The 144,179-nt window shown below is 42.5% G+C and overlaps 1 protein-coding gene, 1 long non-coding RNA gene and 1 other non-coding gene across 7 annotated transcripts; all 3 read left to right on the top strand.

The window, feature by feature from the left end:
* The first annotated feature begins 43,644 nt into the window (after positions 1-43,644).
* BACH1 (BTB domain and CNC homolog 1) lies at positions 43,645-114,706 on the top strand. Of its 5 annotated transcripts, XR_009737176.1 has the most exons (6): positions 43,645-43,755; positions 69,893-70,186; positions 73,781-75,118; positions 76,726-76,932; positions 101,201-102,472; positions 107,504-107,576. XR_009737176.1 is itself a non-coding variant. In XM_061420794.1 (5 exons), the coding sequence occupies exons 2-5, from the start codon at positions 69,953-69,955 to the stop codon at positions 107,597-107,599; spliced, it is 1,875 nt and encodes a 624-aa protein (XP_061276778.1). In that variant the 5' UTR covers positions 43,645-43,755; positions 69,893-69,952; the 3' UTR covers positions 107,600-114,706. The 5 variants fall into 5 exon arrangements, 4 of the variants coding, with proteins under 4 accessions (XP_061276778.1, XP_061276850.1, XP_061276595.1 ...); XM_061420794.1 differs by lacking the exon at positions 101,201-102,472 and having other exon boundaries at positions 107,504-114,706; XM_061420866.1 differs by lacking the exon at positions 107,504-107,576 and having other exon boundaries at positions 101,201-103,409.
* A 5,615-nt stretch (positions 114,707-120,321) lies between these two features.
* On the top strand, positions 120,322-131,531 carry LOC133249718 (uncharacterized). Its single transcript, XR_009737076.1, has 2 exons — positions 120,322-121,672; positions 127,367-131,531. It is a non-coding gene; the product is annotated as an uncharacterized LOC133249718 (long non-coding RNA).
* LOC133255063 (U6 spliceosomal RNA) lies at positions 125,444-125,551 on the top strand. Its single transcript, XR_009738858.1, has one exon. It is a non-coding gene; the product is annotated as a U6 spliceosomal RNA (small nuclear RNA).
* Positions 131,532-144,179: the final 12,648 nt, after the last annotated feature.

Raw genomic sequence — 144,179 nt, 5'->3', positions numbered from 1 at the left:
TCTACCATAAGCCAAACTATAGTAATGCAGTCTTGATGGCAGAAAGAGTTATATATTAGGGGTCTTTCTCTACAAACTGTATTTGAGATACTGATCAAAACTTGGCTAGAGGAAGCTACAGAATTTTTCAGATGTGAAACACTGATGAAGTCTTAGAGGAAAACTGTCAGGGAGCTCATAAACTGGAGAGATATCATGTTTCACTGAAGTCAGTGGTGATGGTGTGACTAATATTTCTTGTTTCAGTGCATGGAGAAATGAGAGACAAAGGAGAGGGAGAGAGGCAGGGAAGGGAGGACAGAGGGAAGGAGAGAGAAAGAGAGACATGGAAAGAATATTTTCATCACAAAGTATAGAATCTAGCTACAAACCAGAGTTTTTAAGGTGATCAAAGGTTGGCTGAAACTGCTTGTTAAGTCTCTGAACACAAAGAAGCCGAGAAGACAGATAAGCTTTGGAAAACTAGTTCTCCAAATTAAGAGATTCAGCACAAATTTGAGTTGCTTAAACCAGGGTGGGGATGAGGGGTGGGGGTGGAGAAAAGCAGAATTCAGTTCAGCAATGATTCAGAAATGTTAGAGGTTACTGAGATAACTATACCTAGGTAATAACATCCATGATATTGAATGGTTGAGTGTAATATTCTTTAAAATTTATATCTTGGTTATTTTGGAAAAAAACATCAAGAAAATGAAAATAATATGCTATTACATTGTCTTGGGCTTAATTTATCTGTCTTAGGAAACAGCTTTTTCAATGAGAAGGCCATGTTCAATAGAACACCAGCTCCATGAATGAACAAGTAAGAAATTCTGTACTTGCCTTGAGGCAGGGTCCGGCAGTGGTTAGATACACTGCAGTAGGATGTCCTGGGTTTGCATTTTACTGTAAGCCAATGAATTAAAAGGATGCTTCCAACTTCATTAATGATACATTTATAAAACTAAGCCCAAAAATATACTCAATTTTGTACATGTCATAATTGTGATGATCTCTAACAATGGAAACAGTGAGAGACTTTATTTTTTTTGGCTTCAAAATCACTACAGATGGTGACCACAGCCATGAAATTAAAAGACGCTTGTTCCTTGGAAGAAAAGCTATGACCAACCTAGACACCATACTAAAAAGCAGAGACATTACTTTACCAACAAAGGTCCATCTAGTCAAAGCTGTGGTTTTTCCAGTGGTCATGTATGGATGTGAGAGTTGGACTGTGAAGAAAGCTGAGTGTCAAAGAATTGATGCTTTTGAACTGTGGTGTTGGAGAAGACTCTTGAGATTCCCTTGGGCTGCAAGGAGATCCAACCAGTCAATCCTAAAGGAAATCAGTCCTGAATATTTATTGGAAGGACTGATGCTGAATCTGAAACTCCAATACTTTGGCCATCTGATACAAAGAGCTGACTCATTAGAAAAGAAACTGATGCTGGGGAAGATTGAGGGCAGCCGGAGAAGGGGACGACAGAGGAGGGGATGGTTGGATGGCATCAGTGGCTAGATGGACATGAGTTTGAGCAAGCTCTGGGAGTTGGTGATGACAGGGAAGCCTGGTGGGCTGCAGTCCATGGGGTCACAAAGAGTTGGATATGGCTGAGTGATTGAACTGAGCTGAACTCCCTATTTAATAGAAATTTAAAGCATGTGTAGCTATTTAGGAATTGAGCAGGCATTTAAGCCAGATTGGTCCACACGTCGTAGCCACTCTCCCACTGATGTCTGCATTTCCAAAGGAGGCTATGCAGACTTTAGTATGAGGGTGCCATAGAAAACTATTCTTCTGTTCAACCTCTGGTTTCCAGTTTTGTATTTGGAGAACCTGATTAATGAAATTCATGTTATATATAGTTATAGTTTTAGTGCTCAGTATGCAGTCTTGTCCAACTCTTTGAGACTCCATGGACTGTAGCCCACCAGGCTCCTCTGTCCATGGGCTTCCCCAGGCAAGGATACTGGAGTGGGTTGCCATTTCCATCTCCATGTCTCCTGCATCTCCTGCATTGGCAGTGCCACCTGGCAGGCATATATTCTGTACTTTGTCCCAAAGGCAAGTATATACTTTCATTAAAGTAAGTTTCATTAATCAAATTATGTCTTTCTTGGGATTTCATGATAATATCTGTTCATTAAATATTCTCACCACACAGTGTAATATACATCACATTCAAATACATTGGGCTTCCCTGACAGCGCAGATGGTAAACAATCTGCTACCTGGTTTCAATCCCTGGGTTGAGAAGATCCTTGGAGGAGGGCATGGCAACCCCCTCCAGTATTCTTACCTGGAGAATCCCATGGACAGAGGAGCCTGGTGGACTACAGTCCATGGGGTCCCAAAGAGTCAGACACGACTCAGAGATCAAGCACAGCACATTCAAACAGACACAAAACTGTTAGCAACAACTATTTAAGAGGTAAATTGAATACATTTTAACAAGTCAAAAACTTATTGATGTAAATCCTAGACATTTTGGTTTGAAACAAAACTTAAAAGTCTAAAACAGTTTTCCAACAAAGTCTGAAACAATTCAAAAGTTAGGATTGCCTTAAGGAGCTCTGAGTTGACAACAGCAACAAAACCCACCATGCCAACCCCAGACCCTCCTCTGAAGTATGTGTTTTACAATGGAAGAATAGGCATTGTTTGAAATTTCCCCAGGTAATTCTAATGGGCAGTCAGGGCTGAGACTCTAGTCTAAAGGGAAAGTAGAAGCTCATAATTGAACAGGACAATAAATATTTGCTGAAGTAAGTACACAGGGCTAAAAAACAAAATCAAAAGCCACATCTGTCAAGCATTCATTAGCATCCTCCTTTGATCTTGAATCCTCTTCAGATGCTATTTACTTCCTTCAGATACTTGTCTGTTAACAGCAGAGGCCACTCTGGTCTTATTAACTCACTTCTCAACCCCTCTCAAGTCAGCAACCATGATCTCCACCCTCCTGAACCTTAACTTACTGAGCCTCTATCAATATATCATCAATACATTATACATAATAGCACAACCAAAGCATAATATATGATAATATCAATATATATTGCACACCTACCTGAAAACTTCCCAGGTGGCACAGTGTTAAGGAAGCAGCCTGCCAGGGCAAGGGACGCAGGAGACACACGTTCAGTCCCTAAGTCGGGAAGATCCCCTGGAGAAGAGAATGGCAACCCACTCCATTCTTGCCTGGGAAATCCCATAGACAGAGGAGCCCGAAGGGCTACAGTCCATGGGGTCTCAAAGAGTCAGATACGCCTGAGCAACTGAGCACCTACTTGAAAACTGCTATGGGTCATAAGTTGTACTATTTTTTTAAAACAAAACTTTATACTCTATTCAGATTTCCTTACTTTTTTAAAAGAATTATTTGATTCTGGTTGTGCTGGGTCTTTGTTGCCGCGAGGGCTACTCTCTAGTTGCGTGTGTGGGTTTCTCACTTCAGTAGCTTCTCCTGCTGCAGAGCATGGGTTCTAGGGTCGTGGGCTCAGGAGTTGTGATGGGCTCTCGAGCACAGGCTCTACAGTCATGGTGCACAGACTAAGTTGCTCCACAGCATGTGGGATCTTCCTGGGTCAAGCATCGAACCCGTGTCTCCTGCTTTAGCAGGTGAATTCTTTACCACTGAGCCACCAGGGAAGCCCAGCTGTGCCATTTTAATGATCGATAAGATTATAACACAGAATAAAGCTTTGGACACTATCTTATACTCCAGTTCTCGAGTTTTTTGGTTTTTGTTTTTTAGAGCAATACTTCTCTTTGAAATGTCAGTAGTGAAAGAGATGGTGGTGCTGCTTTGTTTGAGTGGTGGTGGTGATGGAAGGCTGATTGCTGTTTCTGCCCACCTTTCTGGCCACCTTCCCCTCAGAGATAGCTTTCTGAGAAGCACAGTTTAAAATCACTCATCTAGACCCCTTTCTGATAGAAAACAGGATATGCCTGCTGCCTTCAGGAAGCTGCTAGGTTTTGTAAATAAAAATACCTATCAGTGGTAGTTATATTATGTTTATTATGTGCCAGTCAGTTTCTTAAGCATGTCGCAGGTAGCAACTTATTCAGTCCTCATGACAGTACTGTGAGAGTGGTTATTACTATTCCTGCTTTATGGACGAGGACATCGAAGCAGGAGACCTTATGTCACTTGCTGGTGTCACACAGCCAGGGATTGCAGATACAAGTCATGCTCTTAAACACCAATCCTCTGCCTGATGTATTCACGGTGTGTATCTGATAATCTATACAGCACATATGCCTTGTCTTTGTGCAAATGGATTTCCCAGGTTGCTCAAGTGGTAAAGAATCCGTCTGCCAGTGCAGGAGACATGAGTTTGATCCCTGGGTCAGGAAGATCTCCTGGAGAAGGAAATGGCAACCCATTCCAGTGTTCTTGCCCAGGAAATCCTGTGGACAGAGGAGCCTGGTGGGCTACAGTCCATGGGGTTGCAAAGAGTCGGACACAACTGAGCGACAGCACACAGACACCGTGTGCAATACATTGTTTAACTAATAAATCTCTAGAAGTAATACCTTATCATGTTGTAGATGCTGGAGATACAGGAGTGAGGAATACTGAAGAGGTAACTGCCCTCAGGGACCCTCTGCAAATAAAAAGGAAATAAGATGATTTGGGTAGGAAATGACGCTACTAAACATGTACAGTAAAGGGACATCCCTGGTGGTCCAGGGGTTAAAAACCTGCCTTACAATGCAGGGGATGTGAGTTCCATCCCTGGTCGGGGAACTAAGATCCCGCAAGCCCGTGGAGCAACTAGTTCAGTGCATGGCCACTACTGAGTCCGCGCGTCAGAACTAAGACAGTTTGTGCACTGCAGCAAAAGATCTTGCGTGATGCAACTAAGACCCAACATAGCCAAATAAACAAATAAATATTTATAAAAAAGAATGTACAGCAGGGTAAAACTAAGATCACTAGAACTCGATGCTTCAGTGACTACGACAGCAGCTGGGAGCATCAGTGTCATCTGAGAGTTGGCTGGAAAGACAGAAACTTGGCAAGCACCCAGACCTACCCCAGAACCAGAATCTGCGCGTCCACGCGACTGCTCCCAGGTGGCTCATGTGTGCAGTAAAGCTTGACAGCAGGTTTCTGTTACTTAGTGGCCATGATTCATTTTTCCCTCTTCCCTTTCTGATGCGTGCACACACTCTTACACACACACAGACACACATATATAAAAGGATAATGTAGACTTTGCCTTTTGAAATATCATGTTATAAAATAAAAACATTCCTGCTTTATTTGCACTGTATTTTCAGAAACTTCATCCTTTAAAAGCAGTACTTTGTCATAGGTCTAATGATATAATTGGGGGTTACGTTGCTGATTCAACTTGAAATGACTCATAGCTCTGATTAAAAACATCATAAAAGAAAAGCTGTAAGTAAAATTTCTACAGCCCTCTTTAAAATATGCAATTTAATGCTCCAATTAAAATATACCATAACATTAATTATATAAAGAACTTCAATTTGCTGCAAAATATGTAGTGTATAGAAATGACTCCAATATAAATTTGCTCTAAATTAGTATGCCAATTATAAGCATTATTTAAGCATTTAATTAAATGACTGTTTGCATTTTGAAGGGAAGAGTCATAATTTTCCAGATCACTTTAAAAAAAATCCAATTTTATTTATGTTTATACAATGTTATTTTTTTTTCCTGAGGAAAATTCCCTATAATAAATAATGTTCAGAGTCAAACCAATTACCTTAGGGTTATTAGAAACATTAGAGTTTCTAATGTTTAGAAATATAGAAGAATATAGAAGCATTGCTTCAGGAAAGATTTGTGGCTTGTTTCTTATCAAAATCATTTAGAAAACTGAAAACTACCCAACATCCCTCATCTTTGCATTGCCTACTCCCCAGTTTCCTCTGAGCTTTCATGTAAAAAAAGACAAAAACCATCGGGCAAAAAGTACCAAGGTACTATGTCATTTAAGAGCTAGCTAGACAGTCATCAGTGAGAGGAACCCCCTCAACCCAGTTTACCCAGGACTTTCCCTGACTGTCTAGCACGGACTATCCCAAATGCCAGGAACCCTCTCAGTCCCTGGAAAATTGAGATGATTGGTTGCTCAAAGTTATGACCAACCTAGACAGCACACAGAGTCGGACACAACTGATGCAACTTAGCAGCAGCAGCAGACAGCATATTAAAAAGCAGAGACATTACTTTGCCAACAAAGGTCCATCTAGTCAAAGCTATGATTTTTCCAGTAGTCCTGTATGGATGTGAGAGTTGGACTATAAAGAAAACTGAGTGCTGAAGAATTGATGCCTTTGAACTGTGGTGTTGGAGAAGACTCTTGAGAGTCCCTTGGACTGCAAGGAGATCCAACCAGTCCATCCTAAAGGAGATCAGTCCTGGGTGTTCATTGGAAGGACTCATACTGAAGCTGAAACTCTAATACTTTGGCCATCTGATGCGAAGAGTTGACTCATTGGAAAAGACCGTGATGCTGGGAAAGATTGAAGGCAGGAGGAGAAGGGAATGACAGAGGATGAGATGGTTGGATGGCATCACCAACTCAATGAACATGAGTTTGGGTAAACTCTGGGAGTTGGTTATGGACAGGGAGGCCTGGCGTGCTGCAGTCCATGGGGTCGCAAAGCCACTGAACTAAACTGAACTGAGGTCACTTAAAAATAAAACTAAAAATGAATTTCAACACTACAATTACAAAATTGTGAGCACAATATTGTATTTTATTTTGCTAATTTCAGTGAAAACCCCAAAAGAGTTAAAATTCAATATCAAATAGTATAAATTATAATTTAATAGTATCAAATGAATAGAACAAATATTTTGGGAAAAAAATATAGAAATTGCCATCCCCTTCTTCCCTTTCTTAATGCTGTGGTGTAGCCTGTTTGAGAGAAAGAGAAGGAAAAAAAGCAGAAAAATAAGCATAATATTAATTATTCACCAGACAACTGGGCTCCAAGCTAGAGGTAAATTAAGAAAATATTAGAGAGTCCTGTTTTATTTAGCTAGTTTGCCAAAAACTAAAAAAAAAAAATATAAACTCAGCTTTACTCATATGTAGTGGGCTTTCTTGGTGGCTTGGTGGTAAAGGACCCACCTGCCAATGCAGGAGATTTGGGTTTGATTCCTGGGTTAGGAAGATCCCCTGGAGAAGGGAATGGCAACCCACTCCAGTATTCTTGCCTGGCACATCCTATGGACAGAGGAGCCTGAAGGGCTACAGTCTATGGAGTCACAAGGAGTTGTACAAGACTAAGTATGACCGTGAACAATATACAGATTAACACCACAGAAGTTCCTGGCTTAATTTTTGCCAGTAATTAATTTTTTTAATTAAAGTAATTAAAAGATGTATTAAAATATGGCACACATAAAACAAACAATAGAGATTCACTGAGTTTTCCTGTAAAGATAAATGGCAGTTAGTATCATGCTATTTAGCAGACTTTTGACAAACACACACACTTAACTTGTCCCTTCAAAGTAAATATGACATTTCTACATTATGAAGGTGTTTTTTAAAAGAAATGTGTGATATGAAAAACAGTCTTTTGAAACAGTTTGAAAACATTTCCAATGTGAAATTATTTTATTCCCAAAATGGATATTGAGGTCACACAAGAAAATCCAAGACACACCCACCACTAAATAGTGCTTATTAAATGGAAGTACACGTACTTATGAATATGTTAGTAAGAACAGATTAACACAAAATAAATATGTCACATAATTTTGTATTATCAATTGTGCTCAAAGATCAGTGATAAAAATATACTTTATATTGGAGCAAAATGGTTATATTTTTGGAGTGATGGCAAAAATTTACAACAAAATATCAAACTTCAAATGAAATTTGTACCATGTTCCCAGCCTTGATAAGAAGGGTTGGGAAGGAAGTGTAAGAGGGACTACTGCATGTCCAATTTCTTGTGACATAATGAGTACAATAAAAAAAAAATGTTTGAGTGAGTTCTCTGGTGGTCCAGTGTTTAAGACTTCATGCTTGCTTCCATTGCAGGGGGCACCAGTTTGATCCCTGGTCAGTGCACTAAGATCCCACATGCCTCAAGGTGGCAAGACCAAAAAAATAAATTAAAAAAAAAGAAGTTTAAAATTAAAAAAAAAAAATTTGAGTTTTACTGTTGCCCTGTAAGGAGTTATCATGACATTTATATATTAATAATATGTTAGAATTGTCTCTAATTGTTTTAGATACGATTTTTCTTCTCATTTAAACTGTATTCTTCTCCAAGACAGGGCTGTATTTCTCACTTGCTTTTAATGAAAATATCAAGGTCAGAGCAATTTCTAATTAAAAAAAAAGAAAGAAAGTCTTGACTAGCTGTTGAATGTTTTATGTGTTACTAGTGGGCATATATACAGATGTTATCACTTTGGAAAATAGACTGGCATTATCTATTAATGCTGAATTAATACACATATCAGGTAATCTGGCCATTTTACCTTCAGGAATATATCCAAGAGAAACTCTTGCCCATATATAATGAGCAAGGTAAGAATTCCCTGTAAGAATATTCCTGGCAGTATTGTTCACAATAGAGAAAGCCTGGAAACAGCCCCAGTGCTCAACAGGAGAGTGGATTAAAGAACTATTGTATAACCACACAATAGAATATTATACAGCATTTTTAACTAATAAAATGCTGCAACACTTACAACAGGATAAATACCACAAATGTAATATCAAGTGGAAAATACCAAGTGCCAAGAGATTATCTACAGCATGCTATCTTTTTTAAAAATAAAGGTGAAAACAAAATGAAGTATATATGTTTTAGAAATACATACAGATTAAAAGTTAAAAAATACTGTTGAATATAACATAATTTTAAAACTGATTTTTTTCATGTAGTACTATATTAGCATTGGATTTTTTTGGTAAATTAATCTATGTATTTTAATTGCAGGCTAATTACTTTACAGTATTGTAGTGGTTTTTGCCATACATTGACATGAATCAGCCATGGGTGTACATGTGTTCCCTATCCTGAACCCCCCTCCCACCTCCCTCCCCATCCCATCTCTCAGGGTCATCTCAGGGCACCAGTCTCATGCATCAAACATGGACTGGTGATCTATCTCACATATGGTAATATACATGTTTCAATCTCTCAAATCATCCCACCCTCACCTTCTCCCGCAGAGTCCAAAAGTCTGTTCTTTACATCTGTGGGAATGCAAACTAGTACAGCATTAGATTTTAATTAAAGTTCATGGTTGCCAGCCTCAAAGATGATACCTAATGACCCTCAACTCTTCATGTTCTTTTATAGTCTTCTCCCACTTTGATTAGGATGGTGTTGTGCAACCCACAGGATGTTGTGAAATAAGTGTGTGTGACTTCTGAGGCTAGATTATAAAAACAATGTGCCTTCTGTCCTGCTCTCTTGGATGGCTCACCTTTGGGGGAAGTAGCCCCCTAAATGCTATGTCATGAGACTATTCAAGCCATCCATGGAGAATTCCAGAATTGGAGCATGTGAAGCTTCTTGCCAAGAAATAGTAGTAGGTGAGTGAACCATCTTGGAAAGAATCCTAACCCCCATCCAAGCCTTTAAATGTGACTGTGACACTGGACAAAATCTGGACTACAGCTTCAAGAGAAATCATCTGCCAGAACCCCAACTAACTGCTCCCAAAGTCCTGACCTACAGAAACTGTGAGATAATAAATGTTTATTGCTATGATGAGCTGCTGCGATTTACAGTAATTTGTTACACAACAATACATGCCTGATATGAAGTTAACTAGTTATTATTCTTTTAAGCCCTTGCTTCCAGTGTTGTTTTTTTTCATACCCAGCACCTGGTGTTCACATATTAATAATGAGTTGTTTCAAAATACCTCTTGCTTTGTTATGTTTATAAACATTATGTGCATAGTTTATAAACATTACTCAAATATTTAAATATGACAATGAGTTTAATTTCTATACAACAAATCAAGGAAACGAAAGGATTTAGATTAAATATCTGACTGTAACACAAGTACCTTTCCTTTAGCCATTTAAAACTTCTATTAAAAAGAACCAAAAGACTTCAACATTTTTGAGCTAGGATGGCTACAAATTATTGGATTTGTATTTTTAGTGAATACTCCTAAAGCATTTTCTATTTCTCATGTTTCAAACTGATTGCTTAATACCTCTAGATTATCCATGGTTCTGCCTTACCAGAAGTCTTGGTTTCTAGAAATTATTTATATAATGAATAAAAACTGGCATTTTTTGAGCACTCACCAGGGGTAAAGAGTGTGCTAAGCCCTAAAGACTCATCTCTTCATTTAATTAGAAGAATGAGAAGAGCTAGACCTATAGAAAGGAAGACGCATTATCCAGAAGCCAGGATCAAATAGAAGATGTATGTCAAATTACATTATTTATGTTTTCTTTATTTTTGATGGCTCCTTGAAGGGCATTTATACTGCTCCATCAAAATATATTTAATTTTATATTTCATTTTTCTTAATTGAAATACCTGGAAGCATTTTGTCACTTAGCAGGAAGTTCACTAAGTTTAAAATATATTTCACTATAACTAGTAATTTGTAGTTTACATTTTTAAAATTATCTTTACAATGCTATGTTTTCATATACTGTGAAAGTTCAAGTTTTGTTTTAGCATGGTAAAGAGTAAATTTCTTAAAGATTATTAATCAGCAGTGGATAGGGAAGCCTGGCGTGCTGCAGTCCATGGGGTCGCAAAGAGTCGGACATGACTGAGCAACTGAACTGAACTGAACTGAGTCAGCAAAGAAGAGATAAAGGACTGCCTTGAGGGTAATGCTATTTAGGGTGAGATAATAGTAGGTGAATCTGCCTGCAATGCAGGAGGCCTGAGCTGATTTCTGGGTCGGAAAGATCCCTGGAGGAGGAAATGGCAACCCACTCAAGTATTCTTTCCTGGAGAATCCCATGGACAGAGGAGCCTGGCAGGCTATATAGTCCATGGGGTCGCAAGAGCCGAACACAACTTAGCAACTACACCACCACCACCACCAATAGTAGGTGTAAAAGCACAGAGCTGATTGTCTCTATAGTAGCAATAAACTGAAAAATAAAATAAAAAATAATACCATTTATAATACCATCAAATATCATAACACAGGAAGAATAAATTTGACAAAATGTGTATGAGACATTTGATTTTTGGCTATTAATCCTGTATTCTGTGACCTCACTAAATTTATTACAAAATTTATTTATTTATTTATTTATTTATTTATTTTTGGCTGTGCTGTGTCTTCGTCACTGCTCAGGTTTTTTCTAGTTGTGATGAGTGGAGGCTGCTCTCTAGTTGCGGTGTGTGGGCTTCTCATTGCAGTGGCTTCTCCTGTTGCGGAGCATGGGCTGTAGAGCGCGAGGGCTTCAGTAGTTGCGGCTCCCAGGCTCTAGAACACAGGATCAACCGTTGTGGCACATGGGCTTAGTTGCTCCATGGCACGTGAGATCCTCCTGGACCAGGGATTGAACCTGTGCCTCCAGCATTGGCAGGCAGATTCTTTACCACTGAGCCACCAGGGAAGTCCTAAATTTATTCATTAATTTTGGTAAGCTAAATTTTTTTTCTTACCTTTCTCAATATAAAAAGAAAGTGAAATTGCTCAGTCGTGCCCAACTCTGTGTGACCCCATGGACTGTAGCCTGCCAGGCTCCTCTCTGTCCATGGGATTTTCCAGGCAAGAATACTGGAGTGGGTTGCCATTTCCTTTTCCAGGGGATCTTCTTCCTGACTCAGGGATCGAACTTGGGTGTCTTGCATTGCAGGGAAACTCTTTACTATCTGAGCCACCAGGGAAGGTCTTCTCTACATAAAAAGCATGTTAACTGTTAACATAACATTTTAAGTCTATCCATTTTTCATTCCTTTTGTTTATTTTTCTTGCTTTATTGAACTGGTATATTGTAAACTACAAACCATTGCAGAGAAATACTGAAATATATTTAAGTAAATATGAAATATGTCATGTTCATGTATTGCAAGATTGAAGATTAAGCTATCACTTATCCCCAGATGATCTATAGATGCTGCTGCTGCTGCTGCTGCATCGCTTCAGTCGTGTCTGACTCTGTGCGACCCCATAGATGGCAGCTCCCTGGCTCCCGCGTCCCTGGGAGTCTCCAGGCAAGAACACTGGAGTGGGTTGCCATTTCCTTCTCCAGTGCATGAAAGTGAAAAATGAAAGTGAAGTCACTCAGTCGTGTCCGACTCTTAGCGACCCCATGGACTGCAGCCTACCAGGCTCCTCCGCCCATGGGATTTTCCAGGCGAGAGTACTGGAGTGGGGTGCCATTGCCTTCTCCTATTCAGAATAAAAATTCAGAATGCTTTAAACACTCTTCTTTTACATTCTAAAATTCTTATGTACTGTAAAGGACCAAGCATGGCCAAACAGTTCTGAAAAAGAAGAAAAGCATTGGAGAGTTTACATACCTGATTTTAAAGTGCACTTTAAAGCTACCATAATTGTCAAAGATAAGGTGTCCATAGGTGCGTGGATTTATCTCTGGGCTTTCTATTTTGTTCCACTGATCTATATTTCTGTCTTTGTGCCAGTACCATACTGTCTTGATGACTGTGGCTTTGTAGTAGAGCCTGAAGTCAGGCAGGTTGATACCTCCAGTTCCATTCTTCTTTCTCAAGATTGCTTTGGCTATTTGAGGTTTTTTTGTATTTCCATACAAATTGTGAAATTATTTGTTCTAGCTCTGTGAAAAATACCATTGGTAGCTTGATAGGGATTGCATTGAATCTATAGATTGCTTTGGGTAGTATACTCATTTTCACTATATTGATTCTCAGCCATTAAAAAGAGTACATTTGAATCAGTTCTAATGAGGTGGATGAAACTGGAGCCTATTATACAAAGTGAAGTAAGCCAGAAAGAAAAACACCAGTACAGTATATTAATGCATATATATGGAATTTTGAAAGATGGTAATGATAACCCTGTATGCGAGACAGCAAAAGAGACACAAATGTATAGAACAGTCTTTTGGACTTTGTGGGAGAGGGAGAGGGTGGGATGATTTGGGAGAATGGCATTGAAACATGTATAATATCATATAAGAAACAAATTGCCAGTCCAGGTTTGATGCAGGATACAGAATGCTTGGGGCTGGTGTGCTGGGATGACCCAGAGGGACGATACGGGGAGGGAGGTGGGAGGGGGTTCAGGATGGGGAACACATGTACACCTGTGGCAGATTCATGTTGATGTATGGCAAAAGCAATACAATATTGTAAAGTAATTAGCCTCCAATTAAAATAAATAAAATTAAATTAAAAAGTAAAATAAAATAATGCTACCATTATTGAAATAGTATAATATCAGTGTAAGGATAGACCTAAAGAACTGAAGGAGAGAATAACCTAGAAATTGTTCCGTTGTTATATGGTAATCAATTCTTGACAAAATGCCAAGCCAAATCAATGGGGGAAATAATTTCAATAATTGGTGTGGAAAATTTGGATATCTGTATGGGGGAAAAGGGTTTCCCTGGTGGCTCAGACAATAAAGAATCTGCCTGCAATGCAGGAGACTGAGATTCGATCCCTGGGTCAGGAAGATCCCCTGGAGAAAGGAATGGCAGCCCACGCCAGTATTCTTGCCTGGAGAATTCCATGGGCAGAGGAGCCCCCATGGGTTACAGTCCAAGGGGTTGCGAAGAGCTGGACACAACTGAGTGACTAACACACACACAGGGAAAAAATTAACCTTGATCTCTACCTCATGCCATCCACAAAAATCTATTTAAGATGGAAAATAGATCCCAATGTAAAAGCTAAGATGATAAAACTTCCAGAAGAGATAAAGGAGAAAACAACTTCATGATTTTGCGGTTGGCATAGATTTCCAAGATGAGAATCAAAAAACACTAATCATAAAAAGAAAAACTGATAGATTAGACTTCAGAGTAATACACCAATTAAAAACAAATTAAAAGGCAAACCACAGACAAGACTGGAATCAAATGTTCTCTCTGTTTAATAGATTGACAGTATTAAGTATTGGAGGGTATATGAGGCAAATGAAAGGTTCATACATTGCTGATGGAAGTATAAAATGTTGCAAAACTTTGAAAATGTTTGGCAAGTTTGGCAATTTCTTATAAAGTTTCAGATACACCTATCCTATCCCCAGCAATTCCATTTCTAGAGAATAAGGGAGCTAAAAATATATATCTACAAAAAAACCAAAAAACATGTACAGGAATATTTATAGGAGCTTTATCTACAGCCTCCCTGGTGGCTCAGATGGCAAAGAATCCGCCTGCAATGCGAGAGACCTGGGTTCAGTCCCTGGGTTGGGAAGATCCCCTTGAGAAGGGAACAGCTACCCACTCCAGTATACTGGCCTGGAGAATTCCATGGACAGAGGAACCTGGCAGGCTGCAGTCCATGGGATCGCAAAGAGTCGGACATGACTGAGCAATTTTCACTTCACTATCTACAACAGTCCAAAACTGAAGCAACCCAAAGGTCTTTCAACAGGTGAACAGATAAACAAATTGTGTTTCAGAAATACAAATGTACACTCAGCAATAAATTGAATGAGTTACTCACACACAATAACATTGTTGAATCTACTTTCTTATTCCTTTACATAAGGCTTAAGATCAGACAAAATTAAGCTGTGGTAACAGAAATCTTATCAGTGTTGCCTGGAAGAGGAGGGTAAGGTAAAAGAGCATGCAGGACTTTTTTGACATGCTGGAAATGTTCTAGACTGTTGGTATTACACATGTGCATACATTGTCAAAAATCATAGGACTGCACACTTAAAATCTGTGCCATGCATAAATTTTACCTTCTTAAAGTTGTTTGACCAAAACCAAACTCAATTAAGAGATTGAAAGGCAAGCCACAGGATGAAGGAAAAAAACAAAACAAAAAAAAAACAGACAAAGACATATGCCCAGAATAACACACTTGAAAAAAAATCTTCTTAGGACTCCTTAAGAAAAATCCACACAATTCAATAGAAAATAACAAAAGACTAAAATGAAACTTTATAATAGGACTTTGAAGTGGTAAATATATTTATGAAATGGGATTAACATCATGAAAATGCAACTTAAAATCACAAAGAAATATCATTACAAGACTACCAGAATGGGCAAAACTTAAAAAATGGACAATGCCAAGTGTTTCGATGGATGTGAAGCAATTGAAACTCTTATGCATCACTAGTAGGAATGTGCATTAAACAACCACTTTGGAAAATTGTTAGGCAGTGTCTACTAACACTGAACATTTGTATTCCCTTTGACCTAGCAGTTCTACTCTTAGTTGTACACTCAATACAAATGTGTTTATTCATTCACCAGAAAACTTTACACAGTTGTTCATGGTAACTTTACTCATAATAGCCCCAAAGTAGAAACAACCCCCATGCCCACCAAGAGTAAAATTAATACATGGCAAATAGATGGGGAAACAATGGAAACAGTGAGAGACTTTATTTTTGGGTGCTCCAAAATCACTGCAGATGGTGACTGCAGCCATGAAATTAAAAGACCCTTGCTCCTTGGAAGAAAAGCTTTGACCAACCTAGCCAGCATATTAAAAAGCAGAGACATTACTTTGCCAACAAAGGTCCATCTAGTCAAAGCTATAGTTTTACCAGTAGTCATGTATGGATGTGAGTTGGACTATAAAGAAAGCTGAGTGCCGAAGAATTGATGCTTTTGAACTGTGGGGTTGGAGAAGACTCTTGAGAGTCCCTTGGACTGCAAGGAGATCAAACCAGTCCATTCTCAAGGACATCAGTCCTGAATATTCATCAGAAGGCCTGATGCTGAAGCTGAAACTCCAATACTTTGGCCACTTGATGCGAAGAACTGACTCATTTGAAAAGACCCTGATGCTGGGAAAGATTGAAGGCAGAGGAGAAGGGGATAACAGAGGATGAGATTGTTGGATGACATCACCGACTCAGCGGACATGAGTTTGAGTGAACTCCGGGAGTTGGTGATGGACAGGGAGGCCTGGCATGCTGCAGTCCATGGGGTCGCAAAGAGTCAGACATGATTGAGTGATTGAACTGAACTGAAGAATGAAATACATACATTACAGCTATTTCTAATTACAGGGACAAATTTTGCAAAATAGCATACAGATAAAGAAGCCAGATACAAGATTGTATACCATACATTCTCGCCTATATGCGATTCAAAAAACAGGCAAAATTTATGGTGTTAGTTTAAGAAAGAGGTAATTATTGGGAGGTGACAACAAGGATTCATCTGGGGTCCTGGAAAAATTTGATATATTAATTTAGTTGTTGGTTATATACATGTATTCAGTTTGTCTGGTCTTTTCAAGTCTTGCTTTCAAGATTTGTTAAGTGAGACAAGAGCAGTCTTTGGCTTCCCTTTTAGCTCAGTTGGTAAAGAATCTGGCTGCAGTGCAGGAGATCCTTGGGTTGGGAAGATGCCCTGGAGAAGGAAATGGCAACCCATTCTAATATCCTTGCCTGGAAAATCTCATGGACAGAGGAGCCTGGTGGGCTGCAGCCTATGGGGTCACAGAGAGTCGGGCACAACTGAGCAACTAACACTTACTTACTTACTTACTGAGGCAATAACTTCCTGAGTGCTCTACTCAAGGCCCCATGAATTATGAGATTTTCTCCTCAGGCCTGTAGAAAACTGAACTATTCTCAGTCCTGCATGAGGTTCACTATTTGTTCCTTTTGCTCCTTGTGGGTGGCTTTCCCCCATCCTCCAGCATTTTCCTCTCAGGCATGCCCCAACCATTACTAAGCTGAGGACTTGATGGTGACTATATGGAGATCACTGGAGTTCTCTCTCTGTATAGCTCCCTGCCTTCAGCATTCTGCGCTATGAGTTCCAGCTGCCTTGGTTTCTCCAGCCTACCTCCCTCCAGCTCCATATCCACAACTCATGTTGACCATGAGGCTCCATCTACGCTGATGCTTTCTAGGTAGTAGTCTAGGCCTCATCTTGTGTGTTTCTCCTTTCTCAGCGAGCACTGTCCTATGTTGTCAGAATCCAACGTCTAAAAGCCATGGTTTCATACTGTTTTCAGGTTTCATGGTTGTTTCTGGTGGGAGGGTAAATCTTGTCTCTATTACTCCAACTCAGTCATAAGCAGAAATCCAGATGCCTTCTTTTGCAAATGTTTTTGTTTCCTTTCTGCTTTCCTTTGAAAGAATGTAGAGAGTAACTTGTCTCATCCTTTTCCCATTGGCAGTCTCATAAGCTTTACATATTTCTATTTAAGAATAAGCAGTAAACAGGCCACACCTATGTGACTTTCTTCCCTGGGGAACCAGAGGAGGTGTACCTTACATTTCTAGTATCTCCTATCATTGAATTCTATCTGTGTGACTGATACTACTTTTTGAAAGTATGTTTAGTTCTATCCTTCCTTTTTTGTTTTCAGTGCCTTTTCAGGTGCTCCCAATACTATCTGATTGAAATACTGAATTTACACTGATGGAGTAGCTGAGAGTGCAGATGCTGGCTTCAGTCAGGGTTGGATCTAAGTCCTGCCTCAATGATCCAATAACAGTAACATGCTTTGGTCTCTTAATACCTGGGCAGGCACCGGGCTGAGGGCTTTAACAGGAATTATTTCCCTTAATTCTCAAGACAGTGTTACCTAATACCAAAGTTGGTATTATAATTAGAAGTTGCAAAGTGGTGATCAGGAGTTGAAATGCCTGTGCTGAATCCTGGAATTATGCCTTACTAATTTTGTATTATTGGGGGAGGCATTTAACCTCATGGAGTTGCTCTGAGGAATATAAGAGAAAAAAATATATGAGGTGTTTAGCAAACTGTACACACAAGTGCTCAATAAAAGGTGACTAGTTGTATTATTTTTTTGTGAAATGCTGAAAATAAAAGGGATGTTACTTTATAATACTCAGTTATTATAAGTTATAAATTTAAGTTATAATTAATTAAACTTAATTTAAATTAAGTTATAAAGTTGTAATTAATTAAACTTAAATTAAATTAAGTTATAAAGTTATAATTAAATATTATAACTTTATAATATTTTTTTGAAACTCAGTAAAGAGATCTCTTCAAGAAAATCAGAGATACCAAAGGAACATTTCATGCAAAGATGGGCTCAATAAAGGACAGAAACGGTATGGACCTAACAGAAGCAGAAGATATTAAGAAGAGATGGCAAGAATACACAGAAGAACTGTACAAAAAAGATCTTCATGACCAAGATAATCACGATGGTGTGATCACTGACCTAGAGCCAGACATCCTGGAATGTGAAGTCCAGTGGGCCTTAGAAAGCATCACTACAAACAAAGCTAGTGGAGGTGATAGAATTCCAGTTGAGCTATTCCAAATCCTGAAAGATGATGCTGTGAAAGTGCTGCACTCAATATGCCAGCACATTTGGAAAACTCAGCAGTGGCCACAGGACTGGAAAAGGTCAGTTTTCATTCCAATCCCAAAGAAAGGCAATGCCAAAGAATGCTCAAACTACCACACAATTGCACTCATCTCACATGCTAGTAAAGTAATGCTCAAAATTCTTCAAGCCAGGCTTCAGCAATATGTGAACCGTGAACTTCCTGATGTTCAAGCTGGTTTTAGAAAAGGCAGAGGAACCAGAGACCAAATTGCTAACATCTGCTGGATCATGGAAAAAGCAAGAGAGTTCCAGAAAAGCATCTATTTCTGCTTTCTTAACTATGCCAAAGCCTTTGACTGTGTGGATCACAATAAACTGTGGAAAATTCTGAAAGAGATGGAAATACCAGACCACCTGATCTGCCTCTTGAGAAATCTGTATGCAGGTCAGGAAGCAACAGTTAGAACTGGACATGGAACAACAGACTGGTTCCAAATAGGAAAAGGAGTTCATCAAGGCTATATATTGTCACCCTGTTTATTTAACTTATATGCAGAATACATCATGAGAAATGCTGGGCTGGAAGAAGCACAAGCTGGAATCAAGATTGCCGGGAGGAATATCAATAACCTCAGATATGCAGATGACACCACCCTTATGGCAGAAAGTGAAGAGGGACTCAAAAGCCTCTTGATGAAAGTGAAAGTGGAGAGTGAAAAAGTTGGCTTAAAGCTCAACATTCAGAAAAATAAGATCATGGTATCCGGTCCCATCACTTCATGGGAAAGAGATGGGGAAACAGTGGAAACTGTCAGACTTTATTTTTCTGGGCTCCAAAATCACAGCAGATGGTGACTGCAGCCATGAAATTAAAAGACGCTTACTCCTTGCAAGGAAAGTTATGACCAACCTAGATAGCATATTCAAAAGCAGAGACATTACTTTGCCAACAAAGGTTTGTCTAGTCAAGGCTATGGTTTTTCCTGTGGTCATGTATGGATGTGAGAGTTGGACTGTGAAGAAGGCTGAGTGCCAAAGAATTGATGCTTTTGAACTGTGGTGTTGGAGAAGACTCTTGAGAGTCCCTTGGACTGCAAGTAGATCCAACCAGTCCATTGTGAAGGAGATCAGCCCTGGGATTTCTTTGGAAGGAATGATGCTAAAGCTGAAACTGCAGTACTTTGGCCACCTCATGTGAAGAGTTGACTCATTGGAAAAGACTCTGATGCTGGGAGGGATTGGGGGCAGGAGGAGAAGGGGACGACAGAGGCTGAGATGGCTGGATGGCATCACTGACTCGATGGATGTGAGTCTGAGTGAACTCCGGGAGTTGGTGATGGACAGGGAGGCCTGGCATGCTGCAATTCATGGGGTCGAAAAGAGTCGCACACAACTGAGCAACTGATCTGATCTGATCTGAAAGTGGCCATGAGAATGTACTTCTTAGACCTTGAACTGCACAGCATTATCTGCAATGGCTCAAGGGCCTCATCTGTGAAGCTTTGAAATGCGAAGATACCTTTGTTCAAGACCATCCTTCCCATGGGCTGCTCCTGCCAGTGATAGAGTGTAGAAATACTAAGGTAAACCTATTTATGAAACCACCAGACTCCTACCAGTGTCAATTCAGGGATATCCTGATGGCTTCATTGAACCCTCATTAGACTGTACCACATTTCTAGAACACTTCCATGCGATTTTCTCTCCTGCTCTCCTTTGCTCAAGGTCAGACTTTTGAAGAGTTATGACTCTGCTAGTCTCTTCTGTTCATGGGGTTCTCAAGGGAAGAGTGGTTGCAAAATGCTGGTTGCAAAAGAGTGGTTCAGCAAAATGCTGAAGTTGTTTGCCATTGCCTTCTCCAGTGGACCATATTTTGTCAGAACTCTCCACCATGACCTGTCCATCTTGGGTGGCCTTACAAAGCATGGCTTATAGTTAATTGAGTTAGGCAAGGGTGTGATCCATCACAATCAGTTTGGTTAGCTTTCTGTGATTGCAGTTTTCCTTCTGTCTGCCCTCAGGTGGTTGAGGAAAACAGGTCTGTGCAAGCTTCCTGATGGGAGGGAATGGCTGTGGGGAAACTGGGTCTTGTTTTGGTTGGCAAGGCCACACTCAATTCAGTTTAGGTCAGTCGCTCAGTTGTGTCAGACTCTTTGCCACCCCATGGACTGCAGCAAGCCCACTTGCTCAGTAAGGCCATTGGATTAAGTATTTAATCCAATTTTGTGCTGATAGATGGGGCTGTTTTCCCTCCTTATAGTTTGGATTGAGGTGAAAGGCAAAGGAGAAAAGGAAAGATACACCCACCTGAATGCAGAGTTCCAAAGAATAGCAAGGAGAGATAATAAAGCCTTTTTAAGTGAACAATGCAAAGAAGTAGAGGAAAACATTAGAATGGGGAAGACTGAGATCTCTTCAAGAAAATTAGAGATACCAAGGTAACATTGGTTGCAAAGAGTCAACACGACTGAGCGACTAAACTGACTGAAGGGAATACTTCATGCTAAGATAGACACAATAAAGGACAGAAAAGGTATGGACCTAACAGAAGCAGAAGATATTAAGAAGAGCTGGCAAGAATACACAGAAAAACTATGCAAAAAAGATCTTAATGACTCAGATAACCACAATGGTGTGGACCACTCACCTAGAGCCAGACATCCTGGAGCATGAAGTCAAGTGGACCTTAGGAAGCATCACTTCAGACAAGGCTAGTGAAGGTGATGGAATTCCAGCTGAGCTATTTCAAATCCCAAAAGATAATACTGTTCAAGTGCTGCACTCAATATGTCAGCAAATTTGAAAAACTCAGCAGTGGCCATAGGAATGGAAAAGGTCAGTTTTCATTTCAATCCCCAAGAAGGGCAATATCAAAGAATGTTCAAGCTACCACACATGCTAGCAAAATAATGCTCAAAATCCTTCAAGCTAGGTTTCAGCAGTGAGTGAACTGAGAATTTCAAGATGTACAAACTGGATTTAGGAAAGGCAGAGGAACCAGAGATCAAATTGCCAACATCTGTTAGATCATTGAAAAAGCAAGAGAATTCCATAAAAACATCTGCTTCTGCTTCACTGATGATGCTAAAGCCTTTGACTGTATGGATCACAACAAACGTGGAAAATTCTTAAAGTGATGGGGATACCAGGCCACCTGACTTGTCTCTTGAGAAATCTGTATGCAGGTCAAGAAGCAACAGTTAGAGCAGGACATGGAACAGATTGGTTCCAAACTGGGAAAGGAGTACGTCAAGACTGTATATTGTCACCCTGCTTATTTAACTTCTATGCAGAATATATCAAGTGAAATGCTGGGCTGGATGAAGCAGAAGCTGGAATCAAGATTGCCAGGAGAAATGTCAATAACCTCAGATATGCAGATGACACCACCCTTATGGCAGAAAGTGAAGAACTAAAGAGCCTCTTGATGAAGGTTAAAGGGGAGAATGAAACGCTGGCTTAAAACTTAACATTCAAAAAATGAAGATCATGGCATCTGGTTCCATCACTTAATGGCAAATAATGGGGAAACAAAGGAAACAGTGACAGACTTTATTTTCTTGGGCTCCAAAATCACTGGGGATGGTGACTGCAGCCATGAAATTAAAAGACCCTTGCTCCTTGGAAGAAAAGTTAGGACCAACCTAAACAGCATATTAAAAAGCAGAGATATTACTTTGCCCACAAAGGTCCATTTAGTCAAAAGAAAGTGAAAGTGAAGTTGCTCAGTTGTGTCTGACTCTTTGAGACCCCATGGACTATAGCCTACCAGATTTCTCCATCCATGGAATTTTCTAGGCAAGAGTACTGGAGTGGGTTGCATTTCCTCCTCCAGGGGATCTTCCCCACCCAGGGATTGAACCCGGGTCTCCCGCATTGCAGGCAGATTCTTTACTGTCTGAGCCAACAGGGAAGCCCTAAATAGTAGCACTTGTTTCCACTTGGTTTCAAACCAAGGACTTCTCACAAGTTAGGCAAGCATGATGACCACTACACAATGGAAACTCACAAAAGTTAAAGTGAAAGTCACTCAGTCGTGTCCAACTCTGTGACCCCATGGCCTATACAGTCCATGGAATTCTCCAGACCAGAATAATGGAGTGGGTAGCCTTTCCCTTCTCCAGGGGATCTATCTAACCCAGGGATTGAACCCAGGTCTCCCACATTGCATGGGGATTCTTTCCAGTAGTAACGTACGGATGTGAGAGCTGGACAATGAAAAGGCTGAGCTCCAAAGAATTGATGCCTTCAAACTGTGGTGCTGGAGAAGACTTGTAAGAGAGCCTTGGACAGCAAGGAGACCAAACCAGTCAATCCTAAAGGAAATCAACCCTGAACATTCATTGGAAGGACTGATACTGCAGCTGAAGGTTCAATACTTCGGCCACCTGATGTGAAGAACTGACTCATTGGAAAGGACCCTGATGCTGGGAAAGATTGAAGGGAGGAGGAGAAAGGGACAACAGAAGATGAGATGGTTGGATGGCATCACCAACTCAATGGACATGAGTTTAAGCAAGCTCTGGGAAATGATGAAGGACAGGGAACCCTGGAATGCTGCAGTCCATGGGGATGAAGAGTCAGACATGACTGAGCAAATGAACAAGTCTCTTCTGGATCTCTCCTTGCTCCTTTTCTCATAGGCATTCCTCCTGATTGAATATCTGCATATTTAATCTCATCTTGGAGTCTGCTTTTTGGAGGGCCTGTATGGACTCACTTGAGTTCATGTTTGATTTACCCTGGTAATTATTCTAATCACAACTTGCAGAGAGTTTTTCCTGACCCCAAATCTCAGGAAATGGTCTCTACTGTTCTCCTTAGAAGTTTCTCTCCATTCCTCCAATGGTTCCTTTGACTTCATCCATTAATTTCCCTCCATATTTTAACACTGAGATTCCCCTCCCCTCAAAATACATCTTTTTCTGATTTTTCTTCTTGCTACTTATACTTAGCAGACCAGTCTCCATCCATTCCCTTTTCTCTCTCTCCTGGAAAGTTTTAATTGCCATCCTTTAGTAGACTGTTCAGTGGGGTCTGCTTCCTATACCTTTGTACCTTCTCAACTTAAAATAATTTTTTTTGTAATTGAAGAATTTTATTTCTCAGCGTGTTTCTCTTCTACTGTCTCAAAGAGTTGAAAGGGTTTACACTTGGGAAACAGGCACATTTATTTCTTCATCTTTACTATTTTTATCTAAAGACATACGCACATATGTTAACATAATTGATTTCCACTTAAAGCTAACCAAAGCTTGTTTTCTAAAAAATACAGCAGACACATAATTGATAAAATAGAAAATTCCCATGGGAGGAAAATTATCTTAAAATAAGATAATTATTATGTGATTGAATACCCCAATTATGCTTTTCTTTGACAGCAGACAAATATATATATTAAAAAAAATTTTATTAAAGGATAATTGCTTTACAGAATTTTATTGTTTTCTGTCAAACCTCAACATGAATCAGCCATAGGTATACATATATCTGGAGAAGGAAATGGCAACCCACTCCAGTACTCTTGTCTGGAAAATCCCATGGACTGGTGGGCTGCAGTCCACGGGGTTGCTAAGAGTCGGATACGACTGAGCATCTTCACTTTTCACTTTTCACTTTCATGCATTGGAGAAGGAAATGGCAACCCACTCCAGTGTTCTTGCCTGGAGAATCCCAGGGACGGGGAGCCTGGTGGGCTGCTGTCTATGGGGTCGCACAGAGTCTGACACGACTGACACGACTTAGCGAGCAAGAAAGCAATACATATATCTCCTCCCTTTTGAACCTTCCTCCCATCTCCCTTCCCATCCCACCCCTCTAGGTTGATACAGAGCCCCTGTTTGAGTTTCCTGAGCCATGCAGCAAATTCCTGTTGGCTATCTATTTTGCATATGGTAATGTAAGTTTCCATGTTACACTTTTCCATACATCTCACCTTCTCCTCCCCTCTCCCCATGGCCATAAGTCTATTCTCTATGTCTGTTTCTCCATTGCTGCCCTGTAAATAAATTCTTTGGTACCATTTTTCTGGATTCTGTATATGTGCGTTAGAATATGATATTTATCTTTCTTTTTCTGACTCACTTCACTCTGTATAATAGGTTCTAGGTTCATCCACCTCATCAGAACTGACTCAAGTACATTCCTTTTTATGGCTGAGTAATATTCCATTATGTATATGTACCACAACTTTTTTATCCACTCATCTGTCGATGGACATCTAGGTTGCTTCCATGTTCTAGCTATTGTAAAAAGTGCTGCAATGAACAATGGGATACATGTGTCTTTTTCAACTTTGGTTTCCTCAGGGTTTATGCCTAGGAGTGGGATTGCTGGGTCATATGGTGATGAATTCCAGTTGAGCTATTCCAAATCCTGAAAGATGATGCTGTGAAAGTGCTGCACTCAATATGCCAGCAAATTTGGAAAACTCAGCAGTGGCCACAGGACTGGAAAAGGTCAGTTTTCATTCCAATCCCAAAGAAAGGCAATGCCAAAGAATGCTCAAACTACTGCACAATTGCACTCATCTCTCACGCTAGTAAAGTAATGCTCAAAATTCTCCAAGCCAGGCTTCAGCAATACGTGAACCGTGAACTTCCTGATGTTCAAGCTGGTTTTAGAAAAGGCAGAGGAACCAGAGATCCAATTGCCAACATCTGCTGGATCATGGAAAAAGCAAGAGAGTTCCAGAAAAACATCTATTTCTGCTTTCTTGACTATGCCAAAGCCTTTGACTGTGTGGATCACAATAAACTGTGGAAAATTCTGAAAGAGATGGGAATACCAGACCACCTGACCTGCCTCTTGAGAAATTTGTACGTAGGTCAGGAAGCAACAGTTAGAACTGGACATGGAACAACAGACTGGTTCCAAATAGAAAAGGAGTTCGTCAAGGCTGTATATTGTCACCCTGTTTATTTAACTTATATGCAGAATACATCATGAGAAATGCTGGGCTGGAAGAAGCACAAGCTGGAATCAAGATTGCCGGGAGAAATATCAATAACCTCAGATATGCAGATGACACCATCCTTATGGCAGAAAGTGAAGAGGAACTCAAAAGCCTCTTGATGAAAGTGAAAGAGGGGAGTGAAAAAATTGGCTTAAAGCTCAACATTCAGAAAACGAAGATCATGGCATCCGGTCCCATCACTTCATGGGAAATAGATGGGGAAACAGGGGAAACAGTGTCAGACTTTTTTTCTTTTGGGCTCCAAAATCACTGCAGATGGTGACTGCAGCGATGAAATTAAAAGACGCTTACTCCTTGGAAGGAAAGTTATGACCAACCTGGATAGCATATTAAAAAGCAAAGACATTACTTTGCCAACAAAGGTTTGTCTAGTCAAGGCTATGGTTTTTCCTGTGGTCATGTATGGATGTGAGAATTGGACTGTGAAGAAAGCTGAGCGCTGAAGAAGTGATGCTTTTGAACTGTGGTGTTGGAGAAGACTCTTGAGAGTCCCTTGGACTGCAAGGAAATCCAACCAGCCCATTCTAAAGGAAATCAGTCCTGGGTGTTCATTGGAAGGAATGATGCTAAAGCAGTACTTCCAGTACTTTGGCCACCTCATGCGAAGACTTGACTCATTGGAAAAGACTCTGATGCTGGGAGGGATTGGGGGCAGGAGGAGAAGGGGACAACAGAGGATGAGTTGGCTGGATGGCATCACCGACTCAATGGACGTGAGTCTGAGTGAACTCCAGGAGTTGGTGATAGACAGGGAGGCCTTGTGTGCTGCAATTCATGCTATTGCAAAGAGTCGGACACGACTGAGTGACTGAACTGATATGGCAATAAAATGGATAACCTGGAAGAAATGGACAGATCCTTAGAAAAGTTCAATCTTCCAAGACTGAACCAGGAAAAAATAGAAATTATTTCTAGAATAACCCAACTACAAGCACTGAAATTAAAGCTGTGACCAAAAATCTCCCAAAAATCAAACGTCTAGGACCAAATGGCTTCACTGGAGAATTCTATCAAACATTTAGAGAAGTGCTAATGCCTATCCTTCTAAAACTGTTTCAAAAAATTGCAGGGGAAGGAACACTTCCAAACTCATTTTACGAGGCCAACATCACCCTTACACCAAAACCAGAGAAAGGCAACACACAAATCAGGCCAATATCACTGGTGACCATAGATGCAAAAATCCTCAACAAAATTTTAGCAAACAGATTTCAGCAACACATCAAAAAGCTCATACATCATTATCAAGTTGGGTTTATTCCAGGCATTCAAGAATTCTTCAATACAAGCAAATAAATCAATGTTACACACCATGTTAACAAATTGAAAGATAAAAACCATAAGATAATCTCAATAGATGCAGAAAAAGCCTTTGACAAAATTCAGCACCCATTTATAATTAAAACTTCAAAATATGGACATAGAAGGAATCTACCTCAACATAGTAAAGGCTATATATGATAAGCCTACAACAAAATTATTCTCAGTGGTGAAAAACTGAAAGCATTCCCCCTAAGACCATGGACAAGACAAGGGTGTCCACTTTCACCACTGTTATTCAGCATAATTCTGGAAGTCCTAGGTACAGCAATTAGAGAAGAAAAAGAAATAAAAGGCATCCAGATTGGAAAAGAAGAAGTAAAGCTCTCACTGTTTTCAGATGACATGATACTGTACATAGAGAACCCTAAAGATAGTATCATAAAATTATTAGAGCTAATCAGTGAATTTAGCAAAGTTGCAGGATACAAAATCAATACACAGAAATCACTTGCATTTCTATATACTAACAATGAAAAACCAGAAAGAGAAATTAAGGAATCAATCCCATTCATCACTGAAACAAAAAAATTAAATATCTAGGAATAAACTTACCTAAGGAGACAAAAGAACTGTACACATAAAATTATAAGACACTGATGAAAGAAATAAAAAATGACATAAACAGATGGAGAGATATTCAATGTTCCTGGGTAGGAAGAAGCAATATTGTGAAAATGACTATACTAGCAAATGCAATCTACAGATTCAATGTGATCCCTATCAAATTACCAATGGCATTTTTCACAGAACTAGAACAAAATGTTTCACACTTCATATGGAAACACAAAAGACCCCAAATAGCCAAAGCAGTCTTGAGAAAGAAGAATGGAGCTGGCGGAATCAACCTTCCTGACTTGAGATTATATTACAAAGTACAGTCATCAAGACAGTATGGTACTGACACAAAATCAGAAATATAGACCAATGGAACAAGACAGAAAGCCCAGAAATAAACCCATGCACCTATGGGTACCTTACTTTTGACATAGGAGGCAAGGATATACAATGGGGCAAAGACAGCCTCTTCAATAAATGGTGCTGGGAAACCTGGATAGCTACATGTAAAAGAATGAAAGTAGAACACCTCCTAACACCATACACAAAGACAAGCTCAAAATGGATTAAAAACCTAAATGTAATACCTGAAACTATAAAACTTAGAGGAAAACATAGGCAGAACACTCAATGACATAAATCAAAGCAAGATCCTCTATGACCCGCCTCCTAGGGTAACGGAAATAAAAATAAAAGTAAACAAGTGGGGCTTGATTAAATTTAAAAGTTTTTACACAGCAAGGAAACTATAAGCAAGGTGAAAAGACAACCCTCAGAAGGGGAGAAAATAATAGCAAATTAAAAACTGACAAAGGATTAATTTCCAAAATATACAAGCAGCTCATAGAACTCAATACCAGACAAACAAACAACCCAATCAAAAAGTGGGGAAAAAACCTAAACAGACATTTCTCCAAAGAAGACATACAGATGGCTAACAAACACATGAAAAGATGCTCAATATCACTTATTATTAGAGAAATGCAAATCAAAACTACAATGAGGCACCACCTCACACCAGTCAGAATGGCCATCATTAAAAAGTCTACAAACAATAAATGCTGGAGAGGGTGTGGAGGAAAGGGAATGCTCTTGCACTGTTGGTGGGAGTGTAAATTGATACAGTCACTATGGAAGGCAGTATGGAGATTCCTTACAAAACTAGGAATGAAACCACCATCAGATCAGATCAGTCACTCAGTCATGTCCGACTCCTTGCGACTCCATGAATCGCAGCACGCCAGGCCTCCCTGTCCATCACCAACTCCCGGAGTTCACTCAGACTCATGTCCATCGAGTCAGTGATGTCATCCAGCCATCTCATCCTCTGTCGTCCCCTTCTCCTCCTGCCCCCAATCCCTCCCAGCATCAGAGTCTTTTCCAATGAGTCAACTCTTCCCATGAGGTGGCCAAAGTACTGGAGTTTCAGCTTTAGCATCATTCCTTCCAAAGAAATCCCAGGGCTGATCTCCTTCAGAATGGACTGGTTGGATCTCCTTGCAGTCCAAGGGACTCTCAAGAGTCTTCTCCAACACCACAGTTCAAGAGCATCAATTCTTCGGCACTCAGCCTTCTTCACAGTCCAATTCTCACATCCATACATGACCACAGGAAAAACCATAGCCTTGACTAGACAAACCTTTGTTGGCAAAGTAATGTCTCTACTTTTGAATATGCTATCTAGGTTGGTCATAACTTTCCTTGCAAGGAGTAAGCGTCTTTTAATTTCATGGCTGCAGTCACCATCTGCAGTGATTTTGGAGCCCAAAAAATAAAGTCTGACACTATTTCCACTGTTTCCCCATCTATTTCCCATGAAGTGATGGGACCGGATGCCATGCCATGATCTTTGTTTTCTGAATGTTGAGCTTTAAGCCAACTTTTTCACTCCCCTCTTTCACTTTCATCAAGAGGCTTTTGAGTTCCTCTTCACTTTCTGCCATAAGGATGGTGTCATCTGCATATCTGAGGTTATTGATATTTCTCTCGGCAATCTTGATTCCAGCTTGTGCTTCTTCCAGCCCAGCGTTTCTCATGATGTATTCTGCATATAAGTTAAATAAGCAGGGTGACAATATACGGTGTAAAGTTAGGTTGTTTTCTTGTTTCTTGAGGTAGGATTGAATTGCTATAAACTTCCCTCTTAGAACTGCTTTTGCTGCATCCCATAGGTTTTGAGTTGTGTTTTCATTGTCATTTGTTTCTAGAGATTTTTTTATTTCCCTTTTGATTTCTACACTAACCTATTGGTTATTTTGAAATGTGTTTTTTAAACTCCACGTGTTTGTGTTTTGTCATAGTTTTTTTTTCTTCTTGTAATTGATATCTAGTCTCATAGCATTGTGGTCAGAGAAGATGCTTGATACGGTTTCAATTTTCTTAAATTTGTTGAGGTTTGATTTGTGACCCAAGATGTGGTCTATCCTGGAGAATGTTTCATGTGCACTTGAGAAGAAGGTGTATTGTTCTGCATTTGGATGGAATGTCCTGAAGATATCAATGAGATCCATCTCATCTAATGCATAATTTAAGACTTGTGTTCCTTTATTAATTTTCTGTTTTGATGATCTGTCCATTGGTGTGCGTGGGGTGTTAAAGTCTCTTACTATTATTGTGTTACTGTCAATTTCTCCTTTTATGTCTGTTAGTGTTTGTCTTATGTATTGAGGTGCTCCTATGTTGGGTGCATAGATATTCACAATCGTTATGCCTTCCTCTTAGATTGATCCCTTGATCATTATGTAGTGTCCTTCCTTATCTTTTGTAATCTTCTTTAAAGTCTATTTTGTCTGATATGAAGATTGCTACTCCAGCTTTCTTTTGCTTCCCATTTGCATGGAATATATTTTTCCATCCTCTCACTTTCAGTTTATATGTGTCTTGAGGTCTGAAGTGGGTTTCTTGTAGACAACATATATATGGGTTTTGTTTTTCAGGCAAATAATAATTAAAATAATGGAATATACACATATACATATACACCCATGAGTAAAGTCAAAACAGTCCAACAAAAATAACATACAATAGATTCACCCAGCAAACAAAGGAAATCAAAAATTATATTTACAAGTTAAGAACAAAACTAACTAAAGCACAAATTGGAAAACAAAACTAAAGCAAGGTGCCAAGTGGGGAATAAAGCAATGAAAGCAAAACTAACAAATCTGCTGAGAGGAAATGAAAGAAAGAAAAGAAAGTAAGAATAGATATGTAAAGTTAAATAGAGGTAGATGAAGAAGATTTTTGTACATTAAAGATTAACTGCAAGGGGAAAAGAACAGTAGGAAAGGCAAACAAAGGAATAAATATAGAAAAAATATAAAAGGTTTAAAAGAATTAAAAGTTAAAATTATGAAAAAGAGAAAAGAAGGAAAAAGTGAAAGAAAAAAGGAAAACTTCACAGAATAGCAAAAGCCCAATGTAGATGCAGAGGTTTATAACAACAATAAAAAGTGTGACCAGCTATATACATATACCTACATACCCACAAGCAAAATCAAAACAGCCCAACGAAAATAGAGTACAATAGATTGGCCCAGTGAGCAAAGGGAACCAAAAAGTATATGTTTCAGTATAAAACTAACTAAAGCACACACTGGAAAACAAAATTAAAGCAAGGTGCCAATTGGGGAATAAAGCAATGAAAACAGAACTAACAAATACATTGAGAGGAAAGAAAAGAAAGAATAGATACGTAAAGTTAAATAGCGGTAGATGAAGAAGATTTATATATATTAAAGATTAACTGCAAGGGGGAAAGAACAGAAGGAAAGGCATACAAAGGAATAAATGTATAAAAAATAATAATAGAGTAAAAAAAATTAAAATTAAAAAAAGAGAAAAGAAAAAAAAGGCAAACTCCACAGAACTGCAGAAGTCCAATGTAGAGGCAGAAGTTTATAACAACAGTAAAAAATATGACTGAGACAAAAAAAAAAGAAAAGGAAAAAAAAGCTCAAAAGCTTAATTATTTTTAAAGTGCCAATAAAATTGATGACTACAACAGAGGGTGGGGGGAAAAGGAAAAAAAAGAAAAGAAAAAAATCCAAAAGAATCTATAGAACAATCAAAACTTAAGAATAATAAATGTTTTTCTTGAGTCATTGCTGTCAGAGTCCTTTCCCTCACTGGGAGTCACAGTCCACCTCACCTCCCTAGGATGCCCTCCAACACTGTGCTGATCTCTGGGCCTGTTGTGTGGGCTGCTCAGATTCTAATCTGGTTCTACTCCTCTGTGTTCTTGCCTCCAATGTCCACTGCTATCTGAACTACTGTGTTTTCTTTTGTGGGAGCTCTCAATGACCTTTTATATATTCCATAGACACAGAGTCTGCCTCGTTGATCATGTGGATTTATTCTGCAGCTTATACAACTGGTGGGAGGGTTTTGGGTCTTCTTCCTTAGTCACAGCGCCCCTGGGTTTCAATTGTGGTTTTATTTCCACCTCTGCATGTGGGTCCTCCACTGGGGTTTGCTCCTGCAGCTGCCCTGGAGGACTTGGCTTTGCCCCTATGAGGGCCAGGTGTGGAGGTGGTGCAGCTGCTTGGGTCACAAGGGTTCTGGCAGCACCAGGTACTCAGGGGAGTTGGCAGCTAGGGCAGCAGGAAATATAGTGCTCTTGAAGGTTATGGCGAGCAGTATCGGCCAATATGCTCCAGCATTCTTGCCTGGAGAACCCCTCTCCCTGACAGAGCAGTCTGGCAGGCTACAGGCCACAGGGGTGCAAAGAGCCAGTCGGATACGACTGAAGCAACCCTGCACGCATAGATGCAAGACATTTTTTTGCCTGTAGCAGCTCTGTCCCAGTGAGAGCTGAGTGTGAAAGTGGTGCAGCTGCTTGGCTTTTGGGGACCCTGGCGGTGCCAAGTGCACAGGACATGGACTGCCTCCACCACAAGAGTTATGGCGCCATCAGAGTCTTTTTTCAAGCCTCTTGTTGCTGTCGATCAGAAGCCCTCTTTGGCCAGTCTTTCTCTGTAGCTCTGCCGGTTCAGGAGAGTTTCCTTGTCTGGGGTCCGTCTCTGTTTTTCGGCGTGTCAGGCACACAAAGGGGCCCCCCTGCCTGGGGTCCTACTCTGTAGATGGGTGCATCAAGCACTTAAGGGAGCACCCTGGGTGGGGTCCTACTCTGTACTTCAGTGCATCAGGCGTTTGTCGGGGCAGCCTCTCTATTGTTCAGCTACCAATGCTGGCGTGTGGGGAGAGAGTGGCTATGGTGATGATTCCACCCCCTACGGTGACTCAGCAGTATCGCCTTGCTTCCATGGCGGCCCGGCTTTCCTCCACAGGCATTTCCCACCACAATCTCCTCCCTCACATCCCTTCAATCCATCTCTCCGCAGTCAACAGCAGCCCTCACTCCACAGGAAGTAGGATTGCTTCACAATCCCAGCTGCTACACCTTCCAGGGGAACCGCGACTCTGTCCTGGATATGCATGGCTGTGGAAGGACTGATTCTCATTCCATTTAGGCTGCCACGGATCAGCTCTTTCACTCTCAGCCTTAAATGTTTCTCTTCTGACTCAGACAATTGCTCCCATGTGGGGATCGGACCCCTGGTTCAGTTCCCCCACCTGCCAAGGGTAGGTCCAGTCCTTCTAACACTCCTGTTCTTCCTTCTAGTTCCTTAGTCCTACTGAGTTTTGCATTGGTCTATATATTCTCTTCCACTGGTCAGGTACTCCTGTCCGCTCTCAGCTGGTGTTCATTCACTTCTGTGTCTGAAGGTATATTCCTGATGTATCCATGGAGAGAGATGTACTCCACGTCCTCCTCCACCATCTTGCTCTCTCCTAGATATATTTTTTAAATTAACAAATGAAGTTTTTTGCTACAGCAGCAAGAAGGCCATCAGTTGAATTTTACAGTTCAGTAAAAGCTTTAGTATATGTGACCTCCTTGTTCTTTGTTGATTCATTCATATACTTATCCATTCAACAGTCATTATTTAGCTGCTGAGTGTATAGAGGTGTCGGGAAGTGCGGAGGTGAGACTGGGAGGGAGATCCTTGAAAGGGAAGTCAACTTTTGATTACAGTCTACTTTGGGGAATTTCCATTCAAATATCCTTAATGTGGTAGCTATGCATAATAGAGTTTTATCTTTTTATAAAAAACTCTACATTCTATATAAGTTTCTTTGTATTTAAATATTCATTCAGGGTAATACTGGAAATAAATCTCTGACCTTCAAATTCCTCATCATGAAATAGGGGTGGGCAAACAGATCCCATGGGATTGTCATGAAGATTAAATGCAGTAACATATCAGTGTACTCTTTCCTAGCATTCAAAAACCATTGGTGTGTTCCTCTAACTAGGCAACTCAAAATCTAAGTTCTGATAGTGTTAAGAAGGAAGAAAATAGTACTAAAACTGAAAACGTTCAAAGATGGCAAGCAGGCACATAGAAGTCAGCACAGCTAAGTAGTAAGGCGAGATTTAAACTTGGAGCTTGCCCTAATTACCAAGCATTCATTACAGAATAAGACAGAAAGCTTCTTCACTTAGGTCCTAGGTCAGGTTTCCCAGAAGTAGACCTTGAAACAAGGATTCATGTTCAGTTCAGTTGCTCAGTCATGTCTGACTCATGTCTGGACACATGCCAGGCTTCCCTGTCCATCACCAAATCCTGGAGCTTGTTCACTCATGTCCATTGAGTCGGTGATGCCATCCAACCATCTCATCCTCTGTCATCCCCTTCTTCTCCTGCCTTCAATCTTTCCTAGCATCAGGGTTGTTTCCAAGTAGTCAGCTCTTCCCATCAGATGGCCACAGTCCTGGAGTTTCAGCTTCATTATCAGTCCTTCCAATGAATATTCAGGACTTATTTCCTTTAGGAAGAACTGGTTTGATCTCCTTGCAGTCCAAGAGACTCTCAAGAGTCTTCTCCAACACCACAGTTCAAAAACACCAGTTCTTCAGCACTCAGCTTTCTTTATAGTCCAACTCTCACATCCATACAGGACTACTGGAAAAACCATAGCTTTGACTAGACAGACCTTTGTTGGCAAAGTAATGTCTCTGCTTTTTAATATGCTATCTAGGTTGGTCATAGCTTTTCTTTCAAGGAGCAAGTCTCTTTTAATTTCATGGCTGCAGGCACCATCTGCAGTGATTTTGGAGCCCCCCAAAATAAAGTCTGGCACTGTTTCCACTGTTCCCTATCTATTTGCCATGAAGTGATGGGACCAGATGCCTTGATCTTAGTTTTCTGAATGTTGAGTTTTAATCCAACTTTTTCACTCTCTTCTTTCACTTTCATCAAGAGGCTCTTCACATTCTGCCATAAGGGTGGTGTCATCTGCATATCTGAAGTTATTGATATTTCTCCCAGCAACCTTGATTCCATCTTGTGCTTCATCCAGCCCTGAATTTTGCATAATGTACTCGGCATGTAAGTTAAACAAGCAAGGTGACAATATACAGCCCTGATGTACTCTTTTACCCAGTTGGAACCAGTCTGTTGTTCCGTGTCTGGTTCTAACTGGTGCTTCCTGACCTGCATACACATTTCTCAGGAGGCAGGTCAGGTGGTCTGTTATTCCCATCTCTTGAAGAATTTTCCACAGTTTGTTGTGATCCACAAAGTCAAAGTTTGGCACAGTTAATAAAGCAGAAGTAGATGTTTTTCTGGAACTCTCTTGCTTTTTTGATGGTCCAGTGGATGTTGGCAATTTGATCTCTGGTTCCTCTGCCTTTTCTAAATGCAGTTTGAACATCTGGGAGTTCACAAGTTCACATACTGTTGAAACCAGCTTGGAGAATTTTGAGTATTACTTTGCTAGTGTGTGAGATGAGTGCAACTGTGCAGTAGTTTGAGCGTTCTTTGGCATTGCCTGTCTTTGGGATTGGAATGAAAACTGACCTTTTCCAGTCCTGTGGCCACTGCTGAGTTTTCCATATTTGGTGGCATATTGAGTGCAGCGCTTTCACAGCATCATCCTTTAGGATTTGAAATAGCTCAACTGGAATTCCATCACCTGCACTAGCTGTGTTCATAGTAACGCTTCCTAAGTTCCACTTGACTTCACATTCCAGGATGTCTGGCTCTAGGTGAGTGATCACATCACTATCGTGGTTATGTGGGTTGTGAAGATCTTTTTTGTGTAGTTCTGTGTATTCTTGCCATCTCTTCTTAATATCTTCTGCAGGTCTATACCATTTCTGTCCTTTATTGTGCTCCTCTTTGCATGAAATGTTCCCTTGGTATCTCTAATTTTCTTGAAGAGATCTCTAGTCTTTCCTGTTCTATTGTTCCCCTCTATTTCTTTGCGCTGATCACTGAGGAAGGCTTTCTTACATGTCCTTGCTATTCTTTGGAACTCTGCATTCAAACAGGTATATCTTTCCTTTTCTCCTTTGCCTTTCACTTCTCTTCTTTTCTTAGCTATTTGTAAGGCCTCCTCAGACAACCATTTTGCCTTTTTGCATTTCTTTTTCTTTGGGGTGGTCTTGGTCACTGCCTCCTGTAGAATGTCATGAACCTCCATCCATAGTTCTTCAAGCACTCTGTCTATCAGATCCAATCCTTTGAATCTATTTGTCACTTCCACTGTGTAATCATAAGGGATTTGATTTAGGTCATACCTGAATGGTCTAATGGTTTTTCCCTACTTTCTTCAATTTAAGTCTAAATTTTGCAATAAGGAGTTCATGATCTGAGCCATAGTCAGTTCCCTGTCTTGTTTTTGCTGACTGGTATACAGCTTCTCCATCTTTGGCTGCAAAGAATATAATCAATCTGATTTTGGTATTGACCATCTGGTGATGTCCATGTGTAGAATCATCTCCTGTGTTATTGGCAGAGGGTGTTTGCTATGACCAGTGCATTCTCTTGGCAAAACTCTGTTCACTACCTATTTACTGAATAGGAAACATTAGTTCCCCAAAGCTGTGCCAGCTCCTGGCCATAATTCTGAATTGGTCTCTGTCAGTATCCTACTATTTTGCATTCAATGCCCCTCAATTGCTTTTCCTGACTGCATCACAGTTCTTTAAGTGGCATGGCTCCCAGGTATAGCTTCCAATTTTCTTCTACTTACTCCTACTTTCCTATCGAAATGCATTTCAACCCCATACACCATGAGTATTTTTATAAGTTTATTCTTTCTAGAGTTAATTGTGATTGTCCTTGAAGGCAGCTTGATGTACTTGTCCTTTGAAGCAATTTTTATTTTAACAGAGAACTTCTGAATGTGCAAAACCTTTATCCTCCCCAAATTAATTTCCAAGGGATTTCAGACACCAAATAGAGAAGTACAAAGGGCAAAACTTGATCCCTCTGGATCTGGTAACAGAAGTATGGATTCTGCCTATTAAAGATGATAAAAAAAAGTCTATGTTTATTTTTGCTTCCTTTCTATCGCACATCATGTGGTGCTTGCACATGGCTTTATGCTTGACTTCTCATTGCTAAGGATAAAGAATTAAACTATATTAGAGCTTGTTTTGGGAAACCCATGGGGCACATGTAGTTAATTAGAGATATGCCCTAGGTTTCCTTTCCTCATTTATCCTAAGGGATATAAAACATATCCCAATAGAGTTTCTTCTGGAAATCTTATTTAGCCAGGAGGCAATTTTTTTTAATGTTCTCATCAGTTTAAATGGATGCTTTTAGAACTCTAAACTTAATATTAATTCTAAAGTCTCCTTTTACTTAGGAAAAAATTCTCAAATTATTAGTGTGAAAAGACATTTTGTTTGACTAAATGGATTCAACATCTCCTAATTCTTACAGCTTCATGGCATAGATGTGGATTTCTTTATTTTGGCTGCTATAAGTTGATATGCTTCTTTCAATTCGTGTAATCTAACTGCAATGCAGACTTTGATGGTTCAGTTATAAAATGCATATTAAAAGAGGAAGAGTTTCAATTATCAAAATAACTCCATACAATTCCTTATGCTTCCCAATGTTTTTGAGGAGCTAAAATCCATTGTTCTGAACAATTTTAACTTCCTTCTTACCCCTTTTTGGCAACCATCCCACGTTTTAGAAGAGCCATTTCCTGGAATTTTATCAGAGAACTTTTACTGACTTAACTGCATCTCTCTTTTCTTATTTGTGACCTAGTTATACCTAAGAGGATATGGCAATCCACAAATCAATAATGATACTCTGCAATTTCATAATGAAATCAATTTTTTGTCCTTTTAGTACTCTCAACACAATCATACTACTTTTCACTGCTGTTTTTTTGCTAGTTAGGGGTCATATGTATAGTTTGCATATGATCATAACAACTTATTCATTCCCACATAACTTAGGATATGTGACTTCAGGGTTCTCAGGGTGTGCTTCAAACAGAATAATATGGGGGACCTGGCAAAGCCTGGAAATAAAGAAAAGTTATCCATTAAGGCTGCCTTTGGCTTCATTGAGTTGACACTCAACTCTACAAGCCTGACTGAATAGGGTTTTTTTTTTTTTTTTTCTGGTATGATAAGAAGAGTGAACCCCACAACCAGGACTGGTCATGAGCAGCTGACTTGAGCTTTTTATTAGCTTCCTGGTCTGCTATCCTTAGAGTGTGGTTCTCATCTTCAGGGATGAAAGAAAAGAGCCCTACTTCCAATCACGCAAGGCAGGGAAGGCACAAGGCAAAACTGCACGTTGGCTGATTTGGTCTTCTGTTATCAGAAAAGTAAGTGCTTTCCTGGAACTGCTACTGAGTGTATACACACTTATATCTGGTTGACCAAGACCTAGGTCACATGGCTATGGGAGTCTGGAGCGGTGTTTTCAAGTGTTTTTAAGCACACATTCAATCAGAATTCCCTGGTGGCTCAGAGGGTAAAGTGTCTGCCTGCAATGAGGGAGATGTGGGTTCGATTCCTGGGTTGGGAAGATCCCCTGGAGAAGGAAATGGCAACCCACTCCAGTATTCTTGCCTGGAGAATCCCATGGATGGAGGATCCTGGTAGGTTACAGCCCATGGGGTTGCAAAGAGTCGGACAAGACTGAGCGACTTCATTTTCAATCAGAATAGAAAGAAGAAGGGGCGATGGATACTGAGTAGACAACTAGCCGTGCCTGCCAAACAGGGATCTAGGGAAAGAGAAGTGAATGGGTGGCATAGTGCCCCTGATCTAAAATTCACTAGCGATGAATACAAAGAGAGTTCCTGTGAAGTAGGGGACCTAGGACAGGTCACCCTGGGCTTTACCTTGTCACACTCAGTACTATTCTATACTTGTAGTCAGAAAACTTGAACTCTACTCCTCTCAGTGACTCTGTCTTTTGAATACTCACTCACTCGAAGCTGTAGAAGCAGAAAGACAACCAGAAAGATGATTTATTAGTTTATGATGAGAATATTGCCAGCAAACATACCAACTGTTGATGCTCACTAATGAAATAATCTTTCCCCGTAGGCAGATGTATATGTGAAGCAAATAATTAGAATGAAATCAAATGGCGATGTAAATGGGGTGACCTTGGTGGCTAATCTAGTGGAACTAAGACACGGTAGCCCTCAGCTCCCATCCTCCCTGCAACCTGTATGTAACAGTACCTGGGAATAAAATACAGTTTTCCTCACCTTCTGAGAGAAAGTAGAGTGTTCCTATGAAAGCTTTCATAAGCTGAAATGGCATAAAGTTAAGACATAATTACCTTAGGATATATATTGCTAATGAATGCTCAAAATAAATTGAGATAAAACACAGATGCTCGGATACAATTCAGAGCTGTGGCAACTTAACACTGAGATGCTGAGTGCAGTTCTCAGGGGATGAGCTGGGTGGCGCCACTCTTGGCGCGCAGGATGTGCGCTGCCTCTATAAAACAGAAGTGTTAGTCGCTCAGTCGTGTCTGACTCTTTGCGACCTCATGGACTATACAGTCTGCCAGGTTCCTGTCCGTGGAATTCTCCAGGCAAGAACACTGGAGTGGGTAGCCATTCCCTTCTCCAGGGGATCTTCCGGACCCAGGGATCGAACCCGGAAATCCTGCATGGCAGGCAGAGTCTTTACTGTCTGAGGCACCAGGGCAGCCCTTCCTCTACGAAGGCTCACTGCAAAACCAAGTGTTAGTCGCTCAGTCTTCGAGACCCCATGGACTGCAGCCTGCCAGGCTCCTCTGTACATGGCATTCTCCAGGCAAGAATACTGGAGTGGGTTGCCATGCCTCTCTCCCAGAAACAAAAGCTGAATGCTATTTTCACTTTTTTCCATAAAAATAAAAACCCTCTTCAGATTTCTTTTTGTTAGTAAAACTAAGTACTCATGCAGGTGTTCTGTAAAAATCAAAGTGGTATAAAGCGAACTTTTGAAAATCAGGAGATACCTGTTACCGCGCCCTCACCCTCACACCCCAGTGCCAGCATGTGTTGCCCGTGTTTGCGTCTCTGGCTCCCCTCTTCTCGGCTTCAGATTTTGATGAGTTCCTCTTTTTGATAGTTACATTCTTTCTTCATATGTGTTTAATATATTCACTCTGGTTATCCCCAAGACTGGACCTGGTGAATAAAGCTGGGGACTGGCAGGAAACAGATAGGAAATGGACAGCAGTGTGCCCTGAGGCTCAGAGAAGGCGATGGCACCCCACTCCAGCACTCTTGCCTGGGAAATCCCATGGGCGGAGGAGCCTGGTGGGCTGCAGTCCATGGGGCCGCTAAGAGTCGGACACGACTGAGTGACTTCACTTTCACTTTTCACTTTCATGCATTGGAGAAGGAAATGGCAACCCACTCCAGTGTTCTTGTCTGGAGAATCCCAGGGACGGGGGCGCCTGGTGGGTTGCTGTCTGTGGGGTAGCACAGAGTTGGACAGGACTGATGCGACTTAGCAGCAGCAGCAGCAGCAGCACCCTGAGGCAAGCCAAGGTGGAGGGTTAGCACCAGCCCTGGCATCATGTTGCTTTGGCAGTAGCTCCAGGTAAAGGCTGGGCTTCCCTGGTAGCTCTGGTAAAGAATCTGTCTGCCAGTGCAGGCGACAAGGGTTTGATTCCTGGGTCGGGAAGATATCCTGGAGTAGGAAACTGCAACCCACTCCAGTATTCTTGCCTGGGAAATCCCATAGACAGAGGAACCTGGTGGGCTACAGTCCATGGGGTCGCAAAGGGTCGGACACAACTGAGCCACTTTCACTTTCTTCACTTGATAGAGGCAGAGGGCATCCTGAGTGTCAAGAGTTGGACACGTCTTAGTGACTGAACAACAACAATATATGTACAGTATATATTTGTGAAGAACAATTTTTAGCATTAATTTCTGAGAGAATAAGGATTTCTCTACTTAATTCTATCAACACAGCAGACTGAAGGAATTTTGGGGCACAATTAATTTGTAACTGAGGAGAATCTCAAGGGTCATCTCAGATCAAGGAGACTAACACAGGTTTAAAATGAGTCTCTTCTACATATTTCCTGTTTTATTTATTTGAACTTTCCTCTCAGCCTTGACCACTGACCTTGTGAGTTTTCTCACAAATTTAAGTACATTTTCATGCTCTACTCCATTACCAGACAATTTCCTTAACCAAACCACTCCAAGACTTAGTGGCTTAAGGCAGCAATCATTTTATTATCTTAGTTTTTATGAATTCATTGCACTCTATTAGGAGCTTTTTAGTTTTGTTTTTGGCTGGGGTTGGAGTCGTGTTTAAACTTGACTAGAACAGAACATCAAAGATGACTCACTCATGACACATTTGATACCAAATATTGGCTGGTTGAGAGACATGGACGGTAGCCTGCCTGGGAAAGACTGAGGGCAGGAGGAGAAGGGGGCAACGGAGGAGGAGATGGTTAGATAACATCACTGACTCATGAGTGATGAGTTTCAGAAAACTCCAGGAGATGGTGAAGGACAGGGAAGCCTGGTGTGCTGCAGTCCATGGGGTCACAAAGAGTCAAACACGACTGAGCAACTGAAAAACAACAAATTGCCTGGTTGTTCTGCTGGGGGCAGTTGACTAGAGAGGGTACACAAGTCCCATGCTGAGCTTGTCACAGCATGGTGACTTGTCTGAGAGGGAGGGTCCCAAGAAAGAGGAAGTGGGAGATGCCAATCCAAAGACTAAACCCAGAATTAACAGAGCATCATTTCTGCAGTGTTCTCCTGGCTATGCAGTTATAGCATCAGTCCAGATTCAAATGGTTGGAAAACAAATTCCCCTCTTGATGGAGAGAGTGACAACAGAGTTTTTGCCATTTTTAATCCCCAACTGGTTTTTGGAGCCACAGGAATTTTTCCCTACTCAGACCCTACACTGAACCAATTAGGTTGTCATTAAATCTGGTATTCCAGTAGCACCTCTTTCACCAATTTGGCCCCTGTCACATTAAGTTCTTCTGCTCCAATATTGTCTTCTTTCTTTCTCTATTACTGCCTTTTAAAAAACTGAAGTATAGCTGATGTACAATATTATATGTTATATGTTACAGGTGTATAATATAGTGACTTAGAATTTTTAAAGTTATACTTCATTTATTGTCATCATAAAATAAATATGGCTGTGTTGTACAATATATCCTTATACTAATAGTTTATTTTTAAATTATTTTTGCCTTTTTTAAATCAGAAGTTGTGAACATCCCAAGTCAGAGACTACATTCCTTTCACCTTACTTACCATTTCAATATTAAATAAACACAAGGGTTTCCCAGATGGCGCTAGTAGTAGAGAACCCACCTGCCAATGCAGGAGACATAAAAGATGGAGGTTTGGTTCCTGAATTAGGAAGATCCCCTGGAGAAGAGGATGGCAACCCACTCCAGTATTCCTGCCTGGAGAATCCCCATGGATGGAGGAGCCTGGCGGGCTACAGTCCATAGGGTGGCAAAGAGTCAGGGACTTAGCACACATGCATGCACAAACTCAGGCAGCCTGAAATGCCATCTGCCTTCTCCCTTTAGACTGTTGCATACAGTCTTCCCTCCTTAGCTTATGGGGGCCTATTCTTCAACGTAAATGTCACCTCCTGTCCAAATTCTAGGTTACAGTCAACCACTTCGCCCCTTGGACTCTGCACAATTTCACTCGTCATTTTCTCGTGTATTTTGGATATAACTCAAATGTCCCTCAGTCTCAGTCTGTGAGTACAAATGTAGTCACGAAAGTGACAATACCTGACTTTTGTTAACTTGGCAGCCTTTTTTGCACTGGGAGGTGCAGAGTTGTCTTCCTTCCTACCCCAGAATGAGCCTTCACCTCCTGGTGCTGCAAAAACACTGGAGTGGGTTGCCATTTCCTTCTCCAGTGCATAAGAGTGAAAAGTGAAAGTGAAGTCGCTCAGTCGTGTCCGACTCTCAGCGACCCCATGGACTGTAGCCCACCAGGCTCCTCCATCCATGGGATTTTCCAAGCAAGAGTACTGGAGTGGGGTGCCATTGCCTTCTCCGCCTGGCGCTGATGCTGTCCAACCATCAGTGACTTGTGTTTCAACAATCAAAAGCCGATCGCAAAATCCCAAGATCCGGCCTCCAACCGATCGGCACAGTGAAAGGGACACTCGGGTCTCCCGTTAGATTGGTAAGTGTAGGCTTTTTGCCAGGTGGGCGTCTCTGCCCACAGTTAGTGCTTTGAACTGCAGAGATGCTTAAGTAGACTGGGAACTTAATTTTAAAGCCGACAACTGGATAAACACCAGAATAAACAGCAGAAGAGATGGATGTCTGACCTGGGACCGAGATGAGCTGGCTGACACCATTAGGACACTGAACCTGTTTCCAAGTTTCCTGGCAGCCACGGCGTAAAGGGGACACCTGCTAGCCGACGCTGTTGTTTTCACTGTCAGACACCAGGGCTGCCAGATGCTTTCTACAAAATCCTGGGTGCATTTGATGCGTCTTTATCAGAAAGCTCAAATACCTGCGAACCTGGGTCCCCTGCCACACCCAGGAGAAGGCAGAGGGGCGTGCTGCCAGAAGCTACCTCTGATGGGGTCTGGTCTGGGGAGAGGGACGTGGGCCGGCGCTCGTCTTCCCCTCCTGGTGTCCGCTGGCACTCGACTCCGGGTGTCCAGGCAACACTCCGAGCGAAGCAGGCCATCAGGCTTTTCCTTTCCTCTTGAAGCAGGTCCTCAGGTGTTTTTTTTTTTTTTTTCGTTCAGACAGCGGGCTGTGCCTGCAAAGGGGCGCCGTCCGCGGAGGTTGCAAAGACACCATCGCCTGCTAGACTACCCTGCCCTGCCCGGTACCCGCGTACGGTCCCTCCCTGCATTCCCGTCGGGTGGGCTTCTGGCAGCAGGGAGCGAGCTGCAGGCATCCGCAGAGTCGGGATTCCCGGCCGGCGTATAGGGCTGGCTTTTCGGGAGGGCGGGGTTTAGGCGCGCAGGAGCGGGAGGGGCGGGGCCTCGTGAGGTTGGCCTACGGGGCGGGGCCTCGTGAAGTGGGTGGGCGGGGCTTCGGGACCGGGAGGGGGCGGGGCTGTGGCAGCCGCGGCTTAGGAGCGAAGGGAGGGGTGGGGCGCAGAGGGGGCGGCTGGCCGCCGGGAGGGAGTGAGTCACCTGATCGCTGCCCGCGCGGCCCGTCGGGCTCGCTCGCCGCCGTCAGTCGGGCCGCGCCGCGCCTCGGCTGTGGTGAGTGGCTCTCCCGTCCCGGGCGCCGTTCGCCGGGAGCGTTCGGCGCGGCGGTGGCGCGCGGTCGGGGCCGTCGGCGGTCTTCGGGCGGATCCGGGGGTGGCGGCGGAGGGGAGGACTAGGGGCGGCGGCTCACTGGGTCTGGGCGGCGGGCGCCGGGGGCCTCTGAGCGGGGCCCGCGCGGGGCGGCTCGGGCTCGGGCTCGGGTTCCTGGAAGGGGCCGCGTCCGCCGGAAGGGGCGAGCGGCCCCGCGCGCCGCCGCCAGCGCCGCTGTTTACGGGCCGGCTCTGTACTTTACCCGGCGCCGCGGGGCTGGGTGGGGGGGTGCCCTCCGCCGCCTCCCGGGCGCACCTCACCCCCGCCCTGATGCCGCGCGCGGTGTGCCCGGCTGTGACACCTCAGCAGCGCCCGCACGGCCGGCCTGGCTTCGTATTGTTCTCCCGCCCACCCTCGGCCGCTGCGGCCCGCGAGCTGTCGGCCTCCCGTCTGCCCAGCCTGGTGGGGGAGAGCCGGGGGGTGTAGGTGGCGCGTGTAATCGCGGACTCAGAAAGGCCGAGTCGGTGGTTGGAGCACAACCACCACCTTGAGGAGCTGGCTGGGTTTCGCCAAGACTGGTTTGGGGGGAGCCCCCAGGGGATCCCAGGATCCCCTCCCCCCCCCACCCCCCCACCCTCTTTGTTGGGAGTTTTGCTCAGCACGCTGTAATCAAAGGCTCCCACAGTCGGGTGAGAGTGGGAGTTGCTCGTAGAGACGCCAGCTTTGTGCGTGTTTCAGGCGAGTGCCGTCGCTCGCGCGTCCTTGCGCGGCAGTTTTGTGTCATTGAGTAGAATCGTGCAGAAAGGCTTTTGTGCAAAGTGAGCGTTGGGTTCGGGCTGATTCCGAGGTAGAGCGTAGTAGTCATTGTGGAAGAAATTGCGTGGGGGCGGGGGCGGGGGGAAACAAGCTGCGAGGTCACTCTCGGAGGAACAAAGGCTGTTTTGTAGGGACGCCTTGTCTTTTGGGCGAGAATTCTGTCAGTATCGGGTGTGGAGGGCTAGATCTTGGGTTCCTGTGTTTTGACACTCTTTGTAGCCAGGAGGGGTTTGCCTTTCCGGCTGCAGTTCCGAATGGTAAAGGGGGTGGAAACACCCGGGCGTGCGAGTGACGGAGCGCGGTTGAGCGCTTCACATGGTCAAGCAGAGAAGTGGGAAGAGGCCGGCTGGCTTCTTCCTGGTCTTGGGTAGTGGTGCAAGGGCTGGCTGGACTGGAAAAGGCTTCCTATTTCAGCCTTTGGAGTAAAGAAAGATGTTAGTCATTCAGTCGTGTCTAACTCTCTTGTACCCCGTGGTCTGTAGCCCGCCAGACTCCTCTGTCCGTGGAATTCTCCAGGCAAGAATACTGGAGTGGGTTGCCATTCCCTTCTCCAGGGGAATCTTCCTCACCCAGGGATCGGACCTGGGTCTCCCACTTTACAGGCAGATTCTTTACCGTCTGAACCACTAGGGAAGCCTGGGGACGGGGCGGGGTGGGGGTGGGGGAGACACCTGGTGTCAGCCTGCTGTAGGACCGCCTTGGTTTAAGTGATAGCCTGGCATCGTGCGTGATTGTTGTTGTTTAACCTATAGCCGTGTCAAGTGCTTTACCATTGTCCGTTTGTTGGTTGGCTCGCAAGGTAAATGACTCCTTAAAAAGAAAGTTGGGCTGCTGAGTCATTCGCCCCAGCCGGAGAGGTAATTAGGAACAGCTGGTGCCGGTACGCTCATCACATGCCTCCACTATAAAAGGCCAAGGAGCACTCCAGAAGGGTTGCCTCAGAGGCCTGAAGCTGGGGTTGTGTGTGAGTGGATGCAGGTAATCAGTGGGTGAGGTGCCAGCACTCTTAGGAAGCGGCCAACTAATGCTGAGATGGTGTTTAAACACAGAGCAGCCTCGTGACCTACTGCCTAAGAAGTTTGTGCCAGTGAGAGCTAAAACAGAGGAAGAAATGTGCAGCTAGGAGTCACCTCCCAACAGTACTGTAACAGAAATATTCATTTCTCTTACTGCACTCAGGGTTTTTTTTGTTTCCCTGTGGTTTTGCTGTTGTGTGGTGTATACATCTCAGAAAACGCGCTTAATCTGTCCTTCATAAAGATTTAGGAGAACGCCGAAGGAGCCTGCCTCTTGGTTTTTCATGGACCGTGGCTTTTCAGGCACACAGTAGTAGTTTCCGGTGGCGGAGAGGAGAACGTGGGTGGAATTAACAGGTCTCTTTGGGTCAAGTCTAGAAAGTGCTGACTGATGGAAGGCAAACCATATGGCTGTCTGTCTTATTGTCTGAGGAGTGATGACGCTGGTGTCTTTCCAAGTTGGATCATTACTTCTTGCTTTAAAAAACGCCCGAGACCCAAGCATACAGTCCCTGTTGTCTACAAAGTTTAGGGATGGGGAATGTGAACTGGGAGCAGCTGGCCCTTATCTGTGGTCACAAGAATGAATCTTTTTTCTTTTTGATGGGCTTTTATTTAAGATATTTTGTAGTGGAAAATGGTCCTTTACGTTTGCAACTAGAAGAGATTAGAAATCATGAATTTTTTAGGGATTTGGGCTTCTAAGGTGGGTGCCAGATGATTCATTTGGAAGAAAACAATAAGCCCTTGGTTTTTTTTAAAACATCACTTCTATAAAATAAGAAAGACATTAATCTTCAAGGTACAGACTAACAGTAGTACATGCATGTTTTATAACGTAGATTTTTTGCATGCCCCGCCCCCCCCCCCCCCCCGCCCGCCCGCCCGCCCGCCCCCGAAACCCCACCGTTGGGAACATAGTTTGTTAACCACTGCCAATAGTACTCTTTCAACAAATAGGGTTTGGTTTTTTTTTTAAACTTGTGATTTCCTCTTAAAAGCTATCATTCTTTCAGATGTTCTTAATTAATATAAATTATTTCACATGTGGTTTTTTTAAAATCTTGTATATTAAAGATTTAGAAGCTTGAGGGTACATTTATTTCATCATTACACTGTTGATGTTGAGAATGGAAAGAACAAAAAATGCAGAGTTGCCCATTACCTATGATACCATGTATTTTGAATTTGGAGACAAGTCAGGAGGTTGGTTTGTTTCATGGATAGGATCTGAAGTGTAGTAATAAGTGAAAGAGTATAATGGGACCACCGGAAAAGAATCTGCACACTGCAGTATAATTTGTATGTAACACATTCTCTGAACAATTACTCTGTGCTGTTACTCCTCAAAGTCTGCATTTTTAGGGGGCCAAGTTTACAAGGGGCCCCTTTAACAAGGATTAAGAAGACTACATATTGAGCAGATCACTTGGAAAGTGGCATTTCTCCCCTTAGGAGAATGTGATTTACTCAGAAAATCAGCCTTCTAGGCATGCTGGGGGATGGTGAGTATTTACCATTCAGTTAAAATCTTGTAGGCCATATGCCTTTTGCACTCCTGTACTGTGAGAAATGATGTTGAGAATAATGGTCACAAAACCCCTTAAAATGGCCAGTTGTCAGAGATTCTCATCACAATGCTTATCCTCTACAAGACTTAGGTTTAAGGAATTATCTCTTCCTCCCAGCTTTCTGACCAATGTTCTGTTAATGGGAGAATCGTCCTAACCCTAAACTCGATTTCCTGAGGCTTCTACATAGGAGACATAAGAGACGCAGGTTTGATCCCTGGATTGGGAAGATTTCCTGGAGAGGGGAATCGCAACCCGCTCCAGTATTCTTGCCTAGAGAATCTGCATGAACAGAAGAGCTGTACAGTCCGTGGGTCACAAAGAGTTGGACATGACTTAGTACACGCATGCACTACTAAATGGTGTATTTTATGTGGTGGAATGGATGACTTATGAAACTATTTTAATTAAAAAAAATATGCCAAATAAGGTAATCTGCCCAAGCCCAAGGTATGGGTAGTTTGAGCACTAATTGCCTGGATCCAGGCCCCTTGGAGAAAGCAAACGTTTCATGACTGCAGATAAAATAGAGCCGTACACCCACCGTGAAACCTGGGCTTCTGGCTGCCATAGTATTGACAGAACTGAAGTGGTGGGTCTGATCACTGTACAGTTGACAGAGAAGCAGTAAGCAGAGTTACTGCCAGTGAGTCACCTAAAGCCAGACTGCTGAAGGTCAAGTTCTTGCTCTGTTACTTACCTGCCATGAAGCCTCAGACAGGTTACTTCATTTAGTCGTGTCTCCTTTTCTCATCTGTAAAATGGAATGATGATAATATAATCTGCGTCATAGAGGTGGTTGCAGATTAAGTACATTAATATGTGTTAAGTGGTTAGAACAGTGCTGGCTCCACATTAAACATCAATATGGTTGGTTGTGATCGTCTGTTCTTTAGTTCATTGAAATACTTGGTTACAGTCCTGTCTTGTCGCCTCCTTGAGCTGCTTTCAACCATTGATCAGAGGAGAGATTGAAGAGAAGCGCGTGGGTGTGCCACTCGTGGCTGCTACTGGGAAAACAGCTCAAGTGAACATCCTGACAAATCGCTAGCAGCATCTCAAACAGAGACCATTTCTGAGGGCAAGGAGCACAGGACATGGCTTTTTATTAAAGAGATCAGCCGATTAAACAGTCTCAGCCAAATGCTCTAGAGGCTGTTATTACAGTTAATTGGAATTGGCTTTTTAATAAATGAAAACACCTGCCATCCTGCATCTAATCTATTTATTCCTCCCCTTATGGTTGAGGACGCTGTGGTCTGGCAGGTTAGTAACCTGTCTGGTCTCTTCCTGCTTATTAACATCAAGACAGAACTGATTTATTAATATTGATACTCCTTTACAGCTTGTATGTCGTGAACATTTGCAATGTAAATTTACCTGCCAGTTAGTTACATCTAGGTGGTGTACTTTTTAAAAAATGACGTCCCTGTATTAATATAGAGAGGTATCCATGATGAACAGTGGATGTATTTAGCACATAGCTTCTTGCATCTATTAGTAGTTCAGAAAGGTCATGTCAAAGGTTTTGAGCGTCCTTTTGACTAGAATGTGTCAGTTTCTTACTGATAATGATATATGTCTTCTATTTTGTCTCCATGGAACATTTAATGTGGTTTGGCTGTGTGTGTTCAGTAAACTGTCAGATGCTGCATTGGTGGTATAATGTGGATTCATTTTAGTTCTGTGCTTTGGAAATTGGGAATTTTCGAAAGAGTGGAAGAAAAAAGTGTTTGCTAAACTCTTAAGTTACTTGAAACGTGTACCAAATTAAAACTCTTGATCATTGAGAATTCTGCTTTCTGTTTCCCTCATGGGTGTGAGGATTGAGGAAGCAGCTGGATTCAAATCATTCTTTTAGTTCATCTCCTAAGACAGAAAGAAAATTGATCTTGTGACTTCTTTGTCCTTGTAATTGACTTAGGACTAGATTGGGCAAAATATAATTTGGGTTGTCTGGCTACTATTCTCCTTTAATATGATCACTCCTCTAGAACCGATCCTTTGTGTTATTGAGGATCAGGGCCAGTTTAGAGAATATTCATAGCATCATAAAAATTGTCCCCAAGCAAATGTAAGGAACAAAGACAGAGCGGCTGCCAGGATCTTGGTTGTTAATGACTGTCCTAGAAGCACAGCGGGCATGCCATGGAGTCAGCGGGCTGCTGGCTCCTTTCTCAGTACTGACACTGTTTAAAGAATGTTACCTCCATGCAGCTGAAGCTCTGTGCAAGTCATGGCCTTTTAAAAAATAAACATAAGTCATTTTCTTCGGAGAAGGCAATGGCACCCCACTCCAGTACTCTTGCCTGGCAAATCCCATGGACGGAGGAGCCTGGTAGGCTGCAGTCCATGGGTTCCTAAGAGTCAGACACGACTGAGCGACTTCACTTTCACTTTTCACTTTCATGCGTTGGAGAAGGAAATGGCAACCCACTCCAGTGTTCTTGCCTGGAGAATCCCAGGGACGGGGAGCCTGGTGGGCTGCCGTCTATGGGGTCGCACAGAGTTGGACACGACTGAAGCAACTTAGCAGCAAGTCATTTTCTTAATGGCTTAGGAAACTTAGTAATCAAAGGATATTTTTGTAAGGAAATAACAGTCCCCCAGGTACTATCTGGTAAAGTCATTTTTACTTTGTCATTTCTTAGATTGGATCTTAGTCATCGTGGTCAGCTGCACTCCATTTCCCCATCCCCCATTAAAGTCAAATTACATTAAAAAGCACTTTATATGATGGGGTCATTTTTTCCATTTGTTTGTTGCCTGGACGTTGGCAGTATCCCACCTCTAAGGTTATAGACTAACCATGGTATGTGTATAGAGAATGTCTTGCCTTCTCCTTCTGCCTTCCTCTTCCCCAACACACACACTGATCTCTCTCTTTATTGACTGGTCAGCCTCTAGGATTCACAAGGGAGATGTTTTTGCCTAAGGAGGTGACCTCCTAGGACCCTGTTGGAATGATATGACCCATCCACTTCACTTCCTACTTGCTGCTATCTTCATATCCTTAATACCTTATTCTCCTCTAAAGTGTGCCAGCGTCTTTTGGAATTTAGTTAAATCAGTGAGGAGACGTACTTGTCCTTCAGAGAGTTTGCTATAAAATGGGCAGCTATAAAAGATTTATTAGTCTTTCAATGAATTGATTAGGTTTCAATGATTAGGTTGTCTTTTTGGAGTAAGTGGGGTTTGGTAAGATCAGTAATTTCATTTGATCAGTAATTTCATCACTGATTTCATTAGCATTTTGCACTGAACTGTATTATAAACTGTGGTTGTCAGATCTTGGTCCAAGACACTTTTCATTTTCAAAGTATCTTGTTGTTCGGTCTCAGTTGTGTCCAACTCTTTGTGACGCCATGGACTATAGCACATCAGGCTTCCCTGTCCTTTACCATCTCCTGGAGCTTGCTCATGTCCATTGAGTAGGTGATGCCATTCAACCATCTCATCCTCTGTCGTCCCCTTCTTCTTTTGCCTTCAGTCTTGCCCAGCATCAGGGTCTTTTCCAATGAGTTGGCTGTTCGCATCAGGTGGCCAAAGTATTGGAATTTCAGCTTTAGCATCAGTCCCTCCAATGAATATTCAGGATTGATTTCCTTTAGGATTGAGTGATTTGATCTCCTTGCAGTCCAAGGGACTCTCAAGAATCTTCTCCAATACCACAGTTCAAAAGCATCAATTCTTCGGTGTTCAGCCTCCTTTATGGTCCAGCTCTCACATCCATACATGACTACTGAAAAATATCTAGTGTCTCTTTATTTACTGTTTTTCTGAGGAGTGTTCCCAGCATGGCCCAGGACTCTCCTCTGCTGCTGCTAAATCACTTCAGTCGTATCCGACTCTGTGTGACCCCATAGACGGCAGCCCACTAGGCTCTCCCGCCCCTGGGATTCTCCAGGCAAGAACACTGGAGTGGGTTGCCATTTCCTTTTCCAATGCATGAAAGTGAAAAGTGAAAGTGAAGTCGCTCAGTCTCGTCCGACTCTTAGGACCCCATGGACTGCAGCCTACCAGGCTCCTCCATCCATGGGATTTTCCAGGCAAGAGTACTGGAGTAGGGTGCCATTGCCTTCTAGATAGGATTTATTACTAAAATTAGAAAGGGAAGTAAGAAAAAAGCCATTGCTCTTTTAATCAGTTCTTTCACACTCAGAAGTGACTTTTGAAGTAGAAAAGCATTTTTGCTTAACTGAGTAGAGTTCTCTGCTTACATCCCTTCATTCCTAGTTGTCATACCAAAGGAAGTGCTGGGTAGGGCTGAATCTGGAACTTCAACCAACTTTGCCTGCTTCCTTGTCTCTTGGACTGTTGCAAGTACAGTTTAAGCTCTAATGTATTTCTTTGGTTTTTGCGTGTGTGTGTGTGTGTGCTTGTGCGCGGCTGGCCTTTGAGGTGTGCCCGTTGTCACTGGTCAGATGCGTTGCCAGCTCCAGGCCCCGGGAGGGCTGGGGCGCCCCTTCCTCCCTGGCACAGGTTGGCAGCAGGGCTTCCTCCCTGGCGCAGGTTGGCAGCAGAGCTGACCAGTGGCAGAGTCACCCAGATCCTGGCACGCCTTCCCGCCATTGGTTCTGAGATACCAATGGTATCTCAGGGTGTGGAAACGCCCTCCCCTCTGCTACTGAATTAACTCTGACCAGCCCTCTGATTCCTGGAGAGTAAAGAAGAATTGTGTCTTCAGGTTTCAAGGCACTTTGCTCTCTTGTTTTCCTGTGCATTTGTTGTTCTTCCCAGCTTAACACACACAAAGGCATATTCTGGTGCTTGTAGATTGTAGGGTTGCTACACTCATTTCAACATTCGGGATATGCCTGTCTGTTAGGCATTGGATTTCCATTTCATTTATGAAACACATATTTGTGCTTTATATGCCAGGAACTTTTCTAGATATTGGCAGTGTTTTCAGAGATTATAATCTGCAGGGCAAACCATTATTGTAGCGTGTGTTCATTGCCAAAATAGCAACATGTCAAATGTGCCTTGAAAATGTAGGGTAGAAGAAGCATAAGTTTTGGGAAATTTAAAAAGCCTAGGAATGTCAATGATGAGTGCATAGTTTAGGGCAGGAAACAGCTTGTTTTGATAGCTTTTTTGAGAAGAGTAGAGAAGAGAGCGGTTTTAGTAGGGGGAGGTTGGGTCAGAAAGATGTGTCTGTGTGTGTATGTTTTTAAAAGTAAGGTCAGTGAGAAAAAGTTGAAAATGCAGGATATATGTTTATTTTGCCCACGGCTAGTTCCTCTTAAGGTTGCAAGATGACTGCCACAAGTTCAAGTGTACACGTAAGTATGACTAAGTTTCTTGGAAGAAGCCTTTTTTTTTTCTGTGATGTCTCTCTATCAGTGATAAAAAGCCTTTCCCAAAGACCTCATAGTAGATGCCACCCCAGCCTCTCCTCTGTTGAGTCAGCATTGCATAAATTTATGTCTAAACAAGTCAGTGTCAAGGGAAGGGGACCACAGTGACTGGCTGAAATGGATTGTGATTCGTCTTAGGTTGGGACTAGGGTTTGTTACCCCCAGAAACGCACACCCTCAGGTGGAGTAGACTTGTAGGCACAGTCAGGATTTGGTTAGAAAACGAGGGGGGCGAATGATAGCTGGATGGCCCACAGGGTCGTGCTTGCCTGCTACTTATACCAACACTACAGGCAGACAGGTACTTTTTTTTTTTTTAATTGGAGTATATTTGCTTTACAATTGGAGTGTATTTCTGCTGGACAGCAAAGTGAATCAGCTGTATGTACACATATATCCTTTACCTCTTAAGCCTCCCCTCTCCCCCAAGCCCCACCAGTCCACCCCTCTAGGTGGCCACAGCGCACCAAGCTGAGCTCCCTGTGTTACACAGCAGCTTCCCACTAGCTATCTGTATTACACGTGGTAGCATATAGAGAAGGCAGTGGCACCCCACTCCAGTACTCTTGCCTGGAAAATCTTATGGATGGAGGAGCCTGGTGGGCTGCAGTCCATGGGGTCACTGAGGGTTGGACACGACTGAGCGACTTCACTTTCACTTTTCACTCTTATGCATTGGAGAAGGAAATGGCAACCCACTCCAGTGTCCTTGCCTGGAGAATCCCAGGGACGGCGGAGCCTGGTGGGCTGCCATCTGTGGGGTCGCACAGAGTCGGACACGACTGAAGTGACTTAGCAGCAGCAGCATATAAATGTCATTGCTACTCTGTAGACACATACTTCTGAGTAGAGAGAGAATATGTGGTTGTCTTTGGATTTGGGGTTTTAGGTGATTTTTTTCCCCTCTTATTTCCTACTATGATCAAGTATTATTTTTACCATCAGATCACATAAATGTTTTATTTTTAAATGTTTAACTTTTAAAGTTGTGAAAATTTGCCCATTCTACCCCCAAAATTAGGTGTAGAAAGAATATATTTCTTTCGGTCCTCTGAACAGTTCTACAGTTCTCTGTGATCCTCCTCCTGCTTTCAGGGAAAGGAGAATACATAAGTGTGTCCTGTAGCTTCTGATTGTATCTAACCCAAGAGGAACCACTCTCTCTCGGCCTCTGTAGGGCACGCCCACCTGTGATGTCTGTGACTATCGTGAGTGGTGAGGCTAGTCCAGCTTGGGTAGTTGGTTCATTGCCTGAATCGGCCAGGACCCTTTGGAACCCACGTCCTTGAATCTGGTTACAAGCAGATCCGTCAGTCCCTCTTTACACACTCATTCTTGTCGGAGGGAAAGCTGTCCTGTGGTTAGCTTGTTTGCCATACCTTTCAAACTTCAAAAATAATTCCCCTTCAGTTTTGCAGTGTTTCTGTTACACTCTAAACTGCTCCCAGCACTCTGATATATGTTCAGAGGACTTGGTTTCCTTCTTCTCAGTCCCGTTTTTGGTGCTTTGTTTGGGCTTCCCTGGTGGCTCAGATGGTAAAGAATCCGTCTGCAATGTGAGAGACCTGGGTTTGATCCTGGGTTAGGAAGATCCCCTGGAGAAGGAAATGGCAGCCCACTCCAGTACTCTTGCCTGGAGAATCCGCATGGACAGAGGAGCCTGGTGGGCTACAGTCTATGGGGTAGCAAAGAGACACGACTGAGCAACTAAGCACAGCGCACAGCACAGCCCTCCCCATAGGAAGGGCAAACAAGCAGCATAAGTAAAGAAACACTTAGTGTTGTGAATTCATCAAATAGTAACTGTTAATAGGTTTTTTTTCCCCTAATCGAGAATAATGAATAGCTGTGATAGATGGTTAGGGGAGGCTTCTGAAATGGTATTACTTTTTTGGGTAGAATTTAGAAAGACAGTACTGCTGAAACACTTTCCATCTCAGATGAAAAACAATAGTATTTGCCTAGTCAGTTGTTCCTCAAATAATATTTGAACTGAGGAATATTTTAGCTTTTTAAAAAATAGGCCTCAAATTAATATTACTTAGCTGACTAAATCTTGGGATTATATGTTGGAAACTAGCTCCTTAAAGGCTAGATGGAAAGCCTACAGCTTGATGTTTTCCATTTTAGAGATGGTAATTTTGACTTCCAAGTTAACATCAATAATGAGAAACAGATTTTAAAATTTTAGTTGTAGCTATGTTTATTGAGATACCTAGCACTGTACTGCCTACCAGGGATTAGTGGATTAAGTTATCTTTAAATAAAGCATTTCAATTTAGTACCTCTACTAAAATTAGAAAGTTTCGTATCTGTGATTCATATTATAATTGCTCTACTGCAGCTGCAGTGGTGGTTGGTGGTGTTAGTTGCTAAGTTGTGTCGGACTCTTGTGACCCTGTGAACTGTAGCCCGCCAGGCTCGTCTGTCCATGGAATTTTCCAAGCAAGAGTGGGTAGCCATTCCCTTCTCCAAAGGATCTTCCCTACCCAGTGATTGAACCTGGGTCTCCTGCATTGCAGGCAGATTCTTTATGGACTGAGCCACCAGGGAAGACCTACTGTAACTGTTGCCTTATATAATTAACATTGTTACTTAATGTTTTTTTCTCTTAATCTGTTTTTTTTTTTTTTTTGACTCAGGTTTATTAGGAGTCGGGATGAGAAGGTGTTTCTGCAGTGGTTGGGAATTTCAAGGGCCCCTTTTCCGTGGTTTGCTTGTGTTTTCAGTTGCTTTGCATACTATATTTGTCAAGTCTTAGACCTACAGAAGGTCATTCTGACCGAGGTCTAGTTTTAAGGTTTTCACTTCCTCTAGGCAATTAGAAATAATGTAAATCACGGCTATAATTTTTACAGCTTGAAAACAAATGCCGTGAATATTTCATTATGAGTGTAGGACAGGAACACTTATTATTCTGTATTGAAAGTAACTTTTGGTGAAATATCTCTAGCACTGTGTCCTTCTTTTAAATTTCTATGGATATTTCATTGGGTATAACTTGACTTTGGTTTAAGTTCAGCCTAGTTTAGTGTCAGATTCTTTTTAATGATCTATGAGATTTTTAATGATCTATGTGATTCAAGAAGTGTTGATCAGAAATTAATAAACCAAATATTGCATAATAAGCGGAAATGTCTACTCCCTAAATGTCCTTTTAATCTTTGTCTAACGTTCTCATTACACACAGAGGACCCTTGAGGCATTTCCCTCTATTCTTTGTATTCTTCCTTCTCACTTTTACCCTTGTCCTCAACACAGCATCACTATTTAGATCATGTAATATGAATTGAAATGTAATATTTCAATTACATTGAAGAAGACCTTTTTAACCTTAAGATACTACCGTCTCGGGACTTCAGTTTCCTCATCTGTAACGGAAGTGTGTTGTATTGGATGAATGTCATCTTTTAGTTGGGAATTCTTTGGGTCTATGAGATTATCCATTCTCTTGAGCAGACTTGTGTAATCTTAATACTTTGTTTTTATCTTGTTGAGATCACTAGTAGGCTTACTCATTCTTTCATTTTTAGAGGTTCCGGAATCTCTGTGTTTTGTAGCTTAACTTTTTGGGTTTGTAGAACCTTGGAAAATGTAGTTTTCTTTTGGTCACTTGCATAAAGTTGGGAATAATAATGATAAGTCTTATGCCAGGCACTGTGCTGTTAAAAGCAGCCAACCATTCAGTCCTTGACGTAAGTGTTGGTGTTGTTTTCCTTATGGGGAACCTGTGGGGTGAGGTTAAGATCTTAGAGATAACACTGTTGGAGATATCTGCATTACCTTAATTATATCCCACTACTTGTTCTTTCCAATATCATGCTGCTGGTGGTGCTAAAATTGATTTTCTTATGCATTTCATAATTCTTTGTATTTTGTGTGTAATACTTTATCTTTTTCAAAGACCTTTGGGACGCACATAGGGCAGGGACTCCCCGCCTAAGTCACAAGGACGCACATTTGCCTGTATTCACAGAGCTAGACTGGACTTGATGGATCTTTTCTTCTTATTTTCCTGTAACAAGGTCTTTTCCCACATCAAAGCATCTTTTAAAATTTCTGTGAAATTTAATTATTTTGTAATTACTGTGGAGATATCAATGGAGCCTGATTTAAAACAGTGTTTTAGAGTTACCCATGAATTTTCCGGTCAGTGATAAATCAGTATCTACTGATGACTGGAGAAAATATCCATTATAAAGGGGGAAAAAATAACTGACATTCCTTGGGAGCCCTAAAGACAACTGAAATGGAACTGCCTTTTTTTTCTGAAGGCACATATTTTTGTTTATAGTTTGTTGTCTGTTTGAACATTTTTCTGATTCTAAAGTAATATGTGTTTATAGTTAAGAATTTGAAGGCAGAAACAAGGAAAAATTACCTAAATGTAACCATTGTTAATATTTTGATGTATATCCTAGCTGGAGGTCGAGGAACCAAGGTTTGTGGACATGTTCAATGTGAGATGTCTGCTAGACACATACAGGTAGTAATTTGAGCATGCGGTTGGATACGTGAGTACAGAGTTCGAGAATAGGCGAGATTAGACGAAATGTAAATATCAGAGTATACACCAAGTCCATCAGTGATCGTGTCTGCTCTGTGGGTCTGGATGAATTCTCGTAGGGAGTATTACAAAGAGAAGGAGCGATGGGAGGACCAAGTCCTGGTTCCCCAGCACTTAGAGCCCTGGAGGAGAGGGGGAATCCACCAGGTTGACAAGGGGGTGTTTGTGAGGCAGTAAATCAGAAGGCCGTGGTATTCAGGAAGCAAAGTGAAGAAAGGATTTCAGGGAGGGAATGATCAACCTGGTCAGTGTTGCTAAGATGCTATCTGAGAAGACTCAATATTTCCCATTTGGCGATGTGAAGGCCGCTGATCCTCACAGAGTAATTCCCAGGGAGTGGAGGGGAGAAGGCTTGATTTTAGTGGGCTCAAATGAAGAGAGAGAGGGAAGAGTTGGGAGACAGTGGGAATATAAATAGTTGTTTTTTTTTTTTTTGAGTTTTACCATAAAGGCCTGCTCCCCAGGTGGTGCAGTGGTAAAGACTCCACCTGCTAATGCAGGAGATGCAAGAGACGCAGGTTTGATCTCTGGGTTGGGAAGATCCCCTGGAGAAGTAAATGACAACCCACTCGCATATGCTTACCAGAGAAATCCCATAGACAGAGCAGCCTGGGGTGCTCTAGTCCGTGGAGTCGCAACGAGTCGGACACAACTGACCACAGCACAGCAGCACTATAAAGGAGAGCAGTAAATTTTACTGTGGTTCGAAGGATGTGTGGAGGGTCAAGAAATTTTAAGAGCCACTGCAGTATTTTTGTATAACAATGGAAATGTTGTGTATTTTTCTTTTTCTCATAATTTTCCTTGGTGAGACTACAGAAGGTTGTCAGTTTTATTGGTCTCCTTAAAGAATCAGCTCGTGGTTTAGATCATCAGTGTTATCAAAAGCAGCTGCCAAATTTTGTTATGTGAGTGGTTTTCTTGGCAGAAATAAAACAGCTTTCAGAGAATCAGTGCTCTCAGTTCAGTCGCTCAGTCGTGTCCGACTCTTTGCGACCCATGGACTGCAGGACGCCAGGCTTCCCTGTCCATCACCGACTCCCAGAGCTCTCTCAAACTCATGTCCGTTGAGTCAGTGATGCCATCCAACCATCTCATCCTCTGTCGTCCCCTTCTTCTCCTGTCTTCAATCTTTCCCAGCATCAGGGTTTCTTCCAGTGAGTCAGGCAGTTTAACAGCTTGTTTCCCTGAAGGATACCCTTAAATTTTTAAAGAATCTATTTGAATTAATATCTTTGTCAATATGTAATATTAAACAGTATGTATAACATTGTTCCCAAACAAGAAGAAATCTTATTATATTTTTCTTCCCTGACTATCTCCTAGTTTTGTCAAAGTAATCTAAGATTTTGGTTAAAGATAGATTTTTCTCTTTATCAAATTCCTTTTCTGTTTGAGGAATCTTTAAAAAGTTGCAATAAGCCTCACAGCTAAGTTATCAGCAGTTTAGACTTTAACTGAGTTTCACTGTTTTTTTTATTTTATTGTCTGTTTAAACATCTTTTAGGTTCATGTTTTTACAAAGTATTACATGTTTTTGATTTAAAAACAATAGATTTATCGTAAAGCAGTCTCGTCTATTGCACACCTAATTTGGCTTCAGAGATAATATTCGTCTTTACCCGTTTCTGCTATTTAATGTTCTTTGGTGGTTACCTCTGTTTTTTGTTTATGCCCTCATTATATTTATGAACCTAAGATGTTATCTGTTTGCAGATAACAGTATTTAAGGCAGTATCTTTTGACTCAGTATACGTCATAAAGAAATACTGCTTTTCCTTTGGGTTCTCTCTGATTCTCTCTCTCACCCTGTTCCCTTTATTTGTCAAGGTTAATAATTACATTTCATTTAATAACCATGATTAAGTCTCCCATTATTCTGAAAAATGAAAACCAGTTAGCAGTGTTCATGTTATTATACCTGTGTCAATATTGAGCACTGGAAAGCTAAGTAACATGCTATTATGTTTCTCTCCTTACAGTTTCAAGGTCACTCGATGCCACTCAAAAACATTTATTTTTTTATTGAAATATAGTTGATTTACAATGTTGTGTTAGTTTCAGGTGTGTAGCAAAGTGATTCAGATACACACACATTCAGATTATTAATTTTTTTTTATAGATTATTTGAGAATTTTGAGTACAGTACCCTGTGCTATATAGTATATCCTGGTTGGTTTTCTGTGTAGTAATGTGTATATGTTAATCTCAAACTCCTAAGTGATCCCTCTCCCTGCCCCTCCTTTCCCCTTTTGTAAGCATGCATGTTTTATATGTCTATGGGTCTGTTTCTATTTTAATGTAAATTTATGTGTATCTTTATTTTAAAATTCCACATATAAGTGATATCATATGACATTTGTCTGGCTTACTTAGCATGATACTATTTAGGTTCATACTTGTTGTTGTAAATGGTATTATTTCATTCACTTTTTAAGGCTGAGTAATATTCCATTGTGTGTGTGTGTGTATATGTGTGTATACACATATATAGACCACATCTTTATCCGTTTATCTGTCGATGGATATTTAGGTTGCTTCAGTGTCTTGGTTATTGAAAGTAGTGCTGCAGTGAACGTTGGGCTGCATATATCTCTCTAAATTATGGTTTTCTCTGGGAAAAAGATTGTCGGATTGTATGATAGCTCTGTTTTTAGTTTTTTAAGGAACCCCCATACTGTTCTCCACAGTGACTATATGAATTTACATTCCCACCAACACTGAAGGAGGGTTCCTTTTTCTCCACACTTTCTTCAGCATTTATTATTTGTAGATTTTTTTGATGATGGCCCTTCTGACTAGTGTGAGGTGATACCTATTATAGTTTTGATTTGCATTTCTCTTTAATCATTTGTGATGTTGAGCATCTTTTCATGTGCCTCTTGGCCATTTGTTTGTCTTCTTTGTCTGTTAGGTCTTCTGCCTGTTTTTTTGATTGGGTTGTTCGTGTTTTTAATATTAAGCTGTATGAACTGTTTGTGTGTTTTGGAGACTAATCCCGTGTTGGTTGCATCATTTGCAATGTTTTTTCCCGTTCGTAGATTGTCTTTTCATTTTGTTTAATGTTTCCTTTGCAGTGCAAAAGCTTTTAACTTTCATTAGGTCTTATTATTATTTTTTTTTATTTCCGTTACTCTGGGAGATGAATTAAAAAAGATATGCTCTAATTTTTGTCAAAGGGTGTTCTGCTTGTATTTTCCTCAGAGTTTTATAGTATCCATTCTTAAATTTAGGTCTTTAATCCATTGTGCATTTATTTTTGTGTATGGTGTTAGAGAATGTTCTAAGTTAATTTTACATTGAGCTGTTCAGTTTCCCTAGCACCACTTACTGAAGAGACTCTTTCTTCTGTCTGCTTTGTCATAGATACTGAAGAGACACTTTCTTCTGTCTGCTTTGTCATAGGTTAATTGACCATAGGTGCATGGTTTATTTCTGTGTTTTCGCTCCTGTTCCATTGATCTATATTTCTTTTTTTGTGCCTGTACTGCACTGCATTGAATACTGTAGCTTTGTAGTGTAGTCTGAAGTCCAGGAGCCTGACTGCTCCAGCTCTGTTTTTCTTTTTCGAGGTTGCTTTGGCTATTCAGGATATTTTATGTTTACAAAAACATTTCTAACATCAAATTCAAATAATCACTGACAGTTAGGGAACACTGGTATGTGTCAGGCGCTCCTAAGGGCATTAGGTATATTATTTCATTTGATCCTCCCAGCAGTCGGACAGGACTAAGCGACTGAAGAACAACAACGTGACGTACTATTCTTGTCCCTTCTCCCCCTCCCTCCAAAAAAAGGAATTGTTAGAGGTACGTAATTGCCCACTGGCAGGGTTGTCCTCCAGTTATAGAACACTGTTCCGTGCTGTCCGCCTCTGGTGATCTCTAGAGCAGACAGCGACCATATTTGCAAGGTTCTGAGAGAGTCAGTCTTAGGTGTGCCCTCTGATGACTGATCTCTAGTCCCTGATGGTGCAGTCTTATAGATGTCTGGGGCAAATACTTTGAAAGTGGTGTAGGAACGAAGCCCCTTGGAAGAGGCTGAGTGAATTTGGGAATTTTACTCCTCAGGGGGAACTGTTGGAAGTTTTCACTCTGCTTTTTCTTTTCATTTTCCCTTTGAGTATCTTACAGGAGTCCTAAGTTAACTGGCATAGTAACTACTGCACCTCCCTTTCTGCCCATCAGTTGCCTATCTTAGAACACCCATAGTTAATGTCATATTTCATGATGAAATACTGAACACTTTCATTACAGGGGAATAAGGCAAGGATGCCCTTTCTCACTACTCTCACTACCAAATCATTGCAGTAAGGGCGAAAAAGTGTGAAGATGGAAAGAAGTAAAACTATCTCTTTGCAGATGACATGACTGTGTACATAGAAAATACTAAGGAATCTACAAAGAAACAGATCTAATAAATGAAGTACGGTTGTGGAGAATTCAAGGTTAATATTTAAAAACATCAATTTTATGTCTATACTATCCAAGAGAACCAGAAAGTGAAGTTTAACAAACAAGTCCGTTTATAGTAACTATAAAAAAAAAAAAAACTTAAGAATAAGTTTAACAAAAGAGTACAAGATCTCTTTCCTAAGAAACTTGAGAATAGTGCTGAGAGAATTAAGGAAGACCTAAGTAAATGGGGACATAGGCCATGTTCATGCCTCAGGAGACTCGGTTTGTTAGATGGCAGTTCTCCCAAAATTGTTGTTTAGATTCACTGCTATCTTGATCAAAATTCTGCTGGCCCTTTCAACTCGAGAAGAAGATAGTCCAGTTAAAAATGGACAGAATAATTGGACAGACATTTCACAGAAGAAGATATACAGATGGCTAACAAGTGTATATAGAGATGCTCAACATGATTAGCCATCAAGAAATGCAAACTAAAGCCACAGCGCTGCCGTTGAATTGTCCAGTCGTGTTCAACTCTTTGCAGCCCCATGGGCTGCAGCAGGCCAGGCTTCCCTGTCCTTCACCGTCTCCTGCTGTACCACTGTATATGTTAGGATAGCTAAGATTAAAAAGACTGACATGACCAAGGTTGGTGAGAATGTGGAGCACCTGGAGTTCTCCCACACACTGCTGGTAGCAAGAAAAGGATACAATTACTTTGGAACAGTGTTTAGCAGTTTCTAAGAAGTTAAACAGAAACTCACCATATCACTCAGGAGAAGGCAATGGCGACCCACTCCAGTACTCTTGCCTGGAGAATCCCATGGATGGAGGAGCCTGGTGGGCTGCAGTCCATGGGGTTGCTGAGTCGGATACGACTGAGCAACTTCACTTTCACTTTTCACTTTCATGCACTGGAGAAGGAAATGGCAACCCACTCCAGTGTTCTTGCCTGGAGAATCCCAGGGATGGGGGAGCCTGGTGGGCTGCTGTCTATGGGGTCATGCAGAGTCAGACATGACTGAAGCGACTCAGCAGCAGCAGCACCATATCACTCAGCTTCTCCACTCATAGGTATTTAGTTACCCAAGAGAAATAAAGTATACGTCTGTGAAGATGTTCCCTGAAGCTTTATTAGAGCAACCCCCAAACTGGAAACTACATCTTTATTACGGGCTTCCCAGGTGGCGCTAGTGGTAAAGAACTTGCTGGCCAGTGCAGGTAGATGTATGAGACACAGGTTCGATCCCTGGGTCGGGAAGATCCCAGGGAGGAGAGTAGGACAACCCACTCCAGTATTCTTGCCTGGAGAGTCCCATGGACAGAGGAATCTGGTAGGCTACCGTCCGTGGGGTGGCAAAGAGTCAGCCACGACGGACGTGACTTAGCACACAAGCACACGTCTTTATTACAATAGTGCATCCACAGTTAAATGGATAAACATATGGTGGTGTGTACATATAATGGAATACTGTTCAGCAATAAAGAACCCAAACATCGAATGTACGCATCCTGATTGTCATTAAACTGAGTGAAAGAAACCGAAGGCCAGAGTACATTCTGTTTACGTAAATAGTATGTGTTATTCTGTTTACACAAAAATCTTGGAAAATGCACACCGATCGACAGTGATGTAAAGCAAATCATTGGTTACCTGGGACCAGGGGACCAGGGAAGGAGAGACCTCAAAAAGGCATATGGAATTTTGAGAAGGATGGAAATTTATCCTGATTGTGGTGGTGGTTTCATCCACACATACAAGTATCAAAACTCACTGAATTCTGTATTTTAAATTTAAAACTCATTGAGTTCATTCAATGTAAATCCTGCCTCTAAGTTGGTAAATAAAATAGTGACAAGTGCATGGTAGACAATACATAATTCAGTAAATACGCCCTATTGGTATGAGCCAATTCTAGTTGCTAGTTCTTGTTTTCAAAACGCAGTTATACTCCATCGAGATATAACAGTCCCATTAACAATCGAATAGCTGCCACATATGTTACACACATCAGAGGCTTCATTGTTTCTTACATTTGCTGTAGTAAGAGGATATAACAGAAGAATCTGCTGCTCTTCTTTTGGTTCTGGAACTTGGATTTCCTATGTTCTTTCTTCCTTTGTTGTTGTCCTTGAGTCTCTAAGGCATGTCTGACTCTGTGACGCCGAGGACTGCAGCATGCCAGGCTCCTCTGTCCTTCACTGTCTCCCAGAGTTTCCTCAAATTCATGACTTTGAGTCAGTGGTGCTATTTAAGCGTCTCATCCTTTGCTGCCTTCTTCTTCTATATTCCCCTTCCAATTAATTGAACATTATGGTTAAATGAGAATTGTCCAGAAAGTAGTTTTTATTTGAAGTCTTACTGCAGATACCTTTAGGAACTGCCCACGTTCCTGTGTAAGTTGATTATAGTGATCATTGTCATATCTTTCACTCCAAGGTATCATTTTCAAACATTTCCAGGCTATATTCTTCTTAAATGTATGGACTGTCTTTTGTGTGTGTGTTTTCATGGCACCAGTCTGCTGTATGGCACAGGTAGGCACTTGTAGAAAGAACATTTGTCATCCTCAAGTGAAAGATGAAGGATGTGTGGATGATGGTCCTTCTCTCTTATGAGTCCTTGGTGTTAGGTTACTTCCCATGCCCTTCTACACTGAGAATTAGACAACCAAGTTGTGAGACTTCTCACTGAAGTGAATAAAGTCCAGCTCTTCTGTGCACAGGGAACTCCATCTTCATTCTGAATTTCTGTTCTGAAGCATTATAGATCTGGTTCCATGATGGAGTATTCACCTCAGGATTTTAACAGTTTGTATACTTTTTTTAGATAAATTACCTTAAAGTTATTAAAATATGGTAAAGCCACAGGAATTTGTTTCATTTAAAAAAATGACTTGGAAAGCAAAATATCAAGAGGTGACTTAAAATTTAAATTGTGTACTGAGCAGAGAGCAGAAGTTATTTCCAAATTGAGATGCAGGAAGCTTTAAAATGCCTGTTCATCCTTTATCAGCATTACCGAATGAATCAGCAATTTGCTCAGGTCAGTGAACCTTTGTTTTGAATTATAACAATGGTTTCTATTTCTAAGAACATAGAAAAATTCAGGTATAAGATAGGAATCTAAATTTGGAGTTAATAAATTCACAGAAATTTAGGCCCGGAAGACTCTGTGGGGATGTTATAGCTTACTGTTTATGTTTGAAAAATGTCAGAAGGTGACTGAGTGTGCCATTCTTGGCTAATTTAGTCATTCCTTAGTTAATGTCACTTGGTAAAAATAGATTACTGACCACCTAGATGGTTTTCAGAATGAGGAAAGTTGAATTTGAATTTCAGAATAACTTTACGTAGGGCTCCAACGCTAGTGAGGCCAGGGTCCGGGTAACTGTATTTCTGACTCTGGAAAAGCTATCCAAGGACTTTTCTCCGAGTACTTGGCTCAGCGCATTGTTCCTCTGTGTGTTGGAGTGGCTGACTGTGCTGCGTCTGGAAGATGAAGTTAGACGATCTGCATTTTGGGTTTATACTAAAAATGCCGTCATTCATCAGAAGCAGGTACCTGCATTGGGCCAGGTACTCTGTTACAAGCTTGAGCTGTGACAGAGAACAGGTCAGGCAAGGTGTTGACATTGAAGCTGAGACCTAACAGGTGAGGAGTTGGCCAGCTGAAGAGTAGAAGTCCAGGGGGTGGGGACAGCATGTGCAGAGGTCCTGAGGCTGGAAGGAGCTTGGTGCCTGTGGAGTGGGAAGGAAGGATGGTCAGGCTGGAGAACAGCGAGAGAGGGAGACGAAGGCTTTGAGGCAAGGCTGGATTAATGGGCAACCCGACCATGTAGGTCTGGAGGACATGCTAAGGATTTAGAATTGATCATAAGGAATTTGGAAGACATTGTGGGGTTTTTAGCAAGGGAGCTATAACTTTGATGGAGGGGAATAAATTGGAGGGGATCATGAGGGGATTCGGGGGACTGAGGCTTTTGTTATTTTTATTATTATCATCGTTAACAGCTGCTAATATTTAAAATTTGTTGGCTTTGGGCCAGACACTGTGCTCAACCCTTTACCCTAATTGTCTTCATGTAAACCTCACAACAACCCTCACTAGGTGCTGTTGTTAATCTTGTTTGAAACCGAGACCCAACCCAGCAAGGCTAAGCAGGTTGCCAGGGCCACATAGCCAGTAAGGGGCAGGGCTGAGATCTGAACCCAGGTGCTGTATGATTCTAGACCCTATTCTGATAGCCAGTGGTCTTATGTTTTCAGTGTGTGAGGTCATGGTCCATTATTGGTTCTTAAAATTTGAGTGGATCACAACTGGATTTTTTTTTCTAATAGAGTAGAAATTAGACTATGTTGCACTAGTAAGGATAAAATATTGCTCTGTGAACATTTGTGTCACTTTTTATTTTACATAATTATATTTGTACATGTGTGAGCTTGTGAGGCCTTGCAAGAGGATAAACAGCATTTGTCTAGGCAAGAGCCAGTGTGGCTTGGACTGGAGTTGTGGCAGGACAGATGGACACAGGTGGGTCTTAGCTGCAAGGGACAGAGGCACCAGGGCTTGGGAGGAGACTGGACCCCAGGGCCGAGCGTGGGAGGTCTCAGGGACGAGGCCCAGGTTTCTGGGAGGAGTCAGGTCAGTCCACTTAAAGGGAGACCTGACCCTTTTAAGAGGCATCATCCCAGGTGGCTGTTTGACTCCCTGATTTTCTAGCTTCTCTCAGCTGCAGCTGTTGGAACTTGGTGTTGGCATACAGCTCAAAGCTGTAAGCTGGGCATGAATTTATGAGGTAGCCTGTCAGCCAGAACTGCCTGAACAAGGGGACTGAGCCAAAAATAAACTCTCTCTTGAGGCGAGTAGTGAACAGACTAGTTGGAGCAACATGTAATGGTTGGATTACATGTGGGCTGACAGCAGCTCTGTGGGGATTGGGCCTCACTTGTTTTAGGTCAAAGTCCCTCTCCGTTTATTCTGTGTTTGTCAGTGTCTTTCAGTATAGTGTTTTTTTTTTTTTTAATTCAGGTAAAATTGGTATATAAACATTATATACCAATTATATATATATAACCTTCAGGTGTTCACCATTACAATTCCACATCTGTATACATTACAAAGTAATAACCACCAAATGTTACCATTCATCACCATACATACAGTTGACGCCTTTCATCTATTTTACTCATCCTGAACCGTGTTCCCTTCTAGTAAGTAAAAGTGAAAGTGTTAGTTGCTCAGTGGCGTTTGATTCTTTGTGACCGCATGCCCTGCAGCCCGCCTGGCTCCTCTGTTCATGGAATTCTCTAGGCAAGAATACAGGAATGAGTTGCCATTTCCTTCTCCAGAGGATCTTCCTGACCCCAGGGATTGAACCCGGGTCTCCTGCGCTGCAGGCTGATTCTTTACCGTCTGAGCCACCAGGGAAGCCCATTCCCCTCTAGTAACCAGCAGTCTAGTCTCTGTGTATATGAATTTTATTTTGTTTTGTTTGTTTTCTTTAGACTCCATATATGAGTGAGGATCACACAATAGTTATCTTTCTCCATCTGACTTATTTCACTTAACGTTATACTGTCAAAATTGGAAGATTTCATTTTTTTATGGCTGAGTAGTGTAAATGTACATCATATCTTTATCCATTCATCCGTTGATAGGCATTTATGTTATTTTCACATCTTGGCTATGATAAATAATGCTTCATTGAACATGAGGGTGTGTATGTTTTATAGTTGGTGTTTTCATATTCTTTGGATTAATACCCTGAAGTGGAATGGTTGGATTATACAGTAGTTCTGGTCTTCATTATTTTGAGGAATTTCCCCAGTTTTCCATGGTGGCCTCACAGAATATGAGGGTAGGATTTATGTAGTTTTATATCATCATCAGGGCAGATGATAGGACAGAATAAGAAGGCTGGGGACTTGTCCAGGGCCACTGCAAGGCGCACGGTCACTGTTGAATCCGGCTTGGCTAGGGAGGTGGACAGTCTTGGATAAAGTGGAAGGCAGTGGTCCCTGCAGTACCACACACACCAGATACACAGTTTCATTGAATGATAGCTCCTCCCACTACTCTTAACAGTTCCTTATATTGATAACTGAAATACCAAGACCAGTTGCGAAAGGGCATTTACTACCCTTTCAACGTGGGCACAACCCGAAAGTCAAGTTAGTCCTTGGACGTGGTTTTTGAATTGCCATGATTTCATGCGGTATGCTGAATCAGTAAATAAATGATAGGTTGTGATCCTTGACCTTGGGAAAAGTTTAACCACATAGTGAGAGATTTTATTTTCATTGACTGTTTCTGAGGAACTTAATATTTCAGCTATAATGAGCACCTTAAAAATGAACACATAAGTAGAATAGAACTCATAGATGCATGTCTTGTGTGGTTACTGAGACATCGTGTCTTTGAGGTGGAATTCACCTATGACTGGGGCTTCCCAGGTGGCGCTGGTGGTAAAGAACCCGCCTGCCAATGCAGGAGATGTAAGAGACGCTGGTTTGATCCCTGGGTTGGGAAGATCCCCTGGAGGAAGAAATGGCAACCTACTCCAGTATTCTTGCTTGGAGAATCCCATGGACAGAGGAGCCTGACGGGCTACAGTCCATAGGATCGCAGAGACTAGGACACAACTTTGGGCCTAGTCTGTCTGGATTTAGTAGTTTTTATTTCTCCTTTCATTTTTGTTTGGCCTATAGCAACTGTGAAAACAGTCATGTTTATTCAGTCATGTAACATTTGAGGACCTTCATGTTTTGGGACATGAGTAAGGTTCAGAAGAGGAGCTTGTGGTCCCTGGGTCAGGAAGGTCCCTTGGAGCAGGAAATTGCAGCCCACTCCAGTATTCTTGCCTGGGAAATTGCATGGACAGAAGAGCCAGGTGGGCTCCAGTGCCTGGGTCAGATAGTCAGACACAATGTAGCAACTAAACTGTCCTTTTTTTGGGGGGGGGGGGGCTGGGTCAGTTCAGTTGCTCAGTCCTGTCCCACTTTTTGCAACCCAATGGACCTATAGCCCACCAGGCTCCTCTGTCTATGGAATTCTCCAGGCAAGAATACTGGAGTGGGTTGCCATTCCCTTCTCCAGGGGACCTTCCTGACCCAGAGATGGAACCCAGGTCTCCTGCACCGCAGGCAGATGCTTTACCGACTGAGCCACCAGGGAGGCCCGTAGTTGTTCGTGTGTGTGTTGGGTATATATATGCTCAAAAGCTGTTTGGAGGCTACTCTGTATTAGTATGGGCCTCCCAGGTGGCACTAGTGGGAAAGAACCCGCCTGCCAATGCAGGAGACGTAAGAGACGTGGATTCAATCCCTGGGTTGGGAAGATCCCCTGGAAAAGGGCGTGGCAACCCACTCCAGTATTCTTGCCTGGAGAATCCCATGGACAGAGAAGTCTGGTGAGTTACAGTCCATAGGGTCGCAAGGAGATGGACATGACTGAAGCAATTTAGCAGGCACGCATGCTCATATGTTAGTATGTGTTTTTAAAAACATACATTTTTGATAATCTTCCCTTTTGTTTTAGCATTTTGAGAAAACCAAGAGTTCCTCTGTGTGGTGAACCGTGTTGTTAATGATGGAGTAGTCCTATTTGTTACCTACATTTTATAGTGTTAAGTAAGACTTGTTATATAAAAAGATTAATTACTAAGACTTGGCCTGGCAGACCTGAGTCTTTAAATCAAGGAAATCCTGCTCCTCTTCGTGTTGGGAGGAGCTTTGCCTTTTGTAGAACGCATCCCTTGTTCTGGAGCGCCACGCCCTCCTGCCTGCCGTCAAGTGTTGGGAAATGGGGGACGCAGAGCATGTGAAGTGCTGTCTGCCTGTTCCACCGTTTAGCCCAGCCCAGAGTGGGACCTCTGTTGACCTACACGCACCCATTAATGTCTTAAAGCAACAGATTGGGATGCCACCCAGAAACTTCTCAGCCTTCCCGGTTTGCTCATTGGAGCTGTTTTCTTTGTATTAAATGCCTCATTTCAGAGCCATAAAATCCTTGCTTCAAAAGGTCTTCCCCCCCTTCACCCCAAGAATATGTTTCCTATTATTATAAAAATTGCTTATCAAAAATCTCTATTAAATGAAGTGAAGTGAATAAATGCTTCCAGGCTCTCAGGAGCCTTTTTTCTTTTAAAAGATTTATTATGTGTAACATAGGCAAATCCCACTCCAGTACTCTTGCCTGGAAAACTCCATGGACAGAGGAGCCTGGAGGGCCCCAGTCCATGAGGTCGCAGAGAGTCGGACTCGACTGAGCGATTAAACAGCAGCCACGTGTTGATGGGTACCTGCTGGGGTCGCCAGGACAGACCTCTTTCCCAAGCCGTTCCATGAGTGACCGCAGCCTGTGTCTCAGCAGGGTTGACGATCGTCAGAAGCATGCTCTCTCGGACCCTCCCGACGCCGCCCCGGACGCAGAATGTGGCTGGGTGAGAACGCAGTGTTCGCCTACGAGTCGTCGGTGCACGGCGCGCACGTGCTGCGCTGCCTGGACGAGCAGCGGCGGAAGGACGAGCTGTGCGACGTGACGGTGCTGGTGGAGGGCCGGCCCTTCCGCGCGCACCGCGCCGTGCTGGCCGCCTGCAGTGCCTACTTCCACGCCCGGCTCGCCGGCGCGGCGGGCCCTGAGCCGCGCATCACGCTGCCCGGAGAGGTGGGAGAGCTCGCCCCGCGTTCATACAACCAACTAAGTCTCCCCTGGTTGATCCCGTTAGGGCAAAACCCCGTCTTCCCCGTCATCCCTTGCCCGTGCTTCTGCAGCCGCACATTTAACTTGCTTTGTAGACATCCTGGCATTTTCTCTGTCAACTGGTTTATTTTTTTGGCCGCACCTCAAGGCAGGCGGAATCATAATTCCCCCACCAGAGATCGAACCTCTGTCGCCGGCAGTGGAAGTGCAGAGTCTTACTTAACCCCTGGACTGCCAGGGAAGTCTCTGAAATGATAACTTTGGATGTTAGTATCTGTTGGGCTGTTGAATAGCTCGACCCTCTGTTAGGTTTTAATGAAATGCCTCACCAGTGGATACGGGCATTCAGAGAGGTCGCACACCTGGGCGGGACTCCCCCTTTGGACCTTTTCCTGTGATGGACATCTGTGACAGGGATTAGGGTCCTCCCAAGCCTGAATTTGGCTATGACCGACCTGCCCTCATGGACGGGGCTGAAAGGGAATTACTGGGGACAGCCTCCCTGTGCTGCTCAGTTTTATTGTTTTAACTATGAGTCCGAGTTGCCAGATCTATTCGTTTTTCAAGCCGGATGTTTTAGAATTTGGAGGAAACCTAAAAGATTATGCATTCCAGCCTCCTCATTTTGTCCACACGTGGCTGTTAGGTACTCCAGAAGGGTTCTCTCCCTTTCTTCTTTCTTGAGATTGAGACGGTGCTTGGGTAGAAGAAAGATGATTTTGTGTCATATTTATAAAGCCTTGTTCTTACACACCTTTCCCCCCAAGCCTATTATGGAGCTCACACACCTAGACACTTAGGTTCTTGTTACCATCCTACCTCTAAGAGACGACTCTTAGGGCAGGAGTGCTGGGTACACTGGCCGTTTTAACAGTTTGTTTGGCTTCATTAGTGACTATAACTAGAAGAGTGCTGAGCCTTGTGCATTGGGACACACATTTTGTTCATTGTTAAGTTGTATCTGACAATTTGTGACCCCATGGACTGCAGCAGGCCAGGCTTCCGGGTCCTTCACTGTCTCCCAGAGTTTGCTTAAACTCAAATGTCCATTGAGTTGGTGATGCCATCCAGCCATCTCATCCTCTGTCATCCCCTTCTCCTCCTGCCTTCAGTCTTTCCCAGCATCAGGGTCTTTTCCAATAAGTCAGTTCTTCACATCAGGTAGCCAAAGTACTAGAGTTTAAGCTTCAACATCAGTCCTTCCAATGAATATTCAGGACTGATTTCCTTTAGGATGGACAGGTTTGCTCTTCTTGCAGTCCAAGGCACTCTCAAGAGTCTTCTCCAGCACACATTAGAAGTTGTTAAAAGGAATTTGGACAAAGTATGTAGAACCTGTCTGTGTACAACAGGTTTGTGTGGGCTGTTCTGTGATGACACTGAGTCTACAGTTCAGCTTATTGCTGGCCATGCATACATACATCCATGAAATGGTAGCTACAGGTTGTCAGTTCTGTGGCAGAAGTTGGAGCAAATAATATAATACTAAGGCAGTGGCAAGAAGGGCCAGCTATTGGTCAGCCGTTGTTCTTTAACAAGTAGCAACACATATCCTAATCGAGATATCCTCATTATGATCTGTAGTTTCAAATTACTTAAAAAGACTTTCCAAGCAGAAAAAAATTTGATTCCTGTATATGGAAGGAAAGGTATCTGCATGCACGTGTGTATGTATGCATTCATTCATTCTAATTTGAATATAAGATACACATTTTCAGATATTTGAAGTGTCTCATCATAATGACAGATTGAAAAGATCCTTGTGTAGCTGTCTTTAAAGCCTCTTGATTATTTTATTTAAAAATTCCCAGTTGAAACATTTATTGAGATCATTGTAAATTCACATGCAGCTGTAAGACATAAGGCAGAGAGCCCCTTTGCTGCACTCTGCTCAGTTTCTTCCAATGGTAGAGTGTTTTTGCGAAATTGTGTATCACAACCAGGATTTTGACAGTAATGCAATTCACCTGTCTCAGGCTTTCCTGGTTTTACTTGCACTAAATTGAGTATGCTGTGAAATTCTCTACAGTTTCATTTTCTGGATGGGTCCATGTATCCATTGCCACGGTAAGGAAACTGAACAGTTTTCAGCACCCACCCGAGAATCCCTTGTGTTGCCCTTTTATAATCCCACTCACTCCCTTCCTGGTTTCCGTCCATACTCCCTCACCCCTCCCTCCATTCCTAATCCCTGACAACCACTAATCTGTCCTCCTTTCTTAAAGTTTTGTCATCTGAAAAATGTCACATAAATGGAATCATTAAGTAGGTGACCTTTTGGGATTGGCCTTTTTCCTCTTCCCATAATTTCTCTGAGATTTACCCAAGTCTTAGGCATCCTCAGTGTATTCTTTTTTATTGCTGAGCATTCCATACTGTGGGTGTACCGGTTTTTATTTAGCTGTACACCTATTGAAGGAAATCAGGCTAATTCCAATTTTGGGCTGTTACAAATAACATTGCAGTGAGCGCTTGTGCAAGATGAGTTTTCATTTTTCTGGCATAAAAGAATAGGAGTGCAGTTGCTGGGACATACGGTGGTTGCATGTTTATAAGAAACTGCCAAACTGGTTTGCAGAGCAGCTGCACCATTTTACGTTCCTACCAGCAATGTGTGAGTTTTCCCGTTTCTCCACATCTTCACCAGTATTTGATGTTGCTATTTTTATTTTATTTTTTTAGCTATTTAAAAGCTACTTAAGTATGCCCAGTTTAGCAGGTGTTTAAGAGGATCACAGAAAAATTACATCTTGATCACTCTTATTGGAATTCAGTGTTTTAAAATTAATTTTTGTATTTTGAGTCTAGAATGAAGCTTTCCATGCCCTCAGTAGGGGTCATCTCTCCCTCTCTCTGCAGAGGCAGGTTCAGTGTAAATGTACAATTTTGAGCTTAAAGGTTTTATTAGCTAGAGTCCTTGAATTCTTTGCTGAGACTGTACTAGGCACAAGTTTTAGGTCTTCACGTAGATCACTTTGTAAATCTGAATCTTTAAAAATTTTATTAGAAACTCTAAGATAATTGATAGGTAGCCATTTACTGTCCACCATGGTTAGGAATACTTTCATTGCTTTAGCTATACTGTTCTCCAGCATTGAATATTCCACTTTAGTAGTTTATCACGGTTGAGGAGTTGTTTGGAATATGGTAACCACGCAGATCTAGGATGGCAGCAGACCCCAGCACTCGAAACAGGGTGTTGAACGTTTATCCATGTTGCTTTATTCCATAGATGCCTTCTTTCCACTAATGCAGAAAGTTGTGGTAATGTTTATATCTTTATCTCATATGAGTAAATCATACTCCACGGATCATCATGAGTGGATATCTATAAAGTGGAGGGTGTGGTCCCAGTGAACAGGATGTGAGAAGCAAGCTTTGCTAGATTCCCTTAGCTTTACATTTCTGAGAGGAATATTTTTTTCTCACCAAATTAAAATCCCTGTTTTATAAGTATCACTAAGAGGTTTTCATCTTGCCACCCTGCTACTTCTCTCGTCCTTATCTGCTAGACAGCTTTTTATGTGATGTGTTTGTTTTTGTTTTGTATATTAACAGGTGACAGTTAAAGGATTTGAACCTTTAATTCAGTTTGCCTACACTGCTAAACTGATACTCAGTAAGGACAATGTGGATGAGGTGTACAAGTGTGTGGAATTTTTAGGCGTACCTGATATTGAGGAATCCTGCTTTCAGTTTCTCAAATACAAGTTTCTGGACTCCACTGCAGACCAGCAGGAATGCCCCAGAAAAAAATGCTTCTCCTCGCCTTGCCAGAAACCAGATTTTAAGTTTTCTCTTTTGGACCAGAAGGATTTAGAAATTGATGAGGTGGAGGAATTTCTGGACAACAAAAATGTCCAAACCCCTCACTGTAAACTGCGTAGGTATCAAGGCAGTGCAAAAGCGACTCCTCCTCTGCAGGACAGTGCCAGCCAAACATGTGAATCCATGTGCTTAGAAAAGGATGCTGCCCTGGCTCTGCCGTCTTTATGCCCCAAATACCGAAAATTCCAGAAAGCGTTTGGAACTGACAGAGTCCGAACTGTGGAGTCCAGCGTCAAAGACATTCAGGCTGCTTCTGTTCAGCCTCACGAGCCGTCGGAAAATGAGTGTCTAGGAGGAATCCAGGACTGTGCAGACTTGCAGGTGATTTTAAAATGTGAAGAAAGAAAGTCAGCGATGGAACATGAAGAAGCCAAGAAGAAAGATCCCGCTTCCCAGGGCTCATCTGGAAAAACAGAAACAACTCCCTGCCCCCCCAATTCTGCAGACCCCCACAGGTTCTACTCTCTGTCTGTCTTACACACGTACGACCAGTACGGTGACTTGAATTTTGCTGGCACGCAGAACACGACAGTGTTAACGGAAAAGCCTTCATCGGGTTCCGACGTGCGAGAAGAGAAGGCTTTCGGTGAGAGTCCAGATGTGAAATCAGACTCCGGCCCCAGGAAGGAGAGTGGCCTTGCTGCAAGTGATCTGAGCAGCGTGGAGCGAGAGGTGGCAGAGCACCTCGCGAAGGGCTTCTGGAGTGACATCTGCAACACGGACGCTCCCTGCCAAATGCAGTTGTCACCTGCCATGGCCAAAGACGGCCCAGAGCAGAACTACCCCCAGAAGCGGTCTGAGTGTCCCTGGTTAGGCATCAGGATCAGCGAGAGCCCTGAACCGGGCCAGAGGACTTTCACGACCTTGAGTTCTGTCAGTTGCCCTTTTATAAGCACTCTGAGTCCTGAGGGCTGTTCCAGCAGCCTGGAAATCGGAACTGATGACTATGCTTCAGAGCCCCAGCAGGAGCCTTGTCCCTACGCTTGTGTGATCAGCTTGGGAGACGACTCGGAGACGGATACCGAAGGGGACAGTGAGCCCTGTTCAGCCAGAGAACAAGAGTGTGAGGTGAGCGGAAAAGGAGTGTGTGCTCAAGTCATTGACCACCGTTAACTGGGCTGACTGTGTCTGCTCCTGTTGGGAATGTGATCTGGCTCAGGGAGGGAGGAGGAAACCCATACTCAGTTAATTATACCACGGTATGATACATACCAGGAGTGGGTGATGAAGTTGGAAGGACTGCTGTGTTCCTTTATTTTAAGTAGGTGTATTTTGTTCTGTTAAGTAGGGAGTGGATTCCCACACTGGCCATGTAACTGTTTAAATCAAGTGCCAGGTCCCGAGAGGAAAAAGAATAATGATTCTCTAATCATTTGATGATTAACTCCTGGTTAAATACAGCATATATTCAGTCTTATTCACTGCCACAAGGACGTCTAGACGTGGGACTTAGTCACTTAGCAATGACTTAGCAATGACCAGTTGCAGGAATGTGGCTTCTGGTCCAGAGTTTTCTTTATACTAGTTTCTCATAGCTATAAAATTTTTTCTTAGTTTTCCTTGGTCATTTCATCTATTAATTTAAAGAATGTCTTAATAATTTAGTATGAACTACATGTATCCAGTTTGTTATTAATCACACTAATCTTGATCTGTGAACTTTGTGTATAAATGTTCGTATTTGATAGATGGCTTTTTTGTAAAACTTGACTATAGTTCCAGTAATAATAAAGGTTCGTTAGTTCTTTATCATACTCTTTGGTTTTATACCTGTTAAAACAGGTATAAAATAGTTTGAAACAATGAAGAGGTTTTTTTTCCCCCCTTGGCTTTGGAAGGAAGTGTTTCATTATTTAAGAAGTAATATGTAAGCATGAAGTTATATATATTGATTTTTGTATGACATTTGTAAATGCAGTGCTTGAAACTATGACAAAGTCTTTAAATGAAACATTTAAGAAATTTTAGAATATTTTATGTAACTAATTTCTGTAAGCTTGAAAGACTTAAGTAGAAACTGACAAATGTTTCATTTCTTTTTGATAATTAAACTTTCCCACAGTATTATATTTTAAAGATTATCTTATTATTATTATTTGAAATTTAAATATGTTGAAAATGACTGTAAAATATTCATAAGGTTTTTCTAACCATTTCTGCATTGGCAAGTAAAATGAGTTATGTGAAACTGCCATTTTTCTGACAGAAAAATTTTCAGAAATGCTTTAGAAATTATTGGTGGTGTTATACACAATATTAAGTCGGTGCTACACAGTAATAGAAGTCAAAGAACAAAACAGAATTTTTTTGGTTTGGGTAAAAATACATTTAAAACACTTTAGAAAATGCCTTAAAGATCTCTATGGGGTATTGACATGCCCTAGTAAAATAATTTAAATTCTGTTTTTTCACCGTAAGTACATTAATATTTGTGTTTATGATGTTTGATTTGCGAAAAAAATCTGCTTCTCAATTTCTCTTCTAAACCCTCTCGAAAATAGAACAGAAATAATGAAGGAAAAAAAAAGAATGTATAGAGATTGGAGATGATAGAGGGTTTTTTTTAAGTCTAAATAAAGTTCCCTGGAAAATATAGATGCATATTTTCCTCTTCCTAGATTTAAGTAAAACCAAAAAATGCAGCAATAATTGCTAATGTTTATTTCACCTTCTAGGTAAAATTGCCATTTAATGCACAACGAATAATTTCACTCTCTCGAAATGATTTTCAATCTTTGTTGAAAATGCACAAACTGACTCCAGAACAGCTGGATTGCATCCATGATATTCGGAGAAGAAGTAAAAACAGAATTGCTGCACAGCGCTGTCGCAAGAGGAAGCTTGACTGTATACAGAATCTTGAATCAGAAATTGAGAAGCTGGTGAGTCTAGAAGTTTCTTCTTATTCTAAATCCAACAGTTCATTCTGTCTTTCTTTTTTATAAGGAAATAGCTGTTTCAATTCCTAAGTCAGATATAATGTTCAATTATTTTAAAATTTGCCAATTAATATTAAAAAAATAAACTATGTGACATTTTCAGAAAAATAAGGAGATGAAAAGCAATGAGGATTTTCATAATTTTACCTAAGCAAGTATTTTGTGTATATAGTGGGATACTGTCATATGTAAGTTGAACTATTTCTATGTGTCTTTGTAAAAAGTGATTTATAGATTAAAGATAATTTCACTATCTAATTCTGGTGGTTGAATCAAAATGAAAGAAATGATAAAACACTTTAATCTCTTTGTGTTGTGCTTGGTGTCTGTAAATATGTTTCAGTTGTTGGTTTTAATGAACCAGTAACTTGTTTTGGTTGATAGCAAAGTGAACCAGCCAACTTGAATCTTTCATCTAAGGGAAAAATTCATGTGCTAATATAAATAGAAAATTTTAATACCTAATGAGATCCTCAGGGATAAGAATGCCTACTTTGTTACATCTTATTTTTTATTCCGACATCAAAACACAAATTAACTAAAAAATGGATTAATTTTCACCAGTGTTTTCTTTGTACGGTAGTGGTTGGTACTAACAGAAGGAAGCGTTGTGTGAAGAAAGATAATAGTGCAGGCCAGCTAGAGCTAAAACCCTGGTTAGAGACGAGAGCAGAGACAGTGTCTAGATGCGGTAAAAACGGTCATTGAATGTTCTGTTTTCTGTGTGTGCACGGTGTCACTAAGTTGTGTCTGACTCTTTTCGATGCCCTAAAATGTAGCCCACCAGGTTCCTCTCTCCATGGCGTGCTCTAGGCAAGAATACCGGAGTGGGTTGCCATGCCCTGCTCCAGGGGATCTTCCCCACCCAGGGGTCGAACCCACATCTCCTGCAGCTCCTGCATTGCAGGTCGATTCTTTCTGTCTGAGTTATCAGGGAAGCCTGTGTAACTCTGGGTAGGCTATGTCATATCTTTGTCCGTCAGTTTTCTCCTCTGTAAGATGGGATAATACCATTTCTTACTTTACAGAACTGAGTATTCATTTATGAAGATTATTGTTGTTTAGTCTCTAAGTCGTGTCCAGCTCTTTTGTGACCCCCATGGACTATATGTAGCCTGCCAGGCTTCTCTGTCCATAGGATTCCCTAGGCAAAAACACTGGAAGTGCAGTGCAGTGAAGTGAAGTGTCTCAGTCGTGTCTGACTCTTTGCAACCCCATGGACTGTAGCCTGCCAGGCTCCTCCATCTGTGGGATTTTCCAGGCAAGAATACTGGAGTGGGTTGCATTTCCTTCTCCAGTTTATGAAGATTAAATGAGCTAATACATCCAAGTCTTTAGAAAACTGCCTGGCACATAGTACTCAATAAATATTACTTTCTTCTTCTTATTGCTGTACTATTATTTATCAATTTTCAGTTTTCTCTCCCTTGATTGTTCCTTTCATAATGTCTCTGCCTACTCTGTAGACTCCGGGTTTGGACCTCACTGTTTATATTGCCTCTCATTATAGAAAGATTCCTTTCATGTCATTGGTGGAATAACTCTTGGTTAATTTTCAGTAGAAGGGAATATTTGGTTTTCCCATGGTTCTTAGGAAACTTTTGTAGTTGCTTCTAAGAGTAATAGCCTAATAGACTGTGGATGGATCAGCACGTGAAAAAAAGTATTTTGATTACAAAACGAATAATGATTTGAAAATAGTATTTTTAAGGTGGGTCAGTGAGATGAAAACCATGTGTGAAGCATGCTTCTGCTCAGTTCAGTCGCTCAGTCACGTCTGGCTCTTTGTCTGACTCATGGACTGCAGCACTCCAGGCCTCCCTGTCCATTACCAACACCCGGAGCTTGCTCCAACTCAACGTACTTGGACTCGGTGATGCCATCCAGCCATCTCATCCTCTGTCGTCCCTTCTCCTCCCCCTTCAGTCTTTTCCCAGCATCAGGGTCTTTTCCAGTGAGTCAGTTCTTCACGTCAGGTGGCCAGAGTATTAGAGCTTCAGCTTCAGTATCAGTCCTTCCAGTGAATAATCAGGGTTGATTTCCTTTAGGATGGACTGGTTGGATCTCCTTGCAGTCCAAGGGACTCTCAAGAGTCTTCTCCAACACCACAGTTCAAAAGCATCAGTTCTTTGGCACTCAGCTTTCTTTATCGTCCAACTCTCACATCCATACATGACTACTGGAAAAACTGTAGCTTTGACTAGATGGACCTTTGTCAGCAAAGTAATGTCTCTGCTTTTTAATACGCTGTCTAGGTTTGTAGCTTTTCTTCCAAGGAGTAAATGTCTTTTAAGCATGCTTCAGGTGGTCTTTATATGCTGGGAAAGCCAAAGGGAGATGTTAATTTGAATGTCCTGTTGGAATCTGTCAGTAACCTTTGAAGAAAAAAAAAGGTGGATATTTATTTGGTCGATAAATTGATGGTATTGACTTTTAATCTTAATTTAAAATTTGATAGTATGTTAAAGGTTAGGTATTAATTCAGTATTGCTTTACTGTAAGAATTGAACACCTATAATTTACAAACCAAAATCATGACTTTCCTTTTGCCAATAAATAGAAGATCTTGAGCAAAGTTCAACAGTCATTCACCTTGTTAACGTGTTTGACTTACAAAGCTGTCATCTTTATAGGATTCTTCTCAAGGTCTATGTTTATTCTTTTCTGTAAGATGAAATCAGAAGTTAGACAATATGTGTCTCTGATACCATTGTGGTCTCAAACAAAGGTAACCTTGAAGTAAACTTTGCTTTTTAAAGAAAAATAATAAGTTGCTAAAGTGTAATTTCTCTTAGAAGAAATCAGATATTGATTGATATCATCTTATAAGTGATCAGAAATCACAGCATTCACAAAGTTCTGGAACTCAGGGTTGAGATGATCACACATTGTTTCGTTTCACTGCCCTCGTCCAGGATGATGGTGTAGGAGTCAAATGACCTCACCTGTCTTTGTGAAGGGGAAGTGTTAGTCGCTCAGTCATGTCCGACTGTATGCACTCCTGTGGCTTGTCTCCAGGCAAGAGTACTGGAGTGGCTAGTAGCCTTTCCCTACTCCAGTGGATCTTCCCAACCCAGGGATCGAACCCAGAGCTCTCTGCATTGAAGGCATTCTGAGCCAGCAGGGAAGCCCAGTCTGTCTTTACTATTGTGAATTTGGTCGTGAAGATTATTGTATTAAAAACAACCCTTTTCTGGTCACAGTCTAACTACTGCTCTAGTCACATGGGCACTGCCATCTCCACACCCTGCTGTGGGCCCTCTGGGGCCTTCCTGCTGCCACTCTGTGAGGCCCTTGAGCAGCGTGTCTTGAAATGTGACCTGTGTACAATTGGCATCAGAGTTACCCAGGAGTCCGCCTTCAAAATGGTCCCTCTGGAGCCCCATCCCAGACCTGTGGGAGGGACCCAGGAACATGCATTCTGCAAGTTTCCAGTGTGAGTCTTTATTATGCACACTAAGTTTCTAGAACCTGCTGCACTAGAACACAGACGTCAGATGGAGGCTTTGGAGTCAAACAGCTGAAAACTCTGCCTGGCCCCTTGATGGCTTTGGAGAGGTCGTTGCCTCTCCAAAACCCAATCCCCTCATCAATAACAAGGAGATAAGAGTAGTATCTCCCTCAGGTCTGGTGCGAGGATGAGATTCAGCTAGAGATGGAAGGCTCTTTGTCCTGCCCCACACATATTCAGGGCTCAGTAAAAATTAGTAGTTATGTTTTCTGCGAGTATCTGCTTTTCATTCATATTAAATGTACTGGGTACCAGGGGAATCAAAGATCAGTGACACATAGCCCTTGCCAATAAAATGCTTGGAGTCTCATAGGGAGCCTGCTTAATGTGTTTTCATTTGTTCTTGAGAATCATCTTCCTCCTCCCCATTCTAAGCTTGCAGGAAAGTTAAATGAACAGTGCGGTAGACAACCACATACTTGCGGTGGATTCACCAGTCACTGACATTTTGCCATCTTTGCTTTCGGCCTCTTCCTGTGGGTCCTGGTCTCGGTCTCTCTGGCCAGGTGTGTGTCCCCTGCTCTGCTTGGTTGGTCTGTGGGTCTTTGTCCCTCTGTCCCTGTTAGCCAGTCTTGGATTCTTTGTAACTACAGTTGGGTGATCTTCTCGCTATACTCCCTGTCCGTCTTTATGGCTCTTGTTTTGTTTTCTGAATCATTTGAAACCTACCACATTATGACATTTCACCCCTAAATGCTTAAATATGAATCTTCTAAAATGACATTTTTTGATATCTTTATCAAATATATTTACCAATATCTTTGTCATACCTGAGAAAATTAATAAATCTTAAGTAACATATGTAGTTCCTATTCAAATTACCCTTATTGTCCCTAGGCATACTTTATATACATTTTTTCTTTGCAAAGTAGGAGCCAATTCTCACATGTTTTTAGTTTTGTCTTTAGTCTCTCAGTCTAGAACAAATCCTCCCCCTTCTCCCTCCATTTTTTTTAATTTAAAAAAATCTTTGTTTTCTAGGAGAGTCTAGTTGATTAACAGTGTTGTGTTAGTTTTAAGTATAGCAGTGAGTACATGTCAATCGCTTGCTCCCTCAGTTGTGTCTGACTCTTTTCGACCCCATGGACTAGAGCCCGCCAGGCTCCTCTGTGGGGATTCTCCAGGCAAGAATGCTGGAGTGGGCCGCCGTTTCCTCCTCCAGGACATGTCAGTATGGCTGAGTAATATTCTATTGTGTGTGTGTGTGTGTGTGTGTGTGTGTGTGTGTGTGTGTATATATATATGTAAGAACTGAGTCAAATGCATTCCTTTTTATGGTGAGTAATATTCCATTGTGTGTGTGTGTGTATATATATATATATGTATATATATAAGAACTGAGTCAAATGCACTCCTTTTTATGGTGAGTAAGTAGTCCATTGTGTTCCATTCCACAACTTCTTTATCCATTCATCTGTGGATGGACATCTAGGTTACTTCCATGTCCTAGCTATTGTAAATAGTGCTGTGATGAACATTGGGGTACCTGTATCCTTTTCAGTTATGGTTCCCTCAGGGTATATGCCCAGTACTGCCCCCCTTCTATTTTTTAACGATAATAAGTTTTTTAAGAGTCTAGGCCAGCGTTCTCGTGAAATGTCATACTTTTAATGTTTGTCTGATCATTTCCCCTTGGTTTTATGTAACTCCTTCCTTCACTCTTTGTATTTCATGTAAACTGTGAAAGTGTGTGTTCATAGATCGAGATTAAACATTCATACTGGGTCACCTGGGGAGACACCATGTCAGGATGTTGTTCCACTTGAGTGCACGGGGGCAGATCATCTCCAAATTTTTTTTTTTTTTTGCCTTTGTGATTGTTTTCTGTGGACTGTTAATTAGGCACTTTGTGAATATCTGGTTCCCCAACACTCCTTTGTCCTTTGGTTTTAAGCATGTGATGATGGCCTTTACAACGGGGACTGCAAAATCGGGATTTTTCCAATTTTGTTATTCCACTTACATTTATTGGTATTCCTCTTTAAAAAGAACTTTCCTTCCCTCCTCTTTTTCCTCCGTCCGACCACATCCTTTTAGTATCACAGTGGACTCATGGATTAATCTTTTTCTAGTTTAATTTCTTAGAACTCATAATAGTCGTTGGTCTTCTTGATGTCAGTGTTTTCCCGGGCTTGCCGGGGAGAGCCAGCCTCCTCAGCCAGCTGGTGCGTGCTGTTGACACGACCCCGTTGGTGTGCCTGTGCCATTTACAGCAGTGTCTCATAGGTTTGCCTTGCATCTGTGTGCGTGCTCAGCCATGGTTGACTCTTTGCCACCCTGTGAACTGTGGCCCACCAAGCTCCTCTGTCCATGAGACTCTCCAGGCAAGAAGACTGGAGTGGGTTGCCATGCTGTCCTCCCGGGGCTCTTCCCGACCCAGGGATCAAACCCAAGTCTCCTTTGTCTCCTGCGCTGACAGGCGAATTCTTTACCACCTGGGTAAAGCCTTCTCTTTACCTGGGATTCTGAGCCACCTGGGAAGCCGCCTCTTGTTTAGAGATGGGGAGCCACCCCTTTCTGTAAAAATCCCTAGTCTCTTATAGCAGGTATTAGACTCCAGAATGCATGCTTGCTGCTGGAGAGTTGCTCCTTCCGTGTGTGTGTGAAATATGTGTTCATTCAGGATATACATCATGCTTCAGTAAACAGGGGCTTTCCTGGTGGCTCAGATGGTAAAGCATCTTTCTACAATGCAGGAGACTGGGGTTTGATCCCTGGGTCAGAAGGATCCCCTGGAGAAGGAAATGGCAACCCACTCCAGTACTCTTGCCTGGAAAATCCCATGGACTGAGGAGCCTGGTAGGCTACAGTCCTTGGGGTCGCAAAGAGTCGGACACGACTAAGCGACTTCACTTTCACTTTCAGTAAATAGAAGTATGTACCTTGCAATAGAAAAATTTAGTGTTTCTTATTCAGTGCAACGTTTTTCAAAGTCTTAGATGGCCCTGAAATATTTAAAACCTGACTACCCATAGTTGGAGTCACCCGCAGTTTTGTAGGAAAACTTTATTTATTTATTTAGGAAAACTTTAATATAAAACCACAGCAGTACTTTTGTGTAAAGCAGGTTTCTTTTTTAACCTTTTAACTATTTTAGTCCCGAAAGAGCATCTATTTAAAGGTTGGCCATTGCAGATGGCTACTGTGAAGCAACCTGTCTAAATGTTAACTGGCAACATTTAACAGCTCTGGCTCCCCTGAAGTTGCCAAAGAGCAGAAGCCAGGAGATTTATCATAGATTTCACAAGAGAAATCTTTGACCCTCTGTCAACACTTATTTTCTCTTACATTATAACCAGCTTGATGATTTGGTTTTCTAGCTCATACTAGATTAGGCGCAGTGCAGTGGTAGAATCGGAAGGATGAGGTGGCACAATGATAGGAAAAAAGACACGCTGTCCGCAGTGACCAGTGATGGCGGACATGGTGGCTGGGACTGGGAAAACCTGACCAGAACTTCATGGTAGGCTTTCTTACAGGGATAATCATTTAACATGAAAATAATAACAGTACCAATAGGGGTAATAATTGTGCTCAGTCGTGTCTGACTCTCTGTGTCTGCACAGATTGTAGCCCACCAGGCTCCTCTGCCCATGGGATTTTCCAGGCAAGAATACTGGAGCGGGTTGCCATTTCCTCCTCCAAGGGATTTCCTGACCCAAGGATTGAACCCGAGTCTGTTGATGTCTCCTGCATTGTCAGGCAGATTCTTGACCACTAGCGCCACCTGGGAAACCATGGTGGCTCAGTGGTAAAGAACCCACCTGCAGTGTAAGAGATGTGGCAGGAGCCTTGGGTTCAGTTCCTGAGTCAGGAAGATCCCCTGGACAAGGAAATAGCAACCCACTCCAGTGTGTCTAGTAAGTCCTGTGGAAAGCCCACAGGGTCGCAAAAGAGTTGGACACGATTTAGCAACTAAATAGCAATAATAGTAATTAATAAACAATTCCCCTCCCCCTCCATTCTTCACATGTCAATCACTCACGTACTAGCTTTCTGACTCTGGGCATGTTAAAATCTGAACCCCATCTGTAAAATGTGTTTGATAGTCCTGAAATCAGCAGTCATCGTGAGGATTACATAGTTGAAATGGTATGTTTGGAAACATCTAGCACAGTGTCTGGCACAGCTAGTGTCCAGTCGTGATTAGAATCTTTGGAGTTACGATCACTTCACTTGTGCTTTTGTGGAGGTTGTACTTCATCCCCAGAGTCTGCAGGGGTTTATCTGCAGTCCACAGATCCAAAAAACTCTGAAAACTGTGCAAGTCTGTTGCAACTATTTTGGCCAAAAAACTGACACAAGGCTAGATCAGGGTACCCAGTTGTTATGTATCCTACTTTGTCTATTGATGCTTTCGTGTGTCTTATTTAGAAATGGGAAGGTGCCTGAGAGTGGGGTGCTGCTTCAGATGCTGCTGGAGGAATTATGTGTGCATGTATACTTTGTCTCTAGAATCTGAGTACTTCTGAACTCCAAGATATGTGTAGGCCTGTTAGGGATGAGGGCTTATGAGCCTCAGGATTGAGTATATTTTTGAATGGAATTGGCAGGAAAAATTCCCCATGACCTTACATGATGAGGAGGTGCCGTGGATATGAATGAATGCACACCCTAGCCATGTTGACGAGCTCATCAACACAGCTCACCGTACTCTCTTTCTCGCCTACAGCAAAACGAAAAGGAGAGCTTGTTGAAGGAGAGGGATCACATTTTGTCCACGTTGGGCGAGACCAAGCAGAACCTGACCGGGCTCTGCCAGCAAGTCTGTAAAGAAGCGGCTCTGAGTCAAGAACAGATACAGATCCTTGCCAAGTACTCAGCCTCCGACTGCCCGCTCTCCCTGTTAATTTCCGAGAAAGGCAAGAGCGCTCCTGATAGTGAGCTCACGTTACCCTCGATCCTGAGTCTGTCTGAAAGGCCTGCGGCTGGACTGCCTGCCGGGGAGCCCAGCCTATGTTACCCCAGCACCAAGGGCGGCGAGGCGGGCGGTGTGCGGGGCCAGGAGTCCCAGACGGCCACCAGCACCCTCTCAGAGACGAGGGAGCCCTGCCGCCAGAGCGGGGGCATCTCAGACTTCTGTCAACAGATGACCGACAAGTGTACTACTGATGAGTAAACGCACCTCCGGCTATTTCCTACTGACATCTTGACATTGTCTTAAAAGCCTGATATGGCCACCTGTCTCTTGACAGTATGGTTTGTCTTCCCTCGTACTTTGCTGTTAAGGGAATTCCTTTGATGTCAGCCTTGACTTTTCCTTCATTTCCACAGGAGGGGCAGAAATGATCTGCTACCTGGATGCTCAAAACTCCCACATGGAAATGCAGTAAGGCTTTGAAAGAAAGAAAGAAAGTGAAGTCGCTCAGTCATGTCTGACTTTTTGTGACCCCGTGGACTGTAGCATATACCAGGCTCCTCTGTCCATGGGATTTTCCAGCAAGGGTACTGAAAACTGCTCAGTTTTAAAGAATAACAGCTATTAGTAATGATTCTTCCCAGTGTTCAAAGTAAACAAGAAAGTGAAAAACTGTAGCGAATCAGACAACAGTTAAACAGGTTGAAACCTCTGCAGACACTTCCTGCTCTAAAGAAGTAGCCTGCAAAAGATTAATCATCTGGCCTTCTTACAACATACTGGTTTAAAAGAAAATGTTCTTCCAAGTAATGCTGACAGAGTTCCATGCTACTGAAAAGTGAGGTGTCACCACCTCGGGCACAGTGCTGTAGGCCTGAAGTGGGAACACATAGAGACCATCTTGCCTGAACCCTTGCGTGTTGCTCTTTCAGCTCTCGCTGAAAGTGGAGACTGGTTGGCCTGTAGCTGTGATTCTCGGCTACATTGGAAACAGGAACCCCGGGCAGGAGGCTGGCCTCTGGCAGAGGCTCCTGATCCTCCTCAGTGTCGACTTTAAGAGTCGTGGCTGCATCAGCAGTAGATAAGTGTCATTTCCCTCTTTTCCTCTTCATCTCTTCTACATCTGGGTCCAGCATGATCTTTCTGTTTGCTCACATTCTCGTCCTTTTGAAGGAGAAATAAAACTCAGGACACAGTGGCGTGAGCTCCTGTGATGGCAGCCTTGTCTTAGCCTCCCTGGAATCCTGGAGTGCTCACCCGGGACAAGGCTGGGGGCCTGCCCGCCAGAGGCCACTCATACAAGGGAACCCACTGTCGCAGGGAAAGATGGCCTGCATTTATCAGGAGTGGCAGTTCATTTCCCATCCTGTCTCTGAAGGTCTGTGGTTTCTTTGTAAAAAGCATTACGATAGATCAAAATGTGTCCACAACAACCATGTAGGTTTGTGAGATAGGCTAAAAACATAATTTTGTACCATTGTGTGAATTTGGAAGCCAGATTTAGTCTTGCTCTCCTCCCCAAATCTAGCACGTAAGGGCACACCCATCATTTTGGACTTGGGCATTTTAAAATCAGTCTTTGTGTTTATTCAATCCTGTTTTAAGATAGTTTTCTAATAATCTGAACCCTTATCCCATGCCATTATGCAATGGTTCTTAGCCATTCTGCTGTTATAGAAAGCTGTGGACCTGTCAGTGATGAAAGCAACATTGAATATTTGCATTCAGAGAAACGTTTGCAGAATCCAGTTTGAAAGGGTACAGAAAGTAATTTTTAGAGTTTGGATTGGAAAGTACTTCATTTCACTGAGGTTAGACACCTGACTTGTGTAGAGTGCATCTTGAGTCTGGCAGAGGGCTTGTGTAGTTAACGTGTAGGAATGGGTCTGAAGCCAGTAGGCCTGTGAGGCGACGTGGGGACCAGGCTTCCCATTTCAGAGTAATTCGTCTAATGTTACCCTTTGTCATGGGGGCCGGTGTTGCGGGAGCTATTGCCACTATCTTTTCAGTGGTTTGTATGTTATTTCTATTATCAGCTTAGCTGTTGTAGGAAAAAACTAGTTGGACTTGTTTATTTTCTAGAGGCTTTTATAAGTACACCTAAGAATTTGTCAGGGAGAATATAATTCTATGATAATGAATCCCATACTACAAAACAGTGATCAATGGTGTATGCGTGTGTGTGTGTGTGTATTCTTCCATCTAGCTATTTCTTTGATACTTGTAATTTTAAATTCAAAATATAAAACCTTTTCTGGTTTACAGTGTGTAAAATCTTACCCAAGCCGACGGACTCCTTCATTTCCTACCTCAGTGTGCACTCGGCTATTTTTCGCACCAGTCTGTGTATGTGCAAATGTCAGTCTCGTACTTTAATTGCTACTGTAAATAACTGCTTTGAAAGATTACTTCCTATTTTATGATGAAACCTAGCTGTCTCCAGAGTTTAAATACAGTTTTTAAGGCACTTGGATTAAATTTCTCGCTACATATAAACAGTTTAGCATTAAGGTTTATTTTAATGATATTCTAATTATTGGCCAAGTGTATTATTTCATAAAATAGAGCATTACTTTTAATAACCAGCATGTAATACAAGTAACTACACTACCTCATACCTACATGATTTTCAAGTTGTAATCCAGAGGAACAGAGAGATAAAAATTTTTTTATCTTTGTCTTTTGGCCATAAAGTGGGGAAGTTTTTTATATATTGCATAGCATTACACATTTATGCCTATTTTAACATTAACTTCTAAAGACGTTTTTTCTAAGAAAATTTGTTTTAAATTGATTTTTTTTGATGCTGCCGAAGACAAATGACAGGATTATGTGTATACAGTGTATATCTTTTCCTTCATGCAGAACTTTGCAAAGGTGATTTTCAGTTTGTATATGGTGTATTTACACGATTATGGTTCCTTATTTTATGAGTTAGCCTTCTCACTGCTTGATGATTTTTAAAAGCTGTTAGGTCTAACTCAGTAAAATAACCATACCTTAAAGTGTTTCTCATTATTTGAATCCTGCAGCTGTAGCAAATAATTTGTTAAGTTGCTATATTCAGAACAAACATGGATATAAATCTAAGTACTACATCTGTACATCTTATAATTTACTATAGCTTAATGCTTAACTAATTTAAAATAAGGAATCAAATATATTTGACACAGTAGACGATACAGGTTGCATGTGGACACTCAGCCACATTAACAACTTGGAGAAAAAAAAATTAAAAAATGGCAATGTTATAATGAATTCTCAGGTGAACTTTTTTTCAGTTATGAAACATCTATTTTGAATTTGTAAATATTTTAACTGTTTTATTAAAGCATGTAATAAACTATTCTTTGAAACCTGTTGGGCAGAATGAAAATTTAAAGCCATAATGGCAAAAGATGGCATACTGATTGTAAAATAAACAGAAATAATAACAGCTATTGATTTTTTTTGTATCTTTCATAATATAATTTTCTAACAATGCAATAAAACCACTAAATTTATATATCAATATCCTATCAAGATCATGTTTCATTAAAGGTGAACTTTCATAGTATTTAATTTACATTTTCTTCCTATTGTGCTTGCCCAAATGTAGCAAAACTAGGAATGTTAAATGTTGGTAATAAAATGACAGTTCAATAAAAGTCTCGAAAACTGCTTCTGATCGACTAGATTTGTACATTCCATTTCCATTTTCTCACCTCTCATACGAATTGACTAATTTTGGTCTTTTGGTCAGTAAACAGTATGGCTCTGGCATCTGTATGAAGGGGTCTTTTTCATTAGTTGATTATCATGCCTGAAAAGAAGGTTCTCAGCAATCACCAGGTATTTAAAGAAGCACAGGTTTTAACCTTGTTTCTGATTTAATTTTAGTCTTCAGCTAGAACTGTAGGGTTAAGGGGTATCTCTCTCAGTCCTCAGTTTTGAAAAATTTATCTGCAGGATCAAATCAACCATGTTACATTCAACTTCTAACCAGGCCTTTGTAATCATGCTTTGGGCAGCTGCTCAGAGTTACCGGCAATCCAGATCAAGGTCTGCTGGTCTAGTTATTTTGTGAGTCTCCTCTGCGTGTAATGTTGCGTGGTAGGTGGAGGCTTAGTTTTGACCTTAGACATTGACTGTTTCTGGGGGAGAGACTTCACCATTGCATAATACCTTCATGTGCTCTTATGCTTCCAAGGGGTTTCTGGCACCCAGGATGGATTGAGTGAGAGCTCCCCCTAGGGGCTTGGAGGCCACATCCCTATGTGAACAGGCATATTCAGATTGGAGCCTCAGAGATGAGTAGGCTGCCCCTTGCAAAGCAATGTTTAGAGCTAAGAAAGTTGCCTTCCCAAGGATGTTTTCTCCTTTACATGGATGTAAGCAATCCAGAGGCACCTAAAGACAAGCCACTTTGGATTATTGAGGGACCAGCCTTGGATCCTTGGTCCTGCATACAGACTGGAATTGGGTGGCAAGCGTAGGGTCAGTGACACTGGCCTGGCACTGCCAGTTAAAAGCTAGAACCTTACCAGCACACTGTAATGCATTGGGACCCAGCTGCCTTGAAAAAAGCAGGAAAGCAGTGCACATGTTTCCCAGTTCTAACAGCCCTGTGAAGTCCTTTCTGGAAGTCGTGCCTTGAGGTTGCCTGCCCAGGCTGAGGGCTCATGCTGCTGGGCTGTGCTCGCAAGGCTGTTGTGCTCTTGGTGTTGCGCAGGGCCCCTACAATCGTGCTGCTGCAAGTTCATTTATTCCATGTTGCACACATTTTCTAAGGTCCTTTTGCTGTTTTGCAGTTGTTAAGTCGTGTCTAACTCTTTTCAACCCCGTAGACTGCAGCACGCCAGGCTTCCCTATCCTTCACCATCTCCTGGAGCTTGCTCAAACTCATGTCCATCAAGTCAGTGATGCTGTCTAACCATCTCATCTTCTGTTGCCCCCTTCTTCTCCCGCCTTCAATCTTTCCCAGCATCAGGGTCTTTTCTGATGAGTCGGCTCTTTGCATCTGGTGGCCAGAGTATTGGAGCTTCAGCTTCAGCGGCAGACCTTCCAATGAATATTCAGGACTGATTTCCTTTAGGATGGACTGGTTGGATCTCCTTGCAGTCCAAAGGAGTCTCAAGAGTCTTCTCCAACACCACAGTTAAAAAGCATCAATTCCTTGGCACTCAGCCTTTATGGTCCAACTCTCACATCCATATATAATCACTGGGAAAACAATAGCTTTGACTATACTGACCTATTTTGGCAAGGTAATGTCTCTAGTTTTTAATATGTTGTCTAGGTTTGTCATAGCTTTCCTTCTAAGAAGTAAGTGTCTTTTAATGCAGTCACCATCTGCAGTGATTTTGGAGCCCAAGAAAATAAAATCTGTCACTTTTTCTACTTTTCCCCTTTCTGTTTGCCATGAAGCAATGGGACCAGATACCATGATATTCACTTTTTTGAATGTTGAGTTTTAAGAGAGCTTTTTCACTTTCTCTTTCACTTTCATCAAGAGGCTCTTTAGTTCCTCTTTGCTTTCTGCACTTGAGTGGTATCATCTGCATGTCTGAACTTGTTGCTATTTCTCCTGGCAATCTTGATTCCAGCTTGTGACTCATCCAGTCTGGCATTTTGCATTATGTGCTCTGCATATAAGTTAAACACGGTGACAGCCTTGACGTACTTCTTTCCCAATTTTGAACCAGTCCATTATTTCATGCCCAGTTCTACCTGTTGCTTATTGACCTGCATACCTGTGTCTTAGGAGCCAGGTAGGGTGGTCTGGTATTCCTATCTCTTTTAAGAATTTCCCACGGGTTTATTGTGATCCACACAGTCAGAGGCTTTAGCATAGCCAGTGAAGCAGAAGCAGATATTTTTCTGGAATTCCCTTGCTTTTTCTGTGGGCAGGGGTATTTCTGTCAGCTGAATTTAGGTCCCTAGGCAGTAGAATCTGGCAAGTGGGCACTGACGAGGAAACTCTCCGGGGTACTCGTCATCTGCCACAGCCTTTGGGCACACTGGGTATGTGTTCTGGGCATGTAGCTGTGCTAATGGTTGGATATTGGCTCAATTTCAAACCAAGTGGCACAAATACGTGCTACTGTTGTGTGTGTCATGATTAACTCTGAGTCACTTTAGAGTCTTGGCATGGAGCCATTACCACTTTTGAGTCTCCAAAGGAGTGCTGTTGATCCTGTGAAGGGTGACCCACACCTCTGCTGAGGTCCTGGCACCTATGGCTTAAAGATGCCCACTGAGCCTTTTCAAAAGCTCACAGAGGCAGTTAGAACCCCACAGAAAGTCATATTTTACAAGTAAAATATAAGCCACAATGACCGTCCAAATTCAAAAGGCTCACAGTCTGGTTTAAAAGCTCTTACCCAAGCCACTTGCGCTAGCTACTGTGAAAACCCACTGGGCCCAGTGCAAGCCCCCAGGCAACACCAAAGTTAGATCTCCTGGCCCCCACTGTGCGCCATGGTGCCGTGAGGTTCCAGATCACATGGGTCCTCACCACCCAATTCTATTCTGATTGTGGTTTCTCAGTATCTCTAAACACTGCCCTCCGCCCACCCCCCTGCCACGCCCCCACCAAATATTTGGTATCTGGGGAGGATTTCATAGTCCCTTCCTGGGTGATGAGCAAGTAGCGAAATAAAATGAAGGAATGGTGGGTGGAAAACCAAAAGGAAACAATAAACTGTAGTTGAAGATGTAGCTTAGAGAGAGATCTGGGTGTGAACTCCGGGATGAGGCACGTTTGTGTCATCAGTTTGTTCCCTGTTGGAGGAAATGAACGTTTCCCTGCTCCTGGTTTCCACGAAGAGAGATTCTGAGAGATTGTCCTCTAAGCAGCAGCACACCGCCCGCCCTGCCTCTGCTTCATCTGCATGGTTGTGCAGTGGGGCTGAGCGCAAGAGGTGCTGCATGCGTATCCCAAGAGGAAGAAGGTCCATGCCCAAGCGGAGAACAGCCAGTTATTTTTTCCAAATTCATGAATCAACTCCCAGCTCTCCAGAGATGGAAGGGGTAAAGAGGTTAACGGATGATCTCCCAGAAACCAGAGCGTAGGAGATTAAAGGGGAAATGTGGGAAGGAATTATCTGGAGGCAGTGACTCTGGTGACTTTGGAAAGCTTACACTATTACTGGGTGTGTACTCAGTCGTGTCGGAGTGTTTGTGACCTTGTGGAGAGCTTACAAGAAGAGAAACAGCAAGGTATAGAGAGAAGCAGGCCTCAGTGAAGGTCATGAACTCACGTTTCCAGCCTCCCCACTTCCTCCTCTGCTTCTAGAGGCAGCTGTAGGTTCAGGGTTAAAAACAAAGTATTACCTTGTGCTTAAGCCCAAGCACTTCTTTTTCTCCCCTTCACCTCTGTTATCTACACTGTTCTAGGTTTTGGACGTTTATTTTCATTTTTAATTTACTTTTTATTCTGGCTGCACTGGGTCTTTTCGTGGTGGGCAGGGCCTTCTCTAGTTGTGGTCCAGGGGCTTAGTTTCCCCATCAGGGACTGAACCCACGGCCCCTGCACTGGGAGGTGGGGTCTCAACCACTGGACCACCAGGGAAGTCACTGTTCTAGAAGTGTAAGTGAAAAGAGAATGGAAAGGATTTTAAAAACTGATTGTCACATATCCTCTTTTCATTTAGAAAGAACTCAGACAGTAACAGAGAAGGCAGTGGCACCCCACTCCAGTACTCTTGCCTGGAAAATCCCATGGACGGAGGAGCCTGGAAGGCTGCAGTCCATCGGGTCGCTGAGGGTCGGACATGACTGAGCGACTTCACTTTCACTTTTCACTTTCATGCATTGGAGAAGGAAATAGCAACCCACTCCAGTGTTCTTGCCTGGAGAATCCCAGGGACGGGGAGCTTGGTGGGCTGCCGTCTATGGGGTCGCACAGAGTCAGACACGACTGAACGACTTCACTTGTTCTTGGTCTTTTCAGCAGACACTGTTTCCCTTCTCCCCTTTTAGCTTCCATTTACTCACTGTCTGGAAAGCCACTGTTTCCTAAACAGTTAACTTCCTTCTTTCTGGAGACTGGACCTAAATAATTTTCTAGATACTGTCTTGTTAGGCAGGTTTCTGGTGTGATATTAATCTCTTTTGAGGCAAGTCTTGCAAATAATACCCAGAGCACGATTAAATATGGAAATATTCACTGTAATTTAATCTTTCTAAAATAATACCTCTTTGATCCACCTCAGAAACTTTGAGTCTTTTTGCTTTGGACTATTAATTTCAAAGAATTATCTTTTGTGAAATCGCTAAACTTCTGTTTGGTTTGCTTTGATTTAAACGATAACAACCTTAAATGAACAGGACTACTACCAGTACCTTTGAAATAAATTTTTCTTTAAAAAAAAAAAAAAGAATTTTTTTTTTTAACATTGTGTTTCAGGCTTCTTTGAGATTTTTATTTGCTTTTTTTTTTTTAGAAGACCTCATCTGCTGTGCTCAACATCTGATATTTGAGGTGTCTGTTGTGGTAAATTTAGTCTGCCAAGAAATCCTTCGTACCATGCCTAGAAATTTGGGTATCTGCTCAGACAGCCCTGTTTTGGCCCACCAGATAAATTAGTATAACCTGAGAGGGCAGCTTGGTGTGGAATCAAAAATGGAGTTTGAAACTGACAAGAATGAGGAGTGGAGCGTGTATAAATTAAAAGAGTTCTAGCTGCTAAGATAAAGTAGGGGAATTTGGCTAGTCCAAGCACTTCATAGACGGGCCTTGTGTTTGCTAGGGTCTGGCAGACCTGAGAGCTGCAAATGTGTTTTAAATAGGCTAAAAAGGAAGTATGCACTTAAGGACTAAAGGAATTGCACAGATTTAAGTAATGACTCAGGCAAAAGTCCAGATCTTTTCAGAAAGAAGACGATGGGGACTGAAGGAACGTGGGCCTGAAGTGAAGGAACGTGGGCCTGGAGTGAAGACACTGAGTTTTTAAGCCAGGTTCTGACACTTCATTACTGAACAGCTGTAGGAGAGTCCACTTGATTTCTCCTGTAGCTTCTTTATCTGTACATATGCCATACTGGGTCTTCTGGCCCTTGAGACCGAAGTCAGATTGACTCAAACTTTCATTCATATTCTTTTAAAGTCCTAGTCAGCTATTTGACACATAGTGAGTGAATACTCTCCTTAAATTGGGAAGGAAGGGTGGATTTCTGGAGAGTGAACGTGGATATTTGTGGTGCGATTGGCTTAGAGTCTCATGGTGACTCTGAATTAGGTACTTCAGTTCAGTTCATTTCAGCTGCTCAGTCGCATCCCATGTTTTGTGACCCTATGGACCACAGCACACCAGGCTTCCTGGTCCATCAGCAACTCCTGGAGCTTGCTCAAACTCACGTCCATCGAGTCGGTGACGCCATCCAACCATCTCATCCTCTGTTGTCCCCTTCTCCTTCTGCCCTCAGTCTTCCCCAGCATCAGGGTCTTTTCTGATGAGTCAGTTCTTTGCATCAGCTGGCCAGAGTATTGGAGCTTCAGCTTCAGCATCAGTCCTTCCAATGAATATTCAAGGTTGATTTCCTTTAAGATTGACTGGTTTGATCTCCTTGCTGTCTTAGGCAGTTTCTTCCATCCAAATAGTTCACCTTATTGTTTCTTGTGCTATATTTTAGACATTGTTGATAAAGTCATTAAAGTCAATAGCTTCCTTTAATTTCACCCAAATGAATAAGTAAGCAGGTAAGTAAGCAAACAAAATACTCCCTGGGTACGGGATTAAGAGGTACAAACTATTATATATTAAAATAAACTACAAGGATATATTGTACAGCAGAGGAAGTATAGCCAGTATTTTATAATAACTGTAAATAGAGAATAACCTTTAAAATTGTGTCACTCTATTATATACCTATAAAATATAATATTGTACATCAACTATACTTCAGTAAAGAACTGCCTCTGGCACTAGAGCTGAATGGGTAGAGTAGGCTTTATTGCAATTTGGGGGAATATATTTATTTCAGTTTAATATAGACAGCTTCAGTGTGAACACTGTGATAGCTCCATCTTGAGGTCTCCCCCTCCCCTGGGGGATTTTCACAGCCTGCCCAGCTTCATGTGGGGTCTCGGCCTCATAACAGCTCACCGACTCTTGCCTCTTCCCTTCTTCCCCCGATTGCCCTGGGGAGCCCACATGCAGCTCTCTCCTCTCTCAGTCTCCGAGGATGGCTTTGGACCATCTCACTTGCAAACTCCGACAAGGGCTCAGCAGAACAGTGGGGATTTCGTGAAGCAGGACTGTCTCTTCTAGAAGGCAGCTCATTCATTCATTCAACAAAATCCTAGTAAGCTCCAGGAGGAACCACTAAACACTGTTTTGGCTCCAGGGACCCATGAGAGAGAGAGATGAAAATCTGTATCCTCACCAAGTTTACATTCTAGTCCAGACAAAGGGACCAGAAGCAGAAATATAAAGCATTGAGTGTATTAGAAGGTGAAAAAGGCCTTGAGAAAAATAAGCACAGAAGCAGAAGAGCAGAGTGGGAGCTTTGTACAAGCTGGCAAAGGAAAGTCATCTGAGAAGATGCTATTTGAATAAAGAACTGAGGGAAGTTAAATGAGCTTTAGTTGGTTATACTTTGAAGATTATTTTTTGACTTAAGTTATGAAGTAAAAAATGGAGAAGAGATCAATCTTGCATGGCTATAGTAAGAATCAAATAAAACAATGTTTGGAATAATTCCTTTTAGAAAACCAGTTAGTACATAAAATGAAAGTTTCTCAGTTGTGTCCGACTCTTTGCCACCCCATGGACTGTAGCCCACCAGGCTTCTCTGTCCAAGGAATTCTCCAGGCAAGAATTCTGGAGTGGGTAGCTGTTCCCTCCTCCAGGGAATCTTCCCAACCCAGGGCTTGAACCCAGGTCTCCCACCTTGCAAGTGGATTCTTTACTGTCTGAGTCACCAGGGAAGCCCAATTAGTACATAGCTAGCATATAATAAATTTTAGTCTTATTATTACATAGAGTGGTGCCCTCTAATACAGTACCTGCTAGCCACAATAAGCTGTTTAAACTTACAAGACCCCTACATATGTTGTCTACAAGAGACCCACCTCAAAACAGTGGAACCTTCTCCAGGATAGATCACATCCTGGGCCATAAAGCTAGCCTTGGTAAATTCAAAAAAATAGAAATCATTCCAAGCATTTTTTCTGACCACAATGCAGTAAGATTAGATCTCAATTACAGGAGAAAAACTATTAAAAACTCCAACATATGGAAGCTGAACAACACGCTGCTGAATAACCAACAAATCATCAAAAAAGAAATCAAAATTTGCATAGAAACAAATGAAAATGAAAACACAAGTAAAAGCAGTCCTAAGGAAAGTTCATAGCAATACAGGCACACCTCAAGAAACAAAAGAAACTTTTAGAGCAGAAATAAATGCAAAAGAAACAAAAGAGACCATAGCATAGCCAGACTCATCAAGATGAAACGAAAATGGAGAGATCACAACAGACAACACAGAAATACAAAGGATCATAAGAGACTACTATCAACAATTATATGCCAATAAAATGGACAACGTGGAAGAAATGGACAAATTCTTAGAAAAGTACAACTTTCCAAAACTGGACCAGGAAGAAATAGAAAATCTTAACAGACCCATCACAAGCATGGAAATTGAAACTGTAATCAAAAATCTTCCAGCAAACAAAAGCCCCGGTCCAGACGGCTTCACAGCTGAATTCTACCAAAAATTTAGAGAAGAGCTAACACCTATCCTGCTCAGAAAATTGCAGAGGAAGGTAAACTTCCAAACTCATTCTATGAGGCCACCATCACCCTAATACCAAAACCTGACAAAGATGAAAACTACAGGCCAATATCACTGATGAACATAGATGCAAAAATCAAAAGATCATACACCATGATCAAATGGGCTTTATCCCAGGGATGCAAGATTCTTCAATATCCGCAAATCAATCAATGTAATACACCACATTAACAAATTGAAAAATAAAAACCATATGATTATCTCAATAGATGCAGAGAAAGCCTTTGACAAAATTCAACATCCATTTATGATAAAAACTCTCCAGAAAGCAGAATAGAAGGAACATACCTCAACATAATAAAAGCTATATATGACAAACCCACTGCAAACATTATCCTCAATGGTGAAAAATTGAAAGCATTTCCTCTAAAGTCAGGAACAAGACAAGGGTGCCCACTTTCACCATTACTATTCAACATAGTTTTGGAAGTTTTGGCCACAGCAATCAGAGAAAAAGAAATAAAAGGAATCCAAATTGGAAAAGAAGAAGTAAAACTCTCACTATTTGCAGATGACATGATCCTCTACATAGAAAACCCTAAAGACTCCACCAGAAAATTACTAGAAATAATCAATGACTACAGTAAAGTTGCAGGATATAAAATCAACACAGAAATCCCTTGCATTCCTATACACTAATAATGAGAAAACAGAAAGAGAAATTAAGGAAACAATTCCATTCACCATTGCAACGGAAAGAATAAAATACTTAGGAATATATCTACCTAAAGAAACTAAAGACCTATATATAGAAAACTATAAAACACTGGTGAAAGAAATCAAAGAGGACACTAATAGATGGAGAAATATACCATGTTCATGGATTGGAAGAATCAATATAGTGAAAATGAGTATACTACCCAAAGCAATTTAGAGATTCAATGCAATCCCTATCAAGCTACCAACAGTATTCTTCACAGAGCTAGAACAAATAATTTCACAATTTGTATGGAAATACAAAAAACCTCGAATAGCCAAAGCGATCCTGAGAAAGAAGAATGGAACTGGAGGAATCAACTTACCTGACTTCAGGCACTACTACAAAGCCACAGTTATCAAGACAGTATGGTACTGGCACAAAGACAGAAATATTGATCAATGGAACAAAATAGAAAGCCCAGAGATAAATCCACGCACATATGGACACCTTATCTTCGACAAAGGAGGCAAGAATATACAATGGATTAAAGACAATCTCTTTAACAAGTGGTGCTGGGAAATCTGGTCAACCACTTGTATAAGAATGAAACTGGACCACTTTCTAACACCATACACAAAAATAAACTCAAAATGGATTAAAGATCTAAACGTAAGACCAGAAACTATAAAACTCCTAGAGGAGAACATAGGCAAAACACTCTCCGACATACATCACAGCAGGATCCTCTATGACCCACCTCCCAGAATATTGGAAATAAAAGCAAAAATAAACAAATGGGACCTAATTAACCTTAAAAGCTTCTGCACATCAAAAGAAACTATTAGCAAGGTGAAAAGACAGCCTTCAGAATGGGAGAAAATAATAGCAAATGAAGCAACCGACAAACAACTAATCTCAAAAATATACAAGCAACTCCTACAGCTCAACTCCAGAAAAATAAACGACCCAATCAAAAAATGGGCCAAAGAACTAAATAGACATTTCTCCAAAAAAGACATACAGATGGCTAACAAACACATGAAAAGATGCTCAACATCACTCATTATCAGAGAAATGCAAATCAAAACCACTATGAGGTACCATTTCACACCAGTCAGAATGGCTGCGATCCAAAAGTCTACAAATAATAAATGCTGGAGAGGTGTGGAGAAAAGGGAACCCTCTTACACTGTTGGTGGGAATGCAAACTAGTACAGCCACTATGGAGAACAGTGTGGAGATTCCTTAAAAACTGGAAATAGAACTGCCTTATGATCCAGCAACCCCACTGCTGGGCATACACCACGTGTACCCCAATGTTCATCGCAGCACTGTTTATAATAGCCAAGACGTGGAAGCAACCTAGATGTCCATCAGCAGATGAATGGATAAGAAAGCTGTGGTACATATACAATGGAGTATTACTCAGCCATTAAAAAGAATACATTTGAATCAGTTCTAATGAGGTGGATGAAACTGGAGCCTATTATACAGAGTGAAGTAAGCCAGAAGGAAAAACATAAATACAGTATACTAACGCATATATATGGAATTTAGAAAGATGCTAACAATAACCCGTTGTACGAGACAGCAAAAGAGACACTGATGTATAGAACAGTCTTATGGACTCTGTGGGAGAGGTAGAGGGTGGGAAGATGTGGGAGAATGGCAATGAAACATGTAAAATATCATGTAGGAAACGAGTTGCCAGTCCAGGTTCGATGCATGATGCTGGATGCTTGGGGCTGGTGCACTGGGACGGCCCAGAGGGATGGTGTGGGGAGGGAGGAGGGAGGAGGGTTCGGGATGGGGAACACATGTATACCTGTGGAGGATTCATTTTGATATTTGGCAAAACTAATACAATTATGTAAAGTTTAAAAATAAAATCAAATGAAGTAGTAATAAAAATTCAATTTCTCAGCCTCACTAGTGACATTTCAAGTTCTCAACAGCCACATGTTGCTGCTGGCTGCCACTTTGCACAGTGCAGACACGGACCATTTCTATCCCTGTAGAAAGTTCTATTGCATACTGCTAAATATAGAGTCTAACGTTGATACATCAAGGAAAATGCAGTCTCATATGTAACAGGAGTGTCATGGGACATTGTTGTCGTAGAATTTCAGCTCAAGCCTCATAGCTGAGGACAGTGGGAGACATTGATCCCACATATTAAAGAGAGATGTCAGCATAGACGCATTTGTACAGGGCTTACTGCTCGCATGTGTGTGCTCAGTTGTGTCTGACACCTTACGACTCTGTGGACTGTAGCCCATCAGGCTCCTCTGTCCATGAAGTTCCCGGGCAAGAATACTGGAGTGGGTAGCCATTTCCTCCTCCAGGGGATCATCCCGACACAGGCATCGAACCTGCATCTTCTGCATCTCCTGCATTGGTAAGCAGATTCTTTACCATAGAATCGCTTGGGAAGCACCTCCAGGGTTTACTAGCAGAGGCCGGATGAGAATTTTGGCCAGTCTCTGGTTTCCAGTCTAGATAAGAGGAGCCTCAAGGTCCATTGAGAGACTAGATTCTTTCAGGTGAATTCATCAGAATGGAGGCTGCTGTGGGGCACGGAAGGGGAGTTTCTGATCCTCCCAGTTCAGTGAAAGGGGGCCTACCAGGAGAACCTCACCCAGATGGGGTGTCTCTGGAAGGGGAGGCCAACACTTGCTCCTGGCTGGATGCGTCTGACCCAAGATACTGGTGTGTTTCCCCCTGGGTTGCTCTCCGAGGCAAGTAAGAAAGGGTTCTTAAGGAACCTTGTGGTGCCCAGAGGCCAAAAGTATGAGATGAGCTCAAGGGGCCGTAGACGCAGGAACATAAAGTACCAGATCCTTGTCACCCTTCCTGCCGTGTTGGAACCGTTGCGGAATTTTTGAGCGGTCCCCGGCACCTGGCTCGTCCCTTTCCTGTCCCATGTTAGAAAGCATGTTCTTCTCCTTCCCTGTATAAGGAAATGACATGTATCCCACCCAATCAGCAAATGACTCACAAGCTTCCTACTCCATTCCTTTGTTCCCTGGCTACCAAAACAGGCAGGTGACCCATATGTGTCATGGGCTTCCAGGTGGCGCTACTGATGAAGAACCCATGTGCCAAATGCAAGAAACGTGAAATGTGGGTTCGATTCCTGGGTCTGGAAGATCCTCTGGAGAAAGGCGTGACAACCCACTCCAGTATCCTTGCCTGGGAAATCTCATGGATGGAGGAGTTCATGGGATCACAAAGGGTCAGACACAACCAAAGTGACTTAGCACACACACTCCCTCACCACTGGAAAAGCTGGCCTGCTCACAGTGTCTCCTGGTCTAATAAACTCTGTTCTCCTTTCATTCTGTCTTGTGTCTGGAAGTTCTTTTCTGACGTGTGCACAGAACATAAAAACCTGATGTGTGCTCTTAATAATTTGCAGTGGGGAGCCGGCCATCTGTGTGATGGGAGAGGCCCTGCGTCCTCAGTGGAGAGGTCTAATGATGGGGAGGCCGGCTGAGCTGCAGGAGAGGATGGGCTGGGCAGAGAGAGCAGGGCAGCCTGCCCTGTTACCACAGCGGGGCCTGCCTTGCTGCCAAGTGTGTGCCATGGCAGGTAAGTAGGCTGAAGCCCTGTAAGGACGTGCCTTCATCCTTCATTCAGTCGCTCAGTCGTGTCCAACTCTTTGTGACCCCATGGACTGCAGCACGCCAAGCCTCCCTGTCCATCACCAACTCCCGGAGTTTACTCAAACTCATGTCCATTGAGTTGGTGAGGCCATCCAGCCATCTCATCCTCTGTTGTCCCCTTCAAAAAAAAGAAAGAAATGTCGTCCCTCATAAGGGACAAGACGTTTGTACAGTGAAGGCGAGTGTCAGATGGAGCAGTAATTGTCAGATGTCGTGTGGAAGGTGCCTCACCCATGTCCCTGTGGGAGATCCCTGAGGGGACCACAGAGATGCACCCCCCCCGACCCCCAGGGGAAAGCTGCTGTCTGGTTGCCTCCCTGGATGAAACAGATCAACAGTATAGAGAAAACTAAAAACAGGGGCCAAGGAGGAGGAACGGGAGCCAGGGAGTAAAGAAGACGCCATGTGTCCATTCTGGGGCGAGTCCCAGAGCCGGGAGGCAATTCACAGAACCGGACGAGCAGGGCTGTGGCATTCCCCTTGTCCGAAAGGGGCAAGCGCTCCTCTGCGCCTGCCGTTTGTTGCAGGGCAGGTCAGCTGTTACCAGATCTTCAGGTTTTCTTTTCTTTCTTTTTTTTTTTTATGTAAATCATTTTGAAACTCTTCACTGAATTCATTACCGTGTGGCTTCCTTTTTATGCTTTGTTCTTTTGGCCGCAAGGCACGTGGGGTCTCAGCTCCCCGACCAGAGATTCAGCTCACACCTCGTGTGCTGGAAGGTGGTCTCAACCACTGGACTGTCAGAAAGTCCCCAGGTTTTCAAAAGAAGCCAGACTGCTGGATTTTGGTGTGAAGCTATGCCATTTTTGAAACACAATGTACATTTTGAATAGATTCTGTTCTGGGTTTTTGAACACCTGAAAATAAAACTATTCTTTGAGTCAAAAACGATGGTACAGTTTTGAGATTTGCCCGAGCTGCCACCAGGGGGTAGGGAAGAGACGCCGCAGAGTATCACAAGTGGTGGAAGAAGAGCAGACGTTACAGGACTGTCTTTTCTGAATCTGGCCCATTTAATGCACCAGGTATGTACAATATTTAACTAAAAGATTTAGTTTTTATTTCCACGTCTGGGATATATCATTGCACAGAGGCATTTGCTAGTAAAGCGTGCAGATTTTCTTCTCTGTTCCCTGATTGAAGTCTTGCGGTCTGACTTTTCTCTCCATCTACCCTTCATGGAGCTGGTTTCTGGGAGTCACTCTTAAATGATCTGTTCTTGCTTGCTCTTCTAGCCTCCACCATCCAGCAGGGACTCGGGCTGCCCACAGATTCTCTGACACTCTGTGTCATGGGATCTGTGTCATGGCCCCTCTTCTTGAACCTGGGTAGACTTGTGGCTGCATTCACCAGTAGTTCGTGTCAGTTGCTCAGTCGTGCCCTTTGTGACCCCATGAACTGTGTAGTCCCGCCAGGCTCCTCTGTCCATGGAATTCTCCAGGCAAGAATACTGGAGTGGGTTGCCATTTCCTTTTGCAGGGGGTCTTCCCAACCCAGGGATCGAATCCTGGTCTCCTGCATTGTGGGTGCATTCTTTACCATCTGAGCTACCAGGGAAGTCCAATAGAACTCATTCTACGAGACTTCTGGAACCTAGCTCTCAAAAGGACATGCAGCTCCTAATTTTTTTTTTTTTTAATATACCAGAATACTTGTTTTTGGAACCCTTGGTCACCATGAACAAGCCCAGATATTCAAGGCCCTCAGGCTGTGAGGAGGCCCAGGTCACACAGAAAGACCCTATGTTAGGCATGTCCATTGATGGTACTGGCTGGATCCAGGCTCAGAGCCACAGTAAAGAAGCCTCCAGATGACCCTAATCCCCAGTCATTCAAGCCATATCCAGCTGTTTGAGTCTCCCCAACTGAGATCTCAGATACCATGGAACAGAGACAAACCATCTTTGTCCATGACTCACAGATTCCATAGGATTTCCCAGGTGGCACTAGTGGTAAAGAACCTCCCTGCCAATGCAGGAATCATAAGAGGGTTCGATTCCTCAGTTGGGAAGATCCCCTAGAGAAGGGCATGGCAACCCACTCCAGTATTCTTGCCTGGAAAATCCCATGGACAGAGGAACCTGGTGGGCTACAGTCCATGGGGTCACAAAGAGTCAGACTCGACTGAAGCAACTGGGCAGGCACAGATTCCATGAACACAAAGAAAAATTATAGTTATGTCACAAAGTTTAGGGGGTGGTTACATAGCAATAGATAACTGGAATGAATGCTAGAATATCTGGACTCTAGACTCCAGCTGCCTTCCTGAGATTTACCCTCAGGTACAGAAACTGGGGATCCCACGTGGTGCTAGTGATAAAGAACCCACCTGCCAATGCAGGAGACATGTAAGAGATGCGGTTTGATCCCTGGGCCTGGAAGATCCCCTGGAGAAGGAAATGACAACCCATTCCAGTATCCTTGCCTGGAGAATCCCATGGACAGAGGAGCCTGGCGGGCTACAGTCTATAGGTGTCACAAAGTGTCAGACATGACTGAGCATCCATGCACACACAGACACTGAGGAGGGATTGCAAGGAGCCAACCAGTGAAGTTCTGGAAGGTGAACAGGAAACTGTTTTAAGGGGGCTGGAGAGGAGTGTTCTGAGCCTAGATGACCACGCCTGGGAAAGCTGAGGGGCGAGAGAGCACCTGGTTTGTTTGTAGACCTGAAATGTGTGTCTAGCATGACTGAATGCTGTGTGTGTGGTCCCTGTGATGAGGATTCCAGATTGGAGGAGGGGCGGGCAATGAGCCAGGAGAGGGCTGAGAAGAGTCCAGGCTGTGATAAGTACGTGATGGATCTGGAATTTATCTTAAAGACAACAGGAAACTTCTGAAAGACGTGATATGATCAGTCCTGTGTTTTAGGAAGTTTGCTTTGGCCATTGTGAGGAGAGCTGATTGTGGAGAGAAAGAATGGAATGGAGGAGATGGATAAGAGACCATGGCTATAGTCAGACAAGGGATGATGGTGGGCTGGACTAAGAAAGTCTGGGTTGGCAAGTAAGCAGGAGCCAGATGCGTAAAACAGGTAGGGAGATGAATAAGAGACCAGGGCTATAGTCAGAGGAGGGATCATGGTGGGCTCTACTAAGAAAGTGCTGGAAGGCAAGTGAGCAGGAGCCAGATGCATGAAACAGGTAGGAAAAGGGAGACTGCTGTTAGGTGGGAAGGAGGATTGGTAAAAAAGGACAGAAGAATCGTGGACTATTCCCAGATTTCCTTCTTGAATGATGAGTAGAAGTGGTTGCTAGTCAGTGAGGCTGTTCAGAAAGATGAAAGCGGGTTTGAGGAAGGCTTCAGTGATGACTGGGCAGTGTGCAAGGCACAGCGTGTGCTTCCGTGTGGAGAGGTCTAGTGCGTGGTTGATACGTAAGGCTTGGGTCAAGGCGGAAGATTTGCACCAAAGCTTTACATTTCTGCCTTTAACATACGATCCACTTTTGAAGTCATGTTTGTGGAGATCCCAAGGTGAGTTCTGGGAAACAGAAACAGTGTCCTACTTGGGAAGTGATTATAGTAGACCGCGCACTGTTTGATGTATCAGAATTGCACCAGCCCCACCAAGAATAATTGGGTTAAGGCTTTGCAGTTGTGATATTATATGACCTGCTTCATCGAGGCTTTCTTTTGCTGGAAGTCAATGTTTTACAATGATTTTAACATGGGAAAGGTCCATGAGAAAGGTCCAAAAGATACATTTATTTTTAATTGAAGGGTAATTGCTTCACAGTATTGCCTTAGTTTCTGCCATACATCAACATGAATCTGTCATAGGTACACATATGGCCCCTCCCTCTTGAAGTTGTATATTTTTTAACGCGTTTTGTTCTAACCTTTTTTTTCCCCCCACTCTAACTCTTTTCAATACTGTGGCTTTGGCAGGACTCCACACAGGATCCTTTTTATTTTCCAGCCGTAGGTGGCAGCACACCACTGCCTACGATTAGAGCAACCGCGTTTGTTAAGTCAGAGCTGCTGGTCAGGAGAGAGCAGCTAATGAGTAATCAGTCCAAGCTGCATGGCAAATTAATGTCTTTATTAAGTGAACTAACCGGTTCCCTTTATAAACAAGGTCAGAGTATTTACAACCCAGTGCATTTCATAAAGCAAAATCCATCTGCATTGATGTGACTCCACTAAGGAACCCATGATTTATCGGCAAGGAGCACATGCAAAAACTCACTTGGAAAACCGTCTTTTATAATGACTGGTACCATTCTGAGGTAATCATTAATAAAAGGCACCCTTGCTAGGTAGCCTCATTTTTCTCATACGAGGTAAATGAAAAAGTGATTACCTTAAACAGGAACCACTATTATAAGATGATATTGGGTGGCCTGTTCCAAATTAAGTTCTTAGTAATAAAAATAAAGTATGATCCTTATTGATCAATATATCTTCTGTCACTTTTGTTGTTGAGTCTCTCAGTTGTGTCTGACTCTTTGCGACCCCATGGACTGCAGCATGCCAGGCTTTCCTGTCCTTTACCATCTCCCAGAACTTGCTCAAAGTAATGTCCATGATGATGCCATCCAAACATCTGATCCCCTTTCACCCCCTTCTCCTCTTGCCTTCAATCTTCCCCAGCATCAGAGTCTTTTCCAATGAGTCAGCTTTTTGCGTCAGGTGGCCAAAGGACTGGAGCTTCAGTTTCAGCATCAGCCCTTCCAGTGAATATTCAGGATTGATTGGTTTGATCTCCTTGCCGTCCAAAGGCCTCTCAAGAGTCTTCTCCAACAACACAGTTCAAAAGCATCAATTCTTCGATTCTCAGCCTTCTTTATGGTCCAACTCTCACATCCATACATGCCCACTGGAGAAACCATCGCTTTGACTATATGAACCTTTTGTTGGCAAAGTGATGTCTCTGCTTTTTAGTATGCTAAGCTTGTCATAGCTTTTCTTCCGAGGAGCAAGCATCTTTTAATTTCATGGCTGCAGTCACCATCTGCAGTGATTCTGGAGCCCAGAAAATAAAGTGCGTCACTGTTTCCACTGTTTCCCCATCTATCTGCCATGAAGTGATGGGATTGGATGCCATGATCTTAGTTTTTTGAATATTGAGTTTTAAGCCAGGTTTTTTACTCTCCTCTATCACTTTCATCAAAAGGCTCTTTAGTTCCTCTTCCCTTTCTTAGCTTTTCTTCGCCATAAGGGTGGTGCTATCTGCATATCTGAGGTTATTGCTGTTTTTCCCAGCATTCTTAATTCCAGCTTATGCTTCATCCAACCTGGCATTTTGCATGATGTACTCTGCATATACGGAGAAGGCAATGGCACCCCACTCCAGTACTCTTGCCTGGAAAATCCCATGGATGGAGGAGCCTGGAAGGCTGCAGTCCATGGGGTCGCTGAGGGTTGGACACGACTGAGCGACTTCACTTTCACTTTTCACTTTCATGCATTGGAGAAGGAAATGGCAACCCACTCCAGTGTTCTTGCCTGGAGAATCCCAGGGACAGGGGAGCCTGGTGGGCTGCCGTCTATGGGGTCGCACAGAGTCGGACACGACTGAAGCAACTTAGCAATAGCAACTCTGCATATAAGTTAAATAAGCAGGGTGACAATATACAGCCTTTGTCACTTAGATTAGACAAAGCCTTATTTCACATTTAGAGTAGGTTGCACAGGTATAATGTTTAATGTTTACCATCTACTTCATGTCACATTTTAAGTGAATCAAATGCTTAATTTTGCCTTCATTGTCAGAGAACTGTATGAGAAGCTCAGAATATCTTCTCACTAAGTGTCCAGGTGTCAGGGACCTGGTGAATTTCAGGTTCTAGAATAGTGCTGTGCAATAGAAATCTAAGGCAAGCCATACATGCAAATTGCATGTGCAATTTTAAATTTTCTTGATGCCGCATAGATTGAAAAATGTAAAAATAAAGAGAGGAAATTAATCTTCATTCTGTGTTATAGTGTATTTAACCCAATATGTCAAAAGTATTTAGCAGGTAATCAGTATAAAGATTATGGAGGTATCCTACATTCTTTTTTTTTTTTTTCACTCTGCGTATTTGAACTCTGGTGTCTTTTTTACATTCACAGCTCATCTCTGTTCCATCTAGCCACATTTCAAATGCTCAATATTCACCTGTGGTCAGTGGGCTCAGCTCTAAACACCTAGTATCTGTTATGGATTGAAACATGTTTCCTCAAAAATTCAGATGTTGAGGACCTAAACCCCAGTACCTCAAAAAGTGACCTGATTTGGAGCTGAAGTCTTTACAGAAGTAATCAAGTTAAAATGAAGCCTTTAGGATGCATCTGAGCAAAGGTCCATCTAGTCAAGGCTATGGTTTTTCCAGTGGTCATGTATGTATGTGAGTTGTACTGTAAAGAAAGCTGAGTGCCGAAGAACTGATGCTTTTGAACTGTGGTGTTGGAGAAGACTCTTGAGAGTCTCTTGGACTGCAAGGAGATCCTACCAGTCCATCCTAAAGGAGATCAGTCCTGAGTGTTCATTGGAAGGACTGATGTTGAAACTGAAACTCCAATACTTTGGCCACCTGATGCGAAGAGCTGATTCATTGGAAAAGACCCTGATGCTGGGAAAGATTGAAGGTAGAAGGAGAAGGGAATGACAGAGGGTGAGATGGTTGGATGGCATCACCGACTCAATGGACATGAGTTTGGGTAAACTCTGGGAGTTGGTGATGGACAGGGAGGCCTGGTGTGCTGTGGTTCATGGGGTTGCAAAGAGTCAGACACAACTGAACGACTGAGCTGAACTGATCTGAACTGAACCTCCTCAATGGCTGCTTGGTAAAGAACCTGCCTGCAGTGCAGGAGACACAGGAGACACAAGTTTGATCCCTGAGTCGAGGAGATCCCCTGGAGGAGGAAATGGCAACCCAGTGCAGTCTTCTTGACTGGAGAATCCTATGGACAGAGAAGCCTGGTGGGCTACAGTCTCTGGGGTCGTAAAGATTGGCTACGACCAGGCACACAAGCACACAGCAGTGCAGAATGCATCCTAATCCAGCATGACTGATGTGCTTACGCAACGAGGACCTCTGGAGGAGACAGACTCACATGCAGGGAGAGCGCCATGTAAAGATGAAGACAGAGATGACTGATGTGCCTACAAGCCAAGGAGCACCAAAGATTGCCTGCAAGCAGAAGCTAGAAAGGGTGGACTCTTCCTCACACTCCTCAGAAGGAACTAACCCTGCCATCACCTTGATCATGGACTTTTAGCTTCTAGATATGCGAGACAATCCATTTCTGTTTGTTCGTCACCCAGTTGTGAAAACGAATACCACTCGTGCTGTTGGCAGTGGGCACTTTGTTCTGAGCTTTCCTTTTCTTGCCTTGAACCTCTTCTTCTCTTTCTGCACCTCCTCCTCTGCTCTCACTCAGCCTCTGAGCACCCTCTCATGGAACCTCTGAGAATCTCCCTCCCAGCAGACATGTAGGCTGGGAGTTTCCTGTTCAGTAAGCACGAGAGGGACACACCCTGAGTGGTGGCACAGAAGCCTGGTTCCCGTCAGGTGTCCAGTCGGGGTCCTATTACCCACTAGATGGTGCCCCCGTTGTTGTTTAGTTGCTAAGTCGTGTCTGACTCTTTGGCGACCCCATGAACTGTAGCCCACCAGGCCCCTTGTCTGGAGCCTGGGGATCGAACCCACGTCCCCTATGTCTCCTGCTTTGGCAGGCAGATTCTTTACCGCTGAGCCATCTGGGAAGCCTCTAGAGCTCCAGGTGGCCCCCTAGAGCTGCTGTTATGCAAGTCAAAGTACTGACACACAAAGTACTTTCAAAAACCATAAATAACTGTATAGATGAGACTGAGTATTTTGTAGATGGGATGAATGGTTTTCAAATTATTTTAATTTCTTCTCCCTGTAATTATCTGAGCTCCCTACTTTACAGGAGGAAAATGAATTCATGGGGAAAAGGCCCTGACACTTTCTTGCCATCTGGCAGGGGTGGTCTTCTATTGGTTGTCTCTCTAGCCTGTAAGGTACCTGTCTCCAGCCAGCGCAGAAGCACCCCCCTCCCCCAGAAGCATCCCTTCTCCCACTCACAGACCAGGTGCTGTGGGTGACATGGATCCCACCCTATCTGTAGGAACGGGTCCCAGTGTGTGTGGATATACATGTGCACACACACACTTATTCTTTTAGTCTATCTCTCTTTCTCTGGAGAACCCTGACTGATATAACCATTGTTCTGGTTAATTCTTGGCAAGTGCTCATAAATACTTAAAAAGATAAAAGACAAGGGAGGAGACCTTTCGCATTTAGCCTGATTTCCTGCTGCAGATATCAAAAGTTGGATCAACATATGTCCATAGTTGTAAAGATGTTATTGTTGTTTAATCGCTAAGTTATGTCTGACTCTTCGTGACCCCATGGACAGTATCCCACCAGGTGCTTCTGTCCATAGGATTCCCCAGGCAAGAATACTGGAGTAGGTTGCCATTTCCTTCTCCAGGGGATCTTCTTGATGGGATTGAGCCTACATCTTGTCTCCTGCATCTGTAGGCAGATTCTTTACCTCTGAGCCACCAGGGACGCCCTATAGAGATGTTAAAGTGAAGTGAAATTGTCAGTCGCTAAGTCATGTCTGACTCTTTGAGATCCTGTGGACAGTATCCCACCAGGCCCCTCTGTCCGTGGGATTTTCTAGGTAAGAATACTGGAGTGGGTTGACATTTCCTCCTCCAGGGGATCTTCAAGACCCTAAGATTGAAACTTCATCCCCTGCAGGTGGATTCTTTTACCATGGAACCTTCTCAGGGGACACCTAACTGGTCTCTCTTTGGATTAAAGAAGGCATGGACAGGTTTATGGGAACTACAAAGTTATTTCAAGATATTTTGAGCCCAACCAAGAAAAGAGAGGTGCTTTCTGTCATAAATCTCCTCCTTTTCTAATACAAATTCCCTTTTCAGTCTCTTATCATCCTTAAACCCTTCCAAGAGGAAGTTAAAAAAAAAGGTATACATTCTCAAATGTCTGAAAATGATTCGAGAGAGGAAAGTTTACCTTTTAACTCTCCCCATATTAACCTATTTTCTACTGCCCAGCGTTGAAGTTAATCAACTACAGGAAAAACCTTCCTGTATGAAAAGAACCACTCCTCCCAGTTACAGATTTTTTTCCTCCAGTTCAAATGACTATGTCGTTTGATAAAGATGTTACATGATCTTTAAAGTCTTTAGTGGAACAGTCCTGAAGGGCGCCCAGTTTTCAGTCTCTGCTTTGCTCTTGCCCATCCCAGCTATTTCTACTCTGTACTCTCTTATCTGCAGGCCGTTTGCAGTTCATCATGGATCTCGGGAGAGGCATGGGGAAGCATATCAATAGAACTATCTTTGGAAATAATGGCATTTGGAAATAATTTTTGTCTGCTTCATAACTGAAAGCGATCACTCCCCGGAATGCCCTTCGCAAGGAGGCGAGGCTGCTTACCCAGCCTGTTTCGGCTTGGTTCTCTTAGATGCTTGGGTATCAAGCCCTGTGTGTAATTTCCCTAGATAGAAGCTGGCATTGCCTCCCCTCCTGCGAACTTCATTCCTCTGGATCCTGTTCTTGTTGATCCTGCTTCGCTTTTGGATGGATTTCTTCAGAAACAGCTGTCTGGTGTTCCAGGGTTCTCTGCTCTGCTGTGGTCTGCCTTGCTCACCGAAGATCGCTGCTGTGGTCGCTCCTGGGCCCTGGGAACCAGGGTGCGTGTGCAGCTCTCCTCTGTGCTCTCTCTGGCCGTGAGTCTCAGCCCTTGTTCTGTTTAATCCTGGTACTATTTCTGTCTCCTTTGCCTTGCTTTTCTAGCTGGTTCCTTCTGCATCTTCTTCCACTAGGTTAGCTCACCTGCACAGTTATGTGTGTTCAGCCGCTCAGTTGGTCACCTGCATTTGGCACCAAATAGTTTACTCTGAACCCTTGCTGGGAGCTGATGCTGGTGGCCAGATGGCAACAAAAAGACGTTAAAGGCAGCCTTTTAACCTGTGACTTGAGAGACAATACTCTTTACTTCCCTGTGAAAACAGTTCCTATTTTTCCTCAGTTATGGTAAATGATGTTTTAAAAGACTACTTCTTTTTCACTTGGATTTTAAAATATGTTTATTACCAAATACACATTTTAAGACTTTTTTTTAATCTAAAGAAACATTGCTGTTTCTGACTTTTGGTAAGTATTGCATTTTGTTTCTTCTTTTCCTTTTTCTTTCTTTAGAATTGCTGGCCATAATGGAGATTCCAGTTACATATAGTTTTATTATTTGGGGCTTCCCCTGGTGGCTCAGCTGGTAAAGAACCCTTTTGTCAATGCAGGAGACTCGAGAGATTCAGGTTCAATCCCTCAGTCAGGGAGATCCCCTGGGGAAGGAAATGGCAGTCCACTCCAGTATTGTTGCCTGGAAAATTCCATGGATAGAGGAGCCTGGTGGTCTACAGGTATTTATTATTTACTGTATTAACTAGTAATTAGCTCACTTTTTATGTTAGTTTAAAAAAAATGGATTACTGTAATATTTAAAATATAACTCAAAAAATAAAAGTACATGCAGCTGGGGTATCTCTAGTCCACATTTCAGGTTTCCACATCTGTTGCATGTGTCTCTTTAACTTCCAGCAGACTAGTGGGGAATGTTCCACAAAAGAGCAAGCAAGAACATACAAAGTATCAGAGATGTCATTTCAGAAGTGGCACGCTGTCATCTCCACCCATTTGTTATTGGCCAAAGCAAGTCATGTGCACCAGCCCAAAGCCAGGGCAGACAGATATACTGCCTGCAATCAGGTCGTGGCTAATATGTGGCTGCATTGAGGGATGAAGAATTGGAAGCAGTCTTCCAATATGCAACAAACAGCTCGTTTTCTCTTTGGGAGTAGAACTGTTGGGAATGGCTCCAGGTGCAGACATCTGTCTCCAGTAGGAGAAGATGAAGCAAGGTCTAGACAGAAGGAGATGGAAGAGAGTTTTAATAATATTCTAATTCTTTTTTTTAATTTTAAAATTTATTTTTAATTGGAGGATAATTGCTTTACAGTATTGTGTTGGTTTCTGATTCTTGCATAAATTAGTGTAAGTTTGATTTCTGTTACTTGCAATCAAAAGGTTATCATACACATATAATTTGTGTATATCAGAAGGCCTTTATATAAAAAGAAGCTTCCTTTATCCCAGTGCAAATATTTATAGGCTAATTCTGGAGGGGTTAACATTTCTTCTTCTTTTTTTTTTTTTTAATTTCTTCATATTAGAAGTAAACTATGTGTATTTCATTGAGTTTATTAGTTGATCAAATTAAACTGAGCTAACACAAGTTTCAAATAAAGATATTATCTAATACTGCAGTAAAATTATTCATAATCAATGTAAATTGAGGAAGGCATATAAAACTAGGACAAAGTAATAATATTTATATTATTAAGTCAGGAATGTTATAGTTTTTAACCATGTTAATTAAGGCAGTTATGTGAAATATTGAGTTTATGCCTGGAAATTTACCTCAGTAAAATAATCTCACAGAAGCAAACATTCATAAGCATGAAGCAGTTTATGACAAGCTCATTCATAATACTAAATAAAGCAAACTAAAGCAAACTATCTAAATTAAGAGAATGCTTTATTAAATTATGTCAGTTTTTCAAGATGGAATATTGTATAGATGGAATATTATATTGTATCAGGATGGAATATTGTGTAGTTTTTAACCATGTTAATTAAGAGAATTATATAAAATATTGAAACATGTTTATGACCTAAGTGAAAATGCAAAACATAAAATATTATTTACATGAATATTCAAACTATGTATATATGAACACCCAGGAAGTACTCTGGAGCTAATGCATGGGGGCTGGGAAACACCCTGCCTGTGGGTCTCTGGCACCCCATTGACATCAGAGCACCGAGTGGAGGGTTACAGACTGCGGGGCATCCAAAGGACCCAAGACAGGTTGGCTCTCCCCTCAGTGCTTCTTCATACCATGTGGACTCCTACGAGGACAATGAGCATCACAACTTCCTTTGAATTTGATCTGGACAGGCCTGATAATCTATGTGAGCCTGCTTCTGCTGACTCCAAAAGTCCTGAGTCTGCCGTTTGATCCTCAAGACAATGCCTTCCTGTCCTGGGCTCATTCCTATGCTGCCTTCCACAATCAGTCTAACTGCTGGGTCTGCAGAGAGCTTCCCTCTTCATCAGTGGAGGGCTTCCCTATGGTGGGGATCTCCACTTCAAGGAAAGGACTTCCTCCAAGTCTGTGAATACCTTCGACAACAACAATCATATGTGATGCCTCTTCTTAATCTGATGACATCTAACAATCCTAAAATGGACTGGTGCAACACTCTGTACCTTAACTGTGGACATAATGTGACTTCTAACTTTGCTGATTGTTCTGCTTTTGCTGTTTGCTCCCTGCATCTGTAACTGTGTAACTGGATTTGTTTCTAGACGCATGAAGGCTTTTAAGTTACAAATGGTTGCTCACACTCTTGCGACTTCAGCAGCTTCCTCGAACTACTACTTGGGGCCCCTGGATCAGAGATCCTCAATATGAGGGTTATGAGAACATGTTGCATCACCAGATTAGGGAAGATGCCCCTTCTCAGCTCAGAAGCAGTTACAGAATGAGAACAATGCCCCTTTCCCTAGGCAACATAATTCTCCTCAAAGAAAAGGGGAGAATGAGAGGGTAACAGGCAGGAAAGCTAGGGGTGTCCAAACAGAGGAAATAGGCTGCAACTGTCAGACATTTTTTATCTCTCTGTTAAGCGGCAGGAGGAAACAAATTACGAGTGTGAGATTTTTGGCTTCCCTGGTGGCTCAGTTGGTAAAGAATGCCCCTGCAATGCGGAAGACCTGGGTTTGATCTCTGGGTTGGGGACATCCCCTGGAGAAGGGAATGGCTACCCACTCCAGTATTCTGGCCTGGAGAATTCCACGGACTGTATAGTCCATGGAGTCTCAAAGAGTTGGACACGACTGAGCGACTTTAAAATGTAAAAGAAGTACTCGCTTAACACATGCATATCTATGTCCACAATAAGCACAACACACACACACACACACACACACAGTGTCATTATCTTTTGGAGTACAATGGACACAAATTGTATTATGAATCTAGCTGTAATTTCCTCTTACTCAGGTAGAAGATACTCATCATCTTTGAGTAAAATTGCTCTTCTATGGGCTCATTGTTCATGCAAAAGTCAAAATTCTATCTTAGAATCAACAAATTGAAACTGTAGATGCTAAACAACTCTGAATAAAATCATCAGAGCTGAATTTTGTGAGCAAATCGAATCTCTGTGGGGTTATGGTGGGGTTTGAGTGAGGATATGATGAATGATGTCTTTCAGTGAGAAAAAGCGGGGTCAGGACTATTCCCTGGGGACTGAGAGCTCAAGGTGACAGGTGGGCTTGGGGAGCCCACAGAGAAGGAAAACTAGTGGAGGGCATATGGCTGAGGGACTCAATTCAAGGACCAGTGTATATTTCCTATCCAGGATTATTGTTTTCTTTCATTTTTCTCCTTTATAATGTCCTTGTTATCTTTCAGTTCAGTTCAGTCGCTCAGTCATGTCTGACTCTTTGCGACCCCATGAATCGCAGCACGCCAGGCCTCCCTGTCCATCACCAACTCCTGGAGTACGCCCAAACTCATGTCCATCGAGTCAGTGATGCCATCCAGCCATCTCATCCTCTGTCGTCCCCTTCTCCTCCTGCCCCCAATCCCTCCCAGCATCAGAGTCTTTTCCAATGAGTCAACTCTTCACATGAAGTGGCCAAAGTACTGCAGTTTCAGCTTTAGCATCATTCCTTCCAAAGAACACCCAGGACTGATCTCCTTTAGCATGGACTGGTTGGATCTCCTTGCAGTCCAAGGGACTCTCAAGAGTCTTCTCCAACACCACAGTTCAAAAGCATCAATTCTTCAGTGCTCAGCTTTCTTCACAGTCCAACTCTCACATCCATACATAACTGCTGGAAAAACCATAGCCTTGACTAGATGGACTTTTGTTGCAAAGTAATGTCTCTGCTTTTCAATATGCTATCTAGGTTGGTCATAACTTTCCTTCCAAGGAGTAAGCATCTTTTAATTTCATGGCTGCAGTCACCATTTGCAGTGATTTTGGAGCCCCCAAAAATAAAGTCTGACACTGTTTCCACTGTTCCCCCATCTATTTCCCATGAAGTGATAGGACCAGATGCCATGATCTTAGTTTTCTGAATGTTGAGCTTTAAGCCAACTTTTTCACTCTCCTCTTTCACTTTCATCAAGAGGCTTTTTAGTTCCTCTTCACTTTCTGCCATAAGGGTGGTGTCATCTGCATATCTGAGGTTATTGATATTTCTCCTGGCAATCTTGATTCCAGCTTGTGCTTCTTCCAGTCCAGCGTTTCTCATGATGTACTCTGCATATAAGTTAAATAAGCAGGGTGATAATATACAGCCTTGACATACTCCTTTTCCTATTTGGAACCAGTCTGTTGTTCCATGTCCAGTTCTAACTGTTGCTTCCTGACCTGAATATAGGTTTCTCAAGAGGCAGGTCAGGTGGTCTGGTATTCCCATCTCTTTCAGAATTTTCCACAGTTTATTGTGATCCACACAGTCAAAGGCTTTGGCATAGTCAATAAAGCAGAAATGTTTTTCTGGAACTCTCTTGCTTTTTCCATGATCCAGCGGATGTTGGCAATTTGATTTCTGGTTCCTCTGCCTTTTCTAAAACCAGCTTGAACACCTGGAAGTTCACGGTTCACATATTGCTGAAGCCTGGCTTGGAGAATTTTGAGCATTATTTTACTAGTGTGTGAGATGAGTGCAATTGTGCGGTAGTTTGAGCATTCTTTGGCATTGCCTTTCTTTGGGATTGGAATGAAAACTGACCTTTTCCAGTCCTGTGGCCACTGCTGAGTTTTCCAAATTTGCTGGCATATTGAGTGTAGCACTTTCACAGCATCATCTTTCAGGATTTGAAATAGCTCCACTGGAATTCCATCATCTCCACTAGCTTTGTTCGTAGTGATGCTTTCTAAGGCCCACTTGACTTCACATTCCAGGATATCTTCCTCTAGGTCAGTGATCACACCATCGTGATTATCTGGGTCGTGAAGATCTTTTTTGTACAGTTCTTCTGTGTATTCTTGCCACCTCTTCTTAATATCTTCTGCTTCTGTTAGGTCCATCCCACTTCTGTCCTTTATTGAGCCCATCTTTGCATGAAATGTTCCCTTGGTATCTCTAATTTTCTTGAAAAGATCTCTAGTTCTTCCCATTCTGTTGTTTTCCTCTATTTCTTTGCACTGATTGCTAAAGAAGGCTTTCTTATGTCTTCTTGCTATTCTTTGGAACTCTGCATTCAGATGCTTATATCTTTCCTTTTCTCCTTTGCTTTTCACTCCTCTTCTTTTCACAGCTATTTGTAAGGCCTCCCTAGACAGCCATTTTGCTTTTTTGCATTTCTTTTCCGTGGGGATGGTCTTGATCCCTGTCTCCTGTACAGTGTCACAAACCTCCATCCATAGTTCATCAGGCACTCTATCTATCAGATCCCTTGAATCTATTTCTCACTTCCACTGTATAATCATAAGGGATTTGATTTAGGTCATACCTGAATGGTCTAGTGGTTTTCCCTACTTTCTTCAATTTAGGTCTGAATTTGGCAATAAGGTGTTCATGTTCTGAGCCACAGTCAGCTCCTGGTCTTGTTTTTGCTGACTGTATAGAGCTTCTCCATATTTGGCTGCAAAGAATATAATCAAGCCTTAAATACATTGTCTTAAATGCTCATCCAGGCATTTGCTGCACTTTTAGGGACTGAAGGAGGGGCTTGCAACTCTCCTCGAGTATAGCAGAAGCCTGGCTTGCATGGAGTAGTGGTAAGAATTGCAGTGGGGCACTGAGGGGAAGGCTGTGGAGTATGGTCTAGAAGGAGCGTTTATTTGAGGACCCCATCAGAATTCTGTTAGTATGTTAGAGTGAGAAACATCTTTTTCTGTTTGCCTAATACCTCATTTTCCCCTCCATCTTTTGCTGTGGAAGGATTTTACTTTCCCACCGTGCTGAACTCAGGAGAGCCCATTTGACTTGCTGCGGCCAGTGAGGTATGTGCTCAAGGATCATGCATCACTTCAGGGCAGAAGCACTAAGAATCAGTGCATATTTCTCCCATGTCTCCCTTCCCTCAGTCCGTCCCAACTGGTCCTGGAATGTTGCTACTCCTCCTTACTGTGGTTCATTGAGTGAAGGTGAGTGGGTCAAAGCCACAGCCAACTTTTGTTTGACATGTTACATTGGTGTGATGGTTAATTTTACATGTCAACTTGAGTGGATCACAGGGTGCCCAGATATTAACTAAACATTTTTCCCAGATGTGTCTGTGAGAGGGTTTCCACATGATATTAGCATTCGAATGATGGGACTCAGTAAATTTACCTCCTCCGTGTAGGTGGGTATGATCCAACCTGTTGAGAGCATGAACAGAACCAGAGGAGGAAGAATTCTTGATTTTCTCTGTTTCAGCTCTTGAGCTGGGACATCTCATTTTATCTTCTCCTGTGCTTGAGCTGGGATTTCTACCATGAGCTCCCCTGGTTCTCAAGCTTTCAGACTTGGACTGAACTACACAACCAGTTTTCCTAGGTCTCCAGGTTGCAGATTTTGGGGATGTCTTAGACTCCATAATCGCATGAGCCAATTTCTCATTATCTATCTACAATTTGTTCTGTTTTTCTGGAAAATCCTGACTAACAAAGCAGGCAATAGGTAAACATTTGTAGCAATAAGTTATTGAGACTTGGGGTTATTTGTTATTGCAGCATAGCCTGGCCTATCCTGACTCATTCAGTGGAACTTTTCACAAACACAGAGAAGTAGCATATGCAAGACTAAACCTCCTGTGTCATCCGGGAGGGACAGCTGATCTGTGTCACTCGGCATCTGCAATTCAAGTCCTGTGTCTTTGAGTGAAACTTTGACTTGTGCTTCACTTGGCCTACCATGTTCAGGCCAAGAAGGATGTTTTGGTGCCTCTGAAAAATGTCTTTTCTTCACCATAAGTGGTGTATTTGCTAACTCTCTCACCAGCTCCAATCTCAACTTTGGCTTCTAATGTTTACCTTTTATCTTACATTCAGGAAATCCAGTGATAACTGTCTAGTGAGCTCTGTACTCTCATTCAGAGACAGTGTTTGATGAGTGTTGGTTTGATTTGTACAGATTTGTCAAAAATGACATTTAAGAAAACGACTGCTGCCTTGATGAGACCTGATTGTTTCTGTCTTGACTCCTTCGCAAATTTGTATGTATATTATCAAATTGATCTGAGTATTATGTTTTCCAATGAAATGATTTGATTTTAGGCAGATAATTTCATGTACATTAAAAAAAGGACAAACCATGTAATTCTGCCAGAGCAGGGACCCAGATTAATTAGAAAGGCCTCATTAGTTCTGGTGCGGGGGGCGGGAGGAGTTGATAGGCGTGTCCCACTGACAATGGAGAAGTCACCACACCAAGATGGGCAGCCTGAAGCTGCACCCAGCAGGCAGCCCCGTAAACACTCAAACTGCTCACTCTTCTGCCCAGGTGTCTCTTGGTAAAGGCAGATAGAGGATGCAAAGCAATTACCCAGATAATTAAGGAAAAACAAACCTGTGTGTGGCAGGTGACTTGGGGAACTTTTACTCAATTTTCTAGGCAGCCATTGAAATTCTTTGCCTCCCTGTTGTCAGCAGGAATATGATCTGGTTCATAACAGCTACTTTAACAATTATAATGCTCTCAGTTGGTAAATATCACTTCCTAGGAACTCCTGTACTCATCAATCTAGAGTTTGAAATAGCTCATGGGATCTCAGGGCTGTATTGTTCCCACTGATTCATGGCAAAACCCCCAATAACTGCTGTGAAAATGTTAGGCTATTTGTGAAACTTTGGAAACAGCTTCTGGCAACTCTTGTTTTGTGATTCTGGGTAAGATGAGACCTGCACCCTCACAGGCTGGGCAAATGAGATTCCAGCTGTGATAGAGGCCAAGGAAGAGGATTCACTGTCAATCTCTGTATGAGGCATTTGCTACATTTTACCTCCAACACATTCCTAGGAGGCAGGTCCTACTATCATCACTTCAGAGATGAGAAAATGCAGCCTTATCCAGGAACACACTGGTGAGTGATAAAACTAAAATTTCCACCCAGATCTTTTTGATTCCAAAGTTATTTTTACTCTCCCAGTGGCCCGGAGAGAATCCAGGGCACCTATAGACAGCGTAACAAAAAGCAGAGACATCGCTTTGCTGACAAAGGCCTGTATAGTCAAAGCTATGGTTTTTCCAGTTAGTCATGCATGGATATGAGAGTTGGACTATAAAGAAGGTCGAGCACTGAGGAACTGATGTTTTCGAATTGTGGTGTCTGAAAGAATCTCTTAGACTCAAGGAGATCAAACCAGTCAATTCTAAAGGAAATCAACCCTGAATATTCACTTGGGGGACTGATGCTGAAACTGAAGCTCCAATACTTTGGCCACCTGATGCGAAGAGCTGACTCATTGGAAAAGACCCTGAGGGCAGGAGGAGAAGGGGACAACAGAGGATGAGATGGTTGGATGGCATCACCAACTCAATGGACATGAGTTTGAGCTGACTTCAGGAGATGGTAAAGGACAGGGGCGTGCTGCAGTCCTTGGGGTTGCAAAGAGTCAGACCTGACTTAGTGACTGAATGACAACAGCAACGTAGTTTAAAAAACCTCATGGGTGTTTCTGGTGTCAGTGGAATTGGAAATTATATGTTAAGGCAATAGTTCTCAAAGTTTAGCATGCGTCAGAATCATCTGTAAGACTAGAAAACACACTGATGTCTGGTACCACACCTAGAGAGTGTCTCATCTGGTCTGGGTTAGGGCCCAAGTATTTGCACTTCTGACAAGTTCCCAAGTGATGCTGCTGCTGACACCCAGGGACCATACTATGAGAACCAGCACTACATTCAGGAACTCAGAGAACTCAGAGAATTTTATGTGACAATCAGCATAATGGGAATGAAATCAGATACCTGCAAAATCACCTTAGAAAGAATGGTTGAGAATAAGTCCTGACCAATAGGGAAACTAACACATTCTAGAGAGAATATGGGGGAATTTGTAATTTCATTGGTTCTGTCTTGTTGCAACAAAAATTTGAAGCAATGGACGGACCAGTGTTACAGCCCTCGGATGGACCAGTGTTACAGCTCCATGTTACAGCTCAGTTTATTTAGAAAGCAAAGGAAAACACATCCTGGAGGTGTGAGGGTGGGCTGACCTAAAAGATGTGAAGAGAAGGGAAACCCCTGGCCCAATTTTGGCTCCTCTTTTTATGTGTCTTTTTCTCCCCCTGGGCCTGCCCTGTGTAAACTGGGCCAGTCAGAAATGCTGTTTGTTCTACCTGAGGTCCTCACTCTGGTCCTCAGACCTTCCTTTGTTCTATTTTGGCAGGCTTTTCCCTTCTTTGTCTTTTAGCCGCCACCATTCTGGACTTTTCCCCCCATTTTAACTACCTAACAGTTGGAAGAGAGGCATTAATTATTAATAACAGAACAGACAGTTTCCCTCTGAAAGGAGGAAGTGATGAAACTATCTGTTTCTGCCTTTCCTACCGATTCTCTGGACACTAAGCAACCTTGGTGGTTCTTTAGTCACTAAGTCATGTCTGACTCTTGCGGACTCATGGACTGTAGCCTACCAGGCTCCTCTGTCCATGGGTTTTTCCAGGCAAGAATACTAGAGTGGTTTGCCATTTCCTTCTCCAGGGGATCTTCCAGACCCAGGAATCGAACCTGGGTCTTCTGCATTGCAGGCAGATTCTTTACCGACTGAGCTACAAGGGAAGCGAGCAACCTTATGAACATTAATTCAATTAACTCATTTGATTAATTTATTTTATTTTTCCAGGTGTCTGATATCTGAAGAGGTTTCAAGCAGAACGATTTTTCAGGAGTACCACTCTGCCTAATCCCCGCGGGTGCCATTTGTATTGAATTCTATGTAAATGGTGCCCCCTGGAGGAGTGGAAAGGAATATCATCCTAAGTGAAGGATCTAGTGTTGTTAAACATGATTTGTATGCCCCTAGATTCTGCTGTCACATTAAACTAGAAAACTGAGGACCTATGAGCACAGTCACTCTGAGGAACTTTCCCTTGAGAAAGACTTTTCTAGGCAATATTCCAAGTAACGCAGGATCTACAATTCTTCAAACAAGTGAAAATGGTAGGAAAAGATGGTTAACACATCCAAATGCTATCAGGATGTGTATCTCGCTTCTCTGTTTTGTGGGGATAAAATTATTGCAAGATTTGACTTTACAAAGTAGAAATTTTGACTGAAACTGAAACAAATGTGTGTCTTTTTGAGAGAGCAAGAAGTCTCTTGGTTGGAACCCTTTGGTACAGAAGGGTTATTCTATGCCATGAGCCATGAGCGTAAAACCTGGAAGAGGCTCTGCATAAGACCCACTGATGTTCCTTGTCTCATGACCCTCTTCCCCCCATCAGAAGATCAAACTTATTCTTTGTGTCATGCTTTTCTATGACCTGCTAGTTTTCCAAGATCCCTTGTATTCAAAGTATATACTTAACAGCTATGTGTCCTTACTTATCCTTCCCGGGTCTGTCTTTCCTTATTTATGGGATGACTACAAAGATGACCAGTACAGAGATATAGATTGATAAAGCTGAGGACAGTGGTTGACACACCCTGGCATCTATAAATGTTACTTGTTACTGTTATTATTCAGACATGCTTATGAAGAAGGCCCTGTGGATGACTTGTACATACTGGATATTTAAGGGATTGGCTTCCCTTGTAGCTCTGTCGGTAAAGAAACCACCTGCAGTGCAGGAATCCACCTTCAATGCAGGGGACCTGGGTTCGATTTGTGGGTCGGGAAGATACCCTGGAAAAGGAAATGGCAACCTACTCCAGTATTCTTGCCAGAAAAAAATCCCATGGTCAGAGGAGCCTGGTGGGCTACAGTCCATGGGATAGCAAAGAGTCAGACACGATGTAGTGACTAACTCACCAAGGGATTGGAAAGTGTTTAATTAGTGGAGATAATATTGGGTGGGCTTCCCTTGTGGCTCAGCTCATAAAGAATCCGCCTGCAGTGTGAGAGACCTGGGTTTGAACGCTGGCTATGGAACATCTCCTGGAGAAGGGAAAGGCTACCCACTCCAGTATTCTGGCCTAGAGAATTCCATGGACTGTATAGTTCATGGGGTTGCAAAGAGTCGGACACGACTGAGCGACTTTCATTTTCACGTTCAATGTTGGGTAGTCTAATCCATGTCTACAAGGGGGAGAGCTAGAAAGGCATGGAAGATAGTTAGATAAGAGAACCAGTAGAGAGATGTAACCTTGAACTCATCTGGAAAGCAGGTTATCAGGAGTAAGTGATTCCAGGGATTTTCCTGGTGTTTCAGCAGTTACCACTCCATGCTCCCAGTGCAGGGGGCCCAGGTTCGATCCCTGGTCAGGGAATTAGATCCCACGTGCCCCATGCCACAGCTAAGACCTGGCACAGCCAAATAATTAAAAATAAGCATTTTTAAAAGGAATACATGATTCCAGTCTGATGACATTAGAGGGGGCTGTGGACATGGGAATTGTATTTGGGAGAGAATAAACAAACGGTGTCCATGGTGTGTGACCCAAATTCCCTCTTAAGAGTCATCTGGCCCTAATGAGAGTTGTTCATACTGCCACTGGTAGGCTACTAGGATCTGGAAATCAATTTATATGAGCTGTGACCAGCATTTAAAAAGAGAACAGAATGTAAAAGACCAGAGTCCCTTCATTGCACATAGCGAGTAAATCCTGTTTCACGAATCTTAGTGATGCATGTCCAGGTGGCCAGGGTCCTAGTCACAGTGTGTGTTATTCTTATCATGGATTTTGGTACTAGGAGTGTGAAAGTCACTGCTCTAGTGTATTCACTAGGGTAGGGAGTTTTCTCTGCTTTTGCAAAGTCTTCTTTATCTATTCTTCAGGCTGCTTTTTTTCTCCCCAGCCTTTTCTAAGCCAAAGCAAGTACCTACTTCTTGCCCTTCTAGTAGGGGAGCCTGGCCTCAGGGTACCTTCTAAAGTGATCTCCTCACCTCTGCAAAATCCCAGAGGTGATGGCGAGCCTGCTGGGGATCAGTTCCTCTCTTTTTTTTTTTTTTTGGTTTTTATGACCCAGTTGCTCACATATTTCAAATCTTTCATTGAAGTTTTGATGAAATACTTTAAACTTTGCTGCTTACCTTTAGTTTTCCTGAAGTCTAAGAAAACAGTGGCCTGGAATTGAAATCCTGTGCAGGGGTCACTTCTGCCATGCTCCTGCTTCATCATTGTGATTCCCTGACCTCAGGGCTACATCCCTCTCGGCTGGAGAGCTCTTCTTGCAATTTACTACCTGCAAATGTTTATTCATTTGAGGAGGAAAATGCTGCCTCATACAGAGTTCCATGCATTTTTTATTTACTTATGAATATTTTAAAATGGCGGGTCAAGCTTAAAATATCTATTTTAGATCCATCTGTCTCCTCTCCTCCTCCTGACCCTGGCCATGCTTTTCCAAGGGGTCTTAGAGGAAGAAGAAGGCTTGGCCTGCTTTTTTACTCCTTATCTCTCATTTCTTGGGGCACTTTTCTTCTTGATTACAGAGGGGAGATGGAAAGGGATGGATCTGTCATTCCCGGTGTGCATTGGCCATCCCTTGGCTATTGCTTCCTGTTTTAAACATGTGTTTATTTATCTATGGCTGCGCCACGGCATGTGGGATCTTAGTTCCCTGACCGAGCATCAAACCCATGTCCCCTGCAGTGGAAGCATGGAGTCCTAACCACTGGACCTCCAGATAATTCCATTGGCTATTCCTTCTTAGGTTGAGATGGACCAAGTACAGATACCCCCTGAGGGTGGACATCCCATGCTGCTTCCTTCTTGGGGTGCACGTGTGAGTTCTTTACGCACCTCTTAATATGAACCCAGAGCTCCATCTCTTGTTTCCATCAAGTTTCCTACCAAGGGAGACTAACTAGCTCAAGTTCTTTGAATCCCACTGCAGCTTTCACTACCAGTGATACACCCTGCCATTCTTTTTCCATCACTGGGGACACCCACCCTGTGCGTGGACCTCTTGTTTGGAGTACAGTAAGCATGGCTTTAGCCCAGCTATCTTCTGCAGTCAACCATGAGTCACTGCAGACTCAGGTTTCCTGGAAACACCAGGTAGCAGGAGGGCTGGTTTTCCCACTTCTAGTCTCTCTCTCTCTGCCCTCTGAGTCCTCCTCTCCCCTGCTCAGAGAGGCTCCGAGATTGAGCAGCTCAGCATGACTGCCCCATCGGCCTGTGTCCCCTGGGGATCAAGATGCCCACCCCCTCTTGTTTCTGACACCCCAATATCTGTGAGTATTCCCCTTTTTTATTCCTCCATGGAAAGTACTGAGGCTCTCACCTTTTCACTGATGACTCATGACAGGCAGTCTCTCCTCCCTCTCCTCTTCGTGGTCTTGTGCTTGCTTAGGGCAGGGAAATGGTTGAGATCAGTACAGCTTGTTGACTCTGGTCTATTAAAATGTTCTGCAGGGGTTCACGCCTCCAGCTGTCGGCAGCTGTCTTTAGAGTGGGAGGTGCTTGGTGTGTCTCTGCCTTCTGCTCCAGGTCTCAGTCAACGATTCTGAGACAACAGAATTACTATCATCAGCACCCCACTGTGTGCGAGATGAGGGATCTGTATCATCTACTCTATTCATATTTTAAAGAGTTAAGTTGGTTGTTCACTTTGGCAGCACTTGCACTAAAATTAGGGCTTCCCAGGTGGCTCAGCAGTAAAGAATCCACCTGCAATGCAGGAGACACAGGTTCGATCCCTGGGTCAGGAAAATGCCCTGGAGAAGGAAATGGCAACCCACTTCAGTATTCTTGCCTGGAAAGCCCACAGAGGAGCCTGGGGTGGTATATAGTATGTGGGGTCTTGAAACAGTTGGACATGACTTAGCGACTAAAACAACAACAACAAATACTAAAATTGGAAGGATACAGAGAAGATCAGCATGACTCCTGCACAAGGATGACATGCAAATTTGTAAAGCATTTCATATATATATATATTTTACAGTGGAATATGACTCAGCCATAAAAACGAATGAAATAGTGCCATTTGCAGAGGCATGGACCTAGAGACACTCATACAGAGTGAACTAAATTAGAAAGAGAAAAACAAATATAATATAATATCCCTTATGTGTGAAATCCAGAAAGGTGGTATAGATGAACTTACTGACAAAGCAGAAGTAGAGACAAAGATGTAGGGAGGAAACTTATGGACACCAAGGTGGGGGAAGAGGGGTATGGGATCACTTGGGACACTGGGATTGACACATATACACCATTGATACTGGGCATAAAACAAATAGCTAACGAGAACTTACTGTTTAGCACCGGGAACCTTACCCCATGATCTGTGGGGATCTAAATGGGAAGGAAATCTGAAGAAGAGTGGATATATGTATACGTAAAAGTGACTCACTTTGCTGTATGCCTGAAACTAATACAGCATTGTAAAGAAACTACACTCCAATAAAAGTTAATTAAAAGGAAGAAATAAGTAAATTGGGCCTTTAAAAAAAAAGAGTTAAGTTGCAAGGCTCTGAAACTGAAATTTTGAAATGTCTATAAACATCCCTGAACATATTGCCAAGAGATGGTGTCTTTTCTTGAGAGAAAAGCTGTTCTGATTGGAAAGGCTTGTGGACTTGGGATTGGACCTGGTTCATATAGCAGCTGCAACACTGTCCCCGAGCAGATATACTGTGCTTGGTCGCTCACTGGTGTCTGACTCTTTGCAACCCCATGGACTGCAGCCTGCCAGGCTCCTCAGTCCATGAAGATTCTCTAGGCAAGAATACTGGAGTGGGTTGCCATGCCCTCCTCCAGGGGGTCTTCCCAACCCAAGAATTGAACTCAGGTCTCCTGCATTGTAGGCACATTCTTTACCATCTGAACCACCAGGGAAGCCCAAGAATACCGGAGTGGGTAGCCTATCCCTTCTCCAGTGGATCTTCCCAACCCAGGAATTGAATCAGGGTTTCCTGCATAGCAGGTGGATTTTTTACCAGCTGAGCTACTAGGGAAACCTGCTCCCCACCCCACCCCCCCAGCAGATCCTTCTCAAAATTAAATGGCAGAAACTAAAAATGCACAAAAGAAGGGGAGGAATTCCCCTTTCCCAGAATAAGCAAATCTATTTTGGTCTGTAATGCATATCCATTAAATAGAAGTAACTAGAAAAAAATAACATCATAATTATACTCAGTACAGTTTTATTTTCAGGAATCATAGAATTTGTGGGATTTCAAATATTGACCTGAAAAAAAAGGTATTTTAAAAACTACCTTTACATTATTTGGCTATTTTAGTAACTAGTTTACCATCCTTGTGGCATGTCATGTGTGAATTTTGGATATTTCCCCCCAAATATCATCTGTTCATTTACTGCCATAGAAATGGACTTAACTATTATGAAACATTCAAATGGTAAAAAATGTTTGTTAAATGTCCACCCCTCTTTTTTTTTTAACCTAAGGTGGATGCTAACCTGGGAGGATGCAGGGGCAAATTAACATATGAGGTGGGAAGACAGTGTCTCTGCTCTGAACACACACTCAGAAATACCCCTGCAGTGTCCATCACCGTGACTTCCTGATGGAGTCACATTATCAATGAAGTGAAGTGAAGTCGCTCAGTCATGTCTAACTCTTTGTGACCCCATGGACTGTAGCCTACCAGGCTCCTCTGTCCATGGGATCCAGGGGGGACTGGCAATTCTCTTGCTGAAACTCTCAGAATTAATGCTCTTCTTTATCCTCTTCATTCTCTGCTCTGACTTGGCCTCCCATCTTTCTTTTTTTTTCCATGCAGGATCTTAATTCCCCAACGAAGGATTGAACTTGTGCCCCCTGCAGTGGTAACATGGAGTCTTAACCACTGGACCATCAAGGATGTCCCTGGGCTTCCATTTCGGGAGCTTCTGCAATGACCTCAGTTGCAGCATTGACATAATCCCTTCCATGGCCACAGATCCCAAGGAGTTGTCCTTCAACCTGCCCTGGTGACATGAGTGTGTGATTTCAAACTTCAAGGTTTCCTATGGCCCTCACTCAATAAGGAAAGTGTACCCTCTTCTTATCAGGGTACTTTTCTTTGGTTCCTTCTTTTAGCTTCTCATACCTTCTGAGCTCAGATCAAGCTTGAGACAATTTACACAGCATCTAGATTGAAAGGACATGAGTCTGAGCAAACTCTGGGACATAGTGAAGGACAAGGAAGCATGGCATGCTGCTGTCCATGTGGTTGCAGAGTTGGACATGCCTTAGCGACTAAAGAACAAGATTGAAAGGAAACAGTATATTTACAAAACTACATCCAAATAGTTTATTCTTGGTAACCATTGGTTGAGGCTACATTCTGGCTGTCACTTTGAAGTGGGGGTAATATTAAAATGCATACTTAATGACCAGTTGTCTTGGCACCATAATGGAAAGGGGAACTGACTAATTGCTAGGTCAAACCAGTGTACACAGGCTGAATATCAGGTTGGACAGGGGTCCTAGACAGGCAGGCCTCTGGGCCATGTTGCCAGTGGATGAGTTTTGTTAGGTATGCAGAGTGGTTTTGGACTCTCTTTCTGAGCCTTTAGGCCTTTAGGATGCATGTCCTCTCACATTTCCAGCCATGAAATTAAAAGACACTTGCTCCTTGGAAGAAAAGTTATGACCAACCTAGACAGCATATTAAAAAGCAGAGATGTTACTTTGCCAACAAAAGTCCATCTAGTCAAAGCTATGGTTTTTCCGGTGGTCATGTATGGATGTGGAATTGGATTATGAAGAAAGCTGAGGCCCGAAGAATTGATGCTTTTGAGCTGTGGTGTTGGAGAAGACTCTTGAGAGTTCCTTGGACTGCAAGGAGATCCAACCAGTCCATCCTAAAGGAAACCAGTCATGCATATTCATTGAAAGGACTGATGCTGAGGCTGAAACTCCAATACTTAGGCCACCTGATGTGAAGAACTGACTCACTGCAAAAGACCCTGATGCTGGGGAAGATTGAAGGCAGGAGGAAAAGGGGATGACAGGATGAGATGGTTGGATGGCATCACCGACCCAGTGAACATGAGTTTAAGTAAACCTCGGGAGTTGGTGATGGACAGGGAGGCTTGGCGTGCTGCAGTAAGGAGCTGGACACGACTGAGCAACTGAACTGAACTGATCTTGTCTCATGTCTTAGAGCTTACTGGCTTTGCTGATTTGTCTTACCTCTGCTTTCTGGAAACCATCTGCCTGTGCCAGACATTTTTTCAAACCTTTCTTTGTGGCCCCATCTTTGTCCCGGGGTGGTTCACTTCGATTTGTCTCTCCAAAGATCCCAAATTATTATCACTTGGACAGGTCCTCATACACGTGGGAATTGTACAACACCTCCTCTGATTGCTGGGCCAAAATTTCCACAGAGGTAGGCGTCCTATTCTGAATCTGAGCTACATCAGTATTGCAGCTACTCATTAAATTATAATTGACTTGGAAAGGAGAAACTAAACATAGAAGCAGACAATGGCCAGGCCCTATATAAAAATAGAACTCTGACCCACAACCTACAACAAACTTGCCCAGGAAACCAGCCCCTTTACTGACAATAAACTATCCAGGAAGCCAGCCTGTCATATGTCAGACTGCTGACTTGTTAGAGGTCAGACTACTATTTCTAATAACAATCTAGGGAGCATTGGCTACACAGTAATTTTTGTAACAGTCGACCCCAAATGCCCAGAACTTGATTAAAAATAGCTTCCCAATTTTTTGTCCCGCTTCCAACTGAGGGTCAACCAGAAAAAGCCAAATATGTACCCTTAACCACTCACAGAAGACGCCCTGCTATGATTTAGCCCTCCTCCAGCTTTCCTGAGCCCACAGCCTGCACTCAGAGCACACCTGAAGCCTCTCTGTTTTGTACCATCAAGTTCTCTACTTCCCTGCCTGCCTTTGCATCTTTGCCAAGATGCCAGGGACAGTGGCCGACTCACTTCTTATCCAAGTTCTGAATAAATAGCCCTTCATTATTCTCATTTGATTGATCTTTGTCTATTTCCACAGAAATACATTCAATTCTAACTCTTTAGATGTCATAATGATAATAAAAGCCTTCAGTAAAATTTAGGCAAATTATTTTAGAAAGGAAAAATAAGATTTTTTTTTTTTTTTGCATTATGTAAAAGTTTAAGGAGGGTGGTATGGAGGGAGGAAAATGTCCCCTTTAGCATTTTTTAAAATTTATATTTACATTTATTTTAATTGGAGGATAATTGCTTTACAATATTGTTCTGGTTTCTGCCATACTTTAACATCTTTTGAATCTCCTGATTCAATTTTCTGATTTTTCCTACTACCACATAAATTTGCAATAAAACAGCCGACTGTAAAATGTTGAACTTTGATACTCTTAAGCTGAAAACTTTTTTGAAGCTTAAGGCAGTCATTTCTGCAAAAGATGGCTTTTGGGTTTATTAATTAAAAAGAAGGCAGGGAGTATTTGAAATATTATCATCTGGGTGACTTTATTCTACATTTATAAATACAGCCTCACCACCATGAAGAGAAATGGAAAAGAGTTTGGAATACGGTGATAGCTTAAAACTGAAAATAATTCTTTTTAACATGAATAATTACCCCACCAGTTTTATAACCTAATAAAAATCAAAGAAAAACCCTGGGCATTTTAATTATGAGAAATCACATGTATTCTGGGAAATTAGAGACATAACCCACATACTTGTACTTCAGAATCCTCATTTCAGAAATTCTCTCCCTGGAGATTTTCCAAAGAAGTGGATTTCATGAACTGGCTTCTTGGCAGGATCCAATAAACACAAAGTTCAGTAAGAGACATACTGGTTTTGAGTTCGAATTTAGCAACAATTTACTTCACATTAAAAAAAAAAAAATTAAAATTTTTTTGGGCTTCCCTAGTGGCTCCGATGGTAAAGAATCTGCCTCCAATGCAGAGGACCCAGGTTCAATCTGGAAGATCCCCTGGAGAAGGGAATGGCAACCCACTTCAGTATTCTTGCCTGGGAAATCTCTTGGACCGAGGGGCCTGGTGGGCTATATGTAGTCCATGCTGTCGCGAAGAGTCCAACATGACTCAGCAACTAAACAACAAGTGTTTTATTGGAGTATTATTGCTTTATGATGTTGTGTTAGTTTCTACTGTACAACGAAGTGTATCCGGTATACATATGTCCTGTTCCTGCTTGGGATTTCCCCCTAACCCCCGCACCCCAATCCCACCCATCTAGGTCATCACAGAACACTGAATGGAACACTCTGTGCTGTATATCAGGTTCCCACTGGCTATTTCACACATGGTGGTATATATATGTCAATCCTATCTCCCAATTCATCCCACCCTCCCTTTCCCCCACTGTGTTCACCCGTCTGTTCTCTGTTTGTGTCTATTCCTGCCCTGCAAACAGGCTTATCTGTACCATTTTTCTAGATTCCGTATATATTTGTCAATATATATAGAGTGCAATAAGTCAGAAGGAGGAAAACTTCACACTGAACTGAGATGTGGAGTAGATGTCTTTGGACACTGTTTCCATTATATTTGTTCCTTTTAAAATATAGATTTTTTTTTCTTCTATACACTAGACAGAGACAGAGAAGAGAATACCCCAATAATTTTCTCACTTTCTAATAATCCCTTTAAAGTTTACTCTAATGTCTCTTATACACATTACTCATATTATGATGTAATTCCTACATCCTTCAGGGAATTCCCCAAAGACTCTCTTTCTGGGTGTCTCCATTGGTGGTTGTGCTTTGAAGAAAAGGACATCAGAGGTGTTCAATTAGCACTTGTTGACAAATGGATTCAACACAAACTGCTGTTACGTTAACCTCAGTTTGGAAGATACGCTGAAACAAAAACAGTCATTTAGCACTTATTTTGTTAACACTGGTTTTGGATTATCTGGCCTGTTTTCACCCACCTCTGTGATTTCTCTAATGAATTCACATTGACCATGTGTCTTTTGATTTCTTAATTATTCATTTTTGTTCTTGTGTAAAATGAGAATGTCTTGTACTCACTCTGCCCTGCTGCTGCTACTGCTAAGTCACCTCAGTCGTGTCCGACTCTGTGCGACCCCATAGACAGCAGCCCACCAGGCTCTCCCGTCCCTGGGATTCTCCAGGCAAGAACACTGGAGTGGGTTGCCATTTCCTTCTCCAATGCAGGAAAGTGAAAAGTGAAAGTGAAGTTGCTCAGTCGTGCCCGACTGTTAGCGACCCCATGGACTGCAGCCTACCAGGCTCCTCCATCCATGGGATTCTCCGGGCAAGAGTACTGGAGTGGGGTGCCATTGCCTTCTCCCACTCTGCCCTAGATTTATTTATTTACTTATCTGTGGCTGCGCTGAGTCTTCACTGCGGTCCTCTGGCTTTCTAAAGTTGCGGTGAGTGGGGTCTCACTGCCGTGCATGGGCTTCTCATTGCAGTGGCTTCTTCTCATCTCACAGCATGATCTCTAGGCACCCTCGTGCTTAGTTGCCCCCAGGGCATGTGGAATCTTCCAGGACCAAGGACCGAACCCATATACCCTGAATTGGCAGGTGGAGTCTTATCCACTGTCCCACCAGGAAATTCCCAGCCTGAGATTTTTAAGGATTAAAAAGACTTTCAGTGTTAACCTCCCAGCTTACCCTTCATTTTACGGGCATGACCCTTCTCTACTTTCCCCAAGCTTCACCGTGCCTAGAAAGCACCTGGAGGATTTATTAGAACTTGGGGTGTTAGCCCGCAGCCCAGAGCTTCTGGTTCCTTAGGTCTGGGGTGGGGGGAGTCCAAGAATTTTGCAAATTTCAGGAGTTTCCAGGTGATGCTGCAAGTCTCAGCACCACACGTTGAGATCTATTTCTACTGTATCCTGTGCTAGAAACAGGAATTCCTGTGTGTGTGTGTATGTGTGTGTGTGTGTGTGTGTGTGTGTGAGTGGTGATGGAAATGGCGGTGGTGGTGATACAGAGGTACAGTTTAACCAGGGCCACGTGGGGACATAGATCATTGTGAGGAAACTGCAGGGCTTTTGGAATGAGTCCAGGTCCCAAAGGTGTTCGGGAGAGGGGAAAAGAGGAAGAGAAAGCCTCATGTATTCCACACAGCTGGATGCTTCTCGCATTTGGATTTCATTGGAATGAAACTCCTAAATGGTGTAAGCACCCCAGAGGGGCTGCTACATTTTCATATCTCAGACACACATACAATATTGGTGTCTGCCGTTTATGCTGTCAGACTACATCATTAAAACTCTCTGCAGTGGTGGAGTAGCTAGATAAATATTTGTACATCTGGCTGCACACAGCCATTATTTATGTTTCCTTATTCTCCTGTTTGTCTCAAGAAATCTGAGTCAGATGGGGTAATTGGCTGTGAAGTTGAATCCCACCATCATAGTCATTCACCTGCTTAAAGATGGAAGTGGATGGATGATTTAGCGAGACTTGTAACCTGTTTATTGTCTGCCAAATGCTAAAGACAAGCAGCTCTTCTCAGATTACTGGATGTCTCCAGCTATGATGGATTCTTATAAAGACACTGCAAACAGGTGAATGTCAGTTCAGCAGAATAACAGTACACATTGGTATTTGGATCATTCTTGCATACTATAAAATTGCAAGTGATTTCAGATTCTGAAAGGACTTTATAAGCTTCAGGTCTCAAGGCTCAGATTTTAACGGCACATTGTCTTTTCCATTTCAACTTTGTTTAAAGTATTTTATTATGGAAAATTGCAAGCGTATCCGGAATTAGAGAGAAGAGTATAATAAACTTTGATGGTGCTATCACCCAGATGCAATAATTATCATTATTTTGCCAACTGTGTTTAACCATTCTGCACTCTTGGGCCGCAGTAACTTTACTAGTAAATACCTCATTTCTGGGGCTTCTCGGGTGGCGCTAGTGGTAAAGAACCTGCCTGCCAATGCAAGACACATAAGACACATAGGTTTGATTCCTAGGTCAGGAAGATCCCCTGGAGGAGGACTTGGCAACCCACTCCAGTATTCTTGCCTGGAGAATCCCATGGACAGAGGAGACTGTTGGGCTACAGTTGGTAGGGGGGTCTCGAAGAGTTGGACACAGCTGAAGAGGCAGCATGCATACACGCATCTCATTTCTAACACATAAAGACTTTAAAACAACATACCCACAATAGTATTATCACATCTAACAAAATTATTATTTGAAATATTATTCCAATACATGCTGAAAGTTTTTCAATTGTCTCAAAATTTGTTAATTGTCCTATTTGTTCCATCAGGACTCAAACAAGTTTTTGTTTTTTTTTTAATAGAGTTTGGTTGATTTATCTTTTATGCTTCTATTATTGTTTAACAGTTTCCTCCTCTCCCACCTCTTTGTTTTTAAACAAGCCATTTATTTGTTGAAGAGATGAGTCATTTTTCCTGTCGATTTCCTGCATTCTGTATTTGTTTGATTATTCTCTGTGGTCCAGTAGTCATGTATAGATGAGAGAGTTGGACCATAAAAAAAGGCTGAGCACCAAAGAACTGATGCTTTCGAATTAGCGTGCTGGAGAAGACTCTTGAGAGTCCCTTGGACTGCAAGGAGATCAAACCAGTCAATCCTAAGGGAAATCAACCCTGAATATTCATCGGAAGGACTGATGCTGAAGCTGAAGCTCCAATATTTTGGTCACCTGATGAGAAGAGCTGACTCATTGGAAAAGACTCTGATGCTGGGAAAGACTGAGGACAGGAGAAGGGGACGACAGAGGATGAGATGGTTGGATGACATCACTTACTCAATGGGCATGAGTTTGAGCAAACTCCAGGAGATGGTGAAGGACAAGGAAGTCTGGTGTGCTGCAGTCCATGGGTTGCAAAGAGTCAGACACGACTGAGTGACTAACAACAACAGCCTTCATAAGGTGCTGTTGCTGCTGCTGCTAAGTCGCTTCAGTCGTGTCCGACTCTGTGCGACCCCACAGGCAGCAGCCCACCAGGCTCCCCCGTCCCTGAGATTCTCCAGGCAAGAACACTGGAGTGGGTCCCCATTTCCTTCTCCAATGCATGAAAATGAAAAGTGAAAGTGAAGTCACTCAGTCGTGTCTGACTCTTCGTGACCCCACGGACTGCGGCCCACCAGGCTCCTCCGTCCATGGGATTTTCCAGGCAAGAGTGCTGGAGTCGCTAACTTCACCTTTTCCCTCCCTTCATGATGGGGGCACTTTGTTCATCTGGGCCAGTTACAGGTCTTGCCTTTATCGTCTGGATCCAGTGCTCTTTGACTTCTAAAACATTTCACTTTGGTTTCCCACTTTTATGAAATTTTCCATTCTTTCCCAGATCAGATTTAGAAAAAAAAAAAATTTATGTATTTCTTTGGCCGCACTGTGTCTTAGCTGTGACATGTGAGCTTTTAGTGGAGGCATGTGAAGTTTCAGCTGCAGCATGTGGGATTTAGTTCCCTGACCAGGGACTGGACCCAGGTCCCCTGCACTGGGAGGGTGGAGTCTTAGCCACTGGACCCACCAGGGAAGTTCTTTTACCAGATCAGTTTTGTAACCATATTCTAATTTTCCATCTTTATCTTAGAAACAAACAAACCTTGGTTTCATAGCTCCTTGAAGATTAATTTCACTCATTTTCCATTATTCTGTATAACCCAAATTCTCAAGGATTGTTAACTGTATTGGTTCCACCTCCTGAACTTTTCTTTAATATATTCCAATATGGCTCCTACACTGCCTCACCACTGTACTGAAATTTCTTGTCTCAGCATCACTGACAATCCTCACACAGCCGATTGCAATGTCTCCTTCTCTGTCCTCTTATCCACCCCTTGGGTATGTGATGGGGCTGGCCATTTGCTTCTTGAAACACTCTCTTCTCTTGGCTCTCATTGCACTATTGTTTTCTAATTTTCCAAATGCACTGGCTTCCTCAGTCAGTTTTCTTCTCAGCTGGCTCCTATTCCTCCCTGAAGTATTGGCATTCCTCTGGTTTAAGTTGTGGATCCTCTTTTACTCTTTCTCCCTGAGTGATCCTATTAATTCTCTGTCTTTAAAAATCATTATGACTCAAGACTCCAAAGTTTATATCTCCAACCTAGATGATTTCTTTTTTTCTGAGCATCGTATGCAATGCCGCTTACCTGACGGCTCTGTATGTCTTACAGACACTTCGAATCATATACACCTAAGATTGTTGCTGTTCCGTCGCTAAGGTGTGTCTGGCTCTGTGACCCCATGGACCAAAGCATGTCAGGTTCCTCTGTCCTTCAATATTTCTTGGACTTTGCTCACATTCATGTCCATTGAGTCAGTGATGCTATCTAACCATCTCATCCTCTGCCTCTCCCTTCTCCTTTTGCCTTCAATCTTTCTGAGCATCAGGGTCTTTCCAATTGTGTCGGCTCTTTGAGTCAGGTGGCCAAAGTATTGGAGCTTCAGTTTCTACATTAGTCCTTCCAATGAATACATCTAAGATAGAACTTGTCATTTCTTTTCTATAAGTGAACCCCTCCCCCCATCTGTTCTATACCAATAAATGGCACAATTATCCTTTAGTTAATCCAGGGGCTCCCTTGGTGGTTCAATGGTAAAGAATCTGCATGTAATGCAGGAGGCCCAGGTTCAATCCCTGTGTCGGGAAGATCCCCTGGAGGAGAACATGGCTGCCCACTCCAGTATTCTTGCCTAGAGAATCCCATGGACTGAGGAGCCTGGCAGACTATAGTCCACAGGGTCATAAAGTGTCAGACATGACTGAAGTGACTGAGCACGCACATACTCAATCCAGAAACCTGAATCAGTCCTGATTTCCTTTTCCCATAACCCTATCCAAAGCCCTGGCAACTTCAACTGACTCTACTCTGCAACCTGTCTAGACTCTCTCTTTTCTCCCTCTTTTTGATTCTTGGTCATAGCCCATCCTTCATAGACTATGTTGATATCTCCTTGATGGTCTCTCTGATTCCACATTTGCTCCTCTATAATCCATTTCCACATCACAGGCAAAAGTAATCATCTTCCAGAACATAAAGCTTCTAGTGGCTTTTTATTTTATTTGTAACAAATCCGACCTCCTTGCAAGTCTTCTTGGCCCTGTGGCTCTACCTGATCTGTCTCTGCTGATCTCTCCAAACTTAGGTTGCACTACGCCATCACTACACCAGAGTCACTCTTTTTCAAACACACCCAAATCCTTCCTACTTCAAGATGTTCACACATGCTGCTCCTTCTGTTCTTTTCTCTCCACTGTTGACTCATGTGACTTGTCTATTGGAAATCAGCTTAAATATTGCCTTTGATGTGGATGGCTTTTCTGATCAATCAGACTAAAGTAGGTAGCAATTCTGTTCCATCTATCTGTGAGTGATCTAAATATCTTTCAAATGACAATTGCTTATTTTCAATCTATTCTCAGAAAACAATTTCTTTCCCTAATAGTGATATAAATCCCAGTGATCTATTCTTGGAAAAGCCAGTTTAAATATAAAATACTGACTGTGATATGATAACAGTTTCATGACAATGGATTTGGATTAAAATTTGAGCTTAAACTTGTTGCTTTAAAATCAGCTCTTCCTTCGTCTGTTTCTTAATTAGCAGATAGATGATAAATCAAACAGAATGAAATAAAGGAGAGAGAGAATCAACTGCTGAATGATAAGACAGCCTCGTAAGACTTCCTGCATTCAGGAACAGAGGAATCACGAGGAAAGGGTCAAACATTGCTTAGATGCTTGCTCTGTATTGGGCACTATGCGTGCTGCATGCTCAGTTGCTCCAGTCCTGTCTGATTCTGTGACCCTATGGACTGTAGCCCACCAGGCTCCTCTGTTCATGGGATTCTCCAGGAAAGATTACTGGAGTGGGTTGCCATGCCCTCCTCTAGGGGAACTTCTCAACCCAGGGATTGAACTAGGTCTCCTGCACTGCAGGTAGATTCTTTACCGCTGAGCCACTGGGGAAGCCCCGTTAGGTACTATCAGATCAGATCAGATCAGTTGCTCAGTCATGTCTGACTCTATGCGACCCCATGAATCACAGCACTCCAGGCCTCCCTGTCCATCACCAACTCCCGGAGTTCACTCAGACTCACGTCCATTGAGTCAGTGATGCCATCCAGCCATCTCATCCTCTGTCGTCCCCTTCTCCTCTTGCCCCCAATCCCTCCCAGCATCAGAGTCTTTTCCAATGAGTCAACTCTTTGCATGAAGTGGCCAAAGTACTGGAGTTTCAGCTTTAGCATCATTACTTCCAAAGAAATCCCAGGGCTGATCTCCTTCAGAAAATGGACTGGTTGGATCTCCTTGCAGTCCAAGGGACTCTTAAGAATCTTCTCCAATACCACAGTTCAAAAGCATCAATTCTTTGGTGCTCAGCCTTCTTCACAGTCCAACTCTCACATCCATACATGACCACAGGAAAAACCATAGCCTGACTAGACGAACCTTTGTTGGCAAAGTAATGTCTTTGCTTTTGAATATGCTTTCTAGGTTGGTCGTAACTTTCCTTCCAAGGAGTAAGCATCTTTTAATTTCATGGCTGCAATCACCATCTGCAGTGATTTTGGAGCCCAGAAAAATAAAGTCTGACATTGTTTCCACTGTTTCCTCATCTATTTCCCATGAAGTGATGGGACCAGATGCCATGATCTTTGTTTTCTGAATGTTGAGCTTGAAGCCAACTTTTTCACTCTCCTCTTTCACTTTCATCAAGAGGCTTTTTAGTTCCTCTTCACTTTCTGCCATAAGGGTGGTGTCATATGCATATCTGAAGTTATTGATATTTCTCCTGGCAATCTTGATTCCAGCTTGTGCTTCTTCCAGCCCAGCATTTCTCATGATGTACTCTGCATATAAGTTAAATAAACAGGGTGACAATATACAGCCTTGACGTACTCCTTTTCCTATTTGGAACCAGTCTGTTGTTCCATGTCTAGTTCTAACTGTTGCTTCCTGACCTCTTGAGAAACCATATAGGTTTCTAAAGAGGCAGGTCAGGTGGTCTGGTATTCCCATCTCTTGAAGAATTTTCCACAGTTGATTGTGATCCACACAGTCAAAGGCTTTGGCATAGTCAATAAAGCAGAAATAGATGTTTTTCTGGAACTCTCTTGCTTTTTCCATGATCCAGAGGATGTTGGCAATTTGATCTCTGGTTCCTCTGCCTTTTCTAAAACCAGCTTGAACATCAGGAAGTTCACGGTTCACATATTGCTGAAGCCTGGCTTGGAGAATTTTGAGCATTACTTTACTAGTGTGTGAGATGAGTGCAATTGTGTGGTAGTTTGAGCATTCTTTGGCATTGCCTTTCTTTGGGATTGGAATGAAAACTGACCTTTTCCAGTCCTGTGGCCACTGCTGAGTTTTCCAAATGTGCTGGCATATTGAGTGTAGCACTTTCACAGCATCATCTTACAGGATTTGGAATAGCTCAACTGGAATTCTATCACCTCCACTAGCTTTGTTCATAGTGATGCTTTCTAAGGCCCACTTGACTTCACATTCCAGGATGTCTGGCTCTAGGTCAGTGATCACACCATCGTGATTATCTGGGTTGTGAAGATCTTTTTTGTACAGTTCTTCTGTGTATTCTTGCCATCTCTTCTTGATATCTTCTGCTTCTGTTAGGTCCATACCATTTCTGTCCTTTATCGAGCCCATCTTTGCATGAAATATTCCTTTGGTATCTCTGATTTTCTTGACGAGATCCCTAGTCTTTTCCATTCTGTTGTTTTCCTCTATTTCTTTGCATTGATCACTGAGGAAGGCTTTCTTATCTCTTCTTGCTATTCTTTGGAACTCTGCATTCAGATGTTTATATCTTTCCTTTTCTCCTTTGCTTTTCGCTTCTCTTCTTTTCACAGCTATTTGTAAGGCCTCCCCAGATGGCCATTTTGCTTTTTGCATTTCTTTTCCATGGGGATGGTCTTGATCCCTGTCTCCTGTACAATGTCGCATTCCATATGGAACCTCATTCCATAGTTCATCAGGCACTCTATCTATCAGATCTAGGCCCTTGAATCTATTTCTCACTTCCACTGTATAATCATAAGGGATTTGATTTAGGTCATACCTGAATGGTCTAGTGGTTTTCCCTACTTTCTTCAATTTAAGTCTGAATTTGGCAATAAGGAGTTCATGGTCTGAGCCACAGTCAGGTCCTGGTCTTGTTTTTGTTGACTGTATAGAGCTTCTCCATCTTTGGCTGCAAAGAATATAATCAACCTGATTTTGGTGTTGACCATCTGGTGATGTCCATGTATAGAGTCTTCTCTTGTGTTGTTGGAAGAGGGTGTTTGTTGCGACCAGTGCATTTTCTTGGCAAAACTCTATTAGTCTTTGCCCTGCTTCATTCCGTATTCCAAGACCAAATTTGCCTGTTACTCCAGGTGTTTCTTGACTTCCTACTTTTGCATTCCAGTCCCCTATAATGAAAAGGACATTTTTTTTGGGTGTTAGTTCTAAAAGGTCTTGTAGGTCTTCACAGAACCGTTCAACTTCAGCTTCTTCAGTGTTACTGGTTGGGGCATAGACTTGGATTACTGTGATATTGAATGGTTTGCCTTGGAAACGAACAGAGATCATTCTGTCGTTTTTGAGATTGCATCCAGGTACTGCATTTCAGACTCTTTTGTTGACCATGATGGCTACTCCATTTCTTCTGAGGGATTCCTGCCCACAGTAGTAGATATAATGGTCATCTGAGTTAAATTCACCCATTCCAGTCCATTTCAATTTGCTTATTCCAAGAATGTTGACGTTCACTCTTGCCATCTCTTGTTTGACCACTTCCAATTTGCCTTGATTCATGGACCTGACATTCCAGGTTCCTATGCAATATTGCTCTTTACAGCATTGGACCTTGCTTCTATCACCAGTCACATCCACAGCTGGGTATTGTTTTTGCTTTGGCTCCATCCCTTCATTCTTTCTGGAGTTATTTCTCCACTGATCTCCAGTAGCATATTGGGTACCTACTGACCTGGAGGGTTTCTCTTTCAGTATCCTATCATTTTGCCTTTTCATACTGTTCATGGGGTTCTCAAGGCAAGAATACTGAAGTAGTTTGCCATTCCCTTCTCCAGTGGACCACCTTCTGTCAGATCTCTCCACCATGACCCGCCCATCTTGGGTTGCCCCACAGGCATGGCTTAGTTTCATTGAGTTAGACAAGGCTGTGGTCCTAGTGTGATTAGATTGACTATTTTTCTGTGAGTATGGTTTCAGTGTGTCTGCCCTCTGATGCCCTCTTGCAACACCTACCATCTTACTTGGGTTTCTCTTACCTTGCGCATGGGGTATCTCTTCACGGCTGCTCCAGCAAAGCTCAGCCATTGCTCCTTACCTTGCACGAGGGGTATCTCCTCACCGCCACCCTTCCTGACTTTCATCGTGGGATAGCTCCTCTAGGCCCTCCTGCGCCCATGCAGCCATGGCTCCTTGGATGTGGAGTTGGTATACTTAACTAGCAGTTCTCACTTTACAGCATTACTAGCCCAAAGTCAGGGCCACTGTTGTTGTTCAGTCACTAAGTCATGAGACCCCATGGGCTGCAGCACGCCAGTCTTTCCTGTCCTTTACTATCTCCCAGAAGTTGCTCAAACTCATGTCCATTGAGTCAGAGATGCCATCCAGCCATCTCATCCTCTGTCATCCCCTTTTCCTCCTGCCTTAAATCTTTCCCAGCATCAGGGTCTTTTCTGATGAGTCAGTTCTTCACATCAGGTGGCCAAAGTTTTGGAGCTTCAGATTCAGCATCAGTCCTCCCATAGAGTATTCAGGGTTGATTTCCTTTAGGATTGACTGGTTGGATCTCCTTACAGTCCAAGGGACTCTCAAGAGTCTTCTCCAGCACCACTGTTCAAAAGCATCTCTGAGGCTCAGCCTTCTTTATGGTCCAGCTCTCACATATGTACACAACTACTGGAAAACCATAACTTTGACTGTATGGGCCTTTGTTGGCAAAGTGACGTCTCTGCTTTTTAATGTGACATCTAGGTTTGTCATAGCTTTTCTTCCAAGGAGCAAGAAGTCATGGGCTATTAACTAATACTATTTTAGAGTTGGAAAGAATCTCAAAGATTGAAGATCTTTTAGTTTATTATGGGATGAACATGCCCTTTATGTGGTTCCTTTAGCAATAGATGATCTAATGCTCTCCTGGTCTCCCCTTGAACTCTCTACCTCCCACTGCAGCTCATTCCATGCTTAATGATTCTAAGTAGCAGAATGTTTTAGCTCAATGTCTTGTAACTGTCTCCATGTAACTTCCACTCACTATACCTATTTCTATGCCCTGTGGCCCAACAGAGTGAGATGTCTCAGTCAAATGGCTGACTACCCCATGTGTCATCCAAGTATTAGAAGGTGGTCATGAAGTGGCCTTCAGGGCTCCTCCAAGCCAAATGTTATCAAGATGGTTTTAGACTTAGGGTTAGTGTGATTTGAGGCTGCCTGACCACAGCTAGGATTCCTACAGACTTCCTCCCTTCATTTCCCCCTGTGCCTTTGGGCCAGGTGAACATAGCTGGGGTCATTTTGCAGTTCCTTCTCTCTAAATAAATACTTTTTTAAGGTGTAAGAATGCTCCTATTATTATTGTCCATAGAATAGCTGCTCTTTAAATGCTGGCATTTTATTTGTGCTGCTGCTGCGCTAAGTCGCTTTTGTGCTAGACGTATATTAACTTTAAATCCAGTGGCTTCCCAGGTGGCTCAGTGATAAAGAATCTGCCTGCCAATGCAAGAGACACAGGAGGCGCAAGTTTGATCCCTAAGATCCCCTGGAGGAAGAAATGGCAACCCATTCCAGTATTCCTGCTAGGAAATTTCATGGACAGAGGAGGCTGGCTGGCTACAGTCCATGGGGTTGCAAAGAATCAGACATGACTAAGCAACTAAGCAACAACAAAAACAACTTTAACCCACACAGTATCCTTGGATGGTAGGTAATAGTTTGAAATATATGAAACCATTTTTACAGGTAAAAAATGGCTGACTAGCAGAGATATTACTTTGCTAACAAAGGTCCGTCTAGTCAAAGCTGTGGTTTTTCCAGTGGTCATGTATGGATGTGAGGGTAGGACTATAAAGAAAGCTGAGGGCCAAAGAATTGGTGCTTTAGAACTGTGGTGTTGGAATAGACTCTAGAGAGTCCCTTGGACTGCAAGGAGATCCAGCCAGTCCATCCTAAAGGAAATCAGTCCTGAATATTCATTGAAGGGCCTGATGCTGAAGCTGAAACTGTAATACTTTGGCCACCTGATGCGAAGAACTGATTCATTGGAAAAGACCCTGATGCTGGGGAAAATTGAAGGTGGGAGGAGAAGGGAAAGACAGAGGATTAGATGGTTGGATGGCATCAATGACTCGATGGACATGAGTTTGAATAACCTTGGGGAGTTGGTGATGGACAAGGAAGCCTGGTGTGCTGCAGTCCATGGGGTCACAAAGAGTTGGACACGACTGAGTGACTGAACTGAACTGAACTGATCAACAACTTCAAATGGTGCAATTATTACTAATCTGATTTTACAGACGAGAAAATCAGAGACTTGGACATGCTACGTAGCTTGTTCAAGGTCACAAAGCCAAGAGCATGGAGAGGTCTACCCCTACATCTGTCCAGCTTGAGAAGTGGCTCATTGGCTGCACGTGCTGCTTCCTTTATGCATCAATTTGCCATTGCAGATGCAAGAAATCTAGGTAAAGGGAAAGAGACCAGAGTCTTCTGTAATGCAACATGGCAGAGTGGAAAGGAAACAGGAATTTGAGGTAGCTGTATATTTGCTAATTAAGTCATTATCCCAACACTTACTATTTGTGTGACCTTGAGAAAGTTACTGAACTTCCCTGAAAGCCAATTAGCATAACTCTAAAATTGGGTTATTAATATTTCACTTGCAGTGCCTGTGTGAGGATTCCATGGGTTGACATTCTATCAAGCTCCCACCCAGTGCCTTCCTGTCGTCTGGCACGTCTTTCTGTACAGTCTCAACCCACTCACTCTCTCATTCTCCTACATCAAGGGACAGTCAGTTTTTTTCTAAAAGGCCATTAGTAGATATTACAGACTTTGTGAGCTGAGAGTAAATATCCTGAGCTCTTCAAGCACCTGTTCTCACTAAAAGGCTATAGTTACCATTACATTTACTTTGAAAAAATGTAAAAGCCATTCTTAACTCACAGGCCATATAAAAAGAGGTTGGCCAAGGGGCTGGGGTTTGCCAGTCCTTCTGCTGCTGCTGCTAAGTCACTTCAGTCATGTCCGACTCTGTGCAATCCCATAGATGGCAGCCCACCAGGCTCCCCCATCCCTGGGATTCTCCAGGCAAAAACACTGGAGTGGGTTGCCATTTCCTTCTGCAATGCATGAAAGTGAAAAGTGAAAGTGAAGTTGCTCAGTCATGTCTGACTCTTATCGACTTCATGGACTGCAGCCTACCAGGCTCCTCTGCCCATGGGATTTTCCAGGCAAGAGGACTGGACTGACGTGCCATTGCCTTCTCCTACTAGCTGGCTATTGGCGTAGTTTGATCTCTCTTGTCAAGTCTCCAACAGTTTCTCACTCATGTGTGTGTGTGCTTAGTCGCTAAGTCATGTCCAACTCTTTGTGACCCCATGGACTATAGCCCATCAGGC

Source organism: Bos javanicus, chromosome 1, assembly GCF_032452875.1.
Source record: "Bos javanicus breed banteng chromosome 1, ARS-OSU_banteng_1.0, whole genome shotgun sequence".
Taxonomy (NCBI): domain Eukaryota; kingdom Metazoa; phylum Chordata; class Mammalia; order Artiodactyla; family Bovidae; genus Bos; species Bos javanicus.
Note: the sequence above shows the minus strand (reverse complement) of the source record. Positions and strands in the feature narration are given on the sequence as shown.

Excerpts from the sequence above, each read along its gene's own strand:
- BACH1 (XM_061420611.1), top strand. The coding sequence starts at position 69,953 with ATGTGGCTGGGTGAGAACGCAGTGTTCGCCTACGAGTCGTCGGTGCAC. Across the intron at positions 70,187-73,780 it reads GCATCACGCTGCCCGGAGAG|GTGACAGTTAAAGGATTTGA; the intron begins GTGGGAGAGCTC and ends GTATATTAACAG. Across the intron at positions 75,119-76,725 it reads CCAGAGAACAAGAGTGTGAG|GTAAAATTGCCATTTAATGC; the intron begins GTGAGCGGAAAA and ends TTCACCTTCTAG.